We start from the raw sequence: 144,179 nt of genomic DNA on the forward strand, positions 1-144,179 counted from the left end.
ATTGATCCCAGCTGTTGATGGACTTAGGCTCTAGGTCCGTGTACCACTCAAAGGCGTTTCCTTTCAGCGAGCGCACAAACTGCTTGGCAAGGTAGTCCCCTTCGGTCCCTGCGTTGTTGCAAGTTTCAACAAAATGGGTAACGTGCTGTTTCGGGTTTCCTTTTCCATCAAACTGCATGAACTTTGGTGGTTGATAACCCTTTGGCATCTTCAGGGCATCAATCTTCTTGGAGTAGGGCTTCGAGTAGAACAATGAGGTATGTGAGCTCCCTTCGTACTGTGCCTTGATGGTGTTGGTGATCATTTCTTACAGTTGCTGGATAGAAAGAGGTCCCATAAGTGCCGCTGCTTGGTCTGGCTCCGGCTTCGCATCGTTTTTCTCCACCTGAGGCTCATCTTCTTCGTCATCTCTTCTCTTTAGTGGATCATTCTCTAGGTCGGGTTTATCGATGTCCTGTGGCTCCAGTCGGCTAACGAGTGCAGCAATTTGCAAGTCTTTTTCTTCCACAATCTGTGTTAGCCTTGCAATCGCTTCATTCATTTGAGCCAGTTGTTCTTCAACGGAGGTAACACCAATAGTCATAACTTGTGCGACCAATAGACGTGACTTTCCTTTAGACATTCAGGATGCTAATGAAGAACGTCGTTGGCTGCTTTGGGATGTCATCTTGTGTGCCTCAACATCATGCTTCGGTGCCCCCAGCGAGGTCAGGTTGATGACAGACTCACACCTTGGATGCTCCCCTTGCTCTTTTAGCGGCACCAATTTTGAAGTGGCATGTTGAGGAACAGTTGTGGCGCCAATGAATTGTCCGTTTGGGGCAGAAGTGCTTAGGATCCTTCCCTCAGTGGTTGCAAGAACGGCTTGTCCCTTGCTTGATGCCATTGACTTTGAGGTGTGCTTGGATTCCTTGAACGGAAAAAGAGATGAGAGGTAGAGATTGTCCCACTGGGCGTGCCAATTTGTGAACACGGAAAATTCCTGAAACGAAAGAGACAACAACGACGTGCACAAATAAAATATTTGTATTTTGATGATTTTGGGTTACAATCTCTCTCTATTTTGATCATCTGATTCGATCTCCGTAAGGTGTTGATTGGTTGATGTTTTGTTGATCCAAGGGCCGTTGATGCTTGATCTTGGATGAACTGTTGGAAGTTTCTTCAAAGGGCCGTGGGCTTGATCTTTAAGGTGGATTTGAGCGGATCTTCAAGGAGCCGTTGGGACTTGATCTTGAAGAACAGTGATGAACGGATCTTCAAGGGGTTTTGGGCTTGATCTTGAAGAACAGTGATGAACGGATCTTCAAGGGCCGTTGGGGCTTGATCTTGAATTGGTGGAAGTTCTTCAAAGGCCGTTGGGGCTTGATCTTGAATTGGTGGATGATTGTTGATCCAAAGGGCCGTTGGGGCTTGATCTTAGGATGAACGATGAACAATGAACGAAGAACGCTTTCTTGATTCTTCGGGAACCTGGATGCTTGAGAGCTTCGGAGTTTCAGAGCTTCAGGGCTTCAAGGTGTAATCTCAATTGGTCCCCCCCTTTGGAATGAAATAGCCTTCTATTTATAGAAATTTCCAAGGCCTAATTTTGAATATAATATTCCAGATGAAATAAGTCGTTTCTGCCAGGTGTTGACACGTGTCCTATTTGATGACTTTTCCAACTCATTTCAATTTTCGTTGAGTCACACGCTACGTGTAAAATTTATGTAATACATGAGCGTTGACACTTTGATTTATCGGTCAACATTTATTTACCAAAATTTCGATGTCTACAGTATATACCGAAATATAGTATATTAAATTAATGTACCTAAAAGTCAATACTCAAATGTGTGTACCAAAATGTACGTACTGAAATGCATTATATTGAATTAATGTACCTATATGTTTGTATCGATGAATATACCGAAATATTCAAATGCATTAATGTATCTAAATGAAGAACATACAAAATTGTTATTAGAATATATATTATAAAAAAATTAGTTACCTAAATGTAGACATTAAAATATATTACGATGAATGAAATAAAAATTAAATTTAAATGTAATTAATACATCAAAATATAAATATAAATATAAATAAAACATCAAAATATAACTAATAAATGAGATTATTAAATGTACTAGGGATTAGAGCATCTTCAAAGGAGATGTCAAAATTGCCACGTAGACATACAACAGTAAAAAATGGTAGCAAAGTCTCTCTAACCGAGCCTTCAATTTCTTACGTGGAGCTGAATCATTTGAAGGCAAAGTATTTTGCTGTCAAATTTGACAGCAGATGTCAAATTCATTAAATGATTTTTTTAATAGATTAATATAATATATAATAAATGTTGTTATGTTTTGGAAATATTTGATTGGTTGCCTTAATCATTGGACTCCACAAAAAGATAAAACATTTAATAAATGTCATTATTATTTAACATATCGGGTGAAGCAAAATATTGTACAAAATATCAAATTGCCACACAAGCTATCAATTATCATTTTGATGTTTAAAATTTGACATCTCATTTAGAGATGCTCTTACAAAGCAGATCACATCCAAAAACATTGAAAGAAGGAAATCATTTAAGTAAATAAGCAAATGTGCATCCACAACCCAATTAAAAAAAAATGACGGAAACCACTTGCATAGAAAGGAATCCTATGAGAAGAGAATTAAACTTCTCCCTTGGCTTAATGTCAGATTCCGATGAATTAATCGAAATTTGTTGTTTCTCCAGCGGATTTTGCTTCTTTTCTTGCCCTTGTTCTGCCCTGCATGGTCATTTTGAGGGAAAATCGAGGTGGTAAATGTGTTAGGGTTATTGATGCTTAGATTTTGATATAAGATTTGTCGAAAACGATAACCAAATGAAAAAGATGTGAAGATTTGAAGTTAGGGGAGCCAAATGGAGAAGAAAAAAATAATCAAGAACAGCAGCAGAGCTGCTAGTTTTACACGCAGTTCAAATTTACCAAAATCCCCTTTTATTTAGAAAATTCGTAACTTTCTCGTTCGAATTTCAAACTCCAATATGTTTGCGTTTATGCGTTCATAGTAACACATACTATCTAGTGAATATAACAGAAAATTAACCCTTAATTTCAAAAATGTTATTTTTTGTAAAAACTTTCAAATATATCCAAAATTTCACTTAAATAGACACACATACCCTTAAATTTATCAATCAAATAAATTAAAGGCTTTTTAGCCATCATCGCCTCAAGCACCGGTCCAACGTCACCTTGACTCCTACACTCCACCACCATAACCTTATCCCCTTCGACCTCCTCATCAATGACAATGAGCATTGCCGCAATTATCGCCAATCATGCCTTCAACGCCTTTTTTCTTCCCAGGACTCGAGTCTTAGCCCCCGTCGCTAATTCATTGACACACAAACTCTTTCCGTATCTATGACAATCCCGTCTTTAATTTTACGTTTTTAGTCATTTTGAATGTGTGAATTGACGAAAATGCCCTTAGAGGCGAGGGTGTTGACTTTTGTTGACCAGCATATTATAAGATGTATGAAACATTCTTTTAGCATATGATCGTTGTCACATCCCGCCCTGGGCCCCTACCACATCCTGGGCTTGACTCCGCCGTACCACAACATTGTTCGCTTTAGGCCCCGACCATGCCCTCACGATTTTGTTTCTGGGAACTCACACGAGAACTTCCTAATAGGTCGCCCATCCTGGGATTGCTCTCGCGCGAACTCACTTAACTTTGGAGTCCCAAAAGGCCTCGTGCTAGGTAGAGATGGGAATATACATATAAGGCTTACAAGATCCACTCCCTGGGCGATGTGGGATGTTACAATCCACTCCCCTTAGAGGCCCGACGTCCTCGTCGGCACACTTCCGGCCAGGGATTGGCTCTGATATCGAATTGTCACATCCCGGGCTCGAATCCGCCGTAGCACAATATTGTCCACTTTAGGCCCCGACCATGCCCTCACGGTTTTGTTTCTGGGAACTCACACGAGAACTTCCTAGTAGGTCACCCATCATGGGATTGCTCTCGCGTGAACTGGCTTAACTTCAGAGTTTCGATGGAACCCGAAGCCAGTGAGCTCCCAAAAAGCCTCGTATTAGGTAAAGATGGGAATATACATATAAGGCTTATAGGATCCACTCCTCTGGGCGATATAGGATGTTACAATCATAGTGCTCGTCACTATGAACGCGAAGGCACAAGCAGAATCGAAATTTGAGTTACGATGAAGATTTTACAGAACTACTAATATGAAAATACTTTTAAAAAATTATTATTTTATATTTTATATCTTTATTCAAAATTTTATATTATTATATCTTTATTTTAATTATTTTTTAAAAGATATTTTATTAATTTATTTTGTGGCCGTGGGGCCCACACCTCAACTTATCCTCTCCCTCTTTTCCACATGGGTCTCTCTCCCCCACAATTATGGGCTCTCTCTCTCCCTCGAATCTCTCACACTCTAACTTTCTCAAAGTCTCTCAGTCGTATCTCTCTTTCTCTGCAAATTGATCACCCATCACCATTGCACATCGCCACTTCAGCGAGATGGTCACCACGTATCACCCCAACCACCGTGTCTCTTCCTCTCTCTCTTGTCACTTTCCTTTACCTCAACCTCTGTCTCCCTCACCTTCTCTGCGCTCGTGGTGTTAAGACACCGAGACCATCACCATTCCCAACGAATCCCCGCCGTTCATGACCTACGTAAGCTTTGGGGTTCCTTCTTTCTTTTCCTTTTTGATGTTTAGGTCAATTTCTATGTCGGCATGCTCGTTTTGGTGAGTTCGGAATGCAGAAGCAACGAGGACAAATTTTCCCCAGATTTCGGTGAAAATCCGACAGCTTTAGAGCTTTTTTCTGGCCAACTTCGACCACAACCAAGGAACCCAATGGTATATTTCGATTCCTTATTCCTTGAGCTTCAATTTGATATATTGGGTTGCTAGTTTTAGTTGAGATTTGAAGCTAAACAGAACCGGAGAAGTTCCCAACCAAAATTCCTGTGTTCTTATTCTTTGGGTTCGGCGGGTGCAACTCGTGTGCCCACCGGGTCGACCGAACCCAATTTAAAAAAAAGGGCCTAAGCCCAAACCCGGCCCCAATTAGACAACTGTTCCAGCTCGGCCGAGTTCTAAAATGAGCTCAGAATATTCTAAGGATATTCTTTGTGTTGACTTTTGGGGAAATTTATCAAAAACCTCATAGGCTAATTTCAACGCCCTGAGTCCATTTAGTGAAATTCTAAAGTTGTAACGTAGTTGACCACTGTGGCGTCTTGGTTGACTTTTTAGAGTTGACCATTAAGTTTTTCGTTGACTTTTTTCTAAAATTTGTCAAGGACTCTCCTTAGCGTATTTCGACGTCTTAATTCCAAATAAGCACTCCGTTTTTCCAAATTTAATTGTCTAAGTGGATTTAACTAATGGGTCCCAATATTATGTTTAGGTGCAATTACTATCGAAGCCTCCAACTTCCTAACTTGAACGGATGTGACATCGCAAGTAACTATGAGTGAGTCTTTTCTTTTATATAATATATATATATATATACTTGTTAGTATCCATTTATACGTTTCATAAAGAGTTTCTACAATACGCCTAGAGTGACGTTTATAAGTTTTAGCGCATTGATAGAAATTATGAAATTAGGCTACATCCTACAGGATGTACGGGTATGCGTATTATTATTGATGCCTAAATTATATTTATGGTCATGAATAGTATTACGATGACATGAATTATCGATTTACTGCTGTATGATTTTATTTACGTTATCTGCTCATTGTTACTGCACTTGTGTTAGTACTCGCCCGGGCCAGAACCAGTCTTTCACGTGTATGTGCACATCGCACCGTATGCTCACCTTGGATCTATCGTAGGTGCCAGTCCTGTCCTAGATTGCTATAATCAATTAGGACTCGTATGTGCTACGCATAGCGCCAATCTTCACGTCCTGTTCATGTCAAAATACCTTTGCATGAACTCGTGTGTTAGCATATGTCGATGAGCACTCAATATGATATGTTTATTTATGCAAAAATATGTGATTACGGACATCATGTGTTTACTTACAAAATATTGTGCCGTATTGAATTCTTGAGATATTGCAGCCTACGATAAGTATTTTCTTACTATACGTAGTATGTATATTTTGGAAACTATACTTGTTTTACGATGAGGGGTTATTATGTTTTCGAAAGGTTTTTACAAAGCTTTATTTTTAGGACCACTCACCCTTGTTTTTCGCCCCTCTAGGTTTTAATAGCTGAGCTTTTGTGTCGACGAGGATTCTTGGCAAATCTTGGTATAGGTGGTTACCTTCGATGGTATAATTCTCATCCTACATTACTGTACTTTACTTATGCTCTGACATCACGTGTGAAATGAGTTCATTTCCGCTCACATGTGCACTCTTATATTTAGGCAATTTTAGGTTTAAATTTATTAACATATTTCACATCACTATACTTTATGGCTTCATCACCCTTCTGGTGTCGGTTAGCACAACTCTATTCGGAGTCCAGGTGGACATTTTGGGTTGGGGTGTGTCAGTATCACATCAATTCTCTATAATCATCAAACCCAAATGGAAAAGGAAGATTTTAAGAGAGAACCACTCAGGGTGCGGAAATTTGGATTGGAAGGTGAAGGGTTTGGATTGTGAGAGAATAAAGGTATAGGTAGGTTAGGGTTTAGGGTTTTTGGTTTGGGCATGTCTATTGGATTTACCCACCAAATGAAGAAGATGACTTCTTCTTTTAATTTTTTTTCGTACTAATATCATTTTTAGTTTTAAATATAAATATAGTTTTTAAAGTTAATTCACATGTTGTTATATGATTGTATTTGTGAGACCCAAGTGGCGCCACATCATTGCACTAACAAAGCAATTTGACAGATTTTTCACAGAAAGACTCGGGGGAAAGACTAAAATGATTCACAACAGACAAATTCAAGGACACTACTTTTGATTTTCATTGTTAAGGACCAAACTAATGAGTCATGTCAATGTCACAAACCATTTTGGTTAAAAAGTCTATAATTTATTTGATTGTTAAATTTGAGGGTATTTGCGCCTATTTAAGTGAAATTTTCAATATATTTGAAAGTTTTCATAAAAAGTGACATTTTTTAAATTAAAGGTTAATTTTTTGTTATATTGCATAAATACTCGATTAGGATTGTGCCGTGGGCTGGGAGGTCGACGCCGCGGCGGCGGAAGGAACCCAGACCTAGATTATAGGTAAAACCGTAAAAGGTATTAGACATATTTATAGGCTGGTATTTGTTCAATTAATCTATGGGCTAGTATTTGTTTAGTAAATCTATGGGCTGGTATCTGTTTAAATAATATATGGGCTGGTGTTTGTTTAATTAAAACATGGGCTGGTGTTTCAATATGACTTGGATTTAAGGTAAAATTATTAGAAAATTTTCTATCAAAATATGGGAAGTGTTATTGGCACTCTAAAATCTCATTCTACACTTCTCATAAATATAATTTTTCTTCCTAATATAGAAAATTTGAAGTATAAAATGAAATTTTTGGAGTGTTAATAACAATTTCCTAAAATATTTGATGGTCATTACTTTTACCTAATGTGAAGACGCAGAAGATAAACATTGAATAAAAAAAGGGGAAGATAAGATTCTTAAAAAAAAAAGTTGGATAAATTATCATCCAAGCTTATGATATTTTTAGTCATTTCCATATGGGCTTGTTTGACGGGGTGAAATAGATTCGTACTTAGAGATAAGATTAGAATAGCAGGAATTTGAAAGATAAAAATTTATAACTCATGTATAAAGATAGGTTAGATAACGCACTGAATTCATAACTCATTATATCGTGTCCATCTTACATTTTGACACAGCAAACAATGAACTGTGCTAATTTTCTTTTTACTTATTTGTTATTAAATTTTATAGAACCCACATGTGTGTCACATTAACATATTAACAAAAGTTTTGACGAAAATATTACAGTATAATTGATTTGCAGCACTCAATTCAAAAGCAACATTGATCGAATTTTACTTTCAAAACCACCTTAATTAGTGCGTCAATTTCTGTACTATTTGTGTTAAACGACACTTTTTAAAGAAATCTACTACTTTGAACGTGTGGTATGTTGATTTGAACGAACGGTAAGACCAAAACATGTAGCCAGAAAATTCGGTGTCTCGCCTTCCCAACTCATTCGACCTATATATGTGTGCGGAAACAAACAGAGTCGAAAACAAACAACGCACGCAACATTCTCAGTTTCTCATCAAACTACATTATTTTACATTCTCTCTGTAAACCGTTGGAATTTCGGTAGTTCTTTTCATTACCCAAGAACAGATTAGGAAATTGAATTAAGTTTTGAGTGTTTCCGTAATTATGTCTCTGGCTTCAGTCGGAATGGGTGCTCTGGGAACGTCATTTCAAATGCTGTTTGATGCTGTAAAATCAGTGCAGGAGGAGAATACAATGTTCCAACACCTCCTCGGAGACATCAAATCCACACTGAACTCTCTACAACCACTCATGAAAGACATCGAAAAGTATAACTCCAAGGAGGGACTGGAAAATTATGCAATACAGATGGAGGAAGGAGCAAAGCTTGTTCAGAAGTGCAGCAAAGTAGGCGTGTGGAGAAAACACACATACACCAAGAAGCTTAGTCAACTGGACAAATCTCTCCGAAGAGTGTTTGATGTGCTTAAACGGCAGGGTATGAGGGATGCGAGGGAGACGTTAGTTTCTTTGAGGAGTATCCAGACGGTGCTCTCTCGAATAGAAGAGAGTTTGAAGATGAAAAATAATCAGCCTGAAATGGTTAAATGTTCGTCTGCGGTGCCTGAAGCGCCATCAGTTACAGTCGGGTTAGATTTACCGTTGAAGGAGTTGAAGATGAAGCTCCTTAAGGATGAACAGGTGTCTATGCTTGTGCTGACTGCTGCTGGAGGATGCGGGAAAACCACCTTGGCTAAAATGTTTTGTCAAGATCAAGAAGTCAAAGGTATGCTAATTAAAAAGTAATACACCGTGTAGAGGATTATGCAAGTAGAACTACGCGCTAGGGCCTATAAAATGTCCGCTATACTCCCTCCAAACATACACAGTAACCAAAATTTGTTAAAAGAAAAACAACGAAGGGGACATGAAACTAAAGCGCACGAAAGGAATATAAGAAAGATTAGAAAGACCTAAATGGGCATGCCCAACATATAACAAGTGGTAGTGATACGAACTTGACATGATTTTCTTTGTACTAAATGTAAGTTAAGCTGATGCCTTCCTCTTAGAGTTAACAAGTCTTGCACTGAGCTACTGCTTGATTACTTACTTGATCTCAGAATTGCAGACATATCTAGTCAACCTTTTATTAACACCTTTCCTACGTTCTGTTTGGATAGATACATTCAAGAACAACATCTTCTTTGTCAATGTCTCCAAAAAGCCCAACTTGGACCTTATTGTACATGAACTATATCAAAGGAAGGGCTCCGAGCTGCCTGCTTTCGAAAACGAAGTCATGGCAGCTAACTGGTTGCAACAATTTCTGAAGGAATCAAGACAAAATCCTCTACTGTTTGTCCTGGATGATGTTTGGTCAGGATCAGAGTCCCTTCTTGAGAAGTTTGATCAATTCAAGTTTTCAAATTGCAAGATTTTGGTCACATCAAGATTTGCATTTCCAAGATTCGGTTCTCCTTATCATTTGGCACCATTGAATGATGAAGATGCAATGGCTCTTTTTCACTATTCTGCATCCTCGGAGGATAAGAGCTCTTATACTTACGAAGATCTTTCGAGAAAGGTGATTTCTTAGTCCACAACACACACACACACACACACACATATATATATGCTTATCTATGCCTCAGAAGTGTTAGAGTATAAGACATTTGAGTTATGTAGAGAATGCCACTTGTCCTTGTATTAGTGGCTGTTGAGTTTTGTCTCTAGGGTGTTGTGTTTAGTATGAGTATAAATAGCAGAATTACATTGTATTGATTAAGTTAACAGTAATAGAAAATCTGTTGCAAAAGATTGTCCTTGCTCTCTCTCTCTCTCTGATATTTGTTATCTTTCTTAATACCTAAGCTTTCTACATTTCTTAGCAATGTTGTCATGGTATCAGAGCCATAAGATCACTAGTCTGTTGAGTGATCCCAATGAATCCACACACGTTAATGAACTGTAAAGAATGAAGTAAGAAGAATGAAAGACTAGACAGTTTACAATTTTATCATCTATACGAAACCATTTAGATGATTTTCAACAATTTAATCAAATAATAGTAATTGAATTCATTTTGGTTAATGATATTGCAGATTATCAAGCGCTGTAAGGGATGCCCACTTGCCATTGCATTGGTTGGGAGATCACTTCGTGGCCAGCCTATAGAAATCTGGCAGAAAAGAGTAGTGGAATGGTGCAAAGGTTCATCTATTCTTGATTCTGACAAGGATTTACTTGCTTGCCTCCAAAGCAGCTTAGATGCCTTGGATAAAGAGAAGGCTATCATCAAGGAATGTTTCCTCGATCTAGGTTCTTTTCCGGAGGACCAAAGAATTGCTGCTGCCGCCCTCATTGATATGTGGGCAGAGTTATATGGTCTAGATGAAGAAATTTTGACCATTGCCAACCTTCACGAGCTCACCGCCCGAAGTTTAGCTAATCTTGTTGTCACAAGGTATGCAGGCTGCTCATAATTTTTTCATTTCATTATGAATGCCGAACAGATTATTAAATAAATTAGTATTGATCATGCAGGCATGAGAGGGAGGCGGATGGCTATTACACAGAACACTTTGTCACCCAGCACGACATGCTTAGAGAGTTGGCGATCCATCAGGCGAGTCAAGGCCCAATAGAACATAGGAAACGACTATTTATAAACATATGTGGGGACAAACTTCCTAAGTGGTTGACAGAACAAAAGTATCAAGCGATCAAGGCTCGATTGTTATCTATCTCAACAGGTTCCATCTATCTCTCTTTAGTAAATACTTGTACATGTGCGCTCGGGACATGGTTTGTGCACACACACACATGCTCATTCATACTAAGACTTCAACAGGACTTCCACACATTTAATTTCAACCTACGCTAATATCTTAAAGCTTATTGTTTGCAGATGGAGACTTCTCAGGAAAATGGCCAAACATGCAAGCACCCGAAGCAGAGGTTTTAGTTGTGAATTTTGAAACAAAGAACTATGCCTTACCTGAGTTTGTGGAGAAAATGGATAAACTAAAGGTTCTAATACTAAAAAATTACGGTTTGTTACCTGCTGAACTAGATAATTTTGAACTACTTGGTTCGCTATCAAATCTTAAGAGAATTAGATTAGAACGTATTTCAATTCCTTCCGTAAGCAAGGTCCTCAAACAGTTGAAAAGTTTGCAAAAGATATCTTTTTTCATGTGTGATATCGGCCAAGGTTTCGTTCAAATTTTAGATGCACTGCCAAATCTAGTGGAATTAAACATTGATTATTGCCATGATCTGGTGCAACTTCCTGCCAACCTTTGTGACCTTATTCACCTTAAGAAGCTTAGCATCACCAACTGTCATAAGCTATCTGCCTTGCCTGCAGACATCGGAAAGCTTGCAAATCTAGAAGTGTTGAGGCTTAGGTCATGTGCAGACTTGTTAGAGTTGCCAGGCTCGATTAGGAACCTTAAAGTTTTGAAATTTCTCGACATATCCGGTTGCTTTAGCGTAAAGGAGTTGCCCGAGGACATTGGTGCAATGTGCAGCATGGAAAAGATCAACGTGAGCCAGTGTTCAAGACTGAAAAAGCTGCCTGCTTCTGTTATGGATCTTGAGCAGTTGAAAGAAGTGATATGCGACGAGGAGACGAAAACTTTATGGGAACCCTTCTTACCGTTGCTCACAAACATACACATAAAGGTGATCAAAGAAGATATCAACCTAAATTGGCTCAACAAGCTTCCATCCTAAGGCCATGGTCCTTCCATCAATGAGTGTTGGTGCAATGTATGCAGTGTGATTGTGTTTAATGTCATTTTTCCCTTGTAATTTACTACTATTTTATGTTTTATGTGTTTGTAAATAACATGGCCGCAATATAGAATTACTGTAATTATTCACCATGGGTATCATTGTAAATGACATGTCGGCACAACATTTTTTGGCTATTTTATTTTAAACTATTTATGCTACAGCACAACATTTTTTAAAAGCGGTGCAATACCAAATCATATGTGCTAGAAAATTCTGCGTTCCTTCTCGCCTTCGCAATAGCCGCCTCCTAATAGCGCGTCAAATGTCTTTCCCAGCTCGTTCGTTTTGTATATATGTGTGCTGAAACCAACAAACAGCTTTCATAAATTTCTCAGTTTCTCATCAAACGATTATTTTACATTCTCTCCGTATTCTATTGAAATTTCTGTTTTTCTTTTATCAGCCAAGAACAGATTAGCGAAGAGAATTAAGTTTGGAGCCTCTTTGTTTTGGTAAATATGTCTCTGGCTTCGGTCCGCATGAGTGCTCTCAGAACGGCACCCCTTCGAAGAGTGTTGATCTGCTTAAACTGCAGGGTATGAGGGATGCGAGGGAGACGTTGGTTTCTTTGAGGAATGTCGACACGGCGCTTTCTCGAATACAAGAGAATTGGGTGATGAAAATTTATCAGCCTGAAAAGGTCGAGTGTTCGCCTGTGGTGCCTGAACCGCCGTCGGTTACAGTCGGGTTGGATTTGCCGTTGAAGGAGTTGAAGATGAAGCTCCTTAAGGATGAAAGGGTGTCTACGCTTGTGCTGACTGCTGCTGGAGGATGTGGTAAAACCACCTTAGCTAAAAAGTTTTGCCGAGACCAAGAAGTCAGAGGTATGCTCTCTATGATTTCAATTTTTTATTAGGGTGAAGTTTACATTCCAGTTAAAATCCAGTTAAAAGAGTATACTGTCAATTTACCCTTTAAATTATCACTTAACTTTTGATTTTTCATTTGAACTTTTTAATTGAAAAATTAAGGACTTAATCTATTTTTTTTTGGCCGATTTACCACCTACCATTAATTTTTTCATAGATTTCATCCAAATTAACATTAACTCTTATCGTGAACAAACCTCGTAACTCTTCTTTGTGGACAAAAATGCAATTTCACTAGACATTCAGATACAAAAGCTATAGAATCACATATATTTGCATAGGATTATATTTTAGAAATATAAGGTTTTCAATTATTTTAAAGAATGAAACGGCCGAACTAATCACATATGTTATGCACGCTTCCATTTAACAGATTAGTTTAAGTCTTTAATTTTCCAATTAAAAAGTTTAGGGAGAAAATCGAAAGTTGGATGATAATTCATAAGGTAAATCGGTAATTTACTCTAGTTAAAATGTAATACACTATATAGAGGATCATGGGGCCTAAAAAATGCCCGCTACTCCCTCCAAACATATACACCAACCAAAATCTTGATTTTCAGTTTTGAGATCTGTTTTTTCTCAATAAATGTTGGAGCAAGTTTTTTTATTTATTTGTGTTGCATTGTTTTCTTTAATTTTCATCTTCTTGTTGGATTTTTCTTGTTTGATTTCGTTCTTGGTTGTATCTAATTTCTAGGTTTCATCACATTAATTTGTAATACTATTTATATCAAACTCTCTTCAGTCTTTAGAAATTATGTGTTGTTTTTTCCTGTGTAATTTTCATGTTATTGCTTTACACAATATAAAAAATAAAGGAAAATTAATAAAAAATGTTTGAAAACTTTGAGTTTTAAGGTAAAGTGAATAGTATCATGATTGATTTTTTTAGTGTAAAAATATAATTTTTCGTTAAAATGAACAGTACCATGAATTTTTCGTTAAAATTTCCTATAAATAAAGTGTATTATAATTTCTTGGATTGTGCAAAAAATGTGTTTTTACCTAATATGTAAATTATGCATCTATCTAAAAGTTTTTTTTTTTTTTTGGTTGCTTATTTTGCTGTAGATAGTTATATATTGTGACATCCTAGGTTAACGGTTTATCGGGTAATGCAGACATACAATAAATGCCAATTTATATGTTTTTGTTATTATTGATATCCTCAATATTACAAAGTTAAAATTGTAAAAGAAAAATGCTAAAGAGATTCTCTTTAACACTTTCAATAAATTTTCTAATATCTCATATTTTTTATATTTTTTATATTTTGTGTCAATATTATATAATATGGTAAAACTATGATCAATAATGCTTGACCGTTGTTAAAAAGGAATGATTTATTAATCATTTATTGCTCATTGGTTTAAAACTTTTGGAAATTGGATCTCATCTAGATTAATTTTGCAAGCATCTTAGGAATTCTCACATTTTAATCATTTATCATGTATTATGTAATAAAAAAATATTTGATTTTTTTTTTATGGAGAAACTTGAAATAAGTTCAATTTTACAAGTCTCTTTTGATATGGGTCCAATTTTGTACTTACTTTTGATTTAGCTCCAATTTTGGAGCCTAAAATTGTGTACTTACTTTTGATTTAGCTCCAATTTTGGACCTATATCAAAAGAGACTTATAAAATTGGACTCATATCAAAGTAGCCTTTTTTTTATTTAAAATTAAACCAAATAGTATTTGACGAAAACTGATCGCATAATGTACGATAAACTAGTACGTAGGATTCCTAAGATCTCTACAAAGTAGATCTTGAGAGGATCCTCTTCCAAACTTTTGTTCCTTTCTTTATGTTTTTTTTCTCCTTTCGAAACTTAGCCTTCACAATTTAATGGGATAAGGAATAAGAATAAAGTTAGAGGGATTAAATGTATAGGTAAAATTTGTAAATTTATTGATGTGTCACTAATAAGAGAAATTTTTAGTTGTGATGGGAATACGGATGATACACCATTTGTTTTTATGCAAGTGGTGGAAAATTTTAATTTTTAGGTTATTAATATTTTAACACACATAACTCACCATTTATATAGAGATATATGGAACAGGGAGCTTAAGGGGAGGGATCCCCATTTTTTCAAAAAAAATGGGGACACGCTCCCCACCGTTAGATTGACTTTAATGAAACTGTGTGGTTGAGATTAAAACACAGGCCATAGAATCTCAACCACAGGATTTCATTAAAGTCAAATCCAACGGTGGGGAGCGTGTCCCCATTTTTTTGAAAAAATGGGGATCCCTCCCCTTAAGCAATTCCTATATGGAATATCATCTCATGTGACAATCACATTGAAAAATCTCATCACTAATAATAAATGAGCACGTATATCAATATCTAAATATAATAATTTAATTATCAATTTTCGTATTATCTAATTTATTAATTTTGTTTACAAATTTGATATTTCTAATATTACTTAAGGAACAATATTTTTCTGACAAAATTACAATTGTGGTCAACCTGCAGTATGGTTGGTGGGTTCTCTGTCTCACCATGAAAGCTTCCCACACATGGTGATGCAGTTTCTGGTTAATTTCCAAGTCTCCCACCACACTCAAATCAGGTATTGTTAAAGGCAACGCGCTCCAACTCTGAAATTTCTATCAAGCTTCAATAGTAAGTATTTATATGCTAAATCCTGATAGTTCGGTGAAGAAAATATATTTTTTGTTTATCCTGTTTTGCACTACAACCAACAACGTAAGAGAAAATTGAACTTTGTATTTCTTGAGTTGTAAATCCTAGAGTTTCACTTTTCCGCAGTTTCAAATGTTTCTAATCTGTTGTTGTTTTGGGCAAGTGGCAAAAATGATCCAAAATTAAATACCAATTGCTGAAGTGATTAAAGGGTAAAATAAATAGTATCATGATTGATTTTTTTGTGTAAAAATATGATTTTTCATTAAAGTGAACAGTATCGGAATTTTTTCGTTAAAATTCCTTAAAATCTAATAGCGACAACATACTGAAAAACTGATCAATTCACCGTGGCAACAAGGGTGAAAAACTGATAGTGTTGGGTTTTGTTGTTAAGAACCAAGGAATGGACGAAGGAGCAGACGACCTTTCCGGAGAGGCTGATCTCGGAACAGTATTCAGTCTGCTGTATGACGTCCTCAAGGAGCTGATCACCAAGAATGTAATGTTTAAGCCCAAGTGTGACGTCCTCAGGTTAGACAATTTGTAACCATAGTTGTTAGACATACAAAAATCCAACGAGATATTGAATATACAAAAAAAATTAATTTTGTTGAAAATTTTATATCAACCTATTTTCTCATCTTCTAGTATACCGAAAGGAAACTATATTGTAGCATCTTCACAATAAATTCTCTAACTTACACTAGGCTATGAATTCCCTAGCTCGCAACAAAATTTAAATTGAAAAAAAAAAATCATCTTACAATACACTCTAATGAAATAAAAAATAAATAAGAAAAATGGTCAAAATGATGATAAAGTGACTTTCTTTTAGCGCTAACAACAGTTTTTTTTTTTCTTCAAAAAACTATATATTTGATTGCATGAACAATAAAGTCATTATACAATTTAAATTTAAATCTCATAAAAAATTATACATCTTTAGGAAATAAAATTATACTTTTTTGAGGAAATAAATTTATACTTACAATGTCACATCCTGGCCCGGGGCAGATTACTTCCCGAGCCCGCTCCACCACCATAGCACGATATTGTCCTCTTTGGGCTCCGACCACGCATTCACAGTTTTGTTTATGGGAACTCACGAGCCACTTTCCAGTGGGCCACCCATCATGGGAGTGCTCTGGCCACCTTCTTGCTTAACTTTGGAGTTCCGACGAAACCCGAAGTCAATGAGCTCCCAAAAAGCCTTGTGATAGGTAGGGATGAGAATATACATTCAATGATCACTCCCCTGGGTGATATGAGATGTTATAATTCACCCTTCTTAGGGGCCCGACGTCCTCGTCGGCACACTTCTGACCAGGGATTGGTTTTGATACCATTTGTCACATCCCGCCCAGGGCGAACCACTTCCCGAGCCCGCTCCACCACCGTAGCACGATATTGTCCGCTTTGGGCCCCGACCACGACCTCACGGTTTTGTTTCTAGGAACTCACGAGCAACTTCCTAGTGGGTCATCCATTATGGAAGTGCTCTGGCCACCTTCTCGCTTAACTTCAGAGTTCCGACGAAACCCGACGCCAATGAGCTCCTAAAAGGCCTCGTGCTAGGTAGGGATGAAAATATACATTTAAGGATTATTCCCTTGGACGATGTGAGATGTTACATACAAGACATACAAAATTTATTTAATCAACTTGTGCATATTCAATGAAAACGTAATGATATTATATTAAATTCTCCCACATGAAATTTTCAGCTTTGTCAATTTTCGTAAACTTGTGATACACGCTAAATAGGTGAATTCTTCAATGAACTTTTCACACACATTAATGAGATCCATCTAAAGTAGTTGCTTTAGCTTCAGTTGCTAGAATTTTTTATATTCCTTTTTATTTCTCATCAAACAACTGACATCTTCTTCTGGAAATCCTAATGATTCTTAGGATGATATTGGGAAATCTTATTGCTATTACTCAAACAAGCTTGAAACTTGTGCTTGCGTATTCATCCATAGGTCAAATTGATATGTAATTATTATAATAATTGTTGGAAACTCAAATGGTGGATATGATAACTTATATGTTGTTCTATATCTCCATGAATTTAGGAACCTTTGCTTGCATTGTATCATTTTGTCTACATATTAGAACTGATAACATTCAAGATTATGTAGGATTATACACAAAGGATCCTTTTTTGGCTCTGTCTTTAGCCCTATGTCTCTTATCCTTGGGAGGTCTTCCTCCACTAGTAGGTTTTTTCGGAAAACTTCATGTATTCTGGTGGGATGGTAGGCAAGCCTATATTTCTTGGTGATATTGGTATTAGGTAGAATATCCTATAATTTAACATTCCAATATATGCTTGACTGATTAGTCAACGTCACCAGTCAACTAAGAACATATTTTTTAGTTTACCAAAAGCAGGAATAAACAATTATTACCAGGTTTACTAATGTGAACCTAGTTAACTAAGGTTTAGTTTAGTACACATTTTAGCTATAATAACCTTAGTTGAAAGCACATGTCTATATGTAAGTTAAGAGAGACATGTAGCATGTACATTAAAGTGAGATATGTGACAAGTAATAAATGACTTTCAACACAAGAAGTTTTGCCGGAAAAACCCACCTCTGGGTTCAAAAACCGGGGACTCTCCACTGAGTCCAATTCACTAGTGTAAACAAGATTATTACAAAGTATCCACACAAACTCAATTTCTAGATTCTAACTTATGAAGCAGCTTATACCTTTATGCAACCTTGTCTTACACAAGATGGACTCCTTCGGTCTTTACGAAGTGACAACTCATCTTAAGCTCATCACCTTGTGGTGGGGGGGGGGGGTGAGTTTGGTTTGGTTCGGTTCGATTTTTGGCTGAAATCGAAAACCCAAACCGAAATTACTGATAGGTTTGGTTCAGTTTGGTTTTCTTTCGATTTTTTCTCATTTGATTTAACTTAGGTTTGATTTTTTACGATTTTAATTTTTAAATTTTTTATTTTTGCCTTCTACAGCTTTTTGAGATTGAATTTCAACAATAATAAATCAATTTGTTTCTAAATACATGGATTGCATAACAAACTCAATAAACCCATCCCTAACAGCAATTCAACACAAAAGGCCAGATTTCTTTTTCTGGACAAACCCACAATTTCGTGCAACACAGTCAGCAAGTATGCAATTTCACAAATTAATAGCCGATTATTCTTCAACAATGCAATTGAATTACAACAAAAATCTTCACAAATCTTAAAAATATAGTCCATTATTCTCAGGCACCATTACAAGAAAAAAAAAGTTTTTACAGAGATTAAATAAAATAAAAAAGGGTGAAAAATTAAATAAATTAATCAACAATGAACAAAGAGAGAGGACCAGAGTCCTCAACAGAAAGACAGAGGTTAGGTTGAGAGAATAGAAAGAAAATTATTAGGCTACGGTTATGCAAAACGACACATTATTATAAGTAAAAACGGACGTTATATTCACAAAGGGTAAAAATGATGCCGCCTTTAATAATTACGATTCGGTTCAGTTAAGTTTTCAAATCCTAAAAACCAAAATCGAACCAAATCATTTCGATTCAATTCGGTTTTATACTTTTGGATTCGTTTTTTTGGTTACGGTTGGTTTTCGGTTCGGTTTTTTGTTTTTCCAACCCACCCTACCTTGGCACTGAAAACCAACACAATCAATAGAAATGATATGATGTTGATGGTTATGCAAAATCTGGATTTAATAACCAATTAGTTTCTTCAGTTAAATTGTTGGAGGAAGAAACCAACATGAATCCGAAAAACTTGGTCTTAAAAGAAGATTCGAAACTTAATACTAGACCAAAAAAATAATGCAAACTTACTTCTCAATGATTGGGTGTTTAATGCATGAAGAAGGTTTGGCAGCTAGAGTTTCATAAATGAAAGAGGCAAACTCAAGCTTTGAAGGCTCTCTCTCTCTAACATAAATCTGAACCCCCAACCCACAAGAAAAAACCCTAAGAAAATGTTTTATGCAAAATGAATGTTTCTTTTCAGCTAGTAAGAACAGTGACTTGTCTAGCTAGAAAACAATATGGGCAGATTAATGGGCTAAAAGCTGGTAACCAATAAAAAGGTGTTAGTCAGTCTATGTGGGCTGTCTTAATTTTTGTGCATATCATATGAAAAGGAAATGTTATTGACACTTTAAAAATCATATTCTATACTTCTCATAAATGTATTTTTCTTTCTAAATATAGAAAGTTTGGAGTGTAAAAGGAGAATTTTGGAGTGCCAATAACAATTCCTATATGAAAACATAAGGAAATTATACTACGGTCTCCTCCACAAGAAATTTTCAATTTTGTCATTTTTCGTAACTTTTGATTCATACCAAAGAAGATGAATTCTTCAATGAAATTTCAATACACATAAACCAGACGTAGAACAAATGCACTTTCCTCTAACACCCAAAAATCATCTTAGTCTGATCTTAAATAAAATAAACAAGGTCAAAAGAGGGTAAAGTGACTTCCCTTTACTGCTAATAACAGTTCTTTTAGAAAATATATATTTGATTGCATGAACAGTGAAGTCATTGTACAATTTAAATTTAAAACTCATATAGAAAATAATAATGTTTTAAGGAAATAAAATTATATCAGAAGACACACATAATTTATTAATCAACATTGAAACTATCGTGCATCTTCCATGAAAACATAATAAGATTAGAGTAATGTTAGGAAAATTAAATTTGGAGACAAAATTTTACAAACTAACGTTGATAAACGTATTCATTTTTATTGATGATATATTATTTAATTTGTAAATTTTGTCTCTAAATTTAATCTCTCTATTATTACTTATCAAAATATACTATAGTCCTCTAAAATTCTCAGTTCCGTCCATTTTCGTGAACTTGTGATACACACTAAATGTGTAAATTTATGGAAATAGGTAAGGTGTTACCTGGTGGTTCAACAATTGGTTTTCTTTTACCATTTCTTCGAAGTTGGTAAATGGAATCATCAAAAGAGAAATGGTCAAAGGTTTGTAGTGGTCCCCCACTACACGACCTTCAACACGCTCTCTTTCGTTATTTACTATTTTTGTCGTTGTTATCGTCGTGGTCGTCGTTGTCAAAACACCTTTCAATTGAATAGTCTTTCATTTACGTGACACTGCCGTATGAGTTGATTCGCTGAGATTGCAGGACGTTTCCACGAACGACACTGTTTTGGTTATAGCTGTTTCGCAACCATTTCATACAACTTATTGTGAGTGCTGTGTGACATCAGCCTTGTCAATAATAAATACACGGTGAATTAAACCGAAATTTCTACGAAACGAACATGGACAAGCAATTAAAATATGTTTGATAATTATTGTGATTTTTATATTCTGGATTTTTATTTAATTAAAGGCTAAAAGAGATCTCTGACCGCCTCAGCAAGCATCAAGATGTTCCCCGAACGTTCAAGTAATTTACAGAGGTTAATATTAAAATATGTTTGATAATTATTGTGATTTTTATATTCTGGATTTTTATTTAATTAAAAGCCGAAAGAGATATCTGATTGCTTCAGCAAGCATCAAGATGTTCCCCGAACGTTCAAGTAATTTACAGAGGTTAATTCTGGTTAATTTCGAGAAATTTTTTTATGATGATTGGAACACAAGTGGTATAAGTGATGGAAAATTTTATATTTTAAGTTATTAACTTTTTAACACACATATCCTAATATTTGTATAGAAACACGTGATGAACCAATCCATATTCTAATCTGAAAAATCTCTGGTCAACTTCCAAGTAATTTACAGGGGACCAGGATCCTCTCCTGAACTAAGGATGAGGATCCTCCTCATCAAAAGGTGTGGGCTGTTGGATGAAAATCAAACGGTTACAATTATTATAACTTTAAAGGGATCCCCTATTTGTAACCGTTAGATTTTCATCCAACGATCCATATACCTTGATGAGGATCCTTAGCTCAGGAGAGGGTCCTGGGTCATTTACAGGGGCTAATTTTGGTGAACTTCCAAGTAAATTCCCGTCAGTTGAACAGAAAAGTCTGGTCTCTTGTCGCCTCCAAATAGCGCGTCAAATGTCCCACCTATATATATATATGTGCTGAAACCAGCCATCAGACAGCTGGAACCAACAAAAGCTTACATAACATTCTCAGTTTCTAAGCAAACTTAGATTATTTTACTCTCTCTCAGTGTGTCCATTCGACTTTCTGTTCTTGTTTCTTCAGCCAAGAACAGTTTACCTAATTGGCTTGAGTTCTGAGTCTCCTTGTTTTGCTGAGTATGTCTCTAGCTTCAGTTGGTGCTCTCAGAACGCCATTTCAAACGCTGTTTGATGCTGTAAAATCAGCGCAGCAGGAGAATAAAATGTTCCGACGCGGCCTCCGAGACATCAAATCCACACTGGACTCTCTACAACCACTCATCATAGACATCGAAAAATCTAACCCCAAAGAGGGACTGCAACATTTTGCACTACAGATGGAGGAGGGGGCAAATCTTGTTCACAAGTGCACCAAAAATCGTCTTCGGAAGTGCAGCAAAGTTGCCCTGTGGAGAAAATACAAATACGCCAAAAAGCTTCGTCAACTGGACAAATCTCTTCGAAGAGTGTTTGATGTGCTTAAACTGCAGGGTACGAGGGATGCGAGGGAGACGTTGGTTTCTTTGAGGATTATCGAGAAGGTGCTCTCTCGAGTAGAAGAGAGTTTGAAGATGAAAACTAATCAGCCTGAAATAGTTACATGTTCGCCTAGGGTGCCTGAAGCGCCATCGGTTGCAGTCGGGTTGGATGTGCCGTTGAAGGAGTTGAAGATGAAGCTCCTCAAGGATGAAAAGGTGTCTATGCTTGTGCTGACTGCTGCTGGAGGGTGTGGGAAAACCACCTTGGCTAAAAAGTTATGTCAGGATCAAGAAGTCAAAGGTATGCTATCTATGATTTCAACTTTTTTTGGTGAAGTTTTACTTCCTAGTGATAAGTTGATTCCTTCCTCTTAGAGTTAACAAATCTTTGCAATGAGCTCCCTGTTTGATTACTTACTTGATCTGAGAATTGCAGACATATCTAGTTAACCTTTTATTAACACCTTTCTTACATTCTGTTTGGATAGATACATTCAAGAACAACATCTTCTTTGTCAATATCTCGAAGAAGCCCAACTTGGGCCTTATTGTACAAGAACTATATCAACAGAAGGGGACCGAGCTGCCTGCTTTCCAAAACGAAGTCATGGCAGCTAACCGTTTGCAACAATTTCTGAAGGAATCAACACAAAATCCTCTACTGTTTGTCCTGGATGATGTTTGGTCGGGATCAGAGCCCCTTCTTGAGAAGTTTGATCAATTAAAGTTTTCAAATTACAAGATTTTGGTCACATCAAGATTTGCATTTCCAAGATTCGGTTCTCCTTATCGTTTGGCATCATTGAGTGATGAAGATGCAATGATCCTTTTTCACTACTCGGCATCCTTGGAGGATAAGAGCTCTTATACTTACGAAGATCTTTCGAGAAAGGTGATTTCTTAGTCCACTATGCACATACATACATACATGCATGCATGAATGAAGTGTGAAGAATGAAGTAAGAAGAATGAAAGAGTAGACAATTTACAATTTTATCATCTTTATGAAACCATTTAGATGATTTTCAACAATATAATCAAATAATAGTAATTGAATTCATTTTGGATAATTACATTGCAGATTATCAAGCGTTGTAAGGGATGCCCACTGGCCATTGCATTGGTCGGGAGATCACTTCGCGGCCAGCCTATAGAAATCTGGCACAAAAGAGTAGTGGAATGGTGCAAAGGTTCATCGATTCTTGATTCTGACAAGGAATTGCTTGCTTGCCTCTTAAGCAGTTTAGATGCATTGGATAAAGAAAAAGCTATCATCAAGGAATGTTTCCTCGATCTAGGTTCTTTTCCGGAGGACCAAAGAATTGCTGTTGCCGCCCTCATTGATATGTGGGCAGAGTTATATGATCTAGATGAAGAGATTCTGACCATTGCCAATCTTCACGAGCTCACCGCCCGAAGTTTAGCTAATCTTGTTGTCACAAGGTATGCAGGCTGCTCATAATTTTCTATTTCAATATGTATGCTGAACAAATCACTAAAGAAATTAGTATTGTTCATCCAGGCATGAGATGGGGGCGGATGGCTATTACACTGAACACTTCGTCACCCAGCACGACATGCTTAGAGAGTTGGCGATCCATCAGGCGAGTCAAGGCCCAATAGAACATAGGAAACGACTATTTATAAACATATGTGGGGACGAACTTCCCAAGTGGTTGAGAGAACAAAAGTATCAAGCGATCAAGGCTCGACTATTATCTATCTCAACAGGTTCCATCCATCTCTCTCTAGTAAATATTTACACGTGCGCTCGGGACACAAGCTCATTCATACTAACACTTCAATAGGACGTCCACACATTTAGGCTAATATCTTGAAGCTTATTGTTTGCAGATGGAGCCTTCTCGGCAAAATGGCCAAACATGCAAGTACCCGAGGCAGAGGTTCTAGTTCTGAATTTTCAAACAAGGAACTATGCCTTACCTGAGTTTGTGGAGAAAATGGATAAACTAAAGGTTCTAATACTAAAAAATGACGGTTTGTTACCTGCTGAACTAGATAATTTTGAACTACTTGGTTCGCTATCAAATCTTAAGAGAATTAGATTAGAACGTATTTCAATTCCTCCCATAAGCAAGGTCCTTGAACAGTTGAAAAGCTTGCAAAAGATCTCTCTTTTCATGTGTGATATCGGCCAAGGTTTCGGCCAAATTTTAGATGCACTGCCAAATCTAGTGGAATTGAACATAGATTATTGCCATGATCTGGTGCAACTTCCCGACAACGTTTGTGACCTTGTTCACCTTAGGAAGCTTAGCATCACCAACTGTCATAAGCTATCTGCCTTGCCTGCAGACATCGGAAGGCTAGTCAATCTTGAAGTGTTGAGGCTTAGGTCATGTGCAGAGTTGTTAGAGTTGCCAGGCTCGATTAGGAACCTTAAAGTTTTGAAATTTCTCGACATATCCGGTTGCTTTAGCGTAAAGGAGTTGCCCGAGGACATTGGTGCAATGGGCAGCATGGAAAAGATCAACGTGAGCCAGTGTTCGAGACTGAAAGAGCTGCCTGCTTCTGTTATGGATCTTGAACAGTTGAACGAAGTGATATGCGACGAGGAGACGAAAACTTTATGGGAACCCTTCTTACCGTTTCTCACAAACATACACATAAAGGTGATCAAAGAAGATATCAACCTAAATTGGCTCAACAAGCTTCCATCCTAAGGCCATGGTCCTTCCATCAATTGTGTTGGTCCAATGTATGCATCGTGATTGTGTTTAATGTTATTTTTCCTTTGTAATTTGCTTCTATTTTATGTTTTACTAAATAATAAGCATGCACGTTGTGGCAGGAATCAACTGTTTCAGACGTAACTGCATGAATAAGACATATTTAACCTGAATAAATTCAACACAATCATGAATGAACAGATGGACACATGAGTGAATGAGGTCGATAAGATAAGCAACTTGGCTTTTATATACATTCAACTAAGCATAGCTTATTCACGAGTTAAAAGAACTGATTGAAATAAAAACAGTCACAACACATGACATGATTAGATGGACCACTGCGTTATCTGTAAGTTAAGTTGTGGCCCCATAAAATAGATACACTTTCCAATCCATAACAAAATAGATTTTGATTCAAGTATACCTTGTATGACAGTGAATAAGCTCCTGTTGATTTTCCCCATCCATCTAGCCTGTGAGAATCAGATGTACAAACTTGAACTCCAGAGCTTCATTCACCAGAATCACTTCCCATTCCTAAAATTAGGCAAATTCCCAACAATAACAACAAAAAACCTCTTAGACTTCACCTTCACTTAATCATAGGCATCCACTCATCTGTAACAAATGGAGAAATAAGCAGAATCACCTTGAGACAACACAGAGTCCACTGTTGCTGCCTCGTCAACACCTTGAACAGGAAGAATACCAATTAACCCCTTCTCTTCCCGCTGCCATAACTCATGCTCCACCAATTTGACACTACATTAATCAAATTCCTCAATTTTATCAATTCGATAATCCACCAATTAGAAAAATCCAACTTACAAACCGCATAACGATCAATTACCTAAAAAAAGGAAAAAGGAAAGTTGGCATTTGAAATTAACTCTAGCAAAATTCAAGAACAAAATATGCAAAATTTTTGCAGCAAAAAGTAAACGACACAGTTTGGGCAACAAAGAGCATAAAAAGGAACATAATTTCCAAGCAAGCATAGTAATTGCAGAGCTATAAAGTTTGTGCTGAGCTAAAACAGCTACCAGTTAAAGCACACAGTTTTCTCAGGATTCAAATAGAAAAAACAATCAATCAAAAGACAAATTTTAAGGCTCAAAGGTACCTGCCGGGTGAAGTGCAATGAATTCGAAGATGGTGCAGGGTAGAAGGACCTTGTTTCATAAAGGAAAGATGCCTAGGCGAGTGGGGAGCTCCACCGATTCCACCATATTTGGAAGTTGCACAAAGAGAAGAATAAGAAAAAGAAAAAAGAGTCACAGGAGGAGGTAGAGAACACAGGCATAACCATATAAGTGCCTAATAAAAACTAAAAAGTTAAAACAATTATGGACATCTTTGTAGAGAAGCCCTTGCTTGCAGAGAAAGCAAGAAACTTAGGAATAACGCCATTGGCGTGCAACTTTGACCAATCTAATTTTCAAATTAACAAATTGCATCTCTTGAAAGAGGCACCCTTTTTCCCACTGCACCAGTTTTCGAGTCTTTCTAATGTTTGGTTACCTATTACTTCACAAAATTTATAGTATAATGGCTGTCTATCCCCCACAAAAAATGTAGTTAGACTTACAGTTCAATTACACAATTCCACAGAGAGTTAGTATGAAAGTAATCAACCTTATAAAGACAGAGAAGAACTAACTGATACATAGACCCAAAGGGCATTTTGCAAATCATTTTCCTTACATTAAATTCAAACGCTGAATGTCCAAAAACAAAAATTAGAAAAACATAGTATACTCTTAATAACAATCCAATTGTTGAACCAAATAACATGAGGACGGTATATCTTCGTATGCTAAAGATTAAAATTAAAACAAAACACATTTTGAACTAACAGTCCAACATTGGTCTCTTAATTTAACTATTTATGTAAGCTCAACATCATGATTTCAACAAAAAACAGTCAAAAGTTGATAAATACACACAAACAGGAATCATGAGTATTTCACCAAAGTTGCGAAATTTTACGAAGAATCATCAATGCGGCCAGTTTGTGCTTAAACAATCATCAAATTTTCTTCAACCCTACCCTCTCTCTGCAGCCAACACACTCATTCTCTCAACCCTACCCTCAAACCGTGCACCCAATCAACTCTCTTTCTGTCCCCCTAATTCTCTCTGCAACCAAGCCCCTCCCTTATCTACCCCAAATTACGCACCACTCTCTGCAACCAACCCCCTCTCCTCTCTTCCCCCATATAATGCGCCCACCCTGCGAAGGCACTGACAACAGACCACCTCCCTAGAAACCGGCCCTAAAAACCCATACCTCCCTCACCCAATAAATCTTCGTGGACATATTGCAGAGAAAGGCACAAATAGGGAACAAGAAAGCATGAAATAAACAAACATTCATAGAAGTTTCAAATTTTACCTGCCAATCCAGCAACAGCCCCAATTCAAAGGTCAACCCCTTCTCTACGTCACGCAAACATCATTCATATAAGAAGTTTGAGATTTCTACTCTACATTATACAAAATTATTAAATTAGAATCAAACTAATAAAGGAACTAATAAGATGCTACAGTGTTGCCTCAACAACCATTTTATGAATGTCATAGTTATATTGCCTTGCTTGAAAGAAATTATACCTACAGAGCGAAGGCAAAGGCATTTGCTCAGCCAGATAGAACCCTGCAAAGACCAAAAATCCCTGAAAATCAGTATATTATACTACATCTATATCAAACTGTAGTACAATTTTCTTTTACAGTGGGCCCAAAGATAACCAAAAAAAAAATATATCTGACCATCTGAGCCATGATTAAAAAAGAGATGCAATGCTGAATTCTTCTCAACTTACCTATTTAGTGAGTTATTGGACCTATTTAGAGAGTTAATGGACTGAAATGAAGCCAACTCTGCAACAGAGAAACAAATGGAAAAGTCAAAATCCAGAAATCCAAGTTTAACTCAATCAAATATAATAACCAACGAAACTTGCAAGCTGCAAATACTCAGCAACATAGACAAAGAAATTTGCTTTTCAAAGACATAATTGGTCCTCTATTTTATTAATTATCGTTTGGGAAAGGAAATTTGAGACAACACTATTAAGGAGAATGACAAGTCATCAAATTCTGTTACTGTCAATAATTCTATTACTGTTAAATAACTGAATGTAATTAGTTGTGGTATCTGTTGAGATTAGTTAGGATAGTCAGGGGTATCTATGTAAATAGCCAAAGGCTATATATATCTACACAGTGTGTAAAGTATTCATTCAATCAATACAATTGAAAACTTACAGAGGAAGTTTTCTGTTTCTTTATGGTATCTCGCCATCTTGCTTCACAGCTTCGATCTTTTTTTTCCGCTCGCTTCATCGATCGATTTGTGATCGATTCTTGTTATTCTTCTTCTCTGATCCTTCGATTTGTCTTCTACGATCTTGATTTCTGTCAGTAATGGCGGCTCCGTCGACTGGATCGTCTTCTCCGGTCATCTCCCCTTCGAGCCCAAACCCTAATTCCTCTTGTAATCCAAGTCCTATGAATTCCTACACTTCTCTTACCATCCACAACATCGGTAGCATGGTGCCGATCAAGCTGAAAAGATCCAATTATCTACCATGGCGCGCACTGTTTGGCCCGATTCTCCGGCGTTACAAGCTTCTTGGCATCATTGATGGTACCGAATTCTGTCCATCGCCATTTCTTCCTGATCGTCACATCAATCCTGCCTTTGAGGAATGGTATGAAAAAGATCAAAATCTTTTGATCTGGTTGAATTCCACACTTTCTGAGGAAATCATTCCTTTCACGGTTGGGGTTTCGTCATCTCAAGAGCTTTGGGTGAAGCTTGAACAGCATTTTGGTGGCATTTCAGAAGCTCATATCCATCAACTGCGATCGCGCCTTCAATCTGTTCAAAAAGGATCTCGTTCCATCTCTGAATATCTTCAAGATCTAAAGGAAATTTCAGATTCCTTGCAAGCCGCTGGTGCTTCTGTGACTGATCGAGATCTTATTGCAGCCACACTACATGGCTTGCCTGATGAATTTGAGTCTTTTATAGATTCTATCATGCTTCGATTGTCCTCTACCTCTCTTGATGAACTTCATGGCCTTCTTACAAAGGAATTGTCTATGGCAAGGCGCAAAACTGTCAGTTCATCTCCTGTTACTGAACCTTTCCAGGCCTTCTCGGTGCAATCTCAGCCTCCCCTACTTCCTACTCCATCTGCATTTGCTGCTCAGTATCAACCTCTTCACTCTGCATCTCGGTTCAACTCCAATCGTGGTAGGAATACTAAGGGGCAGTTCTTTTCCAATCGAGGTAATCGAGGAAATCGTGGTACCTCTACCAACAATCGTGGCAATCGAGGTTATCAAGGCTCTCGCAACAATCAAGGTTCTTCTCACTTCAAAGTTCCTTGTCAAATCTGTGGTTCTACCAGTCATGAAGCTATTGACTGTTTTGATCGTATGAATCCGGATATCAGTGGTCGTATTCCTCTAGCTAAACTCGCTGCCATGTGTGCTCATTATTCTGCTAAACCATCTCAGCCTTGGTTAATTGATTCTGGTGCAACCTCTCACATCACTAATGATGTTGCTAACATTACCTCTCCTACTCCCTACACTGGCGAGGATAAAGTGTATATTGGAGACGATAAAGGTTTGTCTATTCTTAATGTTGGTTCATCTTCTCTGCACACTCCTCATACCTCCTTTCAACTAAGAAATGTTTTACATGTTCCTCACATAAAACATAATCTCTTATCTGCTTATCAGTTTGTTCATGATAATAATTGTTCGTTGACACTTGACCCTTATGGATCCTATGTCAAGGATCGTACTTCGGGGAAGATGCTTTTACGGGGACCAATTAAAGATGGTTTCTATCCTCTTCAAAGTTCCAGCAACTCTCATTCTTCTTCACATACAACCTTACTCAGCATTAAAGCTCCTGTTAAAGTTTGGCACAGGCGCTTGGGTCATCCTTCCTCCTCCATTTTCAGAAGGTTAATTTCAACTAATAATCTTGCTTTACAAGGCAAGCCTACTGTGGATTTTTTCTGCTCAGATTGTGCACTGGCTAAGAATCATAAGCTCCCATTTAAAGCAGCTACTTCATCAACAACTCAAAGTCTTCAGCTACTACACTATGATCTGTGGGGACCTGCCTCGGTCAAATCCAATAGTGGTTTTCAGTATTATTTGCTTATTGTTGATGACTATAGCAAATATAGTTGGTTCTTTCCTTTGAAATCCAAGGCTGATGTATTTTCTACATTTGTTGTATTCAAACCTTATGTAGAAAATTTACTTGGAAATAAAATAAAAGTTCTGCGTTCAGATTCAGGGGGTGAATTTACAAGTCATTCTTTTGCATCATATCTTAGCAAACATGGCATTCTTCATCATTTCAGCTGTCCCCATACCCCTGAGCAAAACGGTTGTGCAGAACGCAAGCACCGGCACCTTGTTGAGACAGCTAGAACTTTACTTGTTGCCTCTCATGTCCCTCATCTTTTTTGGGTAGAAGCTTTCTCCACTGCCATCTACCTTATTAATCGTCTTCCCATCTCAGGAGTTTCAAAGTCACCTTGGGAGTTGTTTCACCGCCATCCTAACTACTCTAAACTAAAGGTGTTTGGTTGTCAATGTTTTCCTTGGCTCAAACCCTATATTCATAGCAAATTGGATCCCAAGAGCAAAAGTTGTATCTTTTTGGGATATAGTCTTCAACACAAAGGGTATAGGTGCCTTGATCCTGTCACCAATCGCATCTATATCTCTCGCCATGTTGTGTTTGATGAAAGTACTTATCCTTTTCAGTTGCTGCCGCACCAGAATCCTGCTACAAGTTCTCCTCCTTTCTCATCACCACTTTCATCCTCTCTGGATCTCCAATTTCACACACACATTCCTCCTGTCTCAAGTCATCCTTCTGCATCACCATTATGTGTTTCTGTGCCTGTTCCTGTTACTCAAACTTCTTCCTCCACTAACCTCATCTCAGTAGGTAATTCTTCATGTTCTGTTCCCATTTCAGAACATTCATCTTTGTCACAAAATCACCCAAGTCATCCTCTTGTCCCTGTTAATTCCCATCCTATGATTACAAGATCAAAGGCTGGGATATTCAAACCTAGAGCCATGCAGCAACTAAGCACCCACTTCCAGTGGATCTTGACTATGTTCCTAACACATACTTACAAGCTTCTAAGTATGCTCATTGGAGGCAAGCTATGCAAGATGAATACAATGCATTGTTGACCACTGGTACTTGGTCTCTTGTTCCTTCTCACCATTCTCAAAACATTGTTGGCTGCAAGTGGGTCTTCCGCATTAAGAAAAAGCCCAATGGCACAGTTGACAGATACAAAGCCCGACTTGTGGCCAAGGGCTTTCATCAACAAGAAGGTATTGATTTTCAAGAAACCTTTAGTCCAGTTGCCAAACCGGTTACAATTCGGATTCTTCTTACCCTGGCTATGCAATATAATTGGTTTCTCAATCAGCTAGACATTAGTAATGCCTTCCTTCATGGAGACTTAAAGGAGGATGTCTACATGCAACAACCCCCTGGTTTTGTTGATCCCTTACATCCTACCTCTATTTGTAAGTTGAGGAAGTCTTTGTATGGTCTTAAACAAGCTCCTCGAGCTCGGTTTGATAAACTGTTTCAAGCTCTTCACTCTCTTGGGTTCACACAATCCTCTTCCGATGCTTCTTTATTTGTTCTCAATAGTCCTCAGTTGGTGATTGTTCTTGTCTATGTTGATGATATTCTTATCACTGGACCCCATCCTCAACTTTGTCAACACTTTATCAAGCAACTCAGTGCCCAATTTCCAGTGAAAGACCTTGGTCCTTTACACTATTTCTTGGGTTTAGAGGTACATAGATCTTCACAGGGTATATTTCTCCACCAAACAAAGTACTTATTGGATCTTCTTAAGAAAACCAACATGGAGGGTGCAAAACCTTGTTGCACTCCTCTTGGATCTAAGAAACTAGATCATAGTGGGCCTCCCTTGTCCAATCCTACTGAATATCGTTCCATTGTTGGTGGTTTACAATATCTCACTTGGACTAGACCGGATCTTGCCTTTGTTGTGAACCAAATCTGCCAATTCATGCATGCTCCCCGAGAGCAACACCTTCAGGCAGCAAAAAGGATTCTCAGATTTCTCAAAGGTTCTCTTTCCCATGGTTTGTGGTTCACTAAAGGTCCTGTCCATCTTTCAACATACTCTGATGCTGATTGGGCTGGCTGCACATTTGACAAGCGCTCAACCACTGGCTATTGTGTCTTCCTGGGTTATAATCTTATCAGCTGGAGTGCCAAGAAACAAAGTACTGTTGCACGGCTCACACAGCTGCTGAAATCACTTGGGTTTGCAAAATTCTCAAAGATCTACACTATCCTCTATCTACATTGCCTACTCTTTGGTGTGACAACATTTCAGCAATCTCATTAGCCTCTAATCCTGTCTTTCATGCTCGAACAAAGCATGTTGAGATTGATTACCACTATATTAGAGAATTGGTTCTAGCCAAACTTCTTCAAGTCCGATTTATTTGCAATGAAGACCAATTGGCTAATCTTCATACCAAGTCCCTGTCTAAAAACAGATTCACCTATCTGTGTTCCAAGCTTCCAATTGGACTCATTTCTGATTCCCCTTCTAGCTTGAGGGGGTGTATTAGGGAGAATGACAAGTCATCCAATTCTGTTACTGTTAATAATTCTATTACTGTTAAATAACTGAATGTAATTAGTTGTGGTACCTGTTGAGATTAGTTAGGATAGTCAGGGGTATCTATGTAAATAGCCAAAGGCTATATATATCTACACAGTGCGTAAAGTATTCATTCAATCAATACAATTGAAAACTTACAGAGGAAGTTTTCTGTTTCTTTAAACACCTCATCAAAGAAGAGAACCATATTAGCACTCCCTCCACCCCAAAATCAGAAAATTAGAAAATAGAATATGAAACATTGTACGTAGAAAGCAAGGAATCGATAATTTATGAGGTTTCACAGGACAATAATGAGCTTTTAGATATCATTCATCATTCAATGAATTCAGATTTCTGATAAAGACAGATGGCGCCTTATTGACTCTAATCCTCACTAACCAACTAAGCTTAAATGCCATTGTTTTGCTCAAATTAAATGAATTGTAACCCCCATTTTCCGTGCAATTCACCACCTAAACAATGCAATAAAAAACCAAAAGGACTTTACACACATATTATTCCATCTCTCAAATTTACACCAATGATGCATGCATGAACCTCAATTAATTGCTTACTGCGAGTGAAATTTCCATTTTTAACCACTAAATCAGAACAACCACCGCCAGGTAAGCAAACATGAGCTACTTTCATAAAAAAATTAAAATTAAAGACATAAACTTCACACAGCTAGAACCTGACAACCAGCATATAAATCTAAAACAAAAACCAGGCTCAAACGTATGTATTTCCACAGATGCATGTATAAAGCTGTACATACACACATGTATAATTGTGTAAGCACAGAGGATTTGGGAAAGTTTTCAACACACCTGTGTATTGCAGCAGCAGGTCGAAATGCTGGCTTTCATCCGTTTTTCAGGCCAGATTTTGCAGCGTTTGCATTCACCTATAGCATTTAAAATTTTCAGTCAGAGAGCAAGAAGAAATGTAATAAAATGCTCACAAGGGTAAACCCCAGCAAGCAATAGAATATATATTGAATGCCAAATGGCAATTAGGAGTTAAAGGTACCTTAAAAACACATTTCCGAAACGCAGACATCCCTTCTTTTGATTCCCCTAAACCCTAGACTTTCAACTCCAAAATCCCCAAATAGTACCAGAATTTTGCAACGTGCAGGGAATATAATAATAAAAAAAACTTAAACCACAATCAAGCACCATCTATCTAAAACAAAAGGAGAACCCAAACCACAAACAACATTACTAAAATCAATTTACCAAACCCCTAAATCTAACAATTTTAACAAATACTATAGCATCAATTGATTTAACCCCATACAAACTTAATTTCTAGCCTTGCATCTACGAAGAGAAACTTAATTTCTAGCCTTGCATCTACGAAGAGAATAAGTACAATCTTCACAGCCACTGTCATTAGCCAATAGCAACAGGGTAAGTTACAATTGATGAATAATATTTCAGCTATACAAAGTTTCAAGATAAGTTCTAAGATCATATTGTTAAACTTATTTGTCAGCAGAACCTTTATTTAAGAATAAGTACAATCCTTAACACATGAAATCATGTATATATATTTTATTAGTTTATATGCATGTGTGCATACAGCACATATACTTGCAGAGTATGCATTTGATTCAAATCGCAACAACCTTTTGTTGAGAATATCGCGTTTAAGAATGGGAAAAATAGAACAAACTCTAGAAATCGAAAACAAATAACCAAGATAAATAACACCAAGAATTTACGTGGTTCTGCAATTTGTGCCTATGTCCACGGGACAACAACAATCTTTCACTATATCAATAATGAGTACAACCAATAATCTTGCCAAATCTCTAGAACTAGGACATGACGAAACACCTGAAAGAACAAGAACAAGAAATACCCTATCTCTTTTCTTTTCTCTCGCACACACTTTACAATATTCTCTCACTCTAATCCCTTGAGTGGTATACAATTTATTGTTTTGCTCCCTTCCAATTCAAAACTAGCACAATAGTCCCTTTATATAGACAAAATAAAGGTCTTCTTCAATAAGGTTTATTAATCCTAATTGGAATCTAGTTATGAATCCTTCTCCAATTGAGAAACTAACTCCAATTGGGAAAACAATTTAATCCTCTAAGACTATAATCCCTTATAGACGTAGGACAACTTATCATGGGCTGGAAAAAACCTAACACCTTTTGCCTCAACTGCCAACGAAGAAAAAAATTAGTCAATGATTAAAAGAGAAACGGACTTTTGTGAAGATTCATCAACAACATCATTAAGGCTTAGCCAATTAAATTCGTTAAAACGGAAGAATAATGCACATAAAAATCTTGAGTCTAATTTAAGAAAAATGAATTATGCTTATGACTTCCCACTGAAAATGTGTCATGCCTGAACGACTGAGCTTAAAATCCTAATACAACAGCAGAAAGGAAAATGGACTCAAAACAAAAATTAACAACAAAATTGAGTTGATGAATCCATTTAAGCACAAAAGTTTAGGCATTCACCAGTTGTCTGACTTGAACAGCGTTGTGGATTAAGCATTCCTCTTGTGGGTTAAAGCGTCACTATCAATCAAGCCTCTCTGTGAAGACAAAATTTAGAAGTCATTATTTGAATAGATGCAAGCCTTCCCCATTTTGACAGGAAGAATAGCAGAGTGTGACATAACCATTCTGAAAACTATAGTAGCAGGTTTCCAAATCATTGAAGATAATAAATGAATAGCTAGAGACATTGAGAATAGTTTTCTTCATTACTTAAACAGTAGAATGTGTATTGAGCATAAGTGAGGTTTGCTAATATAGATATCCTCATTATAAATATCGCTAAAGCATGCATATACATTGTGAGGTTTGCCAATATTTCCAGCTATTTCCAAGTGTGTGCTGGTGTGTTTTTTTCTTTTCAAATATGCAGTTTTTTTTCCATTTGAGTATAGATGTTAATGCTTCTACGATTCAAGTGCCATTTTATTTCTTCACTTGGAAAAAGAACTAAGCCTTTTCAAGTGGCCGTGGTGGAAAGCAGTTGGACACCATTGTATAATTTCTTGACTCACTGGACATTTTGTACCTAAAATTTCACTTGATTATGTTTTAGCCTCTACCTATTCTCTTCCTTAATTTGGCTTTGCCTAACCAAAGTCTTTTCCCGTTTAAGGGCGCGCACCCTATGTTATTTCCTTCTCCACTGCATTCTCATCTTGCTAAAATTTATAACATCAAACCATCAGAATCTCAACCCATAAACAGTTTTACCCGCCCACAATAAATCAGAATCCTCAAGCCAACAACTTACATTTGATTCCGGAAGTAAAGTGACTTGTGCAAATACTTCATCAGTGTCTGGTTCAGCCTATAATTCAGCAGAAAGAAACATATTATTCCCTCGCAAAGCCCAATAACTTGAGTACAAAAGAAGCAGGTAAACAATTAAATCCAGAATTCTTAGTTTTCTTTATAAGATCAGCCACCATGCTACCTTCAATGATACATTGATAACCTGACAAAGAATCTTCAATGCAAGATTATAAACTGGCATCTGCTGATCAGCCAGATGATTAGTCGATGCCTCCACCTATTACTGAAACCAGAAAATCCAATTGACAATTAGTGATAAAACCCAGAAACACAAACCTAATATGTATCAGCTACAAAAACCCAAATAAATAAATAAAACACTCAAATTTCTATGTAAAAGCGAACATATTTTGACCCCAAAACGAAGATGTCATAGATGGAGGAAGAGATAAGTGACAAAGAGGGAGTGACACTAACTCAACCCCACCATCTCTCTGCAGCCAACACACTCATTCCCTCAACCCTACCCTCAAATCTTGTACCCAATCAACTCTCTTTCTGTCCCCCTAATCGTGCACCCGCTGTCACCTTCTCTCTACAACCAACCCCCTCTCCTCTCTCCCCCATATCACACCTCCATCCTGTGAAGGCACTGACACCAGACCACCTCCCTAGAAACCGGCCGTAAAAACCCATACCCGTACCTCCCTTACCCGTTCCCTTTCTCAAAGCTAAAAGTGTTATATATGATAGTACTCACCCCAATCTTCACTGCATAACACTCACCAGTAGGTATAGCCTCACTCTTTGAGGAAAGCCTGAGGTCAAAATTGGCAACAACAACTTAACAAAGCCAAATGAAAGAATAAATCTAGAGTCACCACAAATATTTTCTAAAATGGAAGATAGACCATAGTCAAACAGGAAAGGGATAGCAGACACGGTGAGCTTTGTCTCAGTTTGAAAAGAAAAAAGAAAAGATAATTGGGTAGTTTCAGGAGCAAAATAGTTCATTTGTGTAGAACTATAACAGCATCTGAGAGCTGGGAAGTTATCACCCAATAAATTTTGTTATACCAAAGATTAAGAAAATGGGATTAGGTATGGTGGTACCCTTTCTCTTCACATTTATAATATACGGAACTAATTAACTATGTTGAGTACAGTGAAGGGGGAAAGCCATACCTTCCTATGAATGAATTTAAAAGAGCGGATTTTCCTGCATTTTTAGGACCAAAAATGAAGCAGCTGAAAACATTTCTTTCTGTTTTTTGGCTTTTATGATCTACTGATCTTCTTCTAGTAACATGGATAGCTGAAGCAGGACTGCCATTGTATCCAACATATATCAAATTCGCCAAACTTCGCTTTGGATTTAACAGTGTCATGAGGGCCCACTGGAATCACAAAAAAACAAAGATATAGTTACAATTTACAATTGGCTTAAGGAGATTCTTTAAACAAAGAAAAAAGGGAAACATGTACATCCAAAATAAATGGGAAAAAAAATCATGAAGAGCAAATGTAAGCTAATTTAAACAGGGTAGCAATGAAAAGGAAGATACCTCAGACAAAAATGCATTAAGAGGTAAATTCCCAGATGCCGTTCTCTTTGCAGCATCCTTATAAGGAGATTCACTCCAAGAACTGAAATTTCAGTAAACAGCATATTAAAAAATCTATTTTTGGAGAAACCATGATAGGAACATACATTATTTTATCCACAAATAACAAAAGGGTCAAAGGAAAAAAGGTAGAAAAACATGGAGATAAATCAGGACTTCACGCAAGCTACAGTTACTTCAGGACTTCATGAATCCTAACAGCCGAAAACAATCAGAATTCGAGACCCTACCTCCTCCATTCTCTGAGAGCGAAGCCCTCCTCAGGCAGCATCTCCGACGGAGCCGACAAAATCGGATCGTCGGACGCGCCAAACCCTCCATCAAAGCCCTGGCCGTTCGATTCGGCGTAGATCGACGGAGGAGAGAAGGCCTCCGACGCCGGCTGAGTGGCGAAAGCGTCGTTTACGGCGGAGCCGTGGAAGATTGGGGAAAAGGTGGCGGAGTCCTTGAGCGACTCGGAGTCGAATCGCTGGGAGGAGAGTCGGGGGTCGTAGCCCAGGTAACCGTCGTCGTCGAACGGGCAAGTTGACCCGGTGGTCGGGACCGAGTCGTTTTCGGAGGAGATTTTGATGTTTTGTGGTGGTGGAGGTTGGAGTTGTGCGTTATTTCGTTGTGCGGAAGCAGAGGCTTGCGAGAGAGAAGTTGAAACGGAAATTTCTACGATGATGGGACACGTAATCCATCCAAAACCGAAAATTCCAATCTGAACGGAAAGTCCAGCCCAAATACCCAAAGCCCTTTCTGAAGCCCAGTGGCAATTTTGCAAATTACGTTAGATCAGGGGGCAGAGAGCTTCATTAGTAATTTCGTAAAGATAGCTGTTATTCTCACTTCAATGTCTTATTTTTTCACTCACCCTTTTATGAAGTTTTTAATTACAAATTTATCAATTTGTAAAATGACTAATAAGGACCTTAGTTACCCCTTTTGCATTACTTTTTTTTATAAAAAAATAAAAAAGAAAATTTTGGGCTTGATAACTCTCACGCTATGTTTAGACGATTTATTTCCTTTAAACCCTAACTCATCATTCTCATCTCCTTTCATTCAGAGAAAGCAAAATCATTCAAAGAAAGCAAAAAGAATGAACTCAGAAGATGATGTTTCTATGAAAAAAGTAGATGATTATGTTTATGTCGAAGAGGTAAAAGATAATTTTATGTGGGTTATCTTGATTTGTCAACATCGTATAATTGAAGCATAGCTATGTGACTTTTTATTTTAATTTTCATTAGGTTAGGGTGCAATTTGTTTCACGTTTTCCTATGAGAATTCCTGACATTTGTTGGAGGTGCTGTGTTGGGAGTTCTTTTGTTTGCCCTTTACTTCTTTTGGATCTGTGATGCTGTTCATCTGTTGGGAACACCAGTGCAGCTGTTCACCCATTTTCTTCTAATTACACACACACACACATTGGTTATTTTAGGAATAATAATGGGTGGGAAAATAACATTTTAATTTTTTAACTTTTTATAGTCGGTGTAAATATAACCTGGGTGAGAAAATAAGACAACGGGATAGGTCTAGCAGCTCTCTTTCGTAAATAAACTGAAATCAGCCCAAAATTGCACGAGTACTGCTAAACTCATCTCATTGTCCTATTTGCCCACCCATATTATAATTTCACCCATTATAAAATGTTAAAAAATTAAAACACTATTTCTCCACCCGTTATTATACCTAAAATAACCTCAACTATACATTTAAATTCTTTTTTATTTGTAGTGGAATAAATATTAGCTAATAAGCCCAGCGACTTTGTTTTGCAAACCCAGCGAAAGATACGAAGAGCTTCCTCCCCACGATCTTGTTTTGCAAACCCAATGATGATGTTGGTCCATGAGACAGTTCTTCTTCTTGGCATCTGCTTGAATAACTTATAGGCGTCATCAATTAAACCGCAGCTGGCATATATGTGTATGAGTACACCCCAACTCACAACACTCCTCTCACGCATACCATAAAACACCCAGCGTGCATACTCCACACCACCACCCGACCCTCCACTTGTTGCATACAAAATTAATCGAACTCGTCTGACCAAACACGGTGGATCCATACCCACTTCCCAAACCCTCCAGTGCACATGTTCCCCTTCTCTCACTAACAACCTTGCACTGATACATACGAATAGGTAGTGTGGCCTATGATCATCTAGTTCCACACATTAGTACCGGGTTTTCGACATTTTCAAAAACTTTGAGGGCGTGATCGAGACACCCAGAAGCAACGTAGAATGATAAAATCTGAACAAGAATGTAGCTTTTTTGTGTTAGTCCATGAATTGTTATTTTTGGTGTGAATTAAGGGTGTACTTGTAGATCAATGGAAGCAAGTATTTTTTGTCATTTTATAAGAGGGTATAAAGGGCATCAATTTTTTTATTAAAATGTGGGCGGCCAGATAAGACAATGGGGTGGAATTATCAGCTCTCAATTGCACAGTGCCATCCTCCCCTCTACTTTTAGACTAAAGTAAAGTAATGTGATTTTAAATAACATGGTGTAGAATTATTGTAAGTTCTTACCATGGGCATTAATGTAATAACATGTCTGCACTCCTCATCGTTCAACTCTTCATTGATTATCTTTTGATTTATCCAATCAATGGGAACCCTTCTTATCATTTCTCATAAACGTACACAAAAAGGTTATCAAAGAAGATTTCAACCTAAATTGGCTCAACAAGCTTCCAACCTAAGGCCATGGTGCTTCATCAATGAGTGATTGTGCAAAGTATTCAGTGTGGTCGTGTTTATTTTTTTTTCTTTCGTAATTTACTTCTATTTTATGTTGTATGTGTGTTTAAATAACATGTCAGCAATGTAGACTTATAGTAATTATTCACAATGGGTATTGACTTTCACACTCTGTGTTCTCTTCTGCACTCCTCTTTGTTCAACTCTTGAGTGTGAAGTGCATGGAAAGTGTATTAATCTATGTAATATGTGGGATTTCTATGCTTTCTATGTAATATGCGGCAAATCATTTGACTTTACTACTTGTTTCCTTCTTTTTCTTCATGCGTTTGCTATTTTATGTTGGCAATATTTTATTTTACCATTTTTTTAACAAGCGATATTATCTAATTAAAGGGTAGGAGATTGGACTAAGCTTTAAAATGAGCTAGCAATAATGTAATTCAAAGTCGCATTTGGCAAAAATCAAACCTAAAACCTCTCACGTACAAGTGAAGATGAATATTACTGAACCGTATTATGTAGTAAATTCGTCAATGTGGTCCTACTAGGTAGTTTCAATGGGCTTTCCAAATTACCATTGCGCGCGAATACCTTACGTCATTGACCTACAAAGATTGATAGCACCCCAAAACTTGAAATTTTTCTGGGGCGTTACAGTAGAGCTGACTGCTAAATCTGAAACAGCTAAGAATAGATAAAGATATTCGTTTGTATGCGGCTTGGAAATGAGAGGAGGTTGCGACAAGTACTTTTTCAAGTACTGCTGCTTGTGGATGGCTTTCATTTACTCTAGATGAGCTTCAATCCTCGTTGGGTGACTAAGTAGCCAAGAAATCTGTCTGAGGAGACTTTGAATGTACTATAGTGAAATACAACTTCATGTTTCACATTTGAGCCACGAGCTTGAAGTTTGGATCTACGTGCAGCTTACAGCAAATGTCTAAAGGGAACCATGCAAATACGTCTTTGTTTTCCTAAAGAAACACGGGAGTTCGTTATTCTTCCATGTACTGAGCCTGCCTATCCTCGCCTTCCTTTTGAGGCGATCTGGATCAAGTATGACATGTATGGCATACTCTTCTGGCTTCCATCCTTATTCCTCTATCGTGGAGTCTGGTAATAGTTCGCTTGCTTGATCATGGTTTGAGTTGCCTCGAGTCTTCTTGTTGTCATCTGTTTTTGTTGATTGGGTGAACTCTTTCCCTGTTGTTGTCCTCTGATTGGGCGCACATTTTGGTCATGGCTTGACAGTCCGGATCTCACCTACTCCACCGTTGAGGATGAGAAATTAAATCTTCTGACATTTGCTTAAAGTCTGGGTGGTGATCTTGTACATCTATGGCTTGTTCAAGATGTTATTGTAGAGCGATGGTTCATCGATGATTGCAAACTTCTGAAAACTGACGATAAGAGGTGTGTAGACGTTGAGCTCAATGGTGGTAGATGTGGCACCATTACAACCAGATAGCAGACTAGACTTCTTAGTGATAATCTTCTTCATGCCAAGTTTATTGATGATGAAGTGTTGAAAGAATTTGGCAACATTTCCTTTATCTACATGTATGCGATCTACTTTCGCATAAGCAATCTAGATATTGATGATGAATGCATCGTTGTCTTCCAGATCACTAGCCTACACCTAGACATCATAGCTTGGTGGATCTTTCTCATTTTCTCCTTGGCAATATAAGCAAGGTGCTCTAATTCGGCGATGATCGAATTAATCCAAATGACTTTCTGTGCCACGGCGCCTGGTGTTTCTACATCCTTGGTCTGCTACTTTGCCTTGTCTCTGCGAAACTTTGTACATCTATGCTACTTAACTAACTTTTGGAGATGGTTCTTCCAGTTTATACATTTGTCTATCAGGTGGTCAGTTGCCTTGTGAAAGACACAATACTTAATTTAATCCTTCTTGCCCCTCATAAGCGATGCTTTCGTGAATGCGTTGTAGATTTGGTGGACAGGGACGTTGAACTTAGTATAGGTCATCTTGGAAGAATTATCGTATAATGTGGAACGTCGCTGTCACTTCTTTCCGCACTCTATCTTGATTGAGCTTTTGTAATCGGCTTCTTTCTTGGATGGTTTCTACTTTGTGATTGAATTGGGTGCCTTTCTTGCTCGCTTATTATCTTCCTAAATTGCATGGCCCTTTGCTAAGTCAAAATGCTTAGCTAAGGTTTGCTTTGGGGTCGTGGTAATGTCTCTGCAGAGTGATAACCTACTGGCAATCCTCTCTTGAAAGCTATCTATGGGACTATTTCATCGCAGCTGAAAATTTTAGCCATTTTAGTCTCAAAGCACTGAATGTACTACTGGATAGACTTATTGGGCTTCTTCACCACGCGGAAAAGGTGATCTGAAAAATTTTGCCTACTTAGTAGGACGTATATTGTGAAAACAAAGAAGTTCCTAGAAAATACCAATAGATAGTGGTCCACAGTGTGGAACCAATCATGTGTTGCTCTTTGCAAAGTCATAGCAAAAACTTTACACATCAAGACTTTGTCCTGCTTGTGAAGTGTCATAACACTTCGCTAGTTATTCGATCAGGGTCTGAATCTCCGTTGAACGGCGTGAAGAAAAGTGTGGAGAATCTTTAGGGAGGTTGTGTTGCATCAGATGAATCGTCATGCTCCTCATTTTCCTCGATGGTGCATTTTAGATGAACCAATCATGTTAGAGTTGCTAACTCGATTAGGAATCTTAAAGTTTTGAAATTGCTCGACATATCCAATTCTATAAATAGGGAAACCCTTTAATCAAAGGAATAATTTCAACCTTTGACTTTTCATGAATTAAGAATTGCAACTTTTAACTCTTCATAAATGATCACATGTTTTTCAAAGAGGTATCTCAAATCCTATAAATAGGGAAACCTTCTATAATCACTTAACAACTTTTCACCATACATATATTCATACATATAGTGCACTAAAAATTAGAGAGTTATATTGAGTCTATATCAGAGAGTGTTCAACACAATTGTGGTTCATTGAAGCTTTGTAATTTGTAGTGCTACTATTACAAAGACGTGGTTGTTCTATCCTGGGAGACAACCTTCGATCAACCATGAGCACCATAGGGGTTTAAACTTATCTTAAAGACATGGTGTCTAACACTTGCCTCGACCGTATTTTCAGGTTTTTCTAATCCATTATGTCATGTTCCTTTAACATTGGTTACTCATGTGCATGAAGGAAATTGTAGTAATGGTCTCTCAACTTTAACCTAATTGGAGTAATGGTCACTCAACTAAAAATCCATGGTTATTGGACTTTTTCTTCAACTCCATTAGAACTTCTATCAAAATGAGTCACGTGCCACGCACATGAGGCTTAATCGAGGGGCAGATATGGAAAACTAAATGAGAAAAATTGTAGCTATGGTCCTTCAACTTTAACCTAACTGGAGAAATGGTCCATCAACTTTAACCCAATTAGAGCAATGGTTCATCAACTTTAACCCAATTGTAGCAATGGTCCTTCCAACATAACTCATTTTGATGAAATACTGACATAGTTAACGAAAACAACTATAACTGCACGTTTTGATGAGTTAAGAGACTAATGGTTATAGATTTTTAGTTCCTAATTTTTCCAACAATCTTAAGACAAGTTTATTAGTTTGATTGTGAAATTGGCACCATGTGAAATAACCTGCAATTTAAAATCTATATACGTGATTGTCTGACTAGTCAACAACACTTAGTTTACTAAAATGTTCCAAGTAAAACTCAGTTTACTCACAGCGGAAATAGTCAAATTAAAACTCAGTTTACTAAAATGTTCCAAGTTAACTAAGTTCCAGTTTTACACATTTTAACTATGACAAGCTTAGTTGCATGGACTTATCTTTTTGCAAATAATGTTGAACATGTATCACAAGCAAAGGGTAAGATAAGTAAACTAGAAAAGTGATAAATTGCACTGGATGTTTTTGATCGGAAAAACCCACCTTTGAGTTAAAAAATGGGGGACTCTCCACTGAGTCTAATCCACTAGTGAGACAAGATTCTTACAAAGTAACTACACATGCTCAATTCTTAGATCTTAATCTACGGAGTAGCTTGTACCTTTGTGCGGTTGCCTTTCATGAGATGGATTCCTTCGGTCTTCACGAAGTGGCAACTCCTCTTGAGCTCTTCACCTTGTGGCACCGAAATCAAATTAACTTATGCCAATGATGTTATGCGCCGTTGCCAGGGACTGATTTCAATCCCCTCTAATTGCTTGCTTTATAAACCCTTTCTATTTTTATTTTCTTAGTTTAGATTTTTCATATACTATTTTTTTTTGTTTTGATTTCAGGTGGTATAAAAAGATGTCTGGTGTATGTCAATTATGTGCCAAGACCGGTCATCCTCTTCAATTCTGCTCAAGAATAGATGAGTTTCCTACATTTGTTCGAGAGCACTCACACTTCTTGAGTTTCTCTAACCAAAGGCCAATACATCCATTGTCAAACACATATAGCCCTATTTGGAAGAATCCTTATCATGACTCTTGCAACAACATAGAAGCTCAAAATCAAACATTTGAACCTCTACCACAACAGGACTTCTTTGACACTTCTTTGGAGGACACTCTGAAGCTATTCGCTCAAAACAATTTGCAATTTCAACAATCAATGAGTAGCATTATTCATAACCACTCCAACCATTAAGCAAGTTGGAAATTCAAGCGGATCAGATTGTCCAAGCTTTAAATGAACATCATATTCTCGCCAAAGACGAATTTGAACCACATTATTGCTAACCCATTGTGAGACTACGCTCGCCCTCTCGCCCTTAGTGTTGATATTATCGTTTGTTAAAATAAAAATGGGGATCCCTTCCCTTAAAGACTTCATACATCATGTTTTAGGAACTTTAAGGGAAGGGATCCTCATTTAAAAAATGAGAATTAGTTGTAGGATTCACTCCACATCGATCTGAACCATCTATTTTGCAAGTATCGATTCATATATAATCATTGCAACAATTCAATTCAATCCTAATCTATTTACCTATTTAATTGTCACGATAAAATTTCACTAGTTTCTTGGAATATAGTTTTCATCAATTTCTTTGAACTCAATTAGATACCTCAAATATGTCAAATGTGATATATTCTTGCTTATCTTCTCTTCAAGTTGTATCATTTTGCAATGCGTTCGGTTTGTATTTTTCATAGTTCTAAAAGACACTAGACGTTAGTTGGGCGACAGACAAGAGCTAGCGCCAAGGCGGATGCCTAAGCGAACTAGACTGATTTAGTTGAAATTAATTAATTACTATATAATACATAATATGAAATACTATGCTATTAAAAAAAGAGAGAGAATATAATGTGAGAGTTTAAAGGAAAAGGATGAAAATAAGACATTACCAAGTAATTTAAATAAGGTTGTTTTTTATTAGCATCCTACACAATGTTGAATACACCCCATATTAAAATTTGATATTAAATAACTTATATACACTAATATGTCATGACAATTTAAGGTTAAAAAAAAAATCTAAATACATTCAAAATCACTTTTAATGTTTATATCCCGATAAGATTCATTGTCTTCTTCAACTCTTAAAACCACTCTCACTCTTTATTGTAGAACAAAACTCTGAATAATGAAACTCTGATTTCAACGGCATCAACATGCCTATATATAGTTATGAATAATATTCCTTGAAAAAAACATATGATTGGTAAGGAGGATCACACACCTAATAAACCGTAGCCATTTTCATTTAAATCGTACGAAATCTCCTTGCAATTCATAGGAAACGATTCCTAGGACACCCGAATCTTTGGTGCTACACAGCACGTACCACATATGTGTAATTTACCTTTTTGATTCATTGAAAACGGGACGGAAAACGGAAGTCCAGAAGCAAAAAGGATAAAAAATCCAGTGGTGGGATGGGGTGCCATTAATTTACAGAATGCTAGTAAGATACATCCAGTCATTCCTAATATCATCATCTTATACATATCCTAAATTATCATTTTGGGATACACCCCCTCACTTATCAATGTTCACTAGTTAAAAAGAAGTTGAGCAAATCCTTGTTGCTAAACAATAGAAAAAACATTAGCAAATCCTTGCTAAACATGAATGATTTTGTATCAAACAGTACATAGCACAGACCAAAAAGAAGAATAAAGAAATCATTGTGAAGAGTGTGGGGTGTATCCGTGTATGTAGAAAATGTAGGGGACCAATGTAAGACGTATGTTGAGAGTGTGGAGTGTAAATGTATTATGGAAAAATATGTGTGAGTATATATAAATTTTGATTGGAAAAGTAAATGTAGGGTATATTAAGTACGTAAGGTTTATTCAATAATACGTGGAGTGTTAATATAATAAGCTTAGTTCCCTAAATAAAGGAAAACTAATGAAAATGACTTGTAAACTTTGAGTTTTAACGACAAGAATAAAATAAAGGGTAAAGTGAATAGTACAAGAATTGATTTTTTAGTGTAAAAATATGATTTTTTTTTTTTGTTAAAATAAGAGTTTTTAGTTAAAGTTATCTTTAAATAAACATAAAATTAAGAAATGATATTATATTATTGTATGTTGCCATTTACTATTATTATATAACATAAATTTGAAAGTGCTTATTTCCAAATTCCAAGTTAATCTACACCGCTTGTTTTTTTCAACTTCTTTGAAAAGGCTAAATATGCTAAAAAAATTGTTAAATGGGACAAATCTCTTCAAAGACTCTTGCCTCTGCTGAACGTGCAGTTAGAAGTTAATTCCCCGGTGGTGCTCAACCGAATTGATGCAATCTTGTGGCTCAAAATCAAAACCAAAACCTTATTCCAACTTGGTGTGCAGTTCCTGACCTTCCAAGCAATACGCTTATACTGGATGCGCCTTTGGCGGAGATGAAGATGAAACTCCTTAGAGACGACGCGCTGTCAATGCTTGTGCTCACTGCTCCGGGAGGATGTGGGAAGATCACTTTGGCAACTATGTTCTGTTATGATCAACAAAGTCAGAGGTATCTATCCATAAAGTTTTTGTACGATGCGGCAAACATTTTTTAGATACGCACACTCGATATTGTTGATATAATTGATATAGCACACTTACAATTGTCAATGCATAGTCGATAGTTAGCCCACAAGGACAGTTAATCAAAACGTAGAATGACTGCTACCTGTATACTAATGATATCATTTCTTTTCTCTTTTTTCTTCTAATTAGTAATGTTACATTCCTATGTGTTTTCTTGGCTAGATAAATTCAAGCACAATATCTTCTTTGCCACGGTTTCCAATAAGCCCAGCTACTTTGTTTGTGTCAACATGCCGGATTCAACGTACCTGCTTTAGTAAAAGAAGAAATTGCATTTAGCTGGCTGCCGCTATTTTTAAGGGAAGCAGGGCAAAATTCTTTGCTGTTAATCTTGGATGATGTTCCTTCTGCATCAGAATCCCTTCTTGACGGGTTTGATGAAATCAAAATTCCAGATTACAAGATTTTGGTGACATCAAGATACCATTTTCCGAAATTCGGGCCTCCATATAATTTACAACCATTGACAGATGAAGATGCACTGACTCTTTTTCGTCGTGGAGCATTCCTGCCAAATACGAGTTGTAACATACCAAATCATCTTCAGAAAGAGGTGATTTATTAGTTTGAGTTTCTAACGTATATGCCCTTATTTATGCATTCCTGCTTATGGAAAATGTCACTACACAATCACCCATGCACGCAAGTGAACCGTAGATTTTACCATATCTGTAAATAGTTATTCACCTTATTTGGGACAATTGGACTGCAGATAATAAACCACTATAAGAAATTTCCGCTTGCCATTACATCCGTAGGGACGTCACTTCGCAATCAGCCTGTTAGTGGTGGGAATTTCCGTGGGGAATGCTTCCTGGCCGACGAGCACACAGCTCCCCGAGAGGTTGGCGCCGGTTGATGCTTTCTGTCAGGCTTCTGCTTTACTGGCGGGCTTATCGGGCAAAGCCTGTCGGGCAAGGCTGAAAGAGAAGGACATAGAAATGTAAAAACACTTGAAAACTTGAAAGTATGTAAGTAGGGATCGTTCTAAACCGGGGATTAGGAGGGATTGCTAAACACTTGAAAACTGACTTAAAAATGTAAAAACAAAGTTTAAAACACTAGATTAGACTCAAAGAATGCAAAACTCACGTTTAAAATACTAAAATAAACCAATAACTCAAAACCGCAACTAAAAGATTCAAAACTGCCTTAAAAACACTTTCTGGGCAGTTTTGAACACAAAGCACCAATTTGGACGAATTTGGGTTTTAACTTGTACCAAAACACTTAAAAACATAAACCAACACACTTTCTAACTAATCTAGGACTTCAAAATAAATGGGGAATTGATTTGGACGAAAATGAACTAAATGGACAGATTGCAAGGAAAACAGATTGTAATAGAAACAGATTGTAACACAAAGTTATGAATAATCAATGGATGATGGAATGGCTAAGGGGTTCTTCTCCACACATGAAATATATGCAACCTAAATCAATTTTCAGTTATCAATTTAATAAGTTATGAATCATTACGTTCTTTGGAAGTCATAAGCATCGACAAGGCATTCGTGACTATGAAAAGCATGATACTCTTGCCAGGAATCTACTTAACACGATCGTGACTAGCGACCTTCACTACTTACGAATATAAATTCATAACGATTAGGTGAAACAAACTTATATCCTAGCATCAAATTCAAGCATGCAAATTAAGCGTGCACTCTCAACCAACATACAAGAATAAGTTCTAAATCAAACGGTTAAGCAAATTGTATTCACGACTTATACAACGATAACTGAAAGTAATCAACTTATTTCACATATATAATCATGGTTTTGAATCCACCCTTAGCCAAAACGAAATTAGCCAATCATACTTAAAGCAAAACAAAGATTACATGAATTAGACATTAAAATCCAAAGAAAGAAAACACCTAGAATGCTCCAACTTGGCAGCAAGTGCATCCAAGATTCCTCCTTTCCCTTGCTTGTGGCAGATTGGTTTGTGGACAGGTTTTGGGTAGTTCTATGGTGCAGAAAGGTTTATGGTGAGTGTAGAGGAGTGTTTGATGGTGGAAGGGTGGTGGAGAACTTCGGCAAAGAGGGTGGAAGAAGGTGGAGTGGCTGTGATATTTTCTGGGCACTAGAATGGTGTTTTTGGGGTGTTTTGCTGCCTAGGGTGAGTATGGACGAATTTCTGTGATGACTGGTGAATATGAGAGTGTGAACCCTTTGCCAAGGGGTGTAAACATGTATATATAGGCCCCAAAAACCCTAGAGAATCAGATTGGGCAGTGGGGAAAATGCACAGCAATGAGGGTGAATTTGTGGTGTGCAATGGTCCAAGGATGAAAATGGAGCAATGATGCAAAGTATGGAGGATAAAATGGAGTGGTATTTCAGCTAGAGAGCATGAATGATTGTGTTCATTGCATGAAATGAAAAGGGGAGGTGAAATGTTTCAGAAATTAGTCAAAGGTGCAGCAACATGTGTTGCACACAACATTGGATCCCAAATGTGGATGATGGAGCATCAATTGGTGCATGGAATGGTTGTGAAAGTTGTGTGAAATCTGATGGGTGAAGGGAACAAGAGGTATGCAGCAATTGAGTGTGATAATTGAGTGAATTGAGGCATGAAATCAGAAATATATTAGGGGACAAGGATGATTAAGCATGCATGGGAATCCAAAGGGAATGCTATGTGGTTACACGGCAAGGAGTGTGTGTTCTTCACACGCCCCGATCCCGATATCCTCGGGATATCAGGATGGTCACGTGCTGGCCGACACCCGAGGGTGACGAAAGCCATTTATTGAGTGCAATTGCTGAAAATAAAGGATAGATAAAACTTATAAATGTAAAAGAATAAGGAATATGCATTTAAGGAACGTGTTCAGAGCATACAACTAACTAGAACACTAAAAGAATTATATAAAATGGAATGAATAAAAGAATGAGTCCCACACCAAGAGGACTCGAAGATGCCGATGCGGAAGTGCCTTGATTGTTGGGATTGTACGCCTCGATCCTAAATCCTGAAGGGGGCGCAAAACAAACATGAGTGGACCAAGTTGATATATATATATAATAAAACAGTTATCAATATACTAACCCCCAGGTTTATGAAAACAAATATATAATGATGAACATAGGTTTTCCGAAACCTAGCATGATGTGCAGTATCTCAAATCATAACTCATATATAATAATCACTAGTGAATTGTCCAATAACCCCCAGGCCCCATGCCGGCTCCCCGGCTCTGAGCAGACAGTCAGAGGAAAATACACTTCAGGCCCCATGCCGGCTCCCCGTCCCTGTGCTAAATAGCCAGAGGAAACATACTCCAGGCCCTATGCCAACACCAAACCGTCGCCCGGAACGGACCAGAATCTATCCCTACGTCCCGTAGCGGAAAGGACCACTAGGTAGGTACAAAACCATTGAACATATATATATTGAAAAACAACTTCATAGTATAAAGTCATCCATCATCTATACTATAAAGAGGTGTTTGAAACATGTTCTAAATATCATATCGTCATCCATCAGATATTCTATAAGAACACGGGTTATAGGAAAAATAGTAATAATTCAAAGTAGCCTTAGTAAGCATGTTATCTCACAAAACGTTTCATAAAACGTAATCATCAAATCATGATTTTCATGTATGCATTTCTACTATAAAACATGCATTTTAGAAGGGGTCCACTCACAGTAGTTAGCCGCCGAAGAGCCACGCAAACTAGCAACCACGAAAACGTCACAAATAATTGCCCCTAAGCACATAAATGGTCCAATTAATAAAACTCTATTTTAACAATTGAATTTGGGAAAACAGACGTTGGAAACGGATTCAGAACGTCGAATTACCCTAAGAAGGGTCCCGGACGAAAACCCGAAAAGTCAACTCTAAAGTCAATGTTAACCGGAGGTCAACGGTCAAATTAGGTCTAACGGGTTTTAGGCTTGAAATCCGGATTAGGGTTTAGGTTAAATAGGATTAGGATTTATTGGGTTTTGATTTTAGGGTTCTAAGGTTAAAAGGGTTTAGGGTGAAAATGGATGGTTTGGATTTCTAAGGTTTTGGGTTAAAATGGTTTAGGGTTAGGAAAGGGGTTTGGGTTTAAGCCCAAACACATACATATACTATAAACACACACACACACACACACTACACAAGGCCCTAAGGCCTCCTAACAGAAATCAGGGCTTTAAGCCCTTGGTTGAAAACCGGCCCAAGGCCAACCAAAACTAAGGCCCGAGCCCTTTGGGTTTTAAAAACATATAACTAAAAATAAAAACTGAATGGGTTAGGGTACTGGGCTAAGGCAACACGGGCCTAAGGCCCGAGGGAGAGGGAAAGGCCGGATGGCCTGGTTTTGCCGAGAGAGGGAAGGCCGAAAATTCGGCCGGAAAACCACCTAACTTTAAACGGCCATAACTTTATCACTACTCAACGAAATTAAGCGAGACAAAAACAAAAGTTGTAGCCCTTGAAGAGACGAAGAGAATGGTACCTCACAAGACGTCTAATTCGCCGTGGTTTGGCCGGAAAATGCCTCGAAATCCGTCGGACTCGCCGGAAACTGGGTAAGATTCAAATGAGTATAACTTCTTCAATACTCAATGAAATTGAGTGAAACAAAAAGTAAAGTTGTAGTACTCGACAAGACGAAGAGATTGATACCTTACACGCCGGCCAACTCGCCGTGGTTTGGCCGGAAATGGCCTCGAAAGGGGCGGTGCTCGCCGGAGCTTACTCCGTGTCGTCGAACTCGCAGGGCAGGGTCCGGGGTTCGTTGCGAGCCTCTCTTCGATGGTGACTCGGTCCTAGTGAGTCCAGGGGAAGAGAGAGATGCGAGAGGTTGAGGGAGAGAGGTACGGGATAGCTGAGAGGGAGAGAGCTAAGGGAGAGTTACGGGGGAGAGAGACGAAGAAGAAGGAAGAGAGAGATGGGAGGCTGGGGACAGAAATCAGGGGTGGGTCCCCCTTGGCTCACCAATTAAGACTAACAATATTTAAAAAAATGGGGTGGGGTGTTTCAGTTCTTTTGTGACTGAATTCTTGATCCTTTGTACATTAATTCTTCACATTCTTAGCCTCTTTAATTCTTCAATTTCGTCCAAACCTTGGTTCCAAATATGTGACATGCATTCCAAGCTCCATTTTGCTCCAAAATGCTCCAAAATGCATCTTCTTGCCTACTTTGTCCTTAAAATCTGAAAACACACGAAAATGACTTTAAACACTAAAATAACTAAAGAGACACGACATAAATGCACAAGAACAAGCCAACTAAGTCGCATAAATATGCTCCTATCACCTCCATATAATTTACAACCATTGACAGATGAAGATGCACTGACTCTTTTTCGTCGTGGAGCATTCCTGCCAAATACAAGTTGTAACATACCAAATCATCTTTAGAAAGAGGTGATTTATTAGTTTGAGTTTCTAACGTATATGCCCTTATTTATGCATTCCTGCTTATGGAAAATGTCACTACACAATCACCCATGCACGCAAGTGAACCGTAGATTTTACCATATCTGTAAATAGTTATTCACCTTATTTGGGACAATTGGATTGCAGATAATAAACCACTATAAGAAATTTCCGCTTGCCATTACATCCGTAGGGACGTCACTTTGCAATCAACCTGTTCGTGGTGGGAATTTTCGTGGGGAATGCTTCCTGGCCGACGAGCACACAGCTCCCCGAGAGGTTGGCGCCGGTTGATGCTTTCTGTCGGGCTTCTGCTTTACTGGCGGGCTTGTCGGGCAAAGCCTGTCGGGCAAGGCTGAAAGAGAAGGACATAGTTAACTTTGAAAGGTGCCTTTGTGAGGCCTTAGGTGTAGGCCTTGAGGCTCACAATCAAGATTAACTTTTAAGTGCTCAGGCGTGCCACTGCCATCTTCAGCATGGCAGATGTATAACGGATGTTTGAGTTTTAATTATGCGTAGGCCTTAAGGCTTCCCATAAATAACTAACTTAGTACTCGAATACATACGGTTCCTTTTTTTGGTTATATGAGTCTTATAACTATTATATTTCTGATTACCTGAGCCCAAAGAGCAGAATGAATCCAAATAGGTGCTTTTGTGGGGCTTTGAATAGGCCTTGAGGCTTCCCATCAGAACTCTTTCTATACTCAATGTTCTCGCGCCGAGAAATAGGATGAATCCAAATAGGCGCCTTTGTGGGGCCTTGAATGGGCCTTGAGGCTTTCCATCAGAATTCATCTCGTACTCGAACGTTATATGGTAATCATAATATAACAGAAATAAAACTAAGTGACAGGTTGATTACTTGTGCCTCAAGTAACTTCGGACTTCTTGTTATCAAAGATTGTCGTGGATGGGTTCAGTCCACATCAGGTTCTTTTTTATGCCTTGAGGCCAAGGACTTTTTAGAGTGATCAAATTTTATATGCCCGAGGGCTTAGAACTTAGATCTGACTTGAACTGTGAAGACATATTCAAATCGGATTCAAGCGCTGAGAAAGTCTTTTAATAGCCATATTACTAGAAATAACTTGGATACAACTTGTAGGATACAACTTGTAGTATACAACATATTGCTAGGCTAATGAATGAAAAGACAAAAGCAAAGAGGGTCGGGCAAGGCTGATCGCCTTGCAACTTCCTATCTTTGTGGTTTATCAGGAGATTTGAAAGCTTAGAAAAGGGGTTGGGAAGTGAGTTTACAGAAAGAAATCGATACTACAGCAAGAGTTGAACAGGGTAGCAGAGCTATTACAAAGGATTTATCCTGAAAAGGATGAAGGCTTGGGCTGACTGCAGCTTCGTTTTAAAGGCAAATCTGGCTTTGAGCAGAGTTTGTACTTATATTTGTTTGTTTGAGTGTCCTTGACTTTGATTTCTCATTCTCCTTTTATAGACACTTTGGCCTGGCCTCAGTAGCAATAATCTTGCCCAAATGCAGTTTTGAAGGATAGTGACTCATCAGCTATTTACTTGTACTGCCACTATAAAGTACTTTTGGGCTGATTAGCTGGCTGATCTATACCACTTAGCCCTTGGGTAGGTGAGCAAGTGGTGCAAATGATCTGCACGAAATTTTAAGCCCAGAAAAGCCTTGGTTTGCTGGTGAGTTCTCCAGCCGATTTGGGGTAAGTAATTTTGTGATTTGCAGTTGATTTTGGGATATGATTGATGGGTTGCAGTTCATTATATGATATATAGAATATTTGCAGTTTTTTTTTTTCATTTTAGGGTTTTTTTTTTACTGTTTAGTTTTTGGGTTTTGTCTAATTTTTGTGTTCTGCTTTATAGGGTTTCGTTATCTTTCATTAGAGTGAACGGATACCTGAAGTAGCTTTGATGGCACGATCTTACCTACCAAGCAAAAGTTTCAGAGATAGTTTCAATTTGGAGAAATGACCTGAACAAGGTTAGACTTTTGCAGTGTTTTTCTTGATTCATGAACATGATGCTTTTCTTTCAAGTGAAATGTATATATGAGATGTAGAAGTCATAACAAAGAAAAATTGTTATGTCTTCTACTTTATCGACCAATTGAATTGAAGCAAGGAAACATTTTTGCATATATTTGGCTATTCCAAGTATTTTTAATTTTGTAATTTTAATTTGCAATATGGCAGGTCAATAAAAAAGCTCCAGAATCATTGGCCGATCCGCAAGAGTGTCCTAATTTGTTTGAGGACTGGCAGGTTTCTCTTGCCCTTGAGTCTAAAGATGCAGAAAATAGGTATCCACCAAGGCCATGAAAAAATCTACTTTTTAGCGCTGTAGTAGATATGAACATAATTACTGAATGGCAAGAAATTGTGCTTATTTGTTGGATAATTGTGGATTGCTTTGTTGTCTTTTGCAGGGGCATTCATCCTCCTGTTGACGTAAGAGATGAACGAACATTCTTCATTCAATTTTTTTGGGCTTTTTCTAACCCATCATTTTCTTTTGAGTCAACCAAATAGTCCCAGCTTGCAACTTATGTTGTGTGGTATTATTGTCTGAAAAATTAAGTATGCATGTATATTTTATGTGTGTTCGCGTGCACACCTCCGCATGATGTTAATCTCTGTGGGCCATCTATATATATATATGTAGACATATATGTGTGTGTGTGGAATGCAACATATCGGATTTAGGTTATACTGTGCATAGTTTTATTGTCTGTTGTTATCTGTGCTATACCATATCTATGCAGGCTCAAACTTATTCATGAGCTTTATAAGCACTTTCCATAATTTAAGCTGTCTGTTTTGGGTTCTTTTTCATTAGGTCATTAGCTACTGAATGATGGAGAAACGAGTACCATGCCACTGATTTTGGGTTCTTTTAATAATTTTCTGATTTTTGGCGTTTTGCAGGTAGTGCTGATGTACTGATTTTCTGGGATTTTTTTTGTCCTTGCAGGATTTTTGGTCTTTGAAATGGGTACGTGTTGTTTTTAACGTTTTGGTTCTCGTGTGTTCGGCTCTTCATTGCTTCGTGATTCTCATTTTTCAGTGTTGGGTAATGGAAATTTGTAAAAATAGTTGTAGTTTTTTGAGAAAGTTGGCATTTTTAGTTATATTTTCTGTTTAATCCCAAATGTAAGATTGAAAAATAATTGAAATGATGATTTTTAAAAACTCCTCTTAATTTTTTTCCTGGGATTTAAAAGCATCTTTTCCCGATTGGTTACCAGGGTTATGTTCTCTATAATTGGTTCACCTAATTTTGATTAGTTTTAAGATTTGTCCTTTAAGTTTTGTTTTTAAGTTTTGTCTTCTGTGCTGTAATGAGATATTTCTGTTGGCCTTTCGGATTTCGGCATGGGAAAGTTCACTTATTTGTCTAATTAGATTGCGTATGGCTTCGATTCTTTATTTAATTATTCTGTTTGCATTCGGGTGTGATGATCTAAATTTTATATGTTTGGATTATTCACTTAACACTAATTTGTTACATTCAGGTCTCCACCCCACATTTCACAAGTTCAAATTCCATAGAAGTCGGTTTTGCAGATTGTGTCTGCAATTAGATCAGAGGTCAACCACACTTTTGTTATCATGCGGAAGATTGCTTTTGGGAAGGATCTGAAGCAGTTCCTCTTTGTATGTTTATTGCCATGTAGCTCTGTCTTTTCTAATTGATGGTGTTCATGTTGCATTGCGATTCATGATGATGATTTAATTGTTTCTCAATTTGTAATTGTTTGTAAATAATGTGGCGTATTTGAATTGCAATCTGTGTTTTGTATGAAAGGGATGGCATATCATGTTGCTGACTTAATTGTTTATGTTTTTCATATTTGCGATGGTGTTATGATCGATTAGGTGATTGCTGACCTGTGACTTTGTTTGGAGCTCAAATTTTTTGAGCATTATATTGGATTGTATTGCACTTGGTTTGATGTTGTTTTGGTCGACAATGTAGGGATATGAGAAACAAAGAGGATGACACTTATAACTGCCCCTCCCCATCGGCCTTCTTCAAATTTGGATCACAAGAAGGGAGCAACATAGGTATTGATCATGGTGTTTTCCTTCTTAATTTGGAAATGGTTAATGTAAATAATTGGACAAAAGAGCCAAACAAACCCTTTTCTCTCAAATGGAGGAGATGATGTGGTCGACGGCCACCAGCCCCAACTCAAGAGTTTGGCTTTTTGTATAATCGGATCTAGTATAATTTTATTTTGGTCCATTTCTTTTTTTCCTTTATATAAGTGCAGATGTTGTGATGTTTTGAATGAAGGGTGGATCACACACTTCCTCCTTACTTAGAGCAAGAGGAGATGACGGTTTGTATAAAAAGAAAAACTTACCAGGTACTTCAATTTTCTATTTTATTAATTATTGTCTGGTTTGAAATGTTGTATTCAGAGAGAGAGAGAGAGACCAATTGTCCTTGAGAAACAAGTTTACATTGCGAGAATTTGCAGTGTGCAACTTTGATTGGTTATTTTATTTGATTGAGTTAAACTTGGATTTCTGGATTTTGACTTTTTCGTTTGTTTCTCTATTGCAGGGTTGGCTTCATTTTATTCCAGTAACTCTCTAAATAGGTCCAAGAACTCACTAAATAGGTAGTCAAGAAGAATTCAGTGTTGCTTTCCTTTTCTGTTTACTCTCTTCCTGGTTGCACTCTCACCACTTCTGTTGCTCACCACTTCATCTCTTCTGTTGCCTACAATCATCACAAAAAAACTCGAACCCTCAAACCAACATATTCATTTCTACAGTTTCTCTGACAATTAATCTAACCTTGAAACCAGATGGGCAGAATTTGGTGGTGTCTTCATCGTCGATTGACACCTGGACTGCAACATCATCTTCACTCACCCCAGCGTCAGCAGATTCCACCTCCAAATCCTCTCCGATCCTTATTCCCAGAAGCTCTCCCTCTGATTTGTCATCAGGTAAGATTTTGGTGTTTTTGTTTGGCATTTGATTCAAGTTTTCTTTGCATTAAATAAGAAAACAACCTCAAGCCCTCAAACCCATAAATCAAATTCTACAAGTTCTCTCACTCTTAAGTCTTAATCTAATCCTAAAACCAACATAACAATTTTGAAATCTCCTCAGAGTTTTCCAACAATTCCGGTCAGGTCAGCGTTGATGTTGGTCTTAAACTTTTCCTCAGCACCTCAGGTGCCTTCTATTTCATGTCAGATCTGCTTCAAATTTTTTATTTAATATAATTGGGTTTTAGTTATTTTATCGTAGGTTTTCTATGGTTTGTGTAAATTCTCATCTGATCGATGATTTTTTTTGTTATCATGGGCTGAAAAGTGTGTAATGGGGTTATGAGGTAGAAGACTGTTTGGGAGTGGTGGTGGATTCTCTGAGTATGACTGGGATGTTGAGAAATTGGAGCTCTTCTGGGGCCATATCCATTTGGATTTGCAGGGTCTGATTGGAGGAAAAGAAATGAAAAAAAATTTGGGTTTTGGATTGATGTGGTGTTTGATTTTATTTAATATTTGTTCCTGCATGTTTGGGTTTTTTTTTTAATTTAAAAAAAAAATTTTATGCATGTTTTATTTTTTGAATTAACACTATTTGTTTTGTTAATTGCAGGTTTATGGTGTTTGCTTGATAAAGACGGAGAATAGTACCGTCCAAATGAATAGGAAGACTAAAAAACTCCTTGATGTGTTGCTTTCCTTAATGTATAAAGACGGAAAAAGAGGGGCAAGTTGCGAAAAGACCAAAAAAAAAAAAAAAAAAAAAAACCAGAGATTGGTACTTTTCATGCATTCGAGCCAAGTTTTATAATGTATGTACATGTATTTTCCATTTGGTGAATTCCAAAAAATAAGAGCGTTTCTGTACACTATTACTCTTTATATGTAGGCAAAAATGAGAGTGTCTCTGTACACTATTACTCTTTTGTATGCAGGGCAAGTGGAGATGGCAATTGTTGTGGTTCATACAATCCCTCCTTTTTATTTAGAGCAACTGGAGATGGCTGTTTGAATAAAAAGAAGAATTTGGCTAGGTAATTCAGCTTTCCAATAACTGGCATTTGGTTATTTAAATGTTTATGCAGAGAGAGATGAGTTATGTACTCTGATTTCCTTACATTCTCATTAAATGTTACCCAATTTAAAATTGTCTCTCACATGAAAGTTTGATTTTGACAAGATGTGTGTTTTTAAAATTGTAGTGTCGTGTTGGCATTATTGCTTATTTATGAATGCAAGTCTATTTCACATCTATGTAATATCTTTAATTTTGATCTCCATATTATTCAATGTTCACTAATGCCTTTAATTGTCCTCTGTTTTACATCTAACTGATGACACCACTTCCACTGCACCAGCTCCAGAGAAAAATCTATCAGCTTTTGACTCAAATTCCAACTATGCCTTATCACTCTGAATACCAAAGCAACCCCAAGCAATTCTGGAATAATTTTTACGAGTAAAAAAATACATTATGTATAACTTAACCTCAAATTTATTCATTTCACAAACATTCGCATCAAATCCGTAGTTTTTTATTGCTTGAAGTTCCATACCACTCAATGTTTACTAACACTTTTCATTTTCCACTATTTAACATCTATATACTTATCATTTTTGCAATCGCTGGGTGTACGCAAATACAACAACAACAACAACAACAACAACAAAGCCTTTTCCCACTAAGTGGGGTCGGCTATATGAATCCTAGAACGCCATTGCGCTCGGTTTTGTGTCATGTCCTCCGTTAGATCCAAGTACTCTAAGTCTTTTCTTAGAGTCTCTTCCAAAGTTGTCCTAGGTCTTCCTCTACCCCTTCGGCCCTGAACCTCTGTCCCGTAGTCACATCTTCGAACCGGAGCGTCAGTCGGCCTTCTTTGCACATGTTCAAAATCACCGGAGCCGATTTTCTCTCATATTTCCTACAATTTCGGCTACTCCTACTTTACCTCGGATATCCTCATTCTCAATCTTATCCTTTCTCGTGTGCCCACACATCCCACGAAGCATCCTCATCTCCGCTACACCCATTTTGTGTACGTGTTGATGCTTCACCACCCAACATTCTGTGCCATACAACATCGCTAGCCTTATTGCCGTCCTATAAAATTTTCCCTTGAGCTTCAGTGGCCTACGACGGTCACACAACACGCCGGATGCACTCTTTCCATCCAGCTCGTATTCTATGGTTGAGATCTCCATCTAATTCTCCGTTCTCTTGCAAGATAGATCCTAGGTAGCGAAAACGATCGCTTTTTGTGATCTTCGCTAGATTGCTCCGGTCATTAGTGTGGATAAGTATATAAATGGATAGAGATAGGAAAGCAAACACAAGATGTACGTGGTTCACCCAGATTGGCTACGTCCACGGAATAGAAGAGTTCTCATTAATTGTGAAGGGTTTACACAAGTACATAGGTTCAAGCTCTCATTTAGTGAGTACAAGTGAATGATTTAGTACAAATGACATTAGGAAATATTGTGGGAGAATGATCTCGTAATCACGAAACTTCTAAGTATCGGAGTGTGGTGTCGTCTTGACTTGCCTTATCTGTCTCATAGGTAGATGTGGCATCTTCTCTGGAAGTACTCTTCCTCCATCCAGGGGTGGTATCTTTAACTGGTGGAGATGCACAAGGTAATGTATCAATTTCACTTGAAGCTTACTTGTAGTTTCAGGCTTGGTCAAGCGCGATACAAACCATGTAGTAGGAGTCCCCCAAGTCGCCAAGCTAGGGGGTCTGCTGAAAGAGGTGACAGACAAGGTAAGCAATCAGAGCTCCGACTGATTATTCACCTTCTCCCCATCTTGCAGCAGCATGAAGGATAAAGAGAAGAAAAATGAGAAGAGATGATATGAGATACTTTTGCTTTTGAAGAAGTAACTTTCCACAGGCTTATTCTTGAACTGAGCTTGAGGGTTTTCTGGTTTCCTCCAGAGTATAAGGTCGACTGAAGAATTTGAGGGTCAAAACAAGTCCATCAAATCTAGAGTACGTTCCACCCTGCTGATATGGGATACTTTTGCTTTTGACAGAGTAATGAATGTATCGGCACGTGTGCTGTTACGCTTGTCTCCACATGCTTCCTTGTATCCTTCGCACTTGCCCTATCTGTTCCTCAAGCAGATGCGGAATCTTCCCTGGAAACATAAGATGTTGAAGATGAGTACTCGAGAGCAATGCCAGGTAAGTAATCAGGTAAGGGGTTCCAGGCAGTCAGTTCCTGGCTGGAAGCTTGATTCCAAGTGCTGACTGATTGCTCTCTTTCTCCTTGTCTTGCAGGTAAAAACAAGGCCAAAAGAAAAGACAGGGAAAAAGCATGATATGGGATACTCTTGCTTTTAACCCTGATGATATGAGATATTCTTGCTCTAGTATAGCTTGTTTGCAGAGGTATTATCGGGGGGAAAGAAAGCTGAATATTTCGAAAGGCTTCGTTGGGAGTGCCCTCTCAGATATGATGAAGGGTTGAGCATTTTTGCAGGTCTGCCTGTCCGTTGGGGATGGAGGTCGACATATATAGGAGTCTCCCTAACAACAAGTAGTAATGCTATTCCTTTACCCTGCTTGGTCATAGCACGGTAGTGGGAGCTGCCAGTTTCACATGTTTTAACTCTGTCAGAGCACTTTGAAAAAGTGGTCTGTGGTATCTGGCTCTCGAGATTCGGAGAACGATGCCTCTTCGATTTTTGAGAAAGCAATCATGCTGGGGGTATGACTCTCGAGATTCGGAGAGCAGTGTCTCTTCGATTTTTGAGGAAGTAATCATGTTGGGAGTCTGGCTCTCGAGATTCGGAGGGCGGTGCCTCTTCGATTTTGGAGCAAGCAATCTTGTTGGGAGTGTTGTCTCGAATGTGAGTAAAGGTTGGGCATGTTTGCTAGTCTACCTTGCCACGAAGCACAAAGGTTGACACACAGGGACTTTCCAATTATCCAGCAATGGTACTGTTCCTTTACCCTCTCTTCGATTTTGAGAAAGTAGTCATGTTGGGAGTCTGGCTCTCGAGATTCGGAGGACGGTGCCTCTTCGATTTTGGAGCAAGCAATCTTATTGGGAGTGTTTTCTCGAATGTGAGTAAAGGTTGGGCATGTTTGCTAGTCTACCTTGCCACGAAGCACAGAGGTTGACACACAGGGACTTTCCAATTATCCAGCAGTGGTACTGTTCCTTTACAGTTGTGGGTAATAATATGGTAGCTAGACCTTCAAAATTTATGTGTCTAAACTTTTGTTAGTGCTGTTTCTTTGCTATTCTTTTACCTTTCTTGGTCAGAGCGATGTAGTGGGAGCTGCAAGCTTCACGTGCTCAACTTTGGCAGAGAACTTTGGCAAAGTTATTTGTGGTACCCATGAGCTATTGTTGCGTGTGGGAAGTGGGTGATTGAACAGTAAGATTCATGTGCTTTCTACTTCACCAGAAGTCTTCGACAGAATGCCCATAATTTCTGCAAAGCTGAGTGTGCGTGTGACAGGTGCTGACAAGGCTAGAAAAGTAGGTGCCTCTTCGATTTCTGAGATCGGCCCTCGTGGTCTCTGAGCAGCCCAGCTTTTGAGAAAGCGAGCGCCTCTTCGATTGATTCGGAGAACGATGCCTCATCGATTTTTGAGAAAGCAATCATGCTGGGGGTCTGGCTCTCGAGATTCGGGGAGCAGTGTCTCTTCGATTTTTGAGAAAGTAATCATGTTGGGAGTTTGGCTCTCGAGATTCGGAGGGCGGTGCCTCTTTGATTTTGGAGCAAGCAATCTTGTTGGGAGTGTTTTCTCGAATGTGAGTAAAGGTTGGGCATGTTTGCTAGTCTACCTTGCCACGAAGCACAGAGGTTGACACACAGGGATTTTCCAATTATCCAGCAATGGTACTGTTCCTTTACCCTCTCTTCGATTTTTAAGAAAGTAGTCATGTTGGGAGTCTGGCTCTCGAGATTCGGAGGACGGTGCCTCTTCGATTTTGGAGCAAGCAATCTTATTGGGAGTGTTTTCTCGAATGTGAGTAAAGGTTGGGCATGTTTGCTAGTCTACCTTGCCACGAAGCACAGAGGTTGACACACAGGGACTTTCCAATTATCCAGCAGTGGTACTGTTCCTTTACCCTTGTGGGTAATAATATGGTAGCTAGACCTTCAAAGTTTATGGGTCTAAACTTTGTTAGTGCTGTTTCTTTGCTATTCTTTTACCCTTCTTGGTCAGAGCGATGTAGTGGGAGCTGCAAGCTTCACGTGCTCAACTTTGGCAGAGAACTTTGGCAAAGTTATCTGTGGTACCCATGAGCTATTGTTGCGTGTGGGAAGTGGGTGATTGAACAGTAAGATTCATGTGTTTTCTACTTCCCCAGAAGTCTTTGACAGAATGCCCATAATTTCCGCAAAACTGAGTGTGCGTGTGACAGGTGCTGACAAGGCTGGAAAAGGCTGGAAAAGTAGGTGCCTCTTCGATTTCTGAGATCGGCCCTCGTGGTCTCTGGGGAGCCCAGCTTTTGAGAAAGCGAGCGCCTCTTCGATTTTTGAGATCGGCCTTCGTGGTCTTTGAGCAGCCCAACTTTTGAGAAAGCAAACGCCTCTTCGATTTCTGAGATCAACCCTCGTGATCTCTAAGCAGCCCAGCTTTTGAGAAAGCAAACGCCTCTTCGATTTCTGAAGCTTCGTCGAGTGCAGATTTTTATAGGGGCTGGCATTAAGTTCCAAAGCACACTTGAATCTCCACCAGTAGAAGCTTCATTCTTGCACTTCTAAGATCTTGATTTGTCCGACCTCTTCTCTCTTCAACACATTTGAAAATGTCTGGCCCCTCCGACCGTCGTTTTGACTTGAACCTTGTTGAAGAGGCAGCCCCGCCTTCTCCAGACAACATATGGCGCCCATCCTTCGTCTCCCCTACTGGTCCTCTTACCGTTGGGGATTCCGTGATGAAGAATGATATGACCGCTGCGGTGGTGGCCAGGAACCTTCTCACTCCCAAAGATAACAGACTACTTTCCAAACGGTCTGATGAGTTAGCTGTTAAGGATTCGCTGGCTCTCAGTGTTCAGTGTGCAGGTTCTGTGTCTAATATGGCCCAACGCCTATTTGCTCGAACCCGCCAAGTTGAATCATTGGCGGCTGAAGTGATGAGTCTCAAACAGGAGATTAGAGGGCTCAAGCATGAGAATAAACAATTGCACCGGCTCGCACATGACTATGCTACAAACATGAAGAGGAAGCTTGACCAGATGAAGGAAACTAATGGTCAGGTTTTACTTGATCATCAGAGATTTGTGGGTTTGTTCCAAAGGCATTTATTGCCTTCGTCTTCTGGGGCTGTACCGCGTAATGAAGCTCCAAATGATCAACCTCTGATGCCTCCTCCTTCTAGGGTTCTGTCCAGTACTGAGGCTCCAAATGATCCCCCTCCGGTGCCTTCTCTTTCTGGGGCTCTACCGACTGCTGAGACTTCTCCTAAGCAACCTTTGTGAAGGCTCCCTCTTGTGTGCTTATTTTGACTCATGTATATGTACATATTTGTAGCTTATCGGGGATATCAATAAATAAGTTTTCCTTCATTTCAACGTATTGTGTTAAATACACCAAAGCCTTCTTCGCTAAGTTCTTTGAATTTTCTTTTGTTAAAGCTTGTATGTTGAAATATAAAAGAAATATAAAACGCAATATCATAAAAAGAAATTGTTTTCTGTGTTACTAAGGTGTTTTGGTTCAATTGAGTTACGAGGGACCGATCTTGATTCTTCACTATCTGCCTGAAATTTTCAAAAAAAACAACTTGGGAGCTCAAGTTTGAATTTTTTTGCTATTTAGTAGTCAATTTGTAGCACAGTGGAAATGTGGAATGATATTTTTGCCTTTCAATTCTAATTGGCAATCTGCTGCCAATTTAAACCTTTTCAGGGCGTTTGCCACGGAGGTTATGCAGAGCGCAACTATTTACACCCAACCTGTCCTACAAACCACTAGAGGTGGTTCTGACTCGTTTGCAGGGATATGTGATGAGCTATGGGTTCAACCATATAGGCCACTACAGGTGGATCCGGCTAACATATTACTAAGGTATTGATTGATGAGATATGCGTAAATCGTACAAGTCACTATAGGTCACTTCGACTTATGAGCTAGCATTGATTTATGAGATATGGATAAGTCGTACAGGTCACTATAGATGACTCCGACTTATGTACTAGCATTGATTGATGAGATATGGTTGTAGTCGTACAGTTCACCATAGGTGGCTCCAGCTAGTGTGCTAGTATGGGTTATTAAGCATACGATTATTTATATTGCTAATGAGATGATATGTCGTGGTATACTTCTGGAATTACTGCTAGTATACTTTTGATTTCATACTTATACGTAGTATGATTTTCTGAAAACTATATAGGTTTTACGACGAGAGGTTACTACCTTTGATAATTGAAATGATTTTTTTGAAATCTTGGTTTTGCCCACTCACACTTTCTATTTTGCACCCCTCCAGGTCCTAGTATCAAAGTTTCGTATCAACAAGGACTTGTGGCACTCCCAGTTCAGGTGGCTCCGTTAAATGGTATAATTATTATCTTACCTCATTGTACTTACTTATGCTCTGTATCACGTGTGAAATGGGTCTATACCCGTTCATCGCGCACTCGCGTATATAAGCATTTTTAGGTTTAAATTATTTCATAGTTTACGCATTATCACACTTTATGGCTTCGTCACCTTCCAGGTGTCGGCCAACACAGCTCGATTCGGAGTTCTAGTGAACATTCCGGGTCGGGGTGTGTCAATATTTCAAAGCTTTAGCCAAAAAAAAAAAACAAAAATATGAAGGATACACTTCTCAAGATACGCCACGCAGAAATATGCATTTTAGCATATAGTATTAACTAGCTAGGTTGCCCGCGCGTTGCTGCAGTGCTGTACTGTTGTATACCTTTTTTCTGCAGAATGGGTGGAGCATCTATCTGTTTTCTTCATATAATGAAAAGTCTTCTGGGACAACGAAGAACATAGATAGATATTAGGTTTTTAAATTGACTTTATTCTTCACATTTCTATTATAATGCAGCAGGAAAGAAATTGTAAAACATTGTAAAGTTAAGAGGTTGCGGGAAAAGTAAATATTGTTATGTAGGAATCAATACGATTGGATATGTAATAGCTGAATAAATAGTGAGGAAGGCAAAATGACGCGATACGCACCATCGTTTGAAGTTCATCGGTTGAGAATGGGTTACAGTAGTGGTCCATGCATAGATAATTTCTAGAGGTATTCGGGTCAAACTGTCAACAAACAATCATTTCATTAGTAAATGCGGACTGTCTGAAGTTGGGCTCAAAATGATAAGAATAGTTTGCTGAGGATGATAAAAGAGACTGGCGTATAGGACCTTTAGTGTTTCACCGAAAAGAATGTAATGAATTTATCCATTGGATAAATGTCGAGGCATTCAAGATTTTTCATTGAAAAATTGACGCAGTTTAAAGGCACTACTCTAAACATGCTTTGCAAGTAATGAAAACCTGACCAAGTTGATATCAATCACAAATCCAAATGAATGTTAAATAATGAAGCAAAACACTTAAAACGAATATGGTTTAATAGGTTTAAAAACTGTGTGCTCAACCTAATCATGAAGGAAACTGTGAAAACAAAAATGAAAAAAAAAGGTAAAAACTAAGGAGAAGCAGGAAAAAAAAGGTGAATACGTTTGTTTTCCATGTGAGGTTTTTGGGTCGATGGAATTTTTGTGTACAGAACAATGGGATCAATTAAATTTTGGTTCTTGTGTTTTAAGACCAAACCCACCTCAAAAAATAAGAGTAAATTTGTATTGATACCACAATGATCAAAATGGATAAGTTATATACGTGGATGGTTACAGAGTTATGGGCTGACTTGGTTCATGAAGAAAAATAAGAAAAACTTAAATATTGACAAAAAAGATGAAGTTTTTTTATGCTGTAAGTGACCATATCAGTATCTATTGAATAAAGGTTTTTTAGAAATGCAAAAGGAAAAAATGTTGAAAAAGAAATTAAAAGTTGAGAGTGATCAATGTTATACCTTGAAGACGGCGAATAGGCGCAGTTCTTTCAGATTGATTCCAATTTGGCTGTAGGAAACTGAAACATGTCAAATTGTAAACATTTTGCACCAAGGATTGGATATGGAGAGACACAAATACTGTTTCCAATGAATAAAAGTGAGTGCAAATATAATCGTTTCACATACGATAATGTAGGGAAAACGATGGTCAACATATTGGGATCTGATGATCATATGTTAAGAACAATTGATAACAGTGATTAATACAAAATTGTAGCCGCTACCAGTTAAGATTGAAACAAAGGTAAAACATACTGATGCTAAATTTGATTTTAAAGGTTGGTAACAATCATGGAATGATGATGGATATGATTATAGCCCATGACAAAGTTACTTTTATAATTATTTACTGGCTAACATTGCATTCATGGTATAGTTAAAGGCTTTATACATTTTTAGCGCCAATTAAGTTTGGTTCCAATGCGTATAGAACGAAAATAAAATGTTGGGGTTAACATTGAACAATTTAAAGATTAAACTGGTTAGAACAGTTTAAAACCAAAGATATCGCTTGAGAATAGATTGGGCGATCAGATTATCCAACGAAAGATTATAAACTGAGGACAATAGGTTGCACAAATGTGAAAGAGAAGTGGATAAAAACGAAAAAAATAGAAAGAAAAAAAAAGGCAGGCAGCAACAAAAGTAACAGAAAACTAACAACGCAAAATACTTGATACATTGAAGACTAAATGTCTAAACAGATTATATACCTTCAATAAACACCGGTGCTTCTTGAAAGTGAAGAAGAATGAAATCAGTCAGCGATATCAACCATCTGATTACAGAGACAAAATCTGCAGGATCACAAAAAGAGAATTTAAATGTAGAATTTATCTGTAAATCAAAAACTCCAAAAAGAAAAACAATGAATAAAAAAAATTGAGGTACATCAAGAAAGGAAATCTTACCAAGCTCAAAGCCTTAATGTCTAATCTAAATTAGAGAACACTAACCCAGAAGACAAAGTACTACACATTTCTTAGGAAATTACTTTGTGGTGGAGGCTATATATATAAGTGATAATTTCAGTAACCTGTTGCTGAACCTCCGTTTATCAAAACATAATAAAGTAAAGCACATAAAAAAGGCCTCGTTAAATCCTCCTAACTATAAAGTACCTGAACATTTGTTTACTCACACCAGGGACATCACAAAGTAAAGGAACTAATAGCCCAACTAATTGGTTAATGTCCTGTAAACCTTCTACTTGTTGTTTATATGAGATATGGCTGCAACAAAAATAAATATAGTTAAAATAAATTCAACCAATATGGCATGGAAACGATGGGAATTAATCATATGAACTGAGTCAATTGACCGAAAAACACAACACAAAACGCATCAAATCACCAAGAAAACAGAACAAGTTGATGTCCAAAGTCTGGGGTAAACAACACACACAGAGACTTAAAAATTAACAGAAAAAAACAGTGACAATTTATCAAAAATACACCCAGAGAGTTAGTGAAATGAGATGCAGATTATGCAAGCATTCATAAAATGACATGAATAAATAGAGGACAAATTAACAACTCACCCCATTGAAATCAATCAAACACCGTAATCTTCAACTAACAAAACAAACAGTGAAAATTCAGAAAAAGCAAACATGCAAGAATAAAAATTAAATAAAACCAAACATCAAATCAATACAAACCCCAAATTTATTTTATTTTCTTTTCCTCCAATCAGACACCAAAATCCAAATGGATCTGGCCCCAGATGAGCTCCAATTTCTCACTATCCCAGGTATACTCAGAGAATCCACCTGCATCCATTACATAAAAATTTGAAGAAAAAAAAAAAGAGAAAAAAAAAAGAAAAAGAAGAAAAGTGTACCTCATGCCGCTGCTCTTGAAAAGCCAGAAAAATTAGATCACCCTAAATACCAAGCAAATATATAAGCAATTCAATAATCACCAAAGAGAAATCCACCATGCATGAAATTAAGAAATTTAAAAAAAAAATACCGGAAAAAGAAAAGGATACCTCATACTTCCGCTTCCAGTCCTGGAGAGCCAATTTTGGGATTTTTTTTTTTTTTATAGAGAAAGTGGAATGTGAGAGAGACCCTAGTTGCCTAGATTTATCTGTCCCTTCCAGATGACCAACGCTTACAGAAACCCCAAGAGAGCTCCACAACTGGCACACAAATAAGATGTAGCATGGTATCTTTCTCCAGTTGGTGGGAGCTTTAACTTGATGCAGTGTGCAATCAAAGTAAAGGACCAAATGACAGGGAGAGGAAGAAACCCAGGTTCGAAACGAGGCAAAATGCTGTGAGGGAGAGAAAGAGAAGAAGTGAAGGCAGCGATGATAGACGCGTAGCCAGCAGGGGTAAAAACGACTTTCCACCGCAGAAAAAGAGGAAACAGAATGGCAAGCATAGAGAAACCGAGGACAAATCCGTCCGCACACTATAGATCAATAGTAACCCAAAACAGCGTTTTAGTATAGAAATAATTTGTTTATAGCATTGGGTTTAAGAATCTTGTTTAGTAAATTAACTACATCATAATCTGATCTTGCAATATCCATTGTAGATAGGTGTTTTGTTTACCTTTTAGAGGGTGTCAAATTGCAGCAAACTTTTATTTCATTACACCACGTCAAAGTATATATTTGTAAATGACTAACTTTTATGTTATGGGTTTTCTCATCATTCACAAACATGATATAAATAGTTGTTTTCAACACCCAAGAGCTTTTATATATGCTTCCATCTATGCACACGAACCCTTATCCTCGATCAGGCAAAGCAAAAACCAAATCGAGAAATAAAAAAAAGAAAAAGAAAAATCAGGGATAATAATTTGTGCGCATGAGTTGAAACACACAACAGTTCCAATCTTGCAAAGAGCTTTTTCTGTATTGGGTTCAATGGTGAGTAACGAGCAACAATGAAAGAGTTGGATGTGAATTTACAACATCTCTTTTATGATGTGCTCCAAATCATAGGGCCTTAAACCATGATTAAAGCCCAATTATATCCTCAACAATCAAAATTTATGTCCTAGTGTTAGTTTATAGCATAGACAACCGACGACCTCATCCGCCAATAAAAAGGAAAGAAAATAAACTAGACACCAATGAAAAACTAACAGTGTTAGTATGTCTTCCGTGAAGTGAATTTTGTCGACGTCCTTGCTAAGTTTGGTTAAAGGGAGGCAGATTGTCTGCCCTCCTGTTATAGTGCCCTTCCTATCATCTTTTATTTGTGCGGTTATAGTTAAGGTTAACATTTTATATTGATTTTTTTATAGAGATAAGAAGACAAAAAGCAATAGGAATATAAAATATTGACGTGTCTTAACTGTGACCGCACAAATAAAAAATGATGAAAATGGCACCTCAGGAGGGCAGACGATCTGCCTCCTGGTCAGCGATCCTCAGAGTCTCATATTTGGATGTTCTCCCTCCCTATGATGCTCCGTCAGCTTGATTGTGGGATAATAGTGGTGGTAGTTGGCCTAGGGCTTTCTTTTTTTTTTGGCGAACAGGAATCAATAACAACCGGGCAAAGATGCCAAAGATACACAGAAGCCTACCCCGAGGCAAAAGCAAGCAACAAACAACTAAGGAGAAGCAGTACAAAGAGGAACAACCGACATCGCACCAAATGCTAAAAATGTCACTCCTCATACTGCTAGGAAGAAATTAATGGGGACAAGGAAGACCATCATTACACAGAACATGAACAAGAGAGGATGGGGGTCTGTTGACCCAAACATTATCACATACCTCCCTACTTTGCCGCAACGCCAGACGATCCGCAGCCATATTTGCCGATCTTGGAGTCCAAGACCAGCGGCAGTCAATAAAAGCCTCCCCCATTCTTTTGCATCGCGCCAGAATTGGAAAAGCTTCCCAACTACCCCTCGTATCCGAGTCTCGAATACAGGATATTGATTCCTGAGAATCTGATTCCACGATGACAAAATTCCATCCCATACTTCTTCCAAGCTCACACCCATGCAGCACTGCCAAGGCTTCTGCCACAGCCACAGACGAGGCCGTGACCCTCCTCCTGATCGCTGCCATAAACCTGCCCTCATCGTCCCGAGCCACCACCCCCACAAAACCAGGAGCTCCACTCCTTAACCAGCTCGCATCCACATTAATTTTTATAAAACCCACACAAGGAGGAGACCACTGCATATCAGAAACCAAACCATTGACAGAAATAGGCAAACTACATACCGTAGCCTGAGTATATTCCTTAAAAGCAGCCACAGATTGGGTGATGACTGCGATGATCTGTCGAGGAACTATAGGTTGTTGATTGAACAGAAACTTGCATCTCGCCTTCCATATAAACCAACAAGTTGTAGCAACATATGAAAGCATATCGTTCCGCACACCCGACTGCCCATTAGCTAAGCCAACAATACTGCCCAACCAAATAGCCCAACTTGTGACCGCATCCCTCCGCAATCCTCTAATTAACCTTACCCCCATCCAAACCTCCTCAACCCACGAACATTGGAGAAATAGATGTACCAAAGATTCCTCATACCTATTGCAAATAGGGCAGAGAGTAGACGAAGAGGATCGACGTATAAACAAATTTACTTTCGTGGCCACTGCCTCTTGTAAGGACCTCCACATGAAGGATCTGATTTTTGGCTGAACCTCAAGCTTCCAAACACACTTCCAAACCTGTTTTGGGATGAGGGCAGATCGGTGAGGGTTTTCAATTCGTTGCTGGATATTCCTGGTCATAGCCCAATGATATCCTGATTTGACAGAATAGATTCCATTCTTCACAAAAGGCCACACTAATCTGTCATTCGAACTCGGATCACCTGAATGTGTCTCGTAAATCGCCTTGATCTCTTCCTCCACCAGAAAGGGTTTAAGGAAATCAATCTCCCAGCTACCATAATCAGTGCTTAACAAAGAATTCACCCTGAGATTTAAAGAAACGGGAACTGACCCCAGGGGAGATGGATGACCAGAAGGGATAGAAGGCAGCCATTTATCCACCCAGACTCTGACATCCTTTCCATTCATTATCTGCCAGTGAGCGCCACCCCGAATTATTTCTCTACCAACCAGGAGGCTTGACCAAGCCCATGATGCTCTTCCACCCCTCTTCGCGTCGAAGAAAGAGCAGTTGGGGAAGTATCGGCCTTTAATGACCGACGCCCACAAAGAGTTTGGTTCCGATAACAGTCGCCAACACTGTTTCGCCAAAAGAGCGTTGTTGAACTCCGTGAAGCACCTCAAGCCAAGCCCACCTTCTTCTTTCGACTTCCCCAATTGTTCCTTTGAAACCCAGTGAATCCGGTTTTCCCCATCATTCTGCCCCCACCAAAATTTGGATATCAAAGCATCCAGATCATTGCAGAAGGTCTTCGGAAACTTGAAGAGATTCATAGGATAAGCCGGAACTGCTTGCGCCACTGCCTTAATTAAAACTTCCCGCCCCGCTTGAGAGAGAGTGGAGCGTTTCCATCCTTGAATTTTGCCTAAAAGCCTTCCTTTTACATACGCAAGGCCACTTCTTTTTGATCTCCCCCAGATGGCCGGCACTCCCAGATAAACTCCCGGGTTCCCAACTTTCTCCATCCCAAGAATGGTGGCCAGTTGGAGAGCTAACTGATCCGGCACGTTCCCCCCAAAGAACACACAGGACTTTGATTTATTTACCTGTTGACCCGAGGCCGAGCAATACTCATCAATAACCTGGACTAAATTTCTACAGTTCCTCGCCTTCGCCTTCAGAAAGATCAACGTATCATCCGCAAAGAAAATGTGAGATATCATGGGACCAGCACGATCCATCTGAATCCCCTCAATCCGCCCCCCATCACTCTCCCGCTGAATAAGTAATGATAATACTTCACTGACCAGCAAGAATAAATAAGGGGATAAGGGATCCCCCTGTCTAAGCCCCCTTGAGGGAGTGAATTTGGAACCTGGCTGTCCGTTTAGAAGAATGGAAAAATTCACTGTAGAAATGCATCCCATAATCAGATTCCTCCATCGACTATTAAAACCCATCTTCTCCATAACAGCCATTAAAAAATCCCACTCCACACGATCATACGCCTTATGCATGTCCAATTTAATTCCCAGCTCAAAGTTGCATTTTGTCTTTCTATTTTTTAGAAAGTGGAAAAGCTCATGCGCAATACCGATATTATCTTGAATCTGTCTTCCTTCCACAAACGCATTTTGTGTAGTGGAGATCAACACCGGCAGCCATCTTTTTAATCGGTTGGCTAAGACCTTGGAGAGAATCTTGTAGGAGTAGTTACAAAGACTTATGGGACGAAATTGAGACACAGAATCCGGATTTTGAACCTTTGGAATTAAAGCCAGATGAGTGGCATTTAGGCGCAGAGGCTGCAGAGACCCATTCGTCAAATCAACAATCATATTATTAACATCAGAAGCTATTATGTCCCATTGTGATTGATAGAATATCCCTTGAAATCCGTCAGGACCCGGAGCTTTTAGTCCTCCCATTTTCATGGCAGCAGTTTTAATCTCCTCCACAGAGACCGTAGCCGTTAACGCAACATTCATCTCCTCCGAAACCTTCAAGGTAACGCAGTCGAGCATGTCACCCCACTCCCTATTGCCCGAAGACGTGAATAATTCCACAAAATGATTATCAATTAAGCGCCGAATCTGCCCTGGAGTATCCACCCAGTTCCCCTGCCCATTCTTAAGCGAAATAACTTGATTTCGCCTTCTTCTTTGAATGGTAGATTGATGGAAGAATTTAGTATTCGCATCTCCATCCTTAAGCCATTGTACCCTAGATTTTTGTTGCCAGACGCTCTCCTCCTGTCTCCATAAACGATCAACCTTCTTAGTCAGCTCTTCTATCTCATGGGAGTTGCCTCTCCAATTAAGTTGGAGTTGTCCCAGATGGTCCATCAATTTCTGAATTTGCCTCGATCTCTGACCAAACTTATCCCTACTCCACTTGGAAAGATTAGAGCGAGTCTCATTGATTTTCAGATTCCACCTCTCCACCGAGTTACCCACTCGGACCTTATCCCAAGCATTTTTCACAATTTCTTTGCAATCTGTATCATTTGCCCAGTGAGCTTCAAAACGGAAAATCCTCTTCCTTTTCCCAATACGTGGTTCGCACTGAACAATCACTGGGCTGTGATCAGAGCCCAATGTAGTACCATTGGTGACCCTGGAATTAGGCCAAAGAGTCTGCCAAAATTCATTCACCAGCCCCCTATCCAACCGAGCCTCAACTAGCTGCCCATTTCTTTTCCCACGCCACGTGAATTTTGGGCCGTTAAAGCCCAAGTCAAACACCTCCAACTTGCTCATGAACTCCTCCAAGTATCTAGTCCGGTTATATCTCACCTCAGCACCGCCCGACTTCTCGTGGTCCCATAAAAATTCATTGAAGTCTCCCCCACAGATCCACGGGATATTGTCAGGAGCAAACTTATGAATCATTCCTCCCCAAAACTCTACCTTCTCCGTACGGTACGAAGTGCCATACACACCGGTAAACCTGAACACAATCTGAGAATCCACCAGGATACATCGAGCATCAATGAGGTGTTTTGAGAAATCATTCACAATTACATGTACTGATTCATTCTTTGTGTAATTTATTTTCTTATACAGAAACAATATTAGTAGGTGTTCCTTTACAAGTTTTTATTTCCTACATTCTCTTTTGTTTCTCCTGCACCCTCCATCAAAATAACGAGGATGATGCTATTAAAACACCTTTTTTACCTTCCAAACATTCCTTGTTAATTCATGATCCTTGATCATCTTTAATTCATTTGATCCGATGACCGAAAATTAAGAAGAATGTGTAAAAAAAATTGTGGATAACACCGTCCTATAATAATTCTTCAAAGTCAAAATAGTTCTGAAGTATTTGATTAAAATTTGAGTTTATCCTAACAATGTATTATTGACTAAAGCATGAACCTTTTATCCTCCAACAAGTTTTACGTGCCCTTTATTCCCACTCGGAAGTAGGAGGGGGTATAATTAAAATAATGGGCATATGTTCCTTGAGTAGCCACCTCTTACGAATCATTTGGCTACTCAATAACCGCTTAACCTCTATTCAATTGTATTCTCAATTAGCAACCACAAAACAAACAACTTTGTGGACATTAATATATGTATCACATAAGAATCGCATGTAAAGCGTTTCTCTAATACCACCAACTAATCATGTGGAAGTCGTGTTTTCTTTACATTGCTTATGCTCTTAAAATTATTATTTGGTTTTTGCCTCTAATGCTAATTATCAAAATTTACTTCAACATCCAAATCATCAATTTGGCGGCATATGCTTCGAACACTTTCTTATTCGCACAACAAAAACACAGCACGTAGCCTTCAATTTATATTGTATATGTTCAAGTTGGATCGATGATTGCGATCGAGAGAAAGTTGAGTTCTACCTCTCAATAAGTTTTTAAGTATGAACTTACACGGTACGGAGAAAATGATTTTCAAGTCTTATCAACTATCATACTCGTTGTAAATTTTATGTAAACGAGCATTATAATTGAAATTAACATGTTGGGCTGTAAATTTTTATTAGAAGGGCATGGGTAGAATGAGGTAATAATATTCATATTCATATCAAACACATATCATGTGAAGTTGAGATGAAACATCACTCTAGTGAAGAAAAGACACATTTTAAACCCAAACTGCCAAGAAGAAAGACGTGTTCTCCTTCAAGTTGGCTATTGACCCAATGGGTCAAATTCTATGTGTTGGTTAACGAAATTGGAATTGCACACGAATGCGTTTATGAAACTCAGTTACTCGTTCTTGAATTTTCAAAGTCAAGAAGAAGAAGGGAAGACGAACAACAAGTTCCTCACCATAGCCAAACACCAAGTTTCCTGGAAAATCTGCAATTTTTCTAGGAAAATATAATCTCAACTATTCAAGTCAATCAAAAAATTTCTGTACAGTTTTATCCACCCACTGGTGGCGCCAATCAGGACCAGACTGTTAAAATCATCTGCTTCTGTCCTACTCTAAATTTACAGTCACTAAAAAGAATCAACGAATACTTTGGTATCTCAGAATCTTCAACTCCTCCTCCTCTGTTTTTTTACCTCCGTCGCCTACTCTGCCGAAGAAAATTACCCGATTCTTGAATCACATAATTGTTACCCAATCTTCAGAGAACGACCAATTGGGTTTCTCCTCCGTCGCCAACTGCCGCAACCGATCCGCCGCCGGAACGAAACTCTTTCTCGACGACCAATCGAACTCGGAGTCCAAATTTTTCCCAGACCATTCCACAAATTGTGGAGAAATTTCTGAACTAGCCACCGAAACCCAATCCGGAAAATCGAATGGGCCTCTCGGAGACGCCGACAGCTGCGCCTTCTCCTCCGATAGAACAGTGTGATCGTCGCCGGAAACAAACGCGTGCTCAAGAAGCATCTCAGCCGTCCATCTCTGTCTGGGATCCTTCACAAAACACTTGGAAACAAAATCTTTGCCGTCTTCACTCAACTCCTCTGGGATTTGCGGCAACTCGTCGCCTCCAATCGTCATCAGAAGCTTGAACATGTTCACGCCGGGGTTGTGATCCCACACCGGTTTCCCGCTCGCCATCTCCGCCACCAAACACCCGAGAGCCCAGACGTCGGAGCAGGACTCGTATTCATTGTCGTTAACAGATTCCGGCGCCATGTACAGTGGCGTTCCCCTGACTTCGACCTTGTTATCCGATTCCCCTGCTTTCTTCGCCAGCCCGAAGTCGGCAATTTTCGCCGCGCCGTCGGCGAAAACCAGGACATTCTGAAGCTTCAAGTCGCAGTGGACGAACCCTTTTGCGTGGATGAATTCAAGGCCTCTGAGCACCGACTTTGTGTGGCGTTGAACATCAAATTCCGGCAAGCGTCCGCCGTTTCTTTTGAGCTCATCCGCCAGAGTGCCGCCGCTGGCGTACTCCAGAACCAAGTTGTAGAATTTCTCGCCGTTCTCGACGGAGTGATCGGCGCCGAAGCAGCGGATGATTTGTGGGCAGGAGCCGATTTGGTCGAGGACTTGCTTCTCGTTCTTGAGCGAATCAGAGTAGCCGGATTCAGACGCCTTCAGGGCCACCAGCGGCGGAAGATGAGAAGATGGGCTGGTGGATTTTGCTGTGTAGATGGTGGCGAAGCTTCCCCGGCCGATTTCTTTACCGCGAATCCACTCCATGGATATAGGGTTTAATCAGAGAAAGGTTTTTCCACTCGAGAGTTTTGGGTTTGCTTTCGAAAGAAGAAAGAAGATAGCGAACAGAACAACTCTGAATAAAGCAGCTGCTGCCTCTGTGGTATTTATAGGCATTCCTATTTCTATAACTTCTGAAGGAAGTTGGAACCCTTTTAGGTTTTTTATTTATTATTATTTTTATTTAAATTTTTATAAAATATTTGGGAGTGTGGCTTGGGATTTATATCTTTAAAGCACGTGATAGGCAACGATTTTTTTGGCCCAACGACTGGTTTCCGATCATGCACTCGTATTCAAACGTGTTTTTATGGAAAGATTTTTACTCGCACACACGCCACACGCCACACGCCACACGCGGCTAGATTTATATTTCGATACTTAAATAACTTAATTTTTACGGGGAACTGATTTTCACACTCTTTTTTATTTGGCCTAATTGGATAAATGGTCCCGTGGTCATAAGGTATTCGGATGATAGCCCATGTGGTAAAAAAATTCGGATTTAAACCCCTGTGGTCTAAGTCTGTTAGGATTTAAACCCCTGTGGTATAAGTTTGTTAGGATTTATGCCCTTCTGTTAAATAATGTTGACGTGGCTGCCACATATATGCCACGTGGCTGCCAAATGTCTGCCACGTGGCAAAAATAATAATTTTTATTTTTTTTAAAAAAAAACCTGAATTTTTACAAAAAAAAAAAAAAAAACCAGATCTGCAAGAAGAAGAAGACGGAAGAGGGAGAGGGAGGAGGGGGCGAGGAGAGGGCTTCGACGAGGGGGGACGAGAGGGCTTCGACGAGGGGGGAGCTGGTCTCCGGCGGGAAGAAGAAGAAGAAGAAGAAGAAGAAGAAGAAGAAGAAGAAGAAGAAGGAAGAGGGAGAGGGAGGAGTCGCGCGGGGAGACCGGCGAGAAGAAGAAGAAGAAGGAAGAAGGAGAGGGAGGAGGGTCGCGCAGGGAGAGGGCTCCGTCGGGGGGGGGGGGGGAGCTGGTCTCCGGCGGGAAGAAGAAGAAGAAGAAGAAGGAGAAGAAGTCTGGCGGGGTGGGGGAACGGGCGGAGGGCGGGGGGGGGGGGAGTTTCTGGGTTTCTAGTTTTTTTTTTTTTTTTTTTGTAAAAATTCAGGTTTTAAAAAAAAAATTAAAAATTATTATTTTTGCCATGTGGCAGACATTTGGCAGCCACGTGGCATATATGTGGCAGCCACGTCAGCATTATTTAACCGAAGGGCATAAATCCTAACAGACTTAAACCACAGGGGTTTAAATCCGAATTTTTTTACCACAGGGGTTATCATCCGAATACCTTATGACCACGAGGACCATTTATCCGATTAGGCCTTTTTATTTTCTATTGGTTTTATGTTATATTCAATTTTTTGACGTTTCTTGATTGTTTGATCTAAATGTTAAAAACAAATAAAAAAAGAGTGCAAGAGAGGAACGAGAGTGCGAAAGTTATTATCCTACTATTACTTGCGAAGTCATTACCCTCTTAATACTTGGGCGAAAAGCTATTGCTAAGGCAAAGTAATTTACTGCCAATGCAATTGCTTGGGCACAGTGATTTGTTACTTGAGCTGGTTGATTGCTCATTGGGTGACACCAGCCATTTTCCGAGAAGTGGGGGGGTAAGTTTTTAAGTGTTGTTATCTTTTAATGATATGCATTAAAAAGTCATTAACTTTAAAGAAAGGGATGCTAATAAATTCTGTAGAATTGTACATGATTGGAGAGTAGTGGCCAGAGAGGGGACATGTGAAGGAAATGACAGAATAAAAAGATCACTAAATCTTAATTAGACTGATTGATTAGTGTTAAACTCGATTACGCATACACAACATTATTACCGAATCTCAAACTATTACATGCAAATTAAATTAATTGATTGGTGTTAAACATCCATCGTCCACATGCATAATCCTGTTTTAATATAGATTTGCTTTGTTAAACAATCGGTGATCATGAGATTTTTTTTGTTAGGCCGGCATAATTCAGTTATTAAGAAATAGTTCATGAGCTGTTTTATATTTGAAAAGAAATTGCTTTCCCATCTCTCTCCCTTTCCTTCTCTCTCTCTCTCTCGTTGTTGGAGAAGGTAGGGGAACCTAGCTTGTTGTTACTTGAAGAAAAAGAAACGCATTTAACTAATTTATCACCTGTTTTGTTTGATTTACTATTCTTATTTGGATGTGCAATTGCAATGTAGCCTTTCTCTCCCTCTCTCTCCATAAGATAAAGAAAATTGCGCTTGTCACTCCACAAATATGTTGATACAATGACATTTTTTACTTAATTATGACCTTTAGTCTGAGGACTGCTCGGACTTCATCCAGAATGTCCTTTTTACTTTTTGTACTTTTTTTAGTACTCTAATAAAACAACTATCGTTGCATGCGGTTTAACATTTTAATGGATAAGGTGTTGAGTTTCTACTCATGTATCTCGGGTTCAAAACTCCTCATCACTTGAATTATTGTAATAGTTTCCAATCCCTTCCCCCCTTAATAATAATACAATTAAAACACAAATACAACTATGGTTCCACTCAAAGAAAAAAACGAAAGAAAAAGAAAAGAAAGATTAAACTCGATGAAGGCGTGTCTCATGTGCACATAGCAAACGACCCGCAATTTTGAAAGCCATGTCTTAACTTTTATTCACTAGAATATAAGCAAGGAACATACTTGCAAAAACATGTGTGAACAGCTCACGGAATATGGGCCACTATTATTATTCCAAAATCCAAAATCTCGTATGCTCTCTATTGGATGTGAAAAATTAAGGACCGACACAATTTGTTTGCATCTATCTTTCTCACCAGCCACCACTGCTGGATCGACCCTTCTCCATAAACTTTGGTTCAAAGGAATTATGTCATGTGTCACACTTGATTAAGTAGGTAGGTTAGTTACAAAAAGCATGTTTCAAATGTGCTTTGATTTGGAAGAACATTAAACAAATTGAAGGTGTGATAATTATAAAGCTTTGCGTAAAACTAAATACTAAATCTCACTACCACCACAACTGCAATAGAATCACAAAATCCTCCATATCTTTTGAGTAATGTGAGATGATAGCTTAATTTGAGCTACTTGTCTCTAAATTCTTCTTTATTGATTCCAAGAAAAAATGGCTTTATGTTGTACAAGGAATGTGGAAAAGGTTACATCATTTCTACCGTATTTTGGACTAGGACACATATAATTATCATATTTACAAATCACATCGTTAATTGTATCTTTTAAGACGAAACTTGTGTATGCGACATTATTTATACGAGTCACTTTTTTAATTTAATACATGAATAGACTGAACGAAAAAAATTATCACATATATTGTATACATCACACGACATACTATAAAGTGGTCTACTAAATGGATAGTGCAATTTACACGCTCATTTTTACCTCCTCTACTCTTTTTAATTTTCTGTCATTGATATTCTTCAATTAATTTATTCAATCTGACGACCGAAAATTAAGAAGAGTGTATGAGAAGTAAAAATAGGTGCGTGATGACACTATCCTACCTAATTAACTCAAATTATAACACGTAATATTGTTAACTGTTAAACCTTAAGCCGAGATGATGACATTATAAATTAATTTAGTTCGAAACGCTGTATTTGCATCTCATGCTGCATATTGGTATACCAAATACACCCAAAACCTTTTTCGGTATGGTCTCATTTTAAATATATAAAAGTGGCTATGCCCAAACTTCCAAGTCCAGAAAAAGAAAAAAAAAAGTAAAAATCTAAGAAGATATTGTTTCCCTGAAACAAGGAACAAAGATAGACGGCTACATATGGCAGGTTGCAAGTGCCCTTCAATAAATGGACAAAAGCCATAACTGCTGAATCCTTGCCAATCTGCCGAGAGGCAAAGCAACAACCACAATCCAGTGGGCCGCCAAAAACCGAAAGCAGTAATGCTTGCATGTAACTTTGGTCGCAACAGAGAGATCGAGAGAGAGGTGCCACAGCCAATGCATGCACTGCAAGATGCAGCTGCAAGCTCTCGTTTTCAAGTTTGCAGACCTTAACATCCGCAAGTGGGCACGTTTCTCACATAAAAAATATTATCAGCACCTTCTGTTGGGTATCGCACTTTTAGCCTTGGAAGTTTGGGGATTTGGATCCTCTCCTGAGCAGGGGATCAAACAACATGGGTCGTTCGATTAAAATCCAACGGCTATAATTATTATAATTTTTAGAGGGATCTCCTGTTTGTAGCCGTTCGATCAAAATCTAACAGTCCATGTTGTTTGATCCCAATGATCCTGATCTCCTGCTCAGGAGAGGATCCAAATCCGAAGTTTGGAACCAACCTTACAAAAATATCATCATTTTACTTTAGGGTTTTTCATTTTTCTTTCCCATTTTTTGGATTTTGGTGGTGAAAGTGAAACTTGTGAGTTACCAATTATTATAGGGTAATATTAGAGAGATTAAATTTGTAATCATAATTTATAAACTAAATAATGTGTCATCAATAAGAAAGAACACGTTTATAAACGTTTAAGTAATAAACCAATTATCAACTTCCATGTCTTTTACTTTCTAAACTTTTGTCAACTAATTTAGTTTCTCTAGCCTTACTCATTATTATATGATATTGGAATATGGTTCCGTGATGTTAATTAACAATCTACACATTATAATATTAAGTAGGGTCAAGTTTGTCATTTATTGAGAGTATCATAATCAGTGGCTCTTGAGGATCAGGTGAGGTCCCAGCCTACCCCTAAAGTTTTTCATTTTGTAGCTTCTATTTGAGTGTTTTTGGTTGGATACTCTACTTTCTTCTACTTATGTGCTTTTGCTTCTAGTTGGCTTTATTGTGTGTTTTATAGTAGTATTGTTATGAAACCAAAGCCTTATATCAACTAGTCTTCCTAAGTTAGTTCACTATTTTGTATGATAGAGTGTTGTTTTACAGTGAAACTACGCATATGTGGAATAGAGGAAGAATTTATTCTAAAAGACAATTTTCATAGTTGCAGTATTGAGCCACGATATTAAATTTTGTTCAACTTCAATGTAGGAGCTTAAAAAGAAGTTCGATGCTTATGATATAACTATCTCAATTTTTTTTTTTTTGTGACTTCATTAATCTCTTATTTTTCATTCCAATATAAAAAATCAATCTTTTTATCCATTAATTATATTATATCATGTCCAATTTCTTTCACACTGCTTAGAGGCCCCTCCTAGCTTCGATATGACTTCGTCACTGCCAATATTACCAATTGATTTTATAGTGTAACATCATCTTTTTTTTCATGTACACACATGTTAATGACCAATAGTGGAGCAAGAGATACAATTGTATGGGTTCATCCTTAAGTAATTATTGTCATTTCAAGGTTATAAACATAATGAGATGTAATCCGAATCATGTTTAAGTATAAAAATCAAATTGTGTTGCTTTTAACTTACAACAGACTATTTCAACTTATTTATTTATTTATTAATACTTCAAGTTCAGTTAAGCATTTCCATTGATAACCTAGAAAAAAACAATAAAGTAAAAACTCAATGTTTTTCAATTGGCTGACAATTTCAGAACTTTTCTTTGATACTATTCCACCATACAACTAGACATGTTGAATTGCTAACGAATACCAAAGCCGACTCACGTGCTCCAAACAACATGGTTGGAAGTGTTGAAGATTGAAGGGTAGGCCACCTGGATTTGGGGAAAGTAAGTCTGTGACTGCAACCTTAATCAGCATATGCAGCAGCATCTCTTGGATTTCGATTCACTTAATCTCACCGCACAACGTCTATATGTGGGGGCCACACCCAAAAAGTCGCAGTTCACTTAATCTCACTTGCAAAAAAGTATTCACACCCATACATTTGACATCTCGTGTTCGAATATTTCTTTTCATAAATTTTTTACCATCTCGTATTAATATAAAAATTAACATTAAATTGTAAAATGATAGTGAATTTATAAAGAATTCTACCTTGAAAAGAGCCTCCTTATTATTTTTGAAATAAATAAATTTACGTGAAACATGCTGCCTGAATCCTGTTGCGTTTATATTTCGTCCCACTGCCCACCAATCACTTGCGTGTATTCTACTTTCTACTTGCCACGCAACAACACTTTCCACTTTAAGAGGTCGTCACTGAAAACAAGACATCCCATGATCCAAAATAAAAACTCAATTCACATCAATCGTGTGGGTTTTTTTTTTTACCATACACCAATGTACGAGACTGATCTTAAACAATTAGATTTAGGGCTGGTTTGGTATTGCTGTGCTTTAAAAAAAAGTTGCTGCGAGAATAAATGGTTGTGCTGTGAGAATAAGCGACTGTGAAATAAATCAGCAGAGTGTTTGGTAAACTTTTTTGTAAAAGTGCTTTTGGAAAAAAAAGCAGTCTGATAGTGGGTCTTTTCATTAAAGGAGCACTGTAGCTCCATGTGCTTTGAAAAAAAGCCAGTTTTCCAAAGCTGCAAATAGCAGCTTCAGTTTTTTCCTTTGATTTCAGTTTATTCTCACAGCAGCTTCCAAAATAAGCCCTTATTTTTCAATTTACCAAACACCTAAAACCCTCACAGCTTTTTTTCATGGGTGCTTTTTTTTTAAGCACCTCACTCCCAAACCACACCTTATACTATCAAAATTCAGCCCTGTAAGTTTAGCTGTCTGTATCCGTTGCTTTGCTGTATTTCATACATCGATGTGTTAGTAAAATTTCAACAATCATGTTTATGATTACATTAGTAACATTTTTTTTATATATTTTAGATTTATTCTTATTTTAAACATAAGTAACCATATACCTTGCTAAGTGTGCTAAGTGTGACTTGTTACTCATGTTTGATGTGAAATTGTAAAAAATTATTTCAAGTGTCATTCTATTCAATCCAAGCGTGTTTTGAATAATCTTCTACATTCACACATAACAATTTGCAATTCCAAACGAGTGATTATTTCAAATAATTAGAAATTATTTATGTATTAATCTTCTACTTTCCATAACAATTCCCCAACATAGACAATCAATTGATGAGTTTCAGACACTAGCTAGTTGCACTTTTTACTACATATTCATGTGAACTTTATTACCATTTTTACAATGATCCTATACAATCCCCATAATTCCACATTGTCAAGCTTCTAATCTATTAATTAAGCATGTGTTCACATGAAGATATGCATGTGATGTTTTTGTGTGACATATTATATTTTTTATTTATAAAATGTACCATTCGGTTGGTGCAAGTAGGACCAACCATAACACATGCAACCAAATTGGACAGGAAATGTTTGAATCGCCGTCGGAAATTAATAAAATTTCACCCCAAATATTTTGCTTGGGAAATTGACATTATTTGTAGAAATTGTGGGATTTGTCGGTTCATGATCATATAGTAGTAGCCCACGTGAGATTTAGATACTTGAAGCCGACGGTGCGGCCCCCGGACCCCCGAATGGTCAATTCACGAGAACTTGAGCCGACGGTTCATAATAGTTTTAATAGCTACCGCAGAATGGCACGAGCTTTGTGAACTGTGCATCAGGTGTGGTCAAGGATCGAGTGAGAGTCCATGTCCATGTAAAGCCAATTGGGTCCCACCAATGTTCCTTGAGCCAGAGAAATTGGTGGACTTGGATTGTCTGCCCTCTTAGTTATGGTGCCCTTCCATGCCCTTTTATTTTGTGCGGTCACGGTTAAACCACATCAATATTTTATATTAATTTTTAATAAGATAATAAGACAAAAAATAATAAAAATATAAAATATTGACGTGGCTTAATCGTGACGGCACAAAATAGGAGGGTATAGAAGGGCACCACAACTAGGAGGGCAGACAATCCAAGTCCATTTTTATGTATACTAGAACACAATGTAGTACATAATATGTCATAGAATAAATATACAACATAATTGATATGTCTCACTTTAGATTTCAATGTCTTTAGACTTGTATTATGACACGTGGTGTTACTGCTTGAGTTTCGGGTACAATGAAAAATCTATATAAAATTCTTATGATATGTTTACTTATTCGGAAATGATGAAGCCGTACAACGACATGCAAAGAAATGACGAGTATGAGATAAATAATCTCTCCCTTAGTTTCACTATATTTAATTTTTCAAGTATGTCGTACCCAAGGGGAATGCATCAATAATTGGACAAAATAATTTACAACCTAAAATTACATGGTCTATTTTGAATTACATCGAGATTCTAGGATAAAATCCTACTCATGTTAGGGTAGTAGGTTGTTAAGTTAGAGATAATAACAGTGTTGTACTCATTTCTTTGAAACTTTAACACTTTATAAGCTGGTAGAAAACGCATGATATGAAACGAATAACAATGATAAATATTTTTTACAAAATCCATTCTTTATAAGTCAATATGTCCTAGTATGACTATTATACCATCGTTTATAATAATTGATCAATTTACTATAATATGAATGAACTAAACATGGTTTCAGGCAGTCAGACTTGGTTCGAGATATGAAGTTTGGTTATGACTAAGGGTCATGCATGTGATGATTTTTTACAACAACAAACGGCCGAGTCATGATCACGCCAATAAAATTTCCGGTTCACAAGAGCTTGAAAGGTTAATCAAAGTGGTGGCCGGTAGTGAGTAGCCAGCCGTATTTGATTTGACACTACGTTGAAGATTAGCACTTTGTTTGGCTTCTCGTTACAACTGGGGGCAGATTGGAATTATATATTATGGGGCCTAAAACGATAAGTAAGTAAGTGGGCTCACACTTGCCTACTAGATTTTTTTTAATTCTATCAACTGACGATGCAATGGGCTTTCCCCTTCAGAGATCTTTTGTACTAATTGTTTTTTCATCTTAAATCTCCTACCATTGAAAATGATTTTCACGATGACAACTTGAACAACCAAAAGCGCAAGCCTCAAGTAGTAGGAGAATGTCTTATACCGGACGGACATATTGATTTCGTGATGTCTTATATTAATGATTTAAATTGATTATGTGATGTTTTATGTTAATAATTCAGAGATAATTGTAAATTTTTGTTTGTATAATATTGTATCATTGACACGATACATCATATTAACAATATGTTTATAAGTTGAAGTTGTTTTCCAAGTGGGAGAGATGATGACTCCCAATTTATGTGACTAATATTACGTTTGGATGAAAAAATTTAAGATTACTAAGAAATTTTAAAATGGCGGTAATTGAAGTGACGATATTTTATTTTCTAGAATTTGTGAATTTTCTTGTTTGGTTAACCTAAAAGAACAATGAAATTGAATACGGAATTTTTTGTTTTTAAACTCTCAATCATAGAACTTGGGAATTGGAAGTACCAAATTCCAAGTTTTTTTTCCACGCGGAAATTTTAAATTTCTATGTTTATAAATTCAAACAAAAGAATTAGTGCATGTTAATTTATAAATTCTGACTTTTACCTAAATTTCAAGTTTATTTATTTCATCCAAATATAGGGTAAAGAAAAGGAAAGCCAGTGTAGCGTACAAGGATCTGCACTTCCACGGTTCATGATTTGACTTTCCCCTCAGTCAACCTCGTGTATATGTATTTTACAAGGGGAAGAAAAAAAAAATCCAAGCATGCCTTTGTTTACAAAGTTTGAAGAGGTGGTGGTGTTCACACTTCGAAAAAGATTCAACTACTACAAAGTCTACACCAAATGTTATTGATTCATTATGCACATGTCTGTGTATATTTTCTCGTTTGTGTATTTATAAATGAAAAATGTATGATAGTTTTTTTGAAGTGTCAATAATAACTTATTTCTTTTTTTTTTGTAGACTAAATGTGGATCCAAAGATGGGATTTTGACTTTCATTGGACCATCTTCTTTATAAGGCTGCTCCAATCGTTTTTATAACATTTGTTATATTTTCAAACAACTTATTTTAATTTTTACACCATATTTTACGCTAATCTACACAAAGAAGAAGGCTTGAACTAGGGGGTGGGTAGAATGGACCGAAAATCGAAATCGAACAGTAAAAAAAATTTGTCAGTTTTGTTCGAATCCATTTTTTTTCGATTTCGGTACAAAACCGAATCGGTCGATTAATAGTCAGGTCGGTATCTGTTATACATATCTCCCGATTTCGGTACAAAACTGAATCGGTCGATTAATAGTCAGGTCGGTATCTGTTATACATATCTCCGAAGCGAATTAAAGTTTCTTTTCCACTTGGCTGCCTTCAATTGGCTCTTGGGAGACTCCATAGGCTTACCATGGAGTTTACCACACCATATCTCACTCCTCATCTACTCTTTCTTTGAGAGAGATTTTTTTTAATTACTATTATTAGGGAAATGATGGGAGTTCGAAACTATTACAATAATTTAGAAGGGGGGGAGAGTTTCGAACCTGAGACACAGGTAGAAACCCAACACCCTATTTCCTTGCCTCCTCCCACCTTAGTCGATCGGTTGCAATTTGAAGTTTGAACTTCGAAAGTTTAAAGGCTCAAGCTCCTCACCCTAGGCGTCCACTCGTAAGCTTCTCACAACTTGAAAATTACAAATGGTAAGCCTAATGGATTGCTAATTGAGGGGGTTCTTGTGCTAGCTTTCTGTTCTAGGGACAAAATTAGGGTTTGGAAGCATTTGTTTGGGATCATCTTTTTTTTGTTTTTTTTGTGTGGGGGGTGGGGGGCGGGGGTGCATTTTAGATCTAGGTCCAAAAGTATAGGTTGTTTATGTTATCTAATTACATATTTTTGTAGCAATTATTCAATTTTGTCTTTTTAGATAAAAAATTTAAAATCATTAAATTTTTTGATAAAGGTATATTATAAAAAGAAAAAAAAATGTAGTACATTAATCTAAATTCATTAACTTTTGTGATAAAGGTATATTATAAAAAGAAAAAAAATATATAATACAATTAAACGTATATTCTACCTATAAGTGAGATATAAACTTAACTAAAAGATACAAAAATATAATACAACTACAAACAAGATACATTAATTAGTGATACAGGTTAATTATAAATATAAATCTTTCATATAGATAGATAAATACAATTAACTATATCATTATAAAAAATAAATTCATAAATGGGGTTTGGAGCACAAGAGAAATAAATAATTAAAGAGATCATTATAATGAAATCAATTTTTATAATAAATCTTATCAATAAATAATTATTATTAATAATAAAATAATCCTAAATTTAAGGGATTGGACTTATTTTAAGAAATTGGACTATTCCTAATAGTGGTTCAAAAAAATTAAGCTTATATCATGTTTTCCCTTTTTTTTTTACTTGAAATTCCTAGTAATTGAACCTGGATTGTGAGTTAAATGTGGTGGGTTGAAGCCAATCCAAATTTATGGGAATCCAATTTGTGTGTTTCTGTCAATGCAACCCAAAATCGAAACGCTCCCACACCGTACCGAAATTCATTTTTGATTTCAGTTCCACCCCTATCTTGTATCGAACCGAACCGTGTTCGGGAGTTTAAGTGGAAGACCTTAACAACCAGGACAATTCACCAATTACCAAACGACTCTTGTTACAACAATGAACTAAAAATTCTACAGTAAAATGAGCCATTTGTTACAGGACATTGAGTGCTACATAATTTTGAATTAGCCATTTGTTAAAGGTACCTTTGCTTGTTTTTTGCTTTTAAAAACTCAACAATCAACAGAATGAAGTGGCAAACAAGTTTGATAACAAGGCCAGAATGTATCTCGCTCTATGCTCAAGCCCAAATTGAAGTTCCAGGATGGGCCATTAAGTTGATTCCAACTATACCCTCTATTTAAACCATGAAACCCATATGGTTTCTAGGGCAAACAAGCAGCTGTACTCTGATTACAAACCCAAGACTGATTCTCCACCTCCCTGAGGCTCGATTTCAGTATATTTTTCGATTATTTTAGACGCTCAAATTTTTGGCCGTTATATTTTAATCATTGAATCTTTGATTAAAAATCTAAAGAGTAAAAAACCTTGATGGATAGCATAAACCGGCACACGATAAGAATATTTTAGTGAGGGGAAGTAGAGTAGTGCTGGAAATTCTCTAAGTGGTAGCAACAAGAATTAGAACGGAAGGCACACATCGCTAAACTTGCCAATTTTCCAAATTACTTTACTTTGTGCGGGTAGCCAGTGCTAGGTCAAACTTTCAAAAGTAGAAATTGTTTCCCAAAAGTCGAAATTAATTTACTTTAAACAGTAATGCCACGGACAAATGGGATTTTTCCTGCATTTTATTTTCTGGAACAGACAATGATTGTAGCAAGCTGCAATCAGTGGTGGTTGTTGAAATTTCGATGGAGTCGGTACAGGGTGGTTGAGATAGTTAAAGTGCAGTTAAACTCATTTAACGATTATCGTTCTAGCTCAAAACTAAATGGCGCTAAACCAAACGATCATTTGCGTTTAAAAACAACAAAATTAAACCATTATGTAAATTGGGAATCCAACTAAAAAATTATAACATTCTTAAAAAAAAAAAAAAAAACTAATTGTAAACTCTCTGCAATCATCATAAGTTCATAACCGAGCACATAAAATGATGCAAAGAAAATACCATAACACAAGATTAATTAACTAATTTCTCACAAACATAATTAGTTCTTTAAAACAAACCACATTACACTCTTAATACTTCTGCAGCAGCGGCAACAAGTAGATGCTTAATGCCATGAACAATAAAACATCCTCGAACACTAATATCCAAAACTCAGTTACTAATTACCCAGCAAACAACAACATCATCGTCTGCATAGAGCGATCCTAGAGCATCCTCTGGAGTAAGGACGAACTGGGCCTCTGGCTTTGAAGCAGCTGTGGGTGTAATAAGACCTCCCTGACCGCGGCGGGCAGGGGATGCGATTCGCCGACAGCGCGCCGTACGAAATGTAGTACTTCGTCCTCCCCCAGAGCAGAGATCTGCGAGCGTACCCGTTTTCCACGTCCAGTTCCAAGTCCTCGCCGTCCTCATCGTCTGCCTCCTCGAGCTCATCGTACAGTGGCGACATTGTGGCGGTCGGCCACTCCAGAGCCTCCGCAACTAGCTTCAAGCTGGTCTTGTCGATTTGAGCTTGGATTTGAGGACCCAAATGGAGAAAAATGAGGAGGGAGCAGAGGAAAAGAGTGGTTGCAGTTGGAGAAGCCATGGAAAAACCTAGAGAGAGAAAATCACAGTAGTTTTTTTTGGGGGTGGGGAGGTGCTGGGGTCTGGTGAGAGAAATCTAAAGGTCGATTTGACTTGTTTTGGGGGTCAGATGAAGAGCAAGTGGGGCCAAGGTTCACATGTGAGTGGAGAAAGGTGTGAGTGAGCAGAGATTGGGTTACAGCTGAGTTTCTTCAATGTAGGTATCAAAGCGTTGATTGTAACACCGTTCCATAACGTTATTATTTTTCATCTAAAATACGTCAAAACATGATCGATTTATGATGTTATTTGAAAATTTACGATAGTTCAGATTCAAAGTATTGAATACGTCGTTACCAAAAGCTCTTCCATACAATCCAACGCTTGTTAAAGAAAATTAGACATTCGTTATATTGGATCGAAACGCTCTAACAAAATACTTCAATATTGTTACCCAAAAAAAGTACTCCAATATTTGTAACCTCACTTTGTACATCAAAATATTGTGACCTCACATGTAATATTTAGATCAGATCATAACATAGTTGTGTTTTCATCAACCTACATTAGAAGTCAGGCATATTATTTATGTCGTCCATTTATATAAATTAATACATGGGATCTCATGTGTTTTTGAGATACGCAAAAATTTCTCGTTTTGAATACATTTTGTGTTTGTAAGGCAGGAGTAGCGGTTGGGTGTGCTACAATTTGTTCAGTTTGATTGGTGACGTGTTCTGTGTGAGATTGAGGCGTGGCACACTAGCTTTTTTTTTGGTGGGGGGGGGGGGTGTGGAGCTTATATGACAAGTAAGGGATACGACATTAAAATTTGGTGTTTAGTGTACATGGCTGGTCGAGATATGGTGTCGTTTATCCCTCTTTTATATTTCATTTATATTTGCTTATTGTTTTACTAAACAAAATTTCAAGAAAATGTTGGTCCTAAATCTTTTAGGAAAACTCATAAGCAAAAGAACACGATTAAGGACTCATTTGGAACTGTGTTTTTGAAATACACTTATGCTCAAAAAAAGCAACTTCAATAAAAACGCTTATTTTAGAAGAACATGGAAACGTTTAATAAAAATACAAGTGTTTCTTAGAAAATAGAAAAACACTTCAAAATGTTCTTGAAGAAAGCACACACCATGTGTTTCTCTCAGTGGGTCTACTCAAATCCATCTCATATGTGGATTTACCCATGTTCATCCCTCTTGGTAATGGATACCCATATAACAATGGACAATACTTGATTACTCACTGGTGAGTACCCATTATACTCTCTATGTTGGGCGGCCCAATAATATAATAATATTTGTCATTAACTCCTTAACTAAAAACAACAGTTCTACTATTCCACCAACCAAACACCTTTTTCTTTCTTCCTCACATTGTCCAATAATTTTTCTTCAAACCAAAAGAGGAAGCAGGCCTACCGAAGGCCTGTGAGTCTGATGTAATGGTGGTAGAAAAATCAAATCCTCGCTGCCAAAGCCATGGCTTGATGTCTCAAATCGTGGCCTCATTCCACCATCAATGACCAGGACGACGACGACGATTTCGAATTCTGGTTCAATGCTATCGTCTTATACGCCTTCTTCTTTGTTTACAATGGTTTACTTAATCGTCTCATTAATCTCTGTCGTCCACCATAGAGGATGACGAGTCGCATTTGTTGTAGAAGAAAGAGAATAGAGATGTGGGTCGCCGGAGAAGAGAACCCATGGTTGCCATGACATGGACGTTGTGCAGATTTGTTGGAGAAAATATGAAGGGGTCTGTTTGTTCACATGATTAATAAGATAAGAGAATAGTTATAAAACTTAAATATGAACACATGTCTTGTTTTTATTTTGTCATATTGTATGCTGAGTAAAATGGGTAATGACTTATCCTATAATTATTAGCGGCTTTTTCACTTTATCTATCTCTCTCTCTCTCTCTCTCTCTATTTCCTTTCTTTCCCTTTGGCTCTGTGACCTGTATAGAGTAATTATATCAAATCACCACTATCACTGCTGCAAACTTGTCCAACCGCGTTGTAATCAGCCACCAACCCACCGCTGTCAACTCTACCAAATATGCCAAGCCAACCCAAACTATGTCACTCCTTATTTTGTCACCCACCCACCCTCGTCGAACCACTCGCATCTCTTCCGTTGTCTATTCAATTGGTTGAGATGAAGCATGAGATCGAGCTTGAAGAGAGAGAAGGCAGGGATGATAAATAGTTTTAAGTGGAGATGGTTGTGTTATGGACTCTATTACCTTAATCACAGAGAATTGGGAATAATTAAGAATTGTAAATTTTGTTATTAAGAAGTTTGTTAGATTTTGCTAATTGGAACTTGATTATGTAGCTAGTTGTATAAATGTGGTAGTAAACTCCAATTTTTATAAAGGTCTTATTTTTCAATAAATTTTTATTAATATAAAAAAATATTGGTGCTCTCCTCTTTCTTCAATCTCCATTGTTATTTAGCATCTAGGTCAAAGTTGAATAAGATCTTATAGTTGATATTGTGGGACCAGGATTTTTAGGGTTTGAGCAAGACGGATCGGAATACGTATACCTTAGAGGTTCGGTTATGGACCCAACAACTTCGATCAAATTGAGCAAATGGACTAGCGATGTCACCATCATCTTGTGTTTCGAGAAAGTAGGCAAAGTCCGTCGACTACACTGAGATTGACCATTCTTGTTTCGCAAGATATGGAATCTTGATCCAAATAGGGATTAGATAAGTTTCCTATATTCTTGGATATTCTTACAATTTAGGAATTGGCGTGTGCTGCAAATAATCATACTCCTAAAAGGAAACAATATCTATCTTTAGATATATTTAAGGATTCTCCCAATTTCATACGAATTCCATATCCTAAAATGTCTCTCTCCCGACTAGTATAAGCTCCACAAGCAGTGGTGTGCGAATTTGATTTCAACAATTGGTACTTTCATTGAGAGTAAACTCATATTCCCCCCTCGAAATCACTCTACCCCCTCAAACCAATACCCATGTGACTCCGCCATACTAGGGACACAACGACACCCTTGTTGGTGAGGTCACCCCTACCATGGATTAAGTCTAGACAACTTTGATGAGGATTAATGTCTATGTTAACAAACTTCGAAAGGCTTTGAGCGCCTCTCAAATGGAAGATCATTCGAAACTTATCTACTTCAAAAGATGCGTGAAAAGCCCTAGAAGATGCTGTCTTCGGATTTGAAGAGCCATATGTCATGGCAATGTACGTTCAGACTCTAGCGAAAATTGCTAATCTGAACCCCTGCGTGGCGCTCCACAGTCAGACTTCCAACACCTCTCATAAGAAGCCCAGACGTAATTGGAAATAATCCAAGTATCAAGGGCCGATGAAGAAAAAAAAAATTGTCAGTGTCAACAGCATATATGGGGCACAAAAACATCTAGGCAATGCTAGAAATGGGAGAAATTCGGCATGCAACTAGACCAGGATGTGGTCTCCATCAACAAGCCTTGGTCATAAAGGTCCAAATCTTGGATACCATGGTCAGGTACGTGCTGGTGGACAACATATCCAAAGTTAGCATCCTCTTCAAAGAAGTAGAGGAGATGAGAGGATTGGAATTATGGATAATTTCAACCTGAGTAAGACTACTTTGCATACCTTTAATGGTGCTTCTGTTTGATCACTCAGAGTTGTGAAACTAGCGGTTAAGGCGGAACCTATAACTATCTTGTATGTTATGGACTGTCCAACTCCGCATGTGCATTTTGGGCCGAAACTGGCTACCCAAGATGAAAGCAGTCCCGTCATCACACCATCAACTACTCTAATATCCTACAATTGGCAGGATAAAAGAAACTAAGAGAGATTAGGTCAAGGCCTACTGCTGCTCAGTAGAAAGCCTAAATATGATATGAAAAGGAGAACGAAGCTCGTAGCTCTGATGGAGAAAACCGCATAGCAACCATAGTTTGGGGGCTAAGAAACAAGCTACATGGAATTCAACATGGACCCTTGACCCCAATACGACAATACTTCGAAATCAAAGGTAGATGATGATGCTGTCTACTTAAGTTTCTATCCCGACAAACCTGAACTTAAGGCCATAATAATCAAATCAAAGCTATCGGATCGAGACAAAAGAGTTATTCACTGCCTTCTTACAAGCAAATAAAAATGTATTGGCTTGGTCTACTGAAGATATGCCTAGAGTCTATCCTTCAATAATCTGCCACCATCTCCATTTGGATCTAACCATGAAACCGGTTATCTAGCGAAAGCACAATCACGAAATAGAGCAAAGTAAAATCATCGTGTTGAGATTGAAAAACTCAGGGACGCCAACTTTATTGTTGAAGTCTATTACCCAGACTGGTTAACGTAGTCTTTGTGCCAAAAAAAAGAATAAAAAAAAAGGAGGATGCCAGAAGAATTGGCCGAAGTTCTATGGGCGCATCACATAACCGTTCGGAGAAAAACTATAGAAAGCCTATTTTCCTTATCAACTACAATCTCTAACATCACATGCTTATCACAAACTACAATCTCTAGCATTACATGTTTATCACAAAATGTACTCAAAAGTATCCTACAGAGTCAAGCTTCATGCAGGAAAAAAAATTCATCCATTCTTTTATGTTAGCTGTCTGAAGAAGCACTTGGTGCCACATGTGTTGCGTACTATAGCTTTACCAGAAGTCACAGATGATGGATTAGTGTAGAAGACTCTATTAGCAGTGTTTGGAAGAAGAATGTTGCAAGTGTACAATTGCTGGTACGATGTATTGTACAAGAAGAAAGTGATGCAACTTGGGAGGATTATGATGACTTCACTTCCAAGTTTCCTAATTTCCATTTTTAAAATCTTGAGGAAAAAATTGTTTTTCAAGGGGGAATGATAGATTTTGCTAGTTGTATAAATGGGGTAGTAGCCTCCATTTTTTGTAACGGTCATATTTTTCAGGAAAATATTAACAATATAAAAAAAATATTGAAGCTCCGCTCCATCTTCCTCTTTTTTCCATCTTCATTGTTGTTCTGCATCTAGGTCAAGGTTGGATCAGATAGGATGAGGCTTGGAAATTTGGAATCGAGCAGAAAGAGTGAGAAGTTGGGAGAGAGGAAGGAGGAGAGAGAGACGGAGAGAGGGGGAGTCATGTCTTTTTGTCCTTGTATTTGATGGGTTTCAACGTATGAACATATCTACACCATTTAAAAATGGGCATAATGGGCATGGACAATAGACAACCTAAGGCATTAGACCCATTTATTATGAGTCCTTTGAAAGTGCTTAATTGTTTTAAAAGCGCTCTCAAATTATATATATACTAAAAGAGAAAATACACTGAAACACTGTTCATAGTACAGTGTGATTCCGTTTTTACCCCTACTTCTTTTTTGCTATTCCAACTTTGCCGGTTTGCTACGCTGTGGGAACAAAATGGTGACGCGTGTTCTTCCTTCTCGATGTTTCGACTTGCTTCTTTCTCTCTCTGCTCTCACCGACTCACTTCCGTCAACTCTTTTCTCTCGCAGTACCCACAAGCTCTCTTTCGCAGAAATGACGAACCTAGCTCGACTTCTCTTTCAAAACTCAGGTCGAGTCCTCGACTTCTCTCTTCTATTGCTCTCGAACTCGCCCTCTCTCGCTGACGGTTTTTGGTGCCTCGCGGATTCTGACTGCCTCCGCAGCCGTGAAATCATAGAAATCATCATCGATCAAGCCCTTGCTGTTCACAAGATCCAGCTTTCTGAAGCTTTGGCTCAATTTGATCTGGCTTGGTTCTGCTCCTCGCCTTGCTGTTAACAAGATCCAGTTGTCGAGGTTCGCAAACAAAAACCTTCTTTGCAAATGGATTTCTTGCTTTCACTGATTATTTGTCTTTCATGCATGTTGGGTTTTTTTTTATATTAATTTTGGTCATGTGATTTTTGTTCTTCATTTTACTTGGATTTTGAGATTTTGTTTCTGTTCTATTTATATTAGTTTTTTTTTATATTAATTTTGGTCATGTGATTTTTATATTAGTTTTTTTTTCTTCCTTTGCTGAAATTACACTTGGATAAATTGTGTCAATTTCTTTTTATGTGTGTAGAAAATTTTAGCGTTGTTTTTGTGGCTATTATATGATTGGCTGACAAATAGTGCCTTTAGCACTACCTTCTCTCCCACTGAGCCCTAGCTCAAACCCTCATCCGCCGTCGCTAACCTACGCCCTCCACTGCCCGCACTTCAAATTGTAACTCCCAACTCAAATCCCTTTTAGTTTATTTTCTTATAATTATTGTTCGACTTGATTTAAATTTTGTTTTCTGTTCGGTGTATAATCAGGTGCTCCGAGTGTACTCACGAGTTCAATCTCCACCGTCCTGTCATCGATGAGGCGACGGAGTTCTTCAAGACAGTTGGAGTCTCAGATTTCACTTTTGACAGTTGCAAATTGGTGCTTTACTTGACTTTTTTTTCCCCTTAATTTCGTGAAGTTTAGGCCTTTTCTTAAAATTTAAATAAAAAGAAATATCTTTCTGGTATTAGTTAGTTTTGATCTTGATATTAACTGGGTTTGGTGTTCGTGGGGATGGCAGTGTCTCGCAAAGTTAGCCGTTCATGGGTCACCAGGTCACCACAAAACCCCCTGATTGGGCTTTATCATTAGGAACTCATAGTGTAGTAGATATTCCTCAATGCAAAGGTCCCAATCCTAAAGACTTTATATTTGATATTTAATCCTTGGATTAGTGTTAAATTCTATATTTTTTAGTTTAATTTGTGTTTTCTTCTCTGTTTTTGCAGCTCATCGTCCAAGTATAAATGCTGCTATGGAGCTGCTTAAAGAAGGTCCCTTTCCGGTTATTAAAACTCAATGTTACCTGTTTTCATTTCCAGTTTTTAAGTCTTCTATTTGTTTGCTTGTTGCAATTATTCAACTTAACTACCATTTGGATCATGTGAATGACAACTTTCATGTATATTTTCAAATAATGAGCAGTTTATTGCTGTTAATCTGTTGATCACTGTATATGTTGCTGATTTACCTACTCAAACAACGTACATGTTAACATTGATATATAAAACTTATTTATATGTTAATAGTATGGTTTCTTTACTTTTGAGATTGGTTGAACAACAACATTTTCTACTTTCTAGAGTTCATTCTCTGTATTTTAGCCCATGCCAACTCACTCCACTCTATTCGAAGCTCTTCAACTTTTTCACACAAATTGCTCAAAAATTCCTGCTCTCAAACATCTTAGATCCCTCACTCACCCTTCTGGCATCAACACCCCAAAGGTATATTTCTCTCATTGCTTTCACAATTCAGTGTGTGTGTATATATATATGTATATATATGCTGAAATGTATGAAGACATTCACATATTGTAGAACTAAAAGGACGGTAGAATGCTTGAATAATGGAATGGAGTCGAGATTATGTTGAGAAAGGACAGTAAATAGCTATCACTATGTGAATGTCTTATTTTCTTTCACTATGTAATAGCTATCACTAACTTTTGTTTTTACTGTCTTATTGTATTTCCCATGTTGAGAGAAAGAACTAAAAGGATAGTAAAGTGCTCGAATAATGGAACCGAGTCGAGATTATGCCCAAGGTATATGGTAATCTTTCTATTTTACCAAAGCCAAATTGCAGTTTGTTTCGGAACAAAGAAAGATGCTCTATTAATCTAGGGATATGGCACCCCTTTGGTTTTTGGATAGGATTTGGTGCATTATCAAATAAGAGCTTATTTTCTTTAGAATTATTGAATAAGTGCAATATTTCGGTCTGAGCACCAGAATAGCAGCCACAGATAACTTCTCACCCATTAACAAACTCAGCCAAGGAGGTTTTGGCATTGTTTATTAGGTGAATCCCAATTTAGAAGTCTTACACATTTTACAATTGAATGATTTCTTCTTTATACAGTAATTTTGTTCTGTTTCTTCAAGTCTACTGTTTTTTTTTTTTTTTGTTTGTTTGTTTTAAAGCATGAAAGCCTAATAGTAATACTGATTCATTACTTCAAGGCCACTTGCCAAATGGTCAGATTATTGCTGTAAAATATGTAGATTGCACTTGAACAAGGTTTGTTTCTCGAATCACATTCATTAGTTAGATTATTAATGTGCTTCGATAGGGGTTTTCAATATGATTTTGTAATTTCCCTTGAGAACTGTTTACATGTTTCCATATGGGTTTTTTGAACTACAGAAAATTTTGTCATTCCTAAGATTTAATTGCTGTTATTGTACAGTTTAATTATTTTCCCCTAATATGATTGAATGGTAATTAGTTGTATAAATTTGGCTTTGACCGTTCTTTCTCCTCCTTGGGTTCTATTTCCGTCTCTGACCCCATTGAGCTTCAGTTGAGCTCGAGTAAGCAGTCCTAGCGACCAGCCTTCTTTTAGGTCACTCAAGGATAATTGGGATCAAATATTCGCATTTTCATTGTTTGAAGTAGGAAGCACCACTTTTTCCTCTAATTTTGTTTCTTCTGAAACTTAATGGTTCTGATTTGAATCATCTTGCAGAAGATTGAGAAACAGAAGGTTGGAGGACTAGATGATCAAGCACTGACTTATTTTTAAAGAAAAGGTCAACCACGAAAATCCCAAAGTGATATCCCATGACCACAACTATTTTTGTATTTGATTAATTTAATTCTTAATATTTTTCCGCGTTGATTTATGTTGAACTATGTCTGAAGGGTGGCCTTTGTTCAGATTGAAATACAAAATTAAATCACATTTGATCAGTTAAATCACATCTATATTAATGTGCAAATTTGCAGGATATTGACTATAATATTCACTTAATCAGTTCTCTGTATTATCCTTTCTTCAACAGGGGTTGAGAACAATATTTAATATGTAGGTTGAATTGATTGAATATTTGGTTTTGTTGGTTGAAAAGTTTAATATCGTTTATTTGTATGCTCCAATCTTTGGTTGACGCTGTTATGTGGAAAAGACCCCTTATAAAAGATTAGAGATGTAACTGGTACTTTGTCTATATTCCTGTAATTTGATTGTATATTGTTTTATTTATTTTTGTTGGTTAGAGTTTTTAATTTTTATGGGTTTATTGAATGTGTAATTCTCTAAGCATTTGACAAAGTAAGATTTGGGAGAGTGAGAATTTGTAATTACCTTGAGAGGAATTCTTTTTATTGCATCTACAAAATATTTAACATCATCTACTAACAATGCTTGGCTTTCCAGTAAACAAATAACAGGACCTCCATACATTCCTGAGCATCGCTTTTATTTAGTGGATTACAGTGAATTGTTATCCCGTGTAGATAAAGTTGAAATTCTCATAGGTAATTAAACACATTTATAAACCTACATCTATATGCCATTTTTGTTTGCCAACATTTTTTCATCCTATAATCTTATGATATTGGATTGCCAATTTACAAGATGTTGTGGGACGCATCACAACAGTGCAACCAGACAGTTTTAAATCCCGCAGCATCGCGCGGGCTTCACTGCTTGTAATTCCTAAAAATGTAAGTCATAAATAGATCTCAAACTCGATCCTCATCTCCCAAGCTGACAAAAAGAAAACCTCAAAAGGCAAACCAAAGCCTTGGGTAGGAGGTGAATTTGTTGACTGGGCTTGCTTCCAATGGTCTTGGAATAAGTTTTGGGCTAACTATTTAGGCCCGACTCATTTGCAACTAGTTTTATTTATACTGGGCCTTGGACCCCTATTGCAAAAAACACAGACAACAGAAACATGCTTTTAATGGAAGATAGTTTTTATATGAGATTGTTCATGCATAAAATGCTTTTGGTAATTAGAAGATCACGAATATTTTCACGTATCACTTTGTTTTTTACAGAAGTATATACAGAACTCAGAATTGATGCAAATAACCTAGCAAACGAACGGAGAAACCAAGACTGCTACAATTATACAACTTCTGACAAACAATAAGATAATCTAAATTACAGAGATTAATGAGATTCGAACTTAGGTGCATTGGGAGGAATACATTGTTATTGCTATATCAACTTAGCTAAGCTCAGGTCAATGAGTTTAGACTTCTTTGCCTCCTATTGCACGTATGAATTGTTTTACGTTATGAATTTGATTTCTTTTGTTTGGTCTGATATATATGTCTATATACACACGAGAATAATTTACCGTCTCATGCTTATCAGCACCATGACTTTATAAGATGAGAAAGGTACTGTACATTTAGACTCCATTATGGCTACAGATTAGCATGATTTCTCGGCAGAAATGTGGTCCATTCTCTTATTGTTTTTATTATTACGGTTTGCCTCTCTACCCCCTCTATGCAAATGCAAACATAGACTAGTCCCAACTTAGATTATTAATACATTGATTGAAAGTGCAAGGATGACAAAACTTCTGTTGATGTGCCGATATATCGTCATGTGTTGTTACGAATTTGAAAAAATAAACATGAATAATACAAATATGTTTGTATACTAGGCGGGCTAGGCTCAGTTTAGATATTAAAAACTTTAAATTTGTAGATTAAATATGTCCAAACTGGTTCAATTCGGTTTAGAGAGACCGTGACCATATTTTTGGTCAAAACCTGAACGACATCGACCGTCTATGCCCAGTTCGGTCTAGTGAACGAGAATTGGAGATCAGCTGCGAGTAAAATTCCGCCACCAATGATTAAGATGTTTAGTCGGTTCTCCTCCCTCTTTCCGAACAACAACATATATGACATATGTAGTCGACTCTCATCCCTTATTCTGAAGAACAACTCATATGACATATGTATACCACCATTGTGGTTTTCCGTGCTAATGATATAACGTCATTTAAATGAAAACTTACAAATATTTTTGTTGCACGGGATGCTACGATAATAGTGTATGGAAATCCTTGCATGCAATTGCAAGCTATTACAGGCTAATTAAGTCAAGGTAAGTGGAAGGACACTGAACTAGTTACTCTAGGCTGTGGCTGTACCTATCAATAATTAATCCCTGCAAGGTTAGGGTTTAAATCATGACCTCAAGTTTTAGACGATATTTCCATCACCACAACCCTTAAATACGCAATGCAGGGTTTACTCTGCCAATTCACCAAAACTGCATAAAAAAGGCAAATGTGGAAAGTTGTACTTGTTTGTAAAGTTGAATTTTTGAGAGGGCTTTTGTATGCACCATCGCTAAGATTCTCTCTCTCTCTCTCTCTCTCTCTCTCTCTCTCACTGACTAATTTTCAACAAATACGGAATTCAGTCTCTTCTGTTGCTTTCAGTTTTCATCAACAAGTATGAAAAAGGTTTCTTGAGCAATAATGTTAATGTGATAAGTTAAGGCAAGACAATCTGAAAGGAAGCAATTCTACAATTGCTTTTGGCTTGTGCGTTTGAGGTGCAAGTTTTATACTTTTTTTATATGTATAGGCTGAGAATATCACAGAGACAGAGAGAGTGATAGCTTCTTTAGCTTTTACAGAAAAATTGGGACCACTTTCTCAGCAATTTTTATTATTTCTGCTCAAGATTCTTTGCAGTTGATAACAATGGATTTGATTTATACCACTCCAAATTGTTCAATTAATTTCTATTTCTCAATGTCCGATCTTTTTCTTTAACACTATTTTGTAGCAAATCAATTATTGTAATGATTCAAGATTAAATGATAGTAGTTATCGATATGATGGATAGTAACAGTTTGAAAACATAGCTTAATGAGTATATTTGCTACAATAATAACGCTATTTAAGAATATTGTTACAGTAGAATAATTTGAGATTATTTACCAGAAAAAAAAAAAAAAAACACCTTTCTAACTCCCAAGGGTATTCGATTGTTTAGCAATGAGATCTTCTACTAATGTATATAATACATAGAAGTATAATAGAAATATCAGTTCAATTCGATTATCTAATATGGTAGAAATATTGAATGGTTTACGAACTGTGGCATGCAAAATTACCTTTTAACTTTTCCCCGGCTTCACTGTGCTGATTTTTTGAGTCAGGCATCTCGATCTTCTGCCTAGCATGCCTTTTACGTCGACGTCAAATTTACTAATTTTAATTAGTTACCATGTCTATGGAAACTGAAAGGGGATTGCTGAGTAAAGTTTATTACTATTAGTTCGCAAGGAAGACATTTAATAGTTTGCCAGTGACAAATGAGAAAAAGAAGAAGAAAAATGATGAGTTGTTTTCTAGGGTAGCTAAGCAATCGGCATCACCGTCAGCTTCTAATCCAACTTGGAAAGTGTGCCAAGAAAAGCAGTGAGAGGAGAGAGCATGATTCTCTCCCTTCTTTTTTATCTCTCCCCTTCCATTCCCTCGTATTTGAAAGATCATGATTAAATCATGTCAACATCTTATATTAATTTTTATAAAAAGAGAAAGATAAAATAAAGAATGTGAGAGAAGTGGATGAAAGGAGATGGAAAGAGGAGGGGAGAGAATTCTAGTCTGAGAAGAGACAAACTATGCACACCAGGATAATACAATCTCCAGGAATCATGATCAAGCTACTGACAGCGACTCCACCCACCGGAATATTCCACTGCCGGTAACTTCTCCCGGTGATAATCACACTCTTGATTTGTTACGACATTAAAACTGCTATAGCTAAACTCTATGAGCAGAAAGATTATTAAGTGCTACCAATTGTATACAAGAATGAGTTTAACTTTAACTTCTTGTGATATTAAAATTGTTATAGCTAATCTTTTTGAGAATTTTTTGTATTATGAGTTGTATTATTGTATACAATAATGTGTCTCTTATACATATAATGACTAATTTTTTGTTATACATGAATCATAATTTACTACATGTGCATAAACTTTTCTTATGTACTTATAATCCATCAATTGTATTGAACGTTTAAAATGAATAACTCGTTATACTAAGAAGCGAAATATATTATACTGAAACTTGAACTCTAAGAAGATGGATTATTCTATGTGTTATTATCTGACACATTTCATGTGACTGTGGGTACCTAATTGATCTTTTTGTGTTCCATAAAGTGAAATTTTTAAGGCAAAGCAAATACCTTTGAGTCAAAGAAATCATATAACAGTTCTAAGTTCATGCACCTTCTTCAACCATCCCATTGAACAAGTCCATCAACTTTGTGGACAATAATTTCAAGTTCCAAAAGTCTACCTTTAATCTAATGAGAAAACTACGCTTTGGATCTTTGACCATTTGTTTTGATTCAGAACTCAGATGATTCAATGGTAGAGATATCCCTACACAATGGAGAGCAACTGTGTGAAACGAGTTACTTTCACATGACGTATTAATTCAATAATGCAATGTCATGTGAAAAGAAACTTACATACTACATTATATTATTAAATTAAAATGATACAGTAAACTCACTTCATGTAAGTCGTCGTTGTCCAAGATGATGGGCAGTCTCTATCAGATACGTTAATGCATTCATAAATGATTTTTTAGATTTTTCTACAGGTTTCGATAGATGTATAAAATAATGGTCACTCAGAACTTGCTATATAAAGTCCTTCCCACTTACAAATGAAGCCTGCTGGATTCTGTAAATTGGAGGTTTTCTCAGTATTTAAATCAATTCTCACTTCCACTATTTTATTCACTTCCTTTCAACTTTTCTCCATCCTCCTTATCCCTGTCACTGCACCAATCCCACCCTAAACAAAGTTCCCCCTCCTCACTCATCACCTCCACCCCATACCTCTGCCTCCTTTGTTTCTTACATTATTTCCAGCCTGCTCTCTCTCTCTCTCGCGTCTGAGAAGCCATGGATGTTGACATGCTCAAATCATCATCATCATCAGCAGGTGATCATCATCATCACATGGACATGATGACGATGATGATGCAAATGCAAAAACAGCAGCACTCTCCTGATCAGTTCTGCAGTGACTCTTACCCTAACAACAACAACAATCCCACATTTCCAGAGATAGATTTTAATTGGGTTTCAAATCCAAACCCAAATAACCATGAATCCATTTCTCCAGTACCAATTTTCCATAATCCAAATGCAGTTCCTCCACAACCAACATTGCTAAATCCTGCATTACCCTCCTCTGTTTCCTTCATGGGAAACCCAATCCAAGAACCCTTAACTCCAAGACTAAGTAAGCCTTCTGGTATTAGTCCTACAGGACTATCAGTCCTATCCAGTACTTCATACGAGAAGAGAAACTCCATGGCTGCAATGAGGGAGATGATCTTCAGGATTGCAGCAATGCAGCCCATTCAGATAGACCCGGAGGCGGTGAAGCCGCCGAAGAGGAGGAACGTGAAGATTTCGAAAGACCCACAGAGTGTGGCGGCGAGGCACCGGAGGGAGAGGATAAGCGAGAAGATCAGAATCCTGCAGAGACTTGTTCCTGGTGGGACTAAAATGGACACTGCTTCTATGTTGGACGAGGCCATACATTATGTGAAGTTTTTGAAGAAGCAAGTGCAGACTCTGGAGAGAGCTGGGGCTGATAGACCAGTCGGCCTTGGATTCCAAGGGAGTGGCAGTCAGTTGGGTAATGTGAATTACTCTGGGTTTTTAAGGCCTTCGCAGTTGGTGGGTTCTGTGCAGATGCTTAGATGATGGGAGACTTGTTGAAATTTGAAATATCATGTACTGATTGAGTGATTGTTGTGTACGTTTGAGAGATTGTTTCTGAGGGGAATGTGGATTAGTTGTTGATTTGTAGTTGTTACTTGTTATTTTTTAAAGGAAAATTTGATGTCTGCATGCTTTTAGAGGTTGCATTAATCCATGCAGAACACTATTTACATAACCAAATGTCCTAACAAGTTCAACTGTAAATATATGTTAAAAGAAATGAAAAATAAAAATAAAAATAGTGTTGCCCCAATCAATCCATAGCAAACAACCATAAACTAATCATCTCAAAGATCGTTTTTCAGCAGCAGAATCAACCAAAACGAAGAAGCATCTTCCCAAATATTTCTTCCTTGTCCCGAAACTCAAACAGACCAAGTGCATGGGCAAATGTATTGCCTTGCTTAAATTGAAATGAGACCTCCTCTATATCCATCTACGTACCGATTTTTATGTCACCAAGAAGATTACTAATGTTGCCAAAACATTACTCCGACCCCTGAGGAGAGAGATCACCTCTTGCGAACCAGATTCAATAATAACAAATAGTAACTCTTACGGTCAACTGCCAAAAGAAGAGTTGTTTATCCCATCCCATTCATTCTCATACCGATTCATGGCTTCTATGACTCTAGGTAAGTAGTAAACATGCAAACATGCCATAAATTGAGAGAGATTATATATTGCAAGATCTTGAAGATGAACTATATATACTAAGAACAGTAAATAAAGACCACTGATAGATGATGATTAGAGTCTTTATTACACTACTGATGATAGTGATAATGTGGCAATGACTAATGAGATGCATGTTTAACAAGCTTTTTGTATGTCTAAAGACTCCAAACCATGGTCAAACTCAAAAGGATATTATTCTTACGCCCAAAAAGTTGACAAGTGAAGTCTGGGTGGTGAGTTATCTCGCTACTCTCACACACTAGAGGTCCCCGTTCAAACCCGAGCTCAGACAAATCCCTTGATCAACTGATGCTGAATTCAACCATTTTTGCTTCAACATTTTTGTTCGCCCATAAAAGTTTGACGAGTAGTGGGGGGGCTCATTGTCCATATACGAGCATGGGAGATTCAAGCTTGAGTTTTATTTTATTTTAAAATTCAAGAGAAATACTTCTAGATTGAGTGAATTGGTTATGCAATGGTTTCTTCAAAATAACATTGTGCTAACAACCCGGTCTCTTATATGCTTTTAGCTATCATCTGTGTGAATAGCAGTATCCTTATTTTATACTTTCATTAAGTAGAACGTAAGCTTTTGTGATATGCACTAGTATAAATATTTTAAATTGATGATTGGGTTCGTTCATTGTATGCTTCTAGGGTCGAGGAGTGTATTTGTAAAAATTATCAAAATCGGAGCTAAAGATGACCGTTAAATCGTGATTTTTTATTGTAACCGTTGAAAGATTTCTTCCCGTTACCTAATCTTGTAATGTTTGTTTTTGGTGATTTTTGGCGTAGATCTGGAAGTATATATAAAATATTTGACGGTTGGATCGTCAAAACTAATTTCGTAGAATGCATAAATTATTGGAGGAATTTAATATGCCAACCATGTCTCTCACTTTGCCCGACGAATATATCCACTTACCCGATGAAAAAAACCCTAAATCCTAATTAAGGCTTTGCGCAACAGAACCTTTATAGCAAGTCCACCCAAGAGTATCCCCTAGGGTATTGGGCAACCCAAAAAAATGCTCCAGCCCTACCTAATCAACTGGGCTCCAGGAGAGCCCGACACATAGCCCAAGCCCAAATCCCCTAACCTACTGACTGGGGGGGTGGGGGGACTAACGTCAGGCTGATGTTAGCCTGGCGTTAGCCACCATTTTTTTAAGCAGGCTGGAGTCATCCACCATTTTTTTTAAGCAGGTGCGTGAATCACACGCGGGAGAAGGGCTAGTAGCCCGATAGGAAAATAGGATTGGCGCTCGTTGGGCAGGTGCACTTTCCCAACAACTAGGTGACGTGGCGTAATCTGGACCATTGAAATTTTCAGATTAACGGTCCAGATTTTTAGGCCTAAAAAAGAAAAAAAAAAATTCAATTTTTACCGTTGGCATACGTGTCAAAATCTAGGCTGTTGGATTACAATTTTTTTTTTTTGTAATCCAACACCCCATATTAATTAAGTTAATAAACAATATTAAAAAATACAAAAAAAAATTATAATACTTAACCATGCTTTTCCACCTTACATCACATTTCAATATTATCAAATACTTTCAGTTTGGTATGTTAAAAATCTTATCAAAAATCTATCAACAAAATTCTTACATAATCATGACACTTGGTGTTACAAGATTTGTTAAAAATATACTCGAAAATCTATCCACAAAAATTGTACTTTCAGATAATGATACATGGTGTGACGAGATTGTTTCCTATCCGGAATTAAAAATAAAATTATCTTTTATTATTTTTGAAAAAATTTTAATAATATTAATACCAATATATAGCCTGGGCTATTCAGTTTAGGAGTTAAGATCCACTTGGGCAATTATTGTTCACTAAATGCAGTTACTGTTCACTTTGGGGGATTGGTTTGCCTATAGCCTAGGGGATTTTTTAGTAGTGGAGTTGCTCGTATGGGTCGTCATGCAAAAGTTTACATAGTATGCGCCATTTTTTTTCTTTGTCGCCAATGTTTGCCCTACGAATACATTCTTGCCTCCCAAATCATTTATTCGAGCAAAGCCTTTTGCAAAACCTTAAATATTGACCAGTTTTGCACGACTATCTGGAAACTTCGTCGGATCAAGTTGATTTATCTGACAAAAAATGGCTCGTCAGCCTGAATTTTGTAGGGCAAGTAGTATTTTCTAGTAATGATCCATTCTTTCCACTTGTGAGATTCATATCTTAACAAAATTGAGGTATAACATTTTATACCAATTTTTGCTTTAACATTATCTTAGTTAGCTTGGCATCCGCTTTGAACAAAGAAAATACGTGTGCCTCTAAGAGCAAGTCCACCGTTGGACCTTGCTCGGGGGACATGCGAGAGGAAAGGGCCCGAGGGCCGGTGGGTTTGGCTACAGCATTGGGCAGCCCGAGTGAGGGTGGGAGCCCGAGGGCCAGGCCCGTGAGGGATTGACAGCCTTTTAGCCCGAGGGGTGTGACGTCAGGCTGATGCCATGCCTGGCGTCGGTCCATTTCTTTATATTTTTTGTGTTAGGCGCGTGCCCCTCACGTGCGTGTGGGGGCGCGTCAGCCGACACGTTTTCAGATTGAATGACCCACGCACAGTGACCATTGGGAAGCCACGTGGCTTCCCAAAGTCCATTCGATCCCAACGGCTCTTTAATACGAGCCGTCCGATTTCCAACGGTACTAAAAAAAAAAGCTGATTTAATATCAACCGTTCGATTTGAGATCAACGGTTGATGTTAATCTGCTTTATAAATTTAAAAAGAAAAAGAAAAAATAGTTTTAAAATTAAGAAAAGTTACCGTTGTGACACGTGGCACAATCTGGAGTGTTGGAATTCAATTTTTTTTTAATCCAACGGCAGAGATTAATTATTTGAATCAAAAAATTTAAAAATTATAAAAAATCCGAAAAAAATCTTAGAAAAAAAAAAGTTTCTACTTTTCTATAAATAATATTTTATTTATAATAGTCGTTTTGGGTAAATGACACGTGACGCAACGAGAACGATTTAAAATATCTTATCCGAAATTACAAATAAATTTATTTAGTATTATTTTGTAAAAAAAAAAATAATAATATTTTATTGTCTATTGCCAAGGCTATTCAAGTGCAAGAGTAGAGATGCAAAAGGCAGTTACTGTTCACAGGGTGGATTGAATAGTGGATTGTCTGGGGGGAGGGCTCCAAGGGTGGAGTTGCTCTTATATAGGTGCGTCTTCTTGTCCACTTAGTAATTGTGACTAATGTATTTTATACAAAGCTTTCAAAAAATTTATTAAATCCGTGCTAGTTTGTCATTCTATGGAAAGAAAGTTGAGGTTCCACCACAAAATTAATTGACAATATCTAATTACTTATAAACACACACAAGGTTTCTTTTTTCCCCGATGTGGGATTAACAGTCAATACTCCCCTCAAGTGTGAGACATTTTCAATTCTAGCACGTGAACATCATAAATTTGGTAACGTGGAGCATGTGTGTTCATTGGGCTTTACACGTGGGACAACTTGCTTTGATACGATAAAGAAAGTTGAGGTTCCACAATCAAACCAATTAGCAATATGGAGAGTAAATAATTCTTATAAGCACATGTAAGGTCTCTCATTTCCCTGATGTGGGATTCACTCTCAATACGTCTCCTCATGTGTAGTGAATTTTCAAGCCTAACACGTGGACAACACAAATCCGATGACATGGAACATGTGTGGCTTTTGGACTTCAAATGTGGGACAACCTGCCCTAATGGCATATTAACTATATTGAGAAAAATCAGAAGAGGATTAAGAATTGAGAAACATTAAAGAACTAGAGAGAGAACTGAAGAGAAAATAAGGAAAAATGAACGTGCTTTTATGTGTTGATTGAATGAATTTTAGTTATTACATTAAACCTTTAAAAATTAGAAGTCCTTTAGCCCAAGCATAATTATAGGGAATTTGGCCATGAATTATATTTGATTCTTACATAAACATTGTATGTCACTATGTGATGTGTTTGATTCAGTGACATGAGATCATCTAGCGCATTGGGTTGTAAGTATAGTTAGAAGTCGTTAAGTAGTCTGTTAGTATTAAATAAGGTCTCTTTTGTATAAATAGCTTCTCTGTTTTATATAAATAGCTTATGAGCTATCTGTTGTAACTAAGAATCATTCAATCAATACAGAAAGCACGTTCATTATTTCTTACTTTCCTCTTCAGTTTTCTCTCCCTAGTTCTTCGGTATTTCTCAATTCTTTATCTTTTTTTTATTTTTTTTCTCAATGTAGTTAATAATATTTATCAAACAGTTGAACAGTCATTACAAAAATATTGATTGTTTTACCAAGATTGTTGATCATTGTTCTATACACATATACATAACTAAACGATAGTCAATTTGATTGATTTTTGCAAAGATAATCTTTAACCAATGATTAAAAAATAAATTATTTTGATTATGACGTTTAGGATCCATTAATTATGGGTTGGACGCAAATATTTTCCTAGAGAAAACGCCATTTTGATAACAATTTCTTTATTGTTATCTAATAAGTCGATCCTTCGCATAAAAACACCAGTGTTTGTCCTAGCATCGTTTTTTGCCATCGATTTGCATCTGAGAATGGCTGATTCAAACAAACTGAGTACAATGACCAGTCATCATCTAACTCATCACTCTCGGTGGTTCTTTTGTTCCAAACATTGAGAGAAATCCAAAATTTGAATCTCCCATCCATGGTTAATAGAAGAGAACAACGGTTAAGTATTGGAATTAAGCTACGTGAGTGGTTCGATTTCCTTCAATTGTAACCCGATGGCCAATCATTCAGTATAAACGCCCCCACCCCCATCCCTAAGATATATAAAATAAAAGGAACAAAAACAAGAAACCAGAAGAGAAAATTGATATCTAGCCTAGATCCTGCAGTAGAGGTGGGTGGTAGGTTGCCTCCCATGGCAGGGTCGAATTATGGAAGTGTTCATGTCTCTACGATCATGCGTCACTAAAAGCCATTTATCTTATTCAGCATAAAAACAAATGAACCACCAAAAAAAAAAAAAAAAAGTGGTCAAACCACATCTATATTATACCCAAGGTTTTAAAACACGCTAGGTGCTAGTTGGGCGGCAAGCTGGGGTCTAGGGCCTAGGCGGACTAGGCGAATTTAAATAAATCTATTATATTTCGTGTAAATAAGTGTCTGTTTATATTTAAAATATATATAATTTCATCATAAACTACAAAATAGAATGACATATGTATTATGAAATATTGGAACATAATGAAAACATGGGGAACAAGCATATAGTGTGTGCTTATTTAAGTATTCAACAAGTCTTACAATTTATTGAAAAAAATTATATGCAAATGGAAAGTTATCTATTTTCTGTCTAAGTGAGTCGCAACCTAGGCAGGTGCCTAGGTAGGTTTGGATGGGTTAGGTAGGTGCCTCAGCTGGTCTAAGTGCCATTTTCAAACACCTAAGCATGAATTAGAACGGTTACCAGTCGCCTAACGCCTAGGCGGCAATTTTAGAACATTGATTATACCAGATAGACCCCATGTGAGATACCTTACTAAGCCTCCAACATCGAAAACAAGGTTTCATTATTTGAGAGAGCAAAATGCCAAGTCCCATTTTTCATAAATCCATGAAATGAATCGAACTTTCAATCCCCCGTAGCAAGTGCATGCATTGTATCATTTTTCTGACACATGCATTCTTCTATCATAATGTCGATTTTCATATTCCCATCTACTACTTTTTGATCTTATTCTTACATATTTGGATCGATAATTTTTCATCTTTCCACTCACATTCATATCTCCTATGTCAATTCTATATCTAAATAACAGATTAAATCACGTATTAGCTCCCTTAGATATAATATGAACAGAGCATTTTCACGTTAATTCTATTGTATGAGACCATGGTTATAGTCATCAGACTAACAAGTTCATTATTCTCTATGAGGGTATAGATTTATCACAACTCATTGGATTTTATTTCCGTTAAGATGAATTCACACTAGAGATGCACCCTTGCAAGCAAATGATCTCTTGTTATATATAACTTGATATGTTATCTTACCAAATTGTCAATTTGAACTATTGATTAAATAGATTTTTGTTTAAAACGTTTTCATTGACGACATAATATACACTCACAATGTTTTCTTCAAATAAGATGAGGTTCCTAATATTTTTTAAATGGTTATTAAGCATTACGAGTGAAATTACCAAGTTTTATTATGTAGCACAAATCGTATTAGTTTGTTTTGTTAGTACAAAAAGTTGTACTTGTGTTTGTTTAATGAGCATTGCAACAAAGTAACCGTCGAATAAGTTTGGAGGTGCGCTAAAGATGGGAAGCAAAAGCTACTATAAATGAAGATAAGGTGGTGTGACCGTGTGAGCAACAATGGAATTTATTTAGCAATATACTATAGATGAATGCAGACGATAAAATGGTTGGTTGGTTGGTTGGATTAGATTTTGGCAGGAGTCCGAGTAGCCAATTTAAAGGGGGCAGGTGGAGCACGCACATCTAATATCTTTGAACCAAATTCTCTCTTTCTTTTATGTTGGAAGTTGACAATTCATTCCCATGTCCCATCTGCAAGGTGAGATGTATTTAGGATGGCATACAATGCATCTCATGCAAATCAAAGGGGAAAAACAATAAACCATATATCTTGATAGAAATTTGATTGCAAGGTTGGTTCCAAGTCACAATTCAATTCATATGCTTGTAATATGTTTGCTAACTTAAAGTAAGTGCAAACTAATGGTCTTGTTAATAAATATTATGCCCTTTTGCTAACTAATTAAGGATTTGTGCGTGGTAGACTTAATAGTTTTTTTTTTTTCCTCTTATCGTCAAACTTACACTCAGACTAGCATAGTTTGGATCCTCTACATGAAACTGGTACTGATGTGGTAGCGGCATGTCACTTTCGGATGCCTAAGTCGTTTACTTACTTAAAGGAGCAATGAGTACCAAGCTTGCAAAAGAGGAGTTAAGTTACCTTGAGGCAAAAATGAGCGGAGTTCTTTTCTCTTTATGTGTCTAGCCTAAGTGGAATTCTTTAGTGTGTACTGTTGTGACACCGTGCAAGTGGTCATATTTTGGCCATCCAAATTCTGACATTCGATGTTGTCTGACTCATTTTGGGAGATAAAATGTCTGACGCATGCTCCTTGCTTAGTTAGTGCCCATTTTGTCATAAGACTTGGAAACGTGACCAAGTCGTGTTAATGTTTTGGGGACTCATGAGAGGCGCGCCTTATGTTCTGCTCAGTTAGTTTTAAGGACAACTATGGTGGTTCGCTCCGATGTTGGAGCTTTGTTTGATTCTTAGGTAAGTGCCTGAGTACAGTTATTTACCAAAATTGATGGTGTGGCGCCGATCGCTTCCTTATTAGGCATGTAACATGCACATATGACCAATTTCATCATTTCTTGGCTTATCAACTTTACCATTTGCATGAGCCCTTAATTTTTTATTTTTTTTTCCCATAAGCCTTGGGCTAGTTTCTATTGTTTTATTTTGCATTGGGTTTTTGAGTCCTCATTTCACCGAAATAAGTCTATAGAATTGTTATTTCCGCAATGTTATTTACTTATTAGGCAAACAATTCTTTATGGAAGTAAGATTACCAAGCTACTAGAAAAGGAGAACCTTTTAGTTACTTCAGTTGTATGCAACTATTTACATGTTTATTACCACGAGAGATACGCTCATGGTTTTATACAACTCGTGAAAGAGAAATCTTTGTAACGAAAAGGCCTAAATGACATTCTAAGCATATCAAAACTAGTAGCAGACTTGGATATAGTCACATTGACTAGTACTGAAACGGGAAGGCACACTGTTGGAAGAAACGGTCCTCGATTCTTAACTGCCTGGGGAGCACAGGGTTATTAAATATTTTTCTCAATGCCATGTGGGCTTTTCTCTGGATGCGCAATAATAAGTAGGCATTGGCTGTAGGGAAATACTTTGGATGGGCTGAAGCCCACCTCAGTTGGGCCTGGACCCGTGTTTGGATCCTCGGCTCTTGTGGATCTCAACTCCTGTGATTGGACAGTAGTCTCCCTAGGGACTAAGCTTTCCATGACGTTGCTCTGCACCTTTTCTTTTCTCGGATGGAAGAGATGGCTTGAGATTTGGAGAAAGCAAATACGAGTATTAAACTGAGAATTAGAGTTCTATATTTGAAATTCTCCATAAGAATTCTGAACCAAAATCCTAATTATCCGATGAAATCATAACTTTACAAGCAAATCAAGATGCGAAGAAAATAACAACAAATAGGATGTTATTTGGTTGTTAGTTTTGGTTTCAATATCATACCCCAAAATCATGGGAAAATAATGTAATTAATTTCAGTCGAGATTTTAACCCCTTGTATTTACAGTTTTAGAATTTAGGAATTTATTCTCAGAACACATAAATTATGAAGAAAGTTCATTTAAGTTAGTTGCATAGCGGTTTCTTAATGGATATGTGATTTACGAATAACTTGTGTATAATTCATACATATTTTTTACAAATAACATCCCACTTATGTTTGAATCATATAATTATATGTATAGGGAAAAAAAAATTATAGCCATCGAATTATATTGTAGAAAACAATTACATTATCCTATTTATGATTGAAAATGGAGACATTGAAATAAAAAGAAAGCGAGCTTGGGCAGCAATGCATGAGTCCCAAGAACCCAACAAGCGCGCAGAGCATAACTCTCAAGCGCATGCTTCAGTCACTGTGGCATGTCCACAATTCAGTTGGAGGGCTTTATCTTGAGCTGAAACTACACAGTCAAGGGGTCAATACCAGACGTTCACATGAAAAAAAATCTGAATTGAAGGGGTCAATTGAGCCCTATGACCCCACAATGAATCCGCCAGCGTTGATACGTTGCATTTGCAGTCAATGCAACTTAAAAAGAAGAGTAAAATTAATTAAATACCTTCATCGATCTCCTTAATGTCCTTTCATCTACACATAAAATCACCCGAAGTTTATATGAATAACTAATACAAGGCCCAGAAAGAGGCAGGTACATAACAACATATAAAGTAATACGTGCAACCAAAATGAGAGCCGCAATAGAAGATACAATGAGATGTCTACATAAGTTTAGGCTTGAAGGCTGAAAAAACAAACAACATAAAACCCTAATCTCATGTAGCATAAACCAGATTGCCACCGCTGCCACATCCTCAGATGAAGTCAAATTTTGACTTGAGAAACTAGACACCAGATCCAAGTCTCCATCAAGAATCCCTGCAAATATATACAAACAAAGTATCTTATGGGTAGAAAGTGAGGGTAAAGGGTATGTAAAATACCCTTACTATGGCGAAGGCCACATAATACTTAGCCTGGATGAGGATCTGGCATGCCGGTTGGGGAAGGAAATGGATTTGATATCCAATTTTTGATCGAAGCCTGTCGATGCGAGCACTTGATGGAATATCACGACTAAGAAAGAGGGAGGAAGGAAATTAAAGGATAGAAGGCAGAAAAAGCAGACGAAAATGTCGGATAAGGGGCATAAAGCCCATGATAGTTGAGACCCGGCTCAAGGAAAACTGAGATTAAACTCAGGGGAGAACCGAGAATTAAAAAGGAAGGGAGAAAACTAGAAAAGGGAAAGGAAGAGGAGGAGGGATGCTGGGAGGGGGAAGAAGCAGAGGAGATGAGAGGGGAGGAAAAGAGGGAGAGGGCAAAGGAGAGAAACTGAGATCTCAAGGGAACAAAGAAGAGAGAGGAAAAGAAGAAAGGAAGGGGTGGATGCCTTCGTCACCCAAGCCAAAGGCTAGGCCCACGTTGAAAGTTTCCTGGGTTTGTGTTTCACACAAAGAATTTTAGAGAGAGAACATGGGAGACTTTTTAGAGAGAGAGTCGATGTTTATATCCCATATATATTTTTTTGAATTATTATCTATACTAAGAAGAAGTAGTGGGCTTAGCCTCAGAATAGGCTATCAATAATGTGGTTCAAATTCACTTTTAGCGAGAATCGAGCCTAAGATTTCTCGTTTACAATTGAAAAATAATATCACTATACTGTATTATTAAGTGGCTTCATAAATTTGCATTTCGCTGACGTCGTGTTCGTCCCTCCGAACGATATTACTTGTTCCATTAGGGTGCGTTTGGTACGTGGGATGGGACGGAACAGAGTGGGACGGAACCGTTCCGTCCCACGTTTGGTGCCTTAAAATTGTGTGGAACGCGCGTCCCACGGAACGAAAAAGGGTCAGATTTTGGTTCCCCCTCCCCCCCCTGGAACAGGTTTTTCCATCCCGTGGGACACAAATTTTTTTTTTTTGGACAACAATACCCCTTTTATTTTTCATTAATTACATTGTCTACCTCCCTTCTCTCCCGTAACCTCCCTCTGTTCTACCACAAACCCAGTAACCCAATCCCTTCTTTCCCGTAACCTCCCTCTTCATCCACCACAAACCCAGTAACCCAATCCCAGCAAACCCATCTGACGACGACGACGTCACCACAGTCACCAGCAAACCCCTCTTCTTCTCCGGCGTCGTCACCACCGTCACCAGCAAACCCTCTTCTTCTCCGGCGCCGTCACCATGGAGCCGTCACCAGCAACCCCTCTTCTTCTCCGGCGCCGTCACCATAGCCAGGCCAACGACGACGACGCTGCACGGAGGATGATGACGACGCTGCAGGGAAGACGATGACGACGCTGCAGGCCGACGACGACGACGACGCTGCACGGAGGATGATGACGACGCTGCAGGGAGGACGATAACAAAAAAAAATAATTATTAATCATATTTTTTTTCGGGTGTGAACAGGTTCATGTACGTATAGTTTTTTTTATTTTGGAGTATCATCAAAAGCTAAGCAACTTTGCATATATATATATATATTTTTTTTTTTTCAGTACCCACTCTATTTCTCTCGCAACCATTAAAAAATTAGGAACTTTAACGAAAAACTTCCAATACTATTTACTTTAACGAAAAATCACATTTTTACACTAAAAAGTCAATCCTGGTACTATTCATTTTACTTTTTATTTTGTCCTTATCGTTAAAACTAAAAGTTTTCAAACATTTTTTTCATTAGTTTTCCTTAAAAAATTAGGTTCTTTGGTCATAGTATAGTGGATTTTCTGATAAATTTGTACGACCTGGAGTTGTACTCGTGCTCCATCCAAGTGTTATAATATAAGGACCAGGATCCTCTCCTGAGCTAAGGATGAGGATCCTCCTCATCAAGAGATGTAGGCCGTTGGATGAAAATCCAACGGCTACAATTATTATAACTTTAAAAGGACTCCCCTGTTTGTAGCCGTTGGATTTTCATCAAACGGCCCACACTGATTGATGAGGAGGATCCTCATCCTTAGCTCAGGAGAGGATCTTGGTGCATAATATAAAAGAAGAGGTCTCACTCGTATGTTCACAAGAGTTCATAATTTTGTTATGAGGGGTCAAATTACTCAAATGAACTCAGTCAACATCTCAACCTATACGTAATGTTTTTTACACATTGGATTATAAGACTTTTCTTATTTTTTTGGTCAAGTGGATTATAGGACATGGACTTTCGAATTTGTAGAAATTTGCTATTTGCCCCACACGTTAAAGGATTACACGTTATATATATATGAATTTTCTTGAAGAACGCGTCAAAGAAAGTCTAAGAAATGACTTAAAAGACTATTTAGTAATTACCAAGTTCTTTCACTTGTATTGTAGCAGCCACCATGGCTGATCAAGAGTTTTGTGACCAAACCGTACGTGCTATATATAGTACTAAAAATGGAATTCAGATCACAGAAAATAGACATTGGACACTCAACCACTAAGAAGTACTCCAAGATTCTCTCATGGCTTCTTGTAACAAGAGTTTCTCTTGCAAATACATGTTGTTGGATCCCAACGATGTGGGATTCTTTGATCTGATTCACATCTTGTTTTCCAGTAATTTGAAGAGGAGGAGGTTTGTCGACTCTTCTATGGATACCGAGGACGACCCTGACCGGAGGTGGCTCATATTTCTCTCCATTGTGGTGCAAAAGTTGCTTCAGTTTGTGGCAACGCCAATGGCAATGATTCGCAGGGGGATCGAGCTCTGCTTGAACCTTTTCTCAAATACTCAAAACTTGGTCGGGCTGCTCCAGAATTTGCTGCGAGGTATATTTAATTTGCATTCATGCAATTATTATTATTTTTTTAATAAATTTTTAGATTTACTTAAATTAATTGGTAACTAATATCTTACCAGTACTCACAGTTGTTGCTTCTCTCAAAATTAATACTCATTCTTATTATCCATAAAATTTGGTCTTAGAAACAGTTTACTAAGGCTATGTTTCGACGTTTTCCAAGTCCGAGGGATTAATGGTAAATTATAAAGGATCATTGAATGTTATGCAGAGGGGATTAGAAAAGTCCTCTATGAGCATTGCAAAGGCATGTGGGAGGGAATTGTAGATGACACTTCCCAAGTAAGGATTAGCAATCCCTCTCATATGCCTATGTAAAGGTCATGTAGGGTTTTCCTTATCCTTTTTGTAATTGTATGTTATGTATTGTGGTCTATTCCTTAATAAATTTGCATCAATCCCTTGAAATTTAGAAAACCCTCAACCAAGCCTAGCCTAAAAGTTTACCTTGCAACATTCTTTTCTGTATTTTTTTTTGTTTGACCTACCTTCTAGCATTTTTAAAACACTCTTCATGTACGTAAGCAACTTATTTTGCTTACCTTTAAATGATGTTCGTCACGAAGAATGGTAAGCGGTCATGGAAACATTTTTAAATGGAGGCAGCACTGCGGGTCCGCTGGCTTCATGAGCAACTTGTATTTCTAAAGTATGTTAACAATTTTAATTACGAAGTTATAATTGGTAGCCGGCATTTCTAAAGCATGGTCCTAGCTCCTACGGGAGAGGGTTGATGCCTTACATGTAATTATTAGCAGTGAGAAGCTATCTCGGCTCATTCTTTTCTGCATTGCTTGAAAAAAATTAGTATTTTTTTTCCTAAAGTATATATGAAATAAAAATGAGGAGGATGAGTTAGATGATGAGTATGAATAAGTTGGTTTCAGAATTTGAGATCTACAATATAACAAAAATAAAGAAAAAAAATTGATAGTTGCATTAGCTGTTGAGGTATCCCATTTAGTATACATTCGTCCCCCTTGGCAAATTTGGCATGACCATCGTGAACACATGTAGCTAGATTCATATATTGTAGTAATGATATATGAAATGTTTTTAAACTTCTCTACTTTTTTCATTCTGTTAATTGTTATACCACTTGTCGATAGTTTATCTAATCTGTATGAATCATGAGGTCAATAAACAATACAGAAAATAATTAAGATATGTGTTGGACTAAATGGAGTTAATTGAATATTATCCATATAGGTGAGTATATAATACCAAAGAAAGACTCAAGAACGTTCGTGTCGTTCATTGGAAATTTGGACAAGCGAGTAGAGCTGGACAAAAGCATCAAACATGGAGATGGTAGGTATAATGCAGCACTTAGTATGATGGCGTCTAAAATATCGTATGAGAACAAATTCTACATCGAAACTACAGTCCTAGATCACTGGAAGGTATGATAACTTTTTAAATTTACATCTTTAATTAGCTCCGATGCTTCCAATAATTTAGTAATACTGTATTATTTGTAAAACTTATATTTGCCTTTTCTTTTTTTTTTTACATATTATTTTGGCAGATGGAGTTCGTGGGCTCTTACGACTTCCGGAATGGTAAGAATAACTAAAACTACTCAAATACTTTTTTTTTAATGCAATAACGTTGAGGTGGAGTTTTAACTAAGACACACAATAGGCTAATAACAATTTGGTATTAAATTCATAATTTGAATATTACTAGACATCAGTACTATAGTGAGCACACACATTAATATATGATAATCTTTTATAAACAAGAAGTCTCACAATGGTGCATATTTGTAAGACTTTTACTTTGAATGATGTAGTTGCAATAATGTGTGTGATAACTTCCGTATTATCATATGCTCGGACAAACTGGCAATAAATTATACTTGTATGTATATGATCAACTATATAAAAACAAAACCTCAACGTTATTATATATTGTCTTGCAGATTATCAAGGAAAATCGACAACACAGGCATGTATTCTACGTGACAGAAGTGCCGACCGTGACATTATTGTTGTAGCCTTTAGAGGCACTGAACCCTTCGATGCAGATGCATGGTGCACTGACCTTGACATCTCCTGGTATAAACTAAAAGGGGTCGGAAAGATCCATGGAGGTTTCATGAAAGCTCTAGGTTTACAGAGGGATGTTGGTTGGCCGGAGCCGGAGAAAATCAAACAAGTGGATAAGAACCCAGGCGGCTTAGCTTACTATGCCGTTAGGGACATGCTGAAAATACTTCTGCTTGAAAATGACAAAGCAAAATTTATAGTAACTGGCCACAGTTTAGGTGGTGCGCTAGCAATTCTCCTTCCAGCAGTTTTAACATTTCACAAGGGAAATGATTCAGAACTCCTGTTGGAGAGGTTGGAGGGAGTTTATACATTTGGGCAACCTAGGGTTGGTGACAAGGTTTTCGGGGAGTACATGGAAAAGAAAATGAAAGAGCATAAGATTAATTATTTTAGGTTCGTTTATGGGAATGACTTGGTGCCGAGGCTGCCTTACGATGACAAGGCCCTAATGTTCAAGCACTTTGGGAAGTGCCTCTACTATAATAGGGAATATGAAGTGCAGGTAACTGCTTCTTCATGATTTCTTTTATCCTATCCAATAAACATGAAAACTGAAAAACAATTACCGAACTAGTTCTTATTTGTTTTAATTGTTAATTATATGTGCAGGTTCTTCCAGAAGAGCCAAATAAGAATTACTTCTCCCCAGAGAAAATAATACCGATGATGGCGAATGCTTTTGGTGAGCTGGTAAGAAGTTTCACCATTCCAGACAAGAAGGGACTGGACTACAAAGAAGGGTGCTTCTTTAAGATGATTAGGTTAATGGGTTTGGTAATGCCAGGAGCAGCAGCACATTGTCCCCAAGATTATGTAAACGCCACCAGATTGGGATCCTCGGATGTGTTTTTATAGCTCAAGTATTTCATATGAAATTAACCAAAAGGCGCACACACACATATATAGTCCTACAACTCTAGTAGGACTTAAATGTAATTTCCCTATTATTTATTCGTTTTAAATACATTGCATTTATATTTGTACAAACGTACGTGTTAGAACCCTACTCTACGTCTTCTACAATTGAACAGAACAACAATACAAACAATCAATATCTCATTAACTGCCCTTCTTCTCTTACAATATACTATTTAAGCTAATACCCAACTCTTTCTGTCACTACAAGATGATGCCATCTGGCATCCTAATAGCACGGGGCATATCCAAATATTGAGATTCATATTATTTAGAGTTTTTATCACAAATAATCTTTGAAATTGATCCACTCCATTAAGATGATCATTGAAATTGAAAATCGATCAATGTAGTCCTTGAAAATGGATATCGCAAATCAATGTGATCATTCTGTCACAATTCCGTCATATATTCCGTTATGTGCTGATGTGGGGCATGACTAAGTCCCACAAATCTAATTAAATATTATTATATGAATTAAAAATATTTAACTTTTTATTTTTATATATTTGAAAATATTTAAAAAAAAAAGAAAAAAAAACAAAGGAGATGATTGTTCATCATCTTCTTCCCCTCCCACCCTCCCACTATGTCCCCGTCGCACATCTTTGTACTTTTTTTCTTAAAAACTTAAATATTTCCCTCCCATCACAACCCGTGGCTGCACTGCTCGAAATCGAACATGAAGAAGCCTGAAAACTGAAATCTATGCCACCAATTTGAACCCCCAGTTGAAATATCGAGAGGAAATTGAACATGGGTCTGGGTTGGTGCTATGGGTGCCAACCCACTAGACAGAGCGCTCAGGTTGCGCACGTCAATTAAACACAAAATAAGGATGGTGCTTGAACCAGGCTTGTGCCTGAGACTTGGATGGTGCCTGAGCCGGGCTTGAAGAACCCAGAAAAACCCAGATGAAAAACACAAATCAAGCTGAAAAAAGACGAAGAAGACGACATCTTTTTTTTTCTCTTGAGTAAATTACATAGAACTACCTCAACTATTGGTCCATTAATAGTTTCATACCTCATCTTTAAAAAGTTTCAATGTCATACCTTATGTACGAATTTGTTGCAATGTTCTACCTCTGTTACGCTGTCTGTCAAGTCCTCCATTATATACTGACGTGGTTGAAGCTGGGTCCCACCATCTCCACATATGAACTTCCACGTAGATTTCTTGCCAAAATTAATTTCCACATCATTTAAAAAAAATTCAACATAATTTTTTCCCGCCAAAAGTAGTCCACGTCAGTTAAAAAAAAATTAATTTTTTTAAAGGGTCCAATTTTGAAAGATAATACAACCTAAAAAAACCAAATGGAAATTCTACATAAACACTTGATCCCACATCAACACATGATGTAAGCTAGAGATGAATACAAATCCTACATAAACACATGATATAACCAAAAGATGAACACAAAGTCCACCTCAAACAAAACATTTGCAAAGACCAAAAGATGAACTGTAATTCATATAACATGTTAATCCATCTAACATTTACAAAGATATGCATTAGACATCCTTAAATATCCCAAAATGCACAGCGCACTGATTCAAAAAACCTACTGAAATCCATCTAGCAAAACAGTGCATATTCAGGGTTACAAATCAGTTAAAAAAAACCAAAAGAAATTCAATGTTTGTGATGTCTAATTCCAGAACCCATGTACCATAATTTTAGTTCATATTGCACATAAAACATGAACTAAAAAACAGTAATTTGTTACAATTTTTGGCATCTTTAGGTATTGGTTTGCCTTGTATTTCTCTGCTTGGTGGCTTTTGGTGAATTAGCTTCAAGATTTGCAGATGAACCATCCCCTGTTTGTGATGCCTAATTTCAATCTTCATTACAAAAGGTCAGATGCAAAGCAAGGTTATAAACTAAACTTGCTGTTGTAAACTACAAAGGAGAAGATTAAGTTTTTACATTAGATTTCCTTGTCCTCTTTCTAGGTGCAGCTTTTGTTGATGATAATGCTCTCCCTTGTGCTGATGTGGATGCTTAAAACAAAGAATAAAATCATTCATTAAAGGATTAAAGGATTAAGCCCGTGTTTGTTTGACCTTCTTATGTGTCATTGGACTAGACTAGATTAATTGTTTGTCCAGTCTTATGTTTGTTGTTTACACTGGACTAGTTTTAATGGGACTAACGAGGACTCACCCCGACTGAACGTTTCACTAAATGTTCTTAGCGAGACCCTTCAATTTCAAGCGGACTGCTAGTCTCGTTCTCTCCCCCGCCGCTGATCCCTTGACGTCTCCTTTCTCCTTTGCTGCTTCACCCTCTCCCTTCTCCTTCGCATCTTCACCACTCCCTTCTCCTTTGCACCTTCGTCTACTCCCTTGGGCCTTAACTATCCCACCCAAAAGCCTAAACCCAGACTCAAACAAAAACTGAAAAACAATCCACTGATTCCCTTCCTTTCTTCTTCGTTCAATTCACTATCTCATTCTTTTTCAGCAAAATCGCCATGGTTGTAACCACCAGACCATCACCAGATGACCATCATCAGAAGCTCGCCGTCGATCTTCGCGTTCTTGAGCGACCCAGACACAAGTCGGGACCAAAAGCGTACCAAATGCTCAAACACCTGCGAATCCCCACACAAATTCAAAACAAAAATGAAAAATCACTACAGAACCCTGAGATTTTCCGAGAAATTCAGAGGAGGCGCTGGGTGGAGAACTCCGATGAATCCTCCTCGTGAATCTTCTGCATAAGGAAAAGAGGGAGAGGTTAGGGATAAGTTGACGGAGGAAAAAAGGGAGGGGGGAGACAGTACCCGGAAGAAAATAGGGAGAAGTAAGGAGAGAGAGGAAGAATATTCTGGAAAAATGGTGAAACAAAATAAAAAGAGGGAGATGAGAGGGAGAATGGTGGAGGAAAAGATGAATAGGCAAAAGAGAGATAATTTTAGGAAAAATAAAAAAAGATTTTGGTCTTTACGGAATGGTATATGATTCTAGAAACAAATAAAATGATAAATTAATAATAAAATATTAATAAATATAGATAAAATAATATAATATTTGAGTTAGATAATTATCCAGCTTCTTAGTCCGACATTGCACCAAACGCTTCACTAAGTTAGTCCAGCTTAATCTACTCTAAGCTAGTCCAGCTTAGTCCCTAAAGTTAGTCCAGTCCAAAATAGTCGGGTGCAACAAACGCACTCTAAAGGATTAAGGATTAAATGATTAAAGGATTAAAGGATTAAAGAAAGTACAAAATGTTACATGTTTGTTCCTTGGAGGAAGATGTCGATGATGGGTCCTTGAACTATGTCCTTCTTGCTTGCATATAGTACATTTCAAAGCACCTTGCCCTTTCCTTCCTAGCTTAAGTAGCTTAGGAGGACCATTAAGATTATTTGGTGGGTTGGTGGGAGTTTGTTCACCATCTTTCTCCAATTTAGCAGCTTCTTTGTTTCTCTTCTTCCTTGGTCTTCCAGGTTGCCTTGTGTATAATGGAGGCAAGATTGGTGGGTTTTCATTATCCTCCCATAATGACATACCATTCATTGGCATTACTAAGTGAAAATAAACTTCCAAGTACCGTGCCTTTGAATAATAAGCATCCACATAATCCTCAGGTTTTTCTCTCTTGAAATGGATGATAGATATTGCATGGTTGCAAGGTATTCCCATCAAGTCATACTTCCTACAAGAGCATGTCTTCTCAACCAAGTCCACCACATATTGTTCCCCACCTCTAACATCCACTTGAAATTTGGTCCCTCCTGACCATTATGTAATGCACCTGCCACTTAAAAGTTTGGCTTCCTCCAACTTCTTCTTAATATTAAGGCAGAGATCTCCTACTTGCTTCATCATTATACCTCACCTCATTTGAATTCTCTTCATCAACATAGTGTGAATCATTTGTAGCATAGTTATAATAGGTTTTTGCCTTAACACTATTATGACTGCAATGAATGATTCACACAAATTATTCAGCAATATGTCACACTTTTGATAGGTTTCAAAGTGGGACTTGCTCCATTGAGTTGCAGGCTTCTTCACTAGCCATTTGTAGGCCTTCTCATCTAGTTTCTTAACCTCCTCCATTGCTTTTTTGAAGTGTGGAACCCTTGTTGTTTTGGCAACTGCCGATGGAGCATCTTTCACAGTTTTCCCCTTAAACAAATTCTTATAGTTTGTGTACAAATGCCTGACACAGAATCAGTGGTGGCATATGGGGAGAACCTTTTGAAATGCTGGAATTAGCCCTTTTTGCTTGTCACTGATAAATGTCCACTCATTTTGGTTTCTATACCCTTATCATAAGCTAACAGTTGTAAGAACCAAATCCAAGCTACCTTATTTTGCATTTCCACCAGTGCATAAGCAATAAACCATGTCTCATCGTTTGGATCAATGCCAACATCACATAGCAATTGCCTTCCATGTAAAACCTTTAAGTGGCACCCATCTAAACCTATTAAAGGTCTACATCCTGCCTTAAAGCCTTCTTTGCATGCCCCCAAGCAAACATATATCCTCTGAAACCTTTCCCCATCTAACTTCAACTTCACAGTGCTTCCAGGGTTAGTCATTCTTACTTCCTCAGCAAAATCCCACAGTTTTGTATATTGCTTTGCATGTTTCCCTTCAATAATCTTGAAAGCTTTATCCAATGCCCTATAAGCCTTCATCTTTGTACACATATGATTCGACTCGGATTCCACAGTGGATAAAAAAGATTCGACAAGCCATGTGGGATTGAGCTTTATTCGATCCAAGTACAAATCTGTGAGTAAAGAAGCAGTCATGTTCTTATTTGCCCAAGTCCTCCCACAAGTATGGTGATCAAGGACTATCTTGAATTGGATGCTATTTGATCCATGCATCTTGCCAGCAACACATATCCAAGGGCAATCCTTTGCACACTTGACAGTAATCTTCAACTTCTCATTCCTATGAAAATGAATTTCCCTATATTCATTCACTAAGAAATACATCATAACGGCTCTCTTGAATTGTACACAGTCTCTGAAAATAAACCGTAGAGTAAGCTCTGGATTCTTCATGTCCGTTTTCTCATTAAACTCTGGTAATGCTTTTTTTTTTTTTGCCTCTTTCCTCATCTTCAGAGTGTACACTTTCCAGATCATCAGAATTATAATTTGGTTCATGACCAGATTCACCTCCCCATCTCCAACTTCTTCAACCTCTTGTTATCCTTCCTCTTCTTGTTTATCCCCTTCTCCTTCATTTGCTATTCTTCTCCTTCATTGCTCTTATCAGTTTGCCTTTTTTTTTTTCATTTTCTCAGATTGCCTTCCTGTTCTTTGCTCATATTGCACCTTATGTGCTTCCTGAATAATATCATACGTAGCAAAATTTGGGTTATCTTCATCACTCCCATAATCACTTTTTACAAAGTCACTGTCTTCTTCAGGATCTTCTTCATCACTTTCTTCTTGGTCTCCTTCAAAATCGACGGGTACATTAAAGAAGGTATTACCATGTTCCCTTTCACCTTCTTCACCAACTTGTACACCTTGTTCATCAACTGGTACATCTTGTAAACCTCATTCTCGAGCAACTTGTACATCTTCAACCTTAGCCACACTTGTACCAGTCACCTTTTCTTGGTGAAAACCATCATCCGAGCACATAATAGTCACCTATTCTTCAACAAACACCCTTTTATTATCTGAGGGTCCTTCAATAGCTAGCAACCTTTTTCTTTTTCTTGGTTTACAAGTTATTGCCATAGCATCCCCTTCCTCATCACTTAATTCTTCAAAAACCATTGTGCTTGGACCGGTGCACTCCATAGACTCCATAAAATGTTGTTCTTGGTAAGGGCGTTTTTTGCAGACAATTCTTCAATGTACATGTCTAACACTCGAGCCTTTGGAACAAAATTGCACATCTTCTGTACATCGGCATCACTCTGAATGGGCTTCAAACCATTATTAATGTCCATATTGGGAATCTTGTAGTAGTAGTTTATGAACATCTCACTATATCCTAGAGCTTTTACCATATAATCTATCACAGAGAGTGACATTAAGTCATTGTCGCAATAATCTATATATGCAACTTTCCCCCTATAGTAGTATTCATGACCAAGTTTCCCACCATAATACAAACAAATGGAAAATAGTTCTGGATAACTTGAAATTCACAAAAAAAAAAAAGGTTAAAATCGTAGTTAGTGCAACCAATAAACCGTAGGACCACAACCCACCCCAAATGTAAACAATTGCAATTCAACATATTCAACAGCCAACAACAAAGCAAAGGAAAAAGCACATCACAGAAAAATCACAAGAGGATCTAATAAATCAGTAAGCATTTTGAATAAACTAAGAAAACACTACATCTTCTTCACCAACAAACAAAGCACAAAAAGGATCCTAGTTAGTGCAGCCAATAAATTGTAGGACCACAACCCACCCCAAATGTAAACAATTCTAATTTAACATATTCAACAACCAACAACAAAGCAAAGGAAAAAGCACATTACAGAAAAATAGACAAGAGCACCCAAAATGACCCTATTATCCAACAAATCAGTAAGCATTTTGAATAAATAAAGAAAACACTACATCTTCTTCACCAACAAACAAAGCACAAAAAAGACCCTAGTTAGTGCAGCCAACAAACCGTAAAACCACAACCCACCCCAAATGTAAACAATTGCAATTCAACATATTCAATAGCCAACAACAAAGTAAAGGAAAACACATCATGGAAAAAAAGCACAAGAGGACCCAAAAGGACCCCATTATCCAACAAATCAGTAAGCATTTTGAATAAACAAAGAAAACACAATATCTTATTCACCAACAAACAAAGCACCAAAATGACCCTCTATTATCCAACATTAGAATAAATAAAACAAAAGCACCCAAATTTGAACTTTTGTTAAACAATTATCCAAAGGACCCCTAGGACCACCAGCATCCAAACTACCCTTTCCTCAACAACAATACACAAAACACCCACTGGACCCCTTGAACCACTAGCACCCAAACTACCTTTTTCTCAACAACAATAACAAAGCAATCACATGACCCTCATTCTACAACATACCAGTAAGCATTTCGAATAAATAATCAACAAAACCCACAAATCACCAACAAAGATTTTGGAATCAACAAACCCAGAATAACGGGAATAAAAAAAGGGAACCAACAAAGCACAAAACGAACTGAAATTTGTACTTACAGTAGGTAAGCGTCGTTTGCTCAGGATCCTCACGTAGATTCCACCCCATTTCAGATCCTTCAAAAAATAGAAGAACTAAGGGTTTACAACAAAAATGAACAAAGGGAAGGTAGGCGATGACAAGACAAACTTAGGGATACACCCCGACTCGAGTCAGGGCATGCTGGCCGTCACGTGAGGGTGACGTAGCCATATGCACAGTGCGGAAGCAATAATGATAATAGAGAATACAAATAAATAAAAGCCAAATTCATAAGAGTACTAGCTAAGGCAAGTACTAGAATATGTGCGAATACATAATCAGAGCGTGAGTAGCCTAAGTTCAGTCCTGAAAAACAAGTACTAAATAGACGACACCCAAAGATGCCCTACATGTGTGATAGTCTGTTAGAACCTCCAATCAATCCTCGTGAGCCACCAACGAACAAGCTTATCTAAAACCTGGAGGGGCGCAAAATAGAAAGTGTGAGTGGGCAAAAAAAAAATTTTTCAAAACCATTTCATTTATCAAATGCTCTAACCCCTCGCCGTAAAACAAGTATAGCTTTCCCAGAAATATAATATAAATATATATATATATATATATGTATATATACATTCAATTCATGCTCCACATATCCATATTCATAAGTATGCCATGCCAAAATATAAAACAGAATAAGTAACTCAGGTGAAAATAAATTCATGAAAAAATAACATATTAGCCGGAACCCCTGCAGAAGTTTGTACGGTTAAATTCATAGCTCATTAGTCAATCTAACCGGAGTCACTGTAAGTGACCTATATGGCACTACACTGCACATGAGTCGGAACCACTGCAAAGGTCTATACAACAAGACTGGGTGTAATATAGTTATGCTTAATGCTATGCTCTCATGCTAGCTGTGCGATAAGTCGCTAGTCACCTACGAGTCAGAACCACCTATGATGGCCTGTACGACAAGACTGTGCACCTAAATTGGATCCAATGTGAGCATATGGTGTGGAAGGTGACATTATAAACAGGCATGTGCCATATCTTTGGCTAAATGACAATCACCTGGGGTGCAGGTTTATGAGCTCTCAATCACGTCTCACATTATCAATATCTCATATAACAAACATAACTCACCTGATACTTACCTGAGCGTCCACATCACCAATTCATATTATGCATCATATACTAATTCATATGCTGAATATAAATTTATATGCATGGCATTTCAAAGCATATTTTCATTTAAACACATTTTTTTGGGAAAATATCAAGTATATAATTATATACTAAAAACCAAAAGCCCACTCACTGGTATGTCGAAGGGTTGTAGCCCCCGAGTCGCCCTTGACTACGCTCGTCCTTGGGATAGGTCTCGCCTATATGTGAAGTAACTGAATAAACATTATTTAAACCACATAACCAATACTAGCTAATAACTTCTCATACATTGCTCAAATGAGGTGTTTAAATATACCAATGTGATCTACACAACCTCACGAACATCCCCATATTTTAAGAAAAAAATTCCAACGTCCCACTCGCCGCCATGTGCCGGCAAGTGCACGGCAACACGTGCTGTAATGAATCTTAACGGAATCCCTAACTGCCGTTAGGAATATTCCATCAAAATAAAGGAATATTCTGTCCAAATTACCTGACGCTGTTACCCTCCGGTAAGAATATTCCATCAACTTTGACGGAATATTCTTCTTTCTTTTCCGGTGAACCTCGCCGGAAAACTGGAAAATGCTTAAACCTTCATTTCTCTTCCATTTTTCAACCAAATTCCATGAAACTTGAACCAAATTGAAGCTTAGGACGAATAGAACACAATCTTACCAATTTCAAGCTCCAAAGATCATGGGATCTCGCCAGAGAAAGCACGATAATTTCGGCCAAATTTCAAACTTGCCAAACTTGACTTCCCGACGTCCAAAACTCCTCGTTTTTCTTCTCCGAGCTTCGTGAAGACATTCTAAAGCTTCCTGGAGGCTTAAAATCTTCTGAAAACTTCACATTTATTTGTGCATGAACAGTACCTCAAATTTGGGTTCTTGAGTTCTCCGAAAAACGAGGGTTTTATGTCTAAAGAAAGGTATGGTTGTGATCCTTAGCTTGCCAAGAACTCAAAGACACTAACTTTAGCCTCGATTCGTGTCTACATGGAGTGGTTCAAGAATTGTCCGTACGCTTGTACAGACGTTGCTGAAAATTGAGAAAGGGAGGAGAGAGAGAAAGTACACAGAGAAAGGAATAGGTGTGTGTGTGGTCCTAGTTGGTTACTAACCCACAAAACAAAGTAACAAGCCTAAGTATAAAAAAACTTAGGAAATATTAGAATTGTCCAACTTAAGTACATAATACACACAACACACCTTAACATCCAAGGGTAATTTAGTAACTTCCTTGTTCAGGACCAATTAATGTTACAAAATTTTTGAATGGGCTGTGACAATCTCCCCACCTTAAAAATTTCATCCTCGAAATTCATACACAACAATACATCCACTAATAACCATAAAACAATCGTGGATACATCTTTCTCATCCGATCTTCTGTCTCCCAGGTAACCTCTTCCACTTAATGATTTCTCCACAAAATGTTCACCAAATGTACTGTCTTATTCCTCAGCTCCTTATCTTTCCAATCCAAAATTGTCATAGGCTCCTCGTCCTAAGTCAAATCCGGATTAATTTCCAATGGTTAAGGAGGTATTACATGAGAAGGATCTGAGACATAATGTCGAAGCATCAAAACATGAACACATCATGCACTTTGGACAACTCTAGAGGCAACTCAAGCTTGTAAGCAACCTCACCGACTCACTCGATGATCATATATAGTCGAATGTACCTAGGACTCAGTTTGCCTTTCTTGCCAAACCGCACAACACCTTTCCATGGTGATAGCTTTAGAAATACCCAATCACCTACATTATATATCCGGTCAGTGGCATGCTTGTCTGCTAAGCTTTTCTGTCGATTCTGGGCTGCTTTCATGTTAGACTTAATCACTTGAATATTTTGAGTAGTCCCCTCCAGTATCTCAGGACCCACTAATACTCTTTCACCCACCTCTGACCAGCATAATGGCGTTCAACAAGACTTGCCATAGAGTGCCTCAAAAGGTGCCATACCAATACTCGAATGGTAACTGTTGTTGTAGGTGAACTCCATCAAATCCAAACGATCATGCCAACCATCGTTAAATTACAGCACTGAAGATCTCAGCATATCATCTAACGTCTGAATAGTCCTCTTAGACTGTCCATTTGTCTGAGGATGATATGCCGTAATATAAAGTAATCTCGTACCAAGAGCTTCCTGGAATGTTACCCAGAAATTAGAAGTGAATCTAGGATCCCAATCCGAGATAATATTAACTGGAACACCATGGTACTTCACAATCTTCGATATGAATAACTTAGCTAATCGGCTTAATAAGTATTTTTCCCTCACTGAAATAAAGTGTGTTAACTTAGTGAGCCGATCAACTATCACCCAAATGCCGTCATAACCATTCTGTGTTCGAGGAAGCTTGTACACAAAATCCATAGTAATATTTTCCCATTTCCACCATGGAACGGGAAGTGGCTGCATCAATCTAAAAGGTTTCTTTCTTTCTGCTTTAACTTGCTGATAAATGGCACACCTACTCACATACTCAGCAATCTCTCTTTTCATACCCGGCCAATAATAAAATGGTCGAATCTTATGATACATTTTAGTACCTCCTAGATGCATTGCATATGCCGAAATATGCACTTCATCAAGGATTTCTTTCTTTAACTCTCTTGCATAAGCATGCCATCAGTTTCTTGAATTCTGAAATCCTTCTTCTTGCTTCAATTTCTTGTTTGAATTATTTCCTGGGTCTCTTCATCATTCATCTAAGCTTTAAGCACACGATCAATTAAAATTGGCCTAACTTGAAAATTCGTAAGTAAGGCTTCCTCTCGATCTTCCATTCCTAACTCCACTTCAGTGGACCTCAAATTGACAAGAAGAGGAACATGACAATCATAGATGGCATTAAGTCTAGTTGGAGTCTTCCTACTAAGTGCATCCGCCACTGTATTTGCACGACCAGGGTGATACTCAATCGTGCAAGCATAATCACTAAGTAACTCAATCCACCTCCGCTGCCGAAGATTTAGATCCCTCTGAGTAAAAAGATACTGAAGACTCTTATGATCCATGAAGATCTTACATTTCTCACCATAAAGATAACGTCTCCAAATCTTCAGAGCAAAGATGATAGCTGCTAACTATAGATCATGAGTAGGGTAATTCTTCTCTTGAGGTTTCAACTGTCTTGAAGCATATGCAATCACCTTACCATGTTGCATCAATACAAAACCCAGACCATTCAAAGAAGCATTGATGTAAACCTCAAAATTACCACTATCATCTGGGAGTTCTAAAACAGGTGCATGAGTGAGATAATACTTCAATTGCTGAAAACTTTCCTCACAATTATCATCCCACTCAAACTTAACTTCTTTTTTGGTCAACCTCGTTAATGGCAAAGCAATGACTAAAAAATCCTTAACAAACCATCTATAATAGCCTGCTAGGCCAAGAAAACTCCATACCTCAGTGACGGTTCAAGGTTGCTCCAAATTCTCCACAGCTGCCACTTTTTGAGAATCCACCTGAATACCTTGAGCAGAAATGACATGTCCCAAAATGCCACTTAATCTAACCAGAATCGACAAATTTGTGCTTTCTTTGAGAGCTGATTCAAAATACTCGAAGAAGCCTCTCACATTAGTTTATTAAATTTTCTGTTACATTGAAATTTTCACACGTCGTATCAATTAATTTTTCCTAGAAAAGTTTCTTGATCAATCCTTGGAGAAAGGATACAATGGTAGGAAATTCAGAAACTAAGACGAGCGAAATCTTGTACGTGCAAGGGTTTGGACTGGAGAGTGGAGACGAGGACATAGCCCTACGATGGAGGTTCTCAAGGCTCAACACGACGGCAGGAGGAGCCTCATCACCGCGGAGTCGCGTCCCCACCATCATCATCGTGACCCAGTAACCACGGCAAGGCCACCAGGCCAAAGCACCACTCCCACCGCCGTTGCCCTTGCAACGCTGCACCTTACCAAGCCATAGGTAAGAGGCCTAGGTCCATTTCTAAGCCTATGGGCAGGAGGCCTAGAACATGGTAGCTGTAGCCAGCTAGGCAGCTTAACGGGCCCAAGCCCAAGCCACCCAGCCAACAGGCCATAATGTGGTAGCCCAATGGCCAGAAGGGCCAATTGCCAGGAGAGCCCACCGCTATGCATGCCCAAGGTGAGCAGGAACCGGCTCAACACACCTGGCGACTTTCTTCGATGACCTGGCCCGCGGCCCAATACATTCCAAGGCCACCTTTAACGATCCAGATTCTGACCACCGGTCTCGTGGTCGATTTAGGGTTACTTTCACCCTATTTTTCTGCAGAAATGCTCGTTTTGGGCTCAAGCTTTGTACCTGCAGTCCACTATACTTCCACCACACATGAAGACACCTATTTTCCAGACTCTTCCAATCCAAATGGCGAGCATCACCTACCACAGTAGGTCGCCAATTTGACGAACGCTCTCGTGCAGCAGGCCACCTTGGTGAACTAACTTATTGAGGGTATCGAGATGCAGCGCGCCCTAAATGAGGTGTCTTGAAGCAGGACAAGGGAAGAAGAACGTGACTCATTCCAGCGGTGTTCTAGCAAAGAGCCGCTTAGCCCGTCATAAACCGTATGTTCGGGTAGTGTGCACTCTCGTTTGGGCCCTCAGGGAAACATCTTTTCCCACCTAGATATGCAGAGAAGCGTTCATTCTCTACTCGACTCACGAGTCATTGTGTATTCGAGGTTGGGTCCATACTTCGATGAGCATTCGGGATATTCTGAGAGAAGCGTCTATACATGGCTAAGCCCGCAAGGAGATCCTTTTATGAGGCAACGAAGTAGGCAGCCGCATGACACTCAGAGAAGAGCACGTGAGCAGTCCAGCTCAAGTTCTCCTGGTAGCCCCTGCCTAGAGTGGCAGCGAACAGCACAGGGCGAACCGCGTGCATCGCAATCGCGGCACAGACGAGCAGGACGTGCCGAAGAGCAACATGAACATGCAGGTCAATATTGGGGGCTGCCATAGGCTCCGCTGCCCCACCAGAAGCAAATCCAGAAGGAAGTACAAAGGCTCGTAGCAGAGCAGCTACGTGGATTCCAACGTATTGACACTGCTTACGATACCCTCCGCAGAGGCGTGGCCAACCTGAGCAGGCCACCATTTACAGACTAGATCGAGAAGACAGAGCCATCGCTGAAGTTCAACATGCCACATTTCACCTTGTTCAGGGGAGATGAAGATCCAAACAGGCACATGATGCACTACCGAATGGCCATGACCCTCTACGCCAACAATGACGCTCTCATGTGCAAGATCTTTGCCATAATGCTCTAAGGTGAGGCCCAAGACTGGTTCCACACCCTGCCGCCATGTTCAATCCTGAACTTCAACAAACTTTCCTTAGTTTTCACTAAGGAATATTTGTCCTACCGCTCGATAAAAAAGAAGTCTGACCACCTCTTCAAGGATCCGAATGAGTCATTCCGCATTTACATCAAGAGATTCAAGACGAAGAAGGTAAAGATTATCAGATACAATAATAGCATCGCATGCTCAGTTTTCCAAAAAGGGCTCCCAACAGATCACCCACTTTTCGAAGAATTGATTATAGGCGAGAACCTGTTCCTGGCAAACTCTTGCTTTGGCAGAAAAACACTCCCTTTAGGATGAAGAAAAACACTCCCAGAAGTCGCCTGAGCAGCCGCGCAAAGACATGGAACAGACTCAGAAGAAGGTAAGTGATAAACCACTCAACAACGAAAGTAAGCCAAGAGACAGAGGTAGGGACCGATCCCCAACAAAGGGAGGCACAGCGCCCGAGACGTACACCAAATTCTCAGTCCCGATCAACCAGATCTTTCGCGACCTCAAGGATAAGCCATGGTTCAAGCCACCGCCACCATAAAATGTGACACCTCTAAGATAGACCAGACCAAATACTACACATTCCACAGAGGTATTGGGCATAGAACCAGTGACTACACCATATGGATGAGGTATCTTGAGCAGCTCATGAAAAAAGGCAAGTGTGACCAGTATATCAACAGGCTAACTGCTCGGCCAAGGTGAGAAGCAGATGCTGATGCCGAACCCCAAACCAAGATAATCTGAATCAACGAAATATTTACTGAACCCAACCATCTGAGGGCCACCAATAACTCCAAGAAAAGGAAGATCTAGCTGACAAGATCGGTCTATCAGCTTTAAGCCATATATGATGTACTTGGACTAATCGTCAGCTTCACCGAGCAGGACGCTGAGGGAGTAGACTTTTTCCACGATGACGCTTTGGTGATTTCTGTTCAACTAACCTACGCCATCGTTGATACAATTATGGTGGAAGTAGTAGCTCAGTCAACATCCATTGGCGCTATCACAGTTAACGTAACCAGCCTACTAATTGTCTCATCGTAGACCTTTATGATCGTTAGCGACCCATCTCCCCATAACGGGATATTGGGCCGACCCTTGCTAGTGAAAATTGAAGCTGTGACTTCGATCGAGTATTAGAAAATCTAATTTCGCATCCCGGGGGGAACAGTCGGAGAGATTAAAGGCGACCAGGCCATGTTTAGGCGATGCACTGTACACGTTTTGAAGGAATCAAAGAAGAAGTCTTTCGCCCTAGCAGTAGCGGCTGAAGTGCAGAAAGACGACTTTAACTCCACCAAATAACAATTACAGAACGTAGGTCAAGAAGATGGTGTCAAGGTCAACAATGCCCTGGAAGATGAATCATGATAGAAACCCAAAAAGGACACCAAATACATCATTTTTACCCCTACCAACCGGAAAAGACAACTAGAATCGGTTCACGTCTAAGTCCTTGGAGAATGAAGAACTTATGGCTTTCCTTAGGGAAAATCGCAACGTCTTCTCATGGTCACCCTCTGACATGCCCAGTATTGATCAAGCGATAGCTTGTCACAAGCTGCATGTCAATCCCGCTGCCAAACCTATGATCCAGAAAAGGCGACATTTCTCATTAGAGCGAGTAGTTATTATTGAGGCGGATATCAATAAGCTACTGGAGGCCGGATTCATTGAGGAAGTGGCGCACTCAGAATGGATGGCTAACGTCGTGCTAGTAATGAAAAAAGAGAAGGGCAAATGGAGAGTATGCATGGATTACACCGACCTTAAACTACCAGTTCCATGAATCGACCTACTTGTTAACTCAACATCCGGGAACTAGCTGCTCAGCTTCTTGGATGAGTATTCAGGCTACAATCAAATTGCCATACACAAGCCTAACAAAGAAAAGACTGCATTCGTGATCGAGGGAGGCACATGCTGCTACAAGGTCATGCCCTTTGGCCTCAAGAACGCAGGAGCAACCTACCAACGACTTGTAAACACGGTGTTCAAGAAGTAGATTAGAGTCACCATGGAAGTCTACATCGACGACATCATGGTGAAAGGCAAGCAGCGGTTAGACCATATTCGTAACTTGGCAAAAACTTTTGCCATCCTCCGAGAATACAATATAAAGCTCAATCCAGCCAATTGCACTTTTGGCATCTTCTCAGGCTGATTCTTAGGGTATCTTGTAACCCAACGAGGAATCAAGGCTCATCGAAGGTAGATCAAAGTGATCCTGGATATGAAATCACCCACAACTCTGAAGGAGATCCAAAGTCTGTCCGGACAAGCAGTTGCACTCAATCATTTCTTTTCGTGATCACTAACTAATGCAAGCCATTCTTCAAGGCAATAAAAAAGGCGCAAAAAGACAAATGGGACGATGAGTGCGAGAAAGCATTTTAGGACTTGAAGTAGTACTTGACATCACTTCCACTACTATCCAAGCCGGAAGTAACGAAGAACATGTACATTTATCTGGTGGTATCAGAAGTAACAGTAAGCTCTGCCCTCATATGAGAAGAGCTAGGGGCCTAACTGCCTGTATTCTATACATCCAAAGCTCTTCTCGATGCAGAAACCAGATACCAGAAGATTGAAAAGTTAATTTTGGCATTAGTTGTTGCAGCTCGGAAGCTTAGACCTTACTTTCAAGGGCATCCGATCATCGTCATAACCCAATACCCACTGCGATTAGTTTTGCACAGTCCAGATGCTTCTCAATGAGTGATGAAGTGGACGTTGGAACTTGGCCCATATGGCTTAGCATACCAACATTGGATGGCGATAAAAGCCCAGACATTGGCGGACTTCATAGCAAAATTGACCCCAAGCCTGAATGATGCATCAACACAGCTCGAAAATGCCCCGAAGGTAACCGAGCACGCCATAGCCGTACCATCCCCAGCTAATGGAGATTTTTGGTGTTTGCAAGTTGATGGATCATCTAACCACCAAGGATCGGGGACATGCCTAGTTCTTACTACCCCGGACAGTTCGATGCTCGAGCAGGCGATCAATTTAAGCTTTAAGAGGTCAAACAACGAGGCAAAGTATGAAGCCCTACTAGCAGGTCTCCAATTAGCAAAAGGCCTAGCGGTGAAAAAGTTTGCAATCTCTTTCGATTCCCAGCTGATCACCAACCAAACTTTAGGGGAGTACGCAACAAAGCATACAAAGATGGCTCGATACCTCGAGAAGGTGCGAGAGCAGCTAGCGACGTTCCAAGTGTACACATACACTCAGGTTCAGCAAGCAGAAAATGCCCACGCAGACGCATTAGTAAGCCTAGGCTCTGCGCTAGATCATTCGCTCAGGCGCACAATCTCGATCGAGTACTTGGAAAAGCCAAGCATCGACAAGGAACCAACAATCGAGGTGGCACAGATCAGCACAACCATAAGTTGGCAAGATCCCATCATCGACTACATAGTCAATGGAACACTCCCCATAGATAGACTAAGTCCAAAAAGTTCCAAATGAAGGCAGAACGCTACTACATGTGGAACGGCCTTTTTAGGACTGCATCTCCGCTACTTATCGTCTCCAGACGACCTGAATATTCTTAGCTCAATCCACGAAGGTGTTTATGGAAACCACTCTGGAGGCCGCTCATTGGCGCAAAAAGCTCTCAACGCTGGCTATTACTGGCTGACCATGCGTCAAGAGGCCAAAGAATGTGTACAAAGGTGCGATAGCTGCCAACGTTTCAAGCTTGTGCCTGCAATACCTGCCAGCGACCTCCACCCACAGACGAGCCTTTAGCCATTCATGCAATGGGCGATTGACCTGGTAGGACTAATGTCGTGTGTTACTAGGGGCAGAGGCATGATGATCATAGCGACAGACTATTTCATAAAATGGGTTGAAGCCGAACCTATGACTAAAACTACCCAAACAGACATATAGTGCTTCATATGGAAGAACATCATTTACTGCTTCGGCATCCCACACTTCATCGTCACCGATAATGGTCCACAGTTCATGGGCAAGGACTTGGCGAAGTTCTTTGAAAAATATGGTATTAAGTAGCACATGTCCATGCACCAGTATTCGTAGGGAAATGGGCAAGCCGAGACGTTCAACAAGACCATCCTCGACTGCCTTAAGAAGACCCTTTCAGACAAAAAGGGCAAATGGCCAGACGAGCTCCCCGGTGTTCTATGGGCATATCGCACCACCAAAAAACGAGCAACCAGCGAAACTCCATTCTCCTTGGTGTATGGTTTTTAGGCGATCATCCATCCCAACATCATGGTGCCAAGCATCAGCACTGTACTGTTGAATTTTGAGCAGAATGAAAAGGAGATGGCCACCAACTTAGCCTTGGAAGAGGAAGAGCGCGAGAAGGTTATCACTCGCATTGCGGCCTATCAGCAGCAGCTTCTCTCCAGCTATAACAAGAGGGTAAAAATTCGGCAGCCAGGAGACTTAGTCCTCAGAAAATCCTTCATCACCGCCTAACGGGAAGGCTCCAAAAAGATGGCTCCCATCTGGGAAGGTCTGTACAAAATCACCCGAGTAGGCAGAAGGGGCAGCTACACCCTCACCACTATGAGCGACAAAGAAATTGACAAGCAGTGGAATGTCTACAACCTAAGAAAGTACTACGTGTGACCTCCTACTATTCCTTGGACCCCGTTCAAGATGAAAAAATTTAGAAGACTCAAGCAGCTTGACGAACAAGACCTGGCATGCCGAGAATTATTAGTTGTTATGCCATTACTGCCTACGAGAAAAGTTAATAAAAGCCTCTATTTTCAATGAAGATTGAATGAATTATTCACAAGCCTGGGCTAAATGCATAAACAAACTGACCAACCCTATGACAAGCAGAAGACGCCCGCTGCTTTGCAGACATGGCTTAAGCTCTCCACCATGAGAGGGTAAACTAATCATCCCTGTGACTAGTAGAAGATGCTCGCTGCCCTGTAGACATGTAAGCTCTCCAACGCGAGAGGATAAACTAATCACCCATGTGATAAGCAGAAGATGCCATCTGCCAGTTTAGACATTGTGTGTGCTCTACAATACGAAAGGGTAAACTAATCAGGAATAACCAGATATGGATGGGTGGTACGACTGCTCAGTTTCCCCTGAATACAGCGACTACCTGAGATGGACGACTTTCATAATTGGCCATGATAGTTCTTCCCCTGGAATAGACTTAGCCAACTGAAGGATTCAATTCTGCGAGATCCTGGGTCTCTAACCAGAAGAGACGTTAAGTGCAAGACCCTTGCTTATGAAAGAATTCGCGTGACAAGATGGTCCGTCATCGACGTGCAAATCTTCATGAAGTGACTTGGTTTTAAAGTGTTGCAATACTAGTTAAGCAACTTGTGGAATCAAAGTTGCGACTCGGAAGGATATGACCTTTGAGGCGCGATTTCGCCTACACTTCACGCTTAAAATGCCTCCGAAAGCTAGGGACGACACCTGAAGTGGTTACGTGGGTCGTCTGCTTTTATAAGTAAGACGCCCAGTCGATGATTCAACGGCTGGAAGCCCAAGGCAATCCGTAAGCCGAGACTTATGCCTGCTATGACTATGCGGCGAAACAGAATGATTGAAGCAAAACAAGGAAAACTGTTTATTAAATTTCTAACAAATTGATAAACTGACTCGAAGACCAACAAAGCTCAAATAAAGCAGAACAAAAAGGAAAAGAAGAAAATTCCTAAGTCTAAGAAAAAAATACTACTCTTTGGCAGCTTGCGCAACCACTAGTTCCTAGACTGCCATGCCTTCAGTAGCCGCACCACTCTTTGCAGCTAAAGCTTTCATTAGCTTATCCTTAGCCACCCTTGCCTGGACTGCCTGACCTTCAGCTGCTCCACCAAAGGCAGCCTCAAACGAGAAATCAAGCAGATCAACTGGAGAAATGGAAAATGTCTCGAAATCCTTCTCGGAAAACTCATAATTCGACGGCATGTCCTGAAGATGGTTTATATAACCAAGCTTGTGGAAATCAGCCTGACAAGAAGCAAACATCACTTCGTGACTAGCTTTCTCGTTCTTTAACTGCACATTCTCCTCAACAAGCCCAGTGTGAGCACCCTGCAGCTCATTTAGTTCATTTTTCAGGTTCTCACTAGCAGACAGCGCACTTTGCAGATCCACTTCCTTGGACTCAAGCTTATTGGCAACCTTCTTGAGACGAGACACTTCAGCATGCATGAAGATAAGCTCAATGTCTTTGGCAAAGCAAGCAGATCGTAGCTCTGAATTGACATGCTCAAGGTCATCGACCATCGGAGAAACACGACTGACTTCCTTCTCTGCAGCTTCCAACATCTTCTGAGTTGCAATAAGCCTAGCATTCAAATGGGTGACCTCTTGATAAGCGATATCTAGTTGTAAAGAAGTGGGGGTAGAGACATTAGACCCATTTAAAACGGCGAGTTCAGATTCGAGCTTCTCGATTTTTTCAGCAATCGAGCGAAGTTGAGCCACCAATGCCACTTCGGCCTCCTTAGCACACTTGATAGCATCCTGATCAATGCACATAAACTCAGCTGCCAGTATCAAAGTCTATGCATTGTAGCAATCAGGGAGGACCTCCTCGAGTAGGTCAAGGAGTTTGAGCGGATGACAACTTTCCCAACACTGTCAACAAACTTGGCGCATGCATTGACGTCCTCAAGTAGGTTAGCCTTCAGCAGCGTACAAACCTCGAGAAATGCTCCAGCCTTAAACTCAGTGGATCTCTCATAATTGCCTGTGCGAGCAGATTTCCCCTTCTTAGTAGACAAATCAATCACGACAGTAGGAGGAACAGGCCCAGGTGCCACCTTAGCAATAGAATCCATCTTCCCGCTCTTCATAGCTGCGAGCCTCTTAAAAGCTGATCCAGACTTAACTCCTGACGGATATTTCGATACAAATCCAGACACCAGAAGCGTCACCGAACCCTTATGCTGGGTAAGTTTCTCAGCAATGGATGCAGTCACTTTCAGAGCAGCAGGTTTCACAAGCTCAAGCTCAAGCTCAACGGTCTGCTTCGCCCCCTTAGGGGAAGTTAGATCAATGACAAGCTTTTTGGCACCAGACGAGCTCCCATGACCAACATAAGAAGTCCTTGGCTTCTTCTCAGCCAAAGACTTATAAGCAGGTGAGGAAGACCTCTTCTTTTCACCATCATTGGTAGCAGACTCTACAGCAGCAATCAGGCAAGCCAACGCCTCATCTTTTATTCGCTTTATCTCTTCCTTCGGAGGCAGACCACCTTTCTCCCGACGAAGAGAGCTGAGCAGCCAGCGCCACTCACGGTACTCAGCAGGAATAGCCAGAGCGATGTGCATTTTTTTCATATTTGCCAAAGAATCTACACAAAGTAAGAAAGACGATCAATAAATTGAAGTCATAGGGTAGCTCAACAAAAATTCAAGTAGGACAAGAATGAAGCAGTTCACTTACCGTTGATAAAGGTAGTCGGGACACGTAGCTTGGGAGAAGAGTCAGACTTCCGCTCTCTACTCACCTTCAAAGTGTCTCTTGCCCACTCATGATCACCTTTGCTAGAAGCATCAAGCAGCCTATGGCGAGACCTCAGCTGCCCCACACCTTCCTTGTGGTCGATCTTAAAGAAGTACCAAAACTCATTTATGGTCAAGCCAAGATCAAAGAACCTGCTCAAGTTCGAGAATCCCACCATCGCACGAACTGCATTTGGGGAACACTGAGCATATCCGCATTTCATGGAGCAGATCACATCCTAGAAAAGATGCGGTATGGAAAAAGTAAATCCCAACACAAAGTAGTACAGATGGAATTTGATGACCTTTTTCCTAGTAGTGGCACCCTCGCCGCATGGTTCATGGCCGCTGTCATCTTTCATTCACTTGTTGTGAACCCCTGACAGAATCGCATGCTTGTACACCTCAAGAAAATCCTGAAACAGCTCATCGAAATTCATATTGACATGCATAGCTTTGAAATAACCCATCTTGACGGTACAAGGGTGGAGGATATTCGTCACTCTTGCGATCGGAGGAAGACATCTCAAAGTCTCTGCGAAAAGTACGAGGAAAAATATTTAGAAGGCAACTTTTGAGAATAATAAAAAAAAAGGACTGCATGTTTAGCGCCCCTGCGCTAGGCCTCACGGCCCTCATGCTCTCTCTTGCGCCCATGACCCAAGCAGTTCCAACCCAACATGTGGGGAGGCCCGTGCCTCATTCCCTTTATTCTTCAGTGCTCATGGCATGCCAAAGCAGACCCAGGCTTTTCGGCCTAGATCGCAGACGCCAACAGAAGGCTTGGCCCGCGCCGGCCTTCCTCCTTTCCTCATCTCCTCCAATTTCCATTGAGCTCGAGCCTAACTCTGTGTCACCTGGTCCACGCTAGCCGGGCGCTAAGCCCAGCTCGCGCCACCAGCACCTCGGCAAAGCCGAGCTAACCCGTACCGTGCCACCAAGCAGCCCCGTGGCTCATTGCCATGTGTCACCCATATCCACGGCCCCCGTTGAGCCAATTTTTCAAGTCCCAAGACTCTCAAAAAATTCAAGAAGAAGAAAATTCAAATTCTTCTTACCTTGGGGTGGCACAGAAAAGAAGGACAACAACGAGAAACGACTTTTTGCAAGGGCAAGAAAAGAATAACGCTAGGGGAGGGGGAATAAAAATTTCCTCTGGCTTCTCTTCCTTGTTGGAATAATGATTGTTCCCCAAATTTATTTAATCACCTACTTAAGGCAAAATTAAATAGGTATTGGGGACAATTATTTTCCTTTTCCTAGAAGAAGTCTATCTCCAAATAAAAACGGACGATCATGTTCAAATTGGGAAACAATTCTACAAGCCTAAGTAGCTTAGGATTCCTACACCTACTATCATTTTCCTGCGTGCGGCACAGTAAGTGTGGGGGCATTTGTGGAGCCTAAAATAATCCCAAAAATTCTAGAGGCAACACGTGGACTTTTATTCAAGAAAGACAAGATTGCCCTCAATAAATGGGTAGGCTTCTCAAATGCTTCCATGCGCAGCTCACATCCCTGGAGATCTCGGTAGGTGAATACGACTGCCCACAGCTCACCTGCCCTTGACAAGGAATTAAAGATTAGAATTAATTACCCAAATCCTATCTTTAATACATTCCCAATTGAAGATTGACTCCAATCAAGTAAGTAATCCTAATTTAAATAAATTAAGGATAGTTACACCATTATTTTCAAGATATTATTTCCTATTTAATATTTTGGGAATATTTAGAGAATATTTTTCCATTAAACACTGTGGTCGGCCCTATCCCTACAGATACCCCATATTCTACCAAATTTTCAAAGCTTTTGCAACCCTAAAGAAGCCCTACACACTTTACTCTCTCAAAGAAACTAACTTAGGTATCGGAGATCCGTTGACCTAACCCCCCCTCCCCCACCTCGTGGGAGCGTGGGGCTTAGGTCTTTGATCAAAGGTGTTGATTGTTTTGAAGGTGCATTTTCGTTAAAACTAAAGACGACGGAAATTTGCATCGACACATGTCTTTATGGGATTCTAACTACTCCTCCTATCATGGTAGCAATTTCTATCCCTTTCCATGAGGTTGGAACTCCCTCTTATTTTGAAATTGAGTTCTTCAGTTTTTCCTCCATAATGTTTAATACTAGTTTAAACGTTATTAAGTCCAATAATAATGTCAATCTATTCACTTATATGCCGACATGTATATCCGTAAGTAATAGATCTGAACTTACTCACTCACCTTTATGGAAAACTCTTCCAAAACTCATCTTATAGAAAGAAAAAAATAATAATAACCATGGCATTGTTGTAAATGATGGATATGTTTGCCCACATGTGTATAGTAATGTGTATAGTAAAGTATCACATGTGTACTATATACTCATAAGCTAAATAGTAATGTTTTGTAATTTTCCATTGAAGTAGCTCTATAAATAGAGCAATTCAATTGTGCAAAGATTAGTGAATGAGAAGAAGAAAGAAAAGAGAAATATATCTAATAGCAATAATATACATTACTTCCTCTGCAACAGCTTGTGTCGGTATATTACTCTGCAACTGCTTCGTTCCTTCACCGAGTAAAGGTTATCT

General features: G+C 38.3%; 8 protein-coding genes, 2 long non-coding RNA genes and 1 pseudogene across 68 annotated transcripts; 7 read left to right on the forward strand and 4 right to left on the reverse strand.

Moving 5' to 3' along the window:
• The first annotated feature begins 8,198 nt into the window (after positions 1 to 8,198).
• LOC126604491 (probable disease resistance protein At5g66900) lies at positions 8,199 to 15,684 on the forward strand. Its single transcript, XM_050271768.1, has 6 exons — positions 8,199 to 9,012; positions 9,410 to 9,813; positions 10,331 to 10,692; positions 10,773 to 10,981; positions 11,137 to 12,853; positions 15,389 to 15,684. The coding sequence occupies exons 1-5, from the start codon at positions 8,391 to 8,393 to the stop codon at positions 11,964 to 11,966; spliced, it is 2,427 nt and encodes an 808-aa protein (XP_050127725.1). The 5' UTR covers positions 8,199 to 8,390; the 3' UTR covers positions 11,967 to 12,853; positions 15,389 to 15,684.
• LOC126602839 (NAD(P)H-quinone oxidoreductase subunit 2 A, chloroplastic-like) lies at positions 12,568 to 20,928 on the forward strand (annotated as a pseudogene).
• Positions 20,929 to 21,639: 711 nt separating this feature from the next.
• LOC126604489 (probable disease resistance protein At5g66900) lies at positions 21,640 to 24,925 on the forward strand. Its single transcript, XM_050271765.1, has 5 exons — positions 21,640 to 22,465; positions 22,653 to 23,056; positions 23,246 to 23,607; positions 23,687 to 23,895; positions 24,019 to 24,925. The coding sequence occupies exons 1-5, from the start codon at positions 21,826 to 21,828 to the stop codon at positions 24,846 to 24,848; spliced, it is 2,445 nt and encodes an 814-aa protein (XP_050127722.1). The 5' UTR covers positions 21,640 to 21,825; the 3' UTR covers positions 24,849 to 24,925.
• A 147-nt stretch (positions 24,926 to 25,072) lies between these two features.
• Positions 25,073 to 61,538, reverse strand: LOC126604494 (mitochondrial Rho GTPase 2-like). 28 transcript variants are annotated; one of them, XR_007616625.1, is made up of 10 exons: positions 36,619 to 37,184; positions 36,040 to 36,141; positions 35,857 to 35,913; positions 35,064 to 35,140; positions 33,406 to 33,482; positions 27,683 to 27,740; positions 27,471 to 27,513; positions 27,253 to 27,343; positions 25,507 to 25,619; positions 25,073 to 25,394 (listed from the first exon to the last, which is right to left on the reverse strand). XR_007616625.1 is itself a non-coding variant. In XM_050271770.1 (6 exons), the coding sequence occupies exons 1-4, from the start codon at positions 37,752 to 37,754 to the stop codon at positions 36,568 to 36,570; spliced, it is 444 nt and encodes a 147-aa protein (XP_050127727.1). In that variant the 5' UTR covers positions 37,755 to 37,891; the 3' UTR covers positions 35,148 to 35,764; positions 35,857 to 35,913; positions 36,061 to 36,567. The 28 variants fall into 28 exon arrangements, 2 of the variants coding, with proteins under 2 accessions (XP_050127727.1, XP_050127726.1); XR_007616626.1 differs by having other exon boundaries at positions 33,406 to 33,966; XR_007616623.1 differs by having other exon boundaries at positions 33,406 to 34,754.
• LOC126604498 (uncharacterized) lies at positions 54,126 to 64,555 on the forward strand. Of its 10 annotated transcripts, none has more exons than XR_007616661.1 (12): positions 54,127 to 54,340; positions 54,504 to 54,621; positions 54,833 to 54,939; positions 55,565 to 55,631; positions 56,152 to 56,515; positions 56,616 to 56,704; positions 56,914 to 57,009; positions 57,210 to 57,600; positions 57,769 to 57,848; positions 58,262 to 58,426; positions 58,584 to 58,682; positions 64,529 to 64,555. It is a non-coding gene; the product is annotated as an uncharacterized LOC126604498 (long non-coding RNA). The 10 variants fall into 10 exon arrangements; XR_007616662.1 differs by having other exon boundaries at positions 56,937 to 57,009; XR_007616665.1 differs by having other exon boundaries at positions 56,152 to 56,309.
• Positions 64,556 to 65,343: 788 nt separating this feature from the next.
• Positions 65,344 to 69,039, reverse strand: LOC126604496 (uncharacterized). 15 transcript variants are annotated; one of them, XR_007616650.1, is made up of 9 exons: positions 68,718 to 69,037; positions 68,568 to 68,609; positions 68,386 to 68,496; positions 68,266 to 68,299; positions 67,847 to 67,957; positions 67,439 to 67,522; positions 66,684 to 66,742; positions 65,819 to 65,899; positions 65,344 to 65,608 (listed from the first exon to the last, which is right to left on the reverse strand). XR_007616650.1 is itself a non-coding variant. In XM_050271773.1 (8 exons), the coding sequence occupies exons 4-8, from the start codon at positions 68,268 to 68,270 to the stop codon at positions 65,507 to 65,509; spliced, it is 309 nt and encodes a 102-aa protein (XP_050127730.1). In that variant the 5' UTR covers positions 68,271 to 68,299; positions 68,386 to 68,496; positions 68,568 to 68,609; positions 68,718 to 69,039; the 3' UTR covers positions 65,344 to 65,506. The 15 variants fall into 15 exon arrangements, 2 of the variants coding, with proteins under 2 accessions (XP_050127730.1, XP_050127729.1); XR_007616652.1 differs by having other exon boundaries at positions 68,699 to 69,037; XR_007616654.1 differs by lacking the exon at positions 68,386 to 68,496 and having other exon boundaries at positions 68,725 to 69,036.
• A 6,568-nt stretch (positions 69,040 to 75,607) lies between these two features.
• On the reverse strand, positions 75,608 to 77,074 carry LOC126605510 (mitogen-activated protein kinase kinase kinase 20-like). The gene has a single exon (XM_050272917.1). The coding sequence runs from the start codon at positions 76,905 to 76,907 to the stop codon at positions 75,855 to 75,857; it is 1,053 nt and encodes a 350-aa protein (XP_050128874.1). The 5' UTR covers positions 76,908 to 77,074; the 3' UTR covers positions 75,608 to 75,854.
• A 12,402-nt stretch (positions 77,075 to 89,476) lies between these two features.
• LOC126601570 (protein RALF-like 34) lies at positions 89,477 to 90,154 on the reverse strand. Its single transcript, XM_050268298.1, has one exon. It carries the CDS (start codon positions 90,066 to 90,068, stop codon positions 89,664 to 89,666), a length of 405 nt encoding a protein of 134 aa, XP_050124255.1. The 5' UTR covers positions 90,069 to 90,154; the 3' UTR covers positions 89,477 to 89,663.
• A 5,210-nt stretch (positions 90,155 to 95,364) lies between these two features.
• Positions 95,365 to 99,560, forward strand: LOC126604446 (uncharacterized). Of its 9 annotated transcripts, none has more exons than XR_007616606.1 (6): positions 95,365 to 96,276; positions 96,369 to 96,729; positions 96,831 to 98,124; positions 98,573 to 98,636; positions 99,263 to 99,363; positions 99,464 to 99,560. It is a non-coding gene; the product is annotated as an uncharacterized LOC126604446 (long non-coding RNA). The 9 variants fall into 9 exon arrangements; XR_007616610.1 differs by lacking the exons at positions 99,263 to 99,363; positions 99,464 to 99,560 and having other exon boundaries at positions 95,365 to 95,634; positions 95,729 to 95,861; positions 96,133 to 96,276; positions 98,573 to 98,802; XR_007616607.1 differs by lacking the exon at positions 99,263 to 99,363.
• A 3,997-nt stretch (positions 99,561 to 103,557) lies between these two features.
• On the forward strand, positions 103,558 to 104,754 carry LOC126604691 (transcription factor HEC2-like). Its single transcript, XM_050271979.1, has one exon. The coding sequence runs from the start codon at positions 103,795 to 103,797 to the stop codon at positions 104,605 to 104,607; it is 813 nt and encodes a 270-aa protein (XP_050127936.1). The 5' UTR covers positions 103,558 to 103,794; the 3' UTR covers positions 104,608 to 104,754.
• Positions 104,755 to 117,092: 12,338 nt separating this feature from the next.
• On the forward strand, positions 117,093 to 120,625 carry LOC126601697 (triacylglycerol lipase OBL1-like). Its single transcript, XM_050268438.1, has 5 exons — positions 117,093 to 117,471; positions 118,713 to 118,906; positions 119,032 to 119,065; positions 119,428 to 120,059; positions 120,167 to 120,625. The coding sequence occupies exons 1-5, from the start codon at positions 117,165 to 117,167 to the stop codon at positions 120,410 to 120,412; spliced, it is 1,413 nt and encodes a 470-aa protein (XP_050124395.1). The 5' UTR covers positions 117,093 to 117,164; the 3' UTR covers positions 120,413 to 120,625.
• Positions 120,626 to 144,179: the final 23,554 nt, after the last annotated feature.

The sequence above is a fragment of the Malus sylvestris genome, chromosome 15 (genome assembly GCF_916048215.2).
Source record: "Malus sylvestris chromosome 15, drMalSylv7.2, whole genome shotgun sequence".
Classification (NCBI taxonomy): Eukaryota; Viridiplantae; Streptophyta; class Magnoliopsida; order Rosales; family Rosaceae; genus Malus; species Malus sylvestris.

Bases quoted from the DNA above. Each gene is read 5' to 3' on its own strand.
- LOC126604691 (XM_050271979.1), top strand. From the start codon at position 103,795: ATGGATGTTGACATGCTCAAATCATCATCATCATCAGCAGGTGATCAT.
- LOC126604489 (XM_050271765.1), top strand. From the start codon at position 21,826: ATGTCTCTAGCTTCAGTTGGTGCTCTCAGAACGCCATTTCAAACGCTG. The intron at 22,466-22,652 runs GTATGCTATCTA...CTGTTTGGATAG, and splicing joins TCAGGATCAAGAAGTCAAAG to ATACATTCAAGAACAACATC. The intron at 23,896-24,018 runs GTTCCATCCATC...TATTGTTTGCAG, and splicing joins ACTATTATCTATCTCAACAG to ATGGAGCCTTCTCGGCAAAA.
- LOC126604494 (XM_050271770.1), bottom strand. From the start codon at position 37,754: ATGCTGCCTGAGGAGGGCTTCGCTCTCAGAGAATGGAGGAG. The intron at 37,506-37,713 runs GTAGGGTCTCGA...CTGAAATTTCAG, and splicing joins GCTCTCAGAGAATGGAGGAG to TTCTTGGAGTGAATCTCCTT. The intron at 37,256-37,423 runs GTATCTTCCTTT...TTGTGATTCCAG, and splicing joins TTAATGCATTTTTGTCTGAG to TGGGCCCTCATGACACTGTT.
- LOC126604491 (XM_050271768.1), top strand. From the start codon at position 8,391: ATGTCTCTGGCTTCAGTCGGAATGGGTGCTCTGGGAACGTCATTTCAA. The intron at 10,693-10,772 runs GTATGCAGGCTG...TTGATCATGCAG, and splicing joins GCTAATCTTGTTGTCACAAG to GCATGAGAGGGAGGCGGATG. The intron at 10,982-11,136 runs GTTCCATCTATC...TATTGTTTGCAG, and splicing joins ATTGTTATCTATCTCAACAG to ATGGAGACTTCTCAGGAAAA.
- LOC126604496 (XM_050271772.1), bottom strand. The intron at 65,900-66,683 runs GTATAACATTGA...GTTTGTTGACAG, and splicing joins GCCTATTCGCCGTCTTCAAG to TTTGACCCGAATACCTCTAG. The intron at 65,609-65,818 runs GTGCGTATCGCG...TCGTTGTCCCAG, and splicing joins CCGATGAACTTCAAACGATG to AAGACTTTTCATTATATGAA.
- LOC126601570 (XM_050268298.1), bottom strand. From the start codon at position 90,068: ATGGCTTCTCCAACTGCAACCACTCTTTTCCTCTGCTCCCTCCTCATT.
- LOC126605510 (XM_050272917.1), bottom strand. From the start codon at position 76,907: ATGGAGTGGATTCGCGGTAAAGAAATCGGCCGGGGAAGCTTCGCCACC.
- LOC126601697 (XM_050268438.1), top strand. From the start codon at position 117,165: ATGGCTTCTTGTAACAAGAGTTTCTCTTGCAAATACATGTTGTTGGAT. The intron at 117,472-118,712 runs GTATATTTAATT...TTATCCATATAG, and splicing joins GCTCCAGAATTTGCTGCGAG to GTGAGTATATAATACCAAAG. The intron at 119,066-119,427 runs GTAAGAATAACT...ATTGTCTTGCAG, and splicing joins CTCTTACGACTTCCGGAATG to ATTATCAAGGAAAATCGACA.